Below are 144,179 nucleotides of genomic sequence, written 5' to 3'. Positions count from 1 at the left end.
CATCTCCTGACTCATCTGAATAGAGCCAACAACCAGACATGTGAATGAGGCCATCTGGGACCAACCAGAGAAAGGGCAGCTTAAGCTACATATGGGCCTGAAATATACATGAGATATAAGAACAATAAGAAAAATGCCTGCATCTCACTGCGCTTAATGATCACACATACCAAATACCTTTATTTCATAAAATCGCCACTTCACACTTTCACTCCCTTTTAAGTCTTCACTCCATTTAAAATCTCTGCTATTAGTTCTATAGTTGTGACTTGCCAGATTAATAACTTTATCAGAAAGGATTGTGATTGTGATGAATTTTGATAGTTTGTATAATAGATTTCTAGTATCTTTATTTGCTCTTAGAAAAAACAATTCTAAATTTCATATGGAGTGAAAACAGAGCCAGAATAGTCATAGCAATCCTAAGCAAAAGGAACAAATCTGGAAGCATCACATCGCTTGACTCCAAATTATGCTGTACGGCTACATTAAATAAAACAGCATGGTACTGGTATAAAAGTAGACACACAGATCAGTGTAATAGGATAGAGAACCCTGAAATAAAACCATACACCTACAACCAACTGAACATTGACAGAGCAGGTAAAAACATACACCGGGGAAAGGACTCCTTATTCCGTAAATGGTGCTAGGAAAATTGGAGAGTCACCTACAGAAGAATGAAACTGGATCCCTATCTCTCACCATACACAAAAATTAACTCAAGATGAATTAAAGACTTAAATGCAAGTCCTGATACCATAAAAATTCTAGATGAAAACCTAGGAAAACTCCTATGGACATAGGTCTAGGCAAAGAATTTATGACTATGACCCCAAAAGCAAATACAACAGAAACAAAAATAAATAAATGAGACTTAATTAAAAAGTTTCAGCACAGCAAGGAAAATAACCAACAGAGTAATAGACAACTCACAGAAAAGGAGATAATATTCACAAACCATGCATCCAACAAAGGACTAATATCCCGAATCTACAAGTAATTCAAACAAATCATCAAGAAGAGAATCATATAACCTCATTAAAAAGTGGACAAAAGACACAAACGGACATTTTTCATAAGAAGATATACAAATTGCCAACAAACATGAAAAAATTCTGAACATCACTAGTCATCAGAGAAATGCAAATTAAAACCAGAGTGAGATACAACCTTATCCCTGTCAGAATGGCTATTATTAGAAAGTCACAAAATAATAGATGTTGGCACAGATGTGGTGAAAAGGGAATGCTTATACACTGTTGGTGTGAATGTACATTAGTACAACCTCTATGGAAGACTGTATGGAGATTTCTCAAGGAACTAAAAGTAGAGCTGCCGTTTGATCCAGCACTACTTTGGCTAGATCCCACTACTGGGTATCTGTTCAAAGGAAAAAAAGTCATTTTATAAAAAAGATACCTGCACCCATATGTTTATCTCATCAAGATTCACAATTGCAAATATATGTAACAAACCTAAGTGCCTAACAACTGATGAATGGATAAAGAAAATGTGGTATGTATATATGTGTATATATACACATACATACATATACACCATGGAATACTACTCAGCCATTAAAAAGAATGAAATAATGTCTTTTGCAGCAACTTGGATGGAACTGGAGGCCATTATTCTATGTGAAGTAACCCAGGGACAAAAGAAACAAATACTGCATGTTCTCACTTATAAGCGGGAACAAAGCAATGGGTATGCATGATCATGCAACGTGACTTAATGGACATTGGAGACTGAGAAGGGGGATGGTGGAGAGGGATGCAGGATGAGTACAATGTATACTATTCAGGTGACCGGTACATTAAAAGTCTAGACTTCTCCATTATGCAATTCACCCATGTAACAAAAAACCTCTTGTACCCTGTAAATCTACTTAGATAAAAATGGAAAAAAATGGCATCACTGATTAAATATGTATTTTACTCTAGATCAAAGGTTAGCAAAATTCTTCTGTAAAGGTTCAGATAGTAAATGTTTTAAGCTTTTTAGGCCAAATGATCTCTGTCTCAATTACTAAATTTTCTTGTGGGGCAAAAGTAATCATAGACTATACATTTTAAAAATGGGTGTGCCTGTGTTCCAATAAAACTTTATTTATGGACACAAATTCTGGCTATGGACTTTATGATATTTTGAAATGAAAACCTTGAGTACTAAATGTTTTTTTTAAAAAATTAATAGATAAAACCATTAATAGTTACCAAAATCTTTGATGCTTAGCCAAAACTAAAAAATCAATATGAATCTTATTTCCAAACTTTAAAATGAGCTCAATTTACTATCATAATTGCACAGAATATTTTCAAATTGTTTTGTAATAAAGGCAATATCATGCCTCAAGACTAGCCAAGTAGGCCGGGCGCGGTGGCTCATGCCTGTAATCCTAGCTCTCTGGGAGGCCGAGGTGGGCGGATCATTTGAGCTCAGGAGTTCGAGACCAGCCTGAGCAAGAGCGAGACCCCATCTCTACTAAAAATAGAAAGAAATTATATGGACAGCTAAAAATATATAGAGAAAAAATTAGCCGGGCATGGTGGTGCATGCCTGTAGTCCCAGCTACTCGGGAGGCTGAGACAGGAGGATCACTTGAGCCCAGGAGTTTGAGGTTGCTGTGAGCTAGGCTGACGCCACGGCACTCACTCTAGCCCGGGCAACAAAGTGAGACTCTGTCTCAAAAAAAAAAAAAAAAAAAAAGACTAGCCAAGTAATGTACAAAGGCCAGGCAGTGGGAGTGTGCACCACCATGGGAAGCCTTATTATTTCCACTCTTTTGCTGTGCATAGTGATAACAAAAAGAAGACAGATTTTAGTCAGTTTTGTTATAATGCTTACATTTTCTACAGTGAATGAACCCTAATATTGCTTGTACTCATTGCCTACCCCAAAGGGCAGACAGCTTCCACTGTCCCACCTTTGGAATGCCACTGTGGCCAGCCTACATGATATTTGTCTACATAGTGTAATTTGAGAGGTACAGGGAAACTTCAAACAAGTATATCATAAAATACCTAAAAATCTATTAATAATAGAAATAATAATATTAATGAATAAAAGGTACCATTTGTTGAGTGCCTACCATATGCAAGAAATTGTGTGTTAAATACTTTACTTATATTTTAGAGATAAGGAAATGGAGTTTCAGAAGCTAAATGACTTGTCCAAGGCCATAGTACAAGTATGTAAAATATATAGGACTGGGGGCAGGGAGTGAATAAGGTGAAGAAGGCTGTGTGGAAAACTTCAGGAAAAAGGATACTTACGTATAAAGGTGAGAAGAGAGAGGGTTGCATATGAAAAAGATAATAGAATAGGATTGAAATGAGAGGGTATTTCACATGTTTTCTTAGAGCTGTTTTTGTTCCCCCCATGCGTCCTTTCTTCTTATCTTTAGCAGTTTGTTTATTGCTAAAAATAGGCAGAGTGCTTCTATATTGCTACTATCATAGTAGCCAGGGTTCTATGTGTCAGCTGAGCCTGAGGAACACTCTGTTGTTCAATTTGGAAGCTGTACTACAAGGAAAGAATATGAACTATGAGACAAAAGGGATAAATGATTGCCACATTAAATTACTCAGAAAGAAATCTAATTCCACACAGCTTTATGAAGACTGAAATAATTATTTAAGTCTTCTTCATAGCACTTTGATACATTATGTAAGAAATCACTGACACAGCATCCACAAACATCACCCTGTCATGCAATAATTAATTACCATCACTTGGTTGTTAAATAATCACCCTTTTAATCCCTAAAAGTATTTAACACTATTTGAGTATTAAGGTGAGATCGTTGAACGATGTATAAGGTAGTTTTGGTCTCATAGAAAGATTTCAACATCTAACAGGCTCAGGGTCTTATAAATTTCCTGGCTCAAAAGAAGTATGCCTTATTTTGGCAACCCAGATGTTTTATCGTCTTCTAAAAACACTATAAACATTTTATGTGTAGTCAAATCTGCCATGTAGTAAAAGACCTCAACTAAGAGGAGTACTGAAAACTCCAGTAGAGAGTGAGGCCAGGAAGATGGCAGAATAGGACTTTCCAGCACTCATTCCCTCAAAGAAACATCAATTTCAACAACTATATATGCATGAAAATACCTTAACAAGAGCTAAGGTGAGAACCAGGTGAGAGATTACAGCACGGATTACCTGGGTGTAGCATAGAAATGAGAAAAGATGCATTGAAGAGGGAAGGAAGGACAGTTTTACATGACCTGTATCACCCCTCCTCCTACCCTAGGCTGAACATCACTGGAAGGATAACATCTGTGTAGGGGAAGAAACATGAACTGAGCCCCTGATTTTGCTGTGGATGACAACACTGAGCCTGACCATTGAAATGTGGCACCAGGCCAGCCCTTACTTCCCCAGGCTTCAAGTTGGTACCACAGACCAAACCTCCAGGCCCACCCTAGTGGCAGACTGGCTGCAGTGGCCCTAGACTTAAGGTAGGAAGGACAGTTTCATATTACCCAATTCAACCCTCCCTTAAATGCAGCCAGCACAGCACAGAGAGATGCCCTCCATGTGGGGGAAGGAGAGTGAAATGAATACCCAACTTTGCTCCAGACCCTAGCACCAGGCCTGCCCCAGTGAAACCCGATGCCAGACTGGCCCACACAGCTCTAGCTTCAGTCTGACACCCATGGATGAAGCCTCCAAGCCTGCCTCAATGGAGGCCAGCCTCCAGGCCCCAGGTTTCTGGCTGGCTCCACAGCCCCATGCTTCAAATTTACCCTAGTGCCAGGCTGACTCTACAGCCCCAGACTTCAAGACTGCCCTGGCACCAGGCCAGCCCCCACAATCCTAGGCTGCTGGCTTGCCCCATAACCCAGATTTCATGGCCCTAGGACCCAGGCACCAGAATTGGCACCCAGGGCAGTTGGACCGTGGCCCACTTCCATGACCTCAGACTTCAAGCTTGCCCCAGCACCATACTGGGCTACAGAGCTCAGACTTCCATGTCAACACCCATGGATCTAGCCTCCATACCCACCCCAGCACTATGCCATTTTTGTCAAGAAGCCTCCCAGAAGCACTGCTTTAATGGATGGTGGAAACCATTATGGAACATTTGATGTCATTGTTAATGATACCACTGTAGTGTAAATACAGACTTAAACTTCTAAAGTTTAGACTATCAATCATCTTTGAACCCACATTCCTGCTTGATAATTGAGGTCTGGTGATTTAGATCTACAGGTAGTTCAAGTAAAGAGGTGTGCCTGGGGTCCTCAATACCACATCAACTTTCAGAGTCTCACTAAAAGGATTTATGGAAAAGACTTATGGGACTCAGCATGTAGTTGTACTCAGGGCTAAGATTCATTACAGCAATGTAGTACGGATACACAGCCAGATCATAAGGGGAAAAGACACAGGTGTAGTCTGGAGGAATCCACGTGAAGGCCTACTTAGGCTCCTCCCTCTCATGAGGGGTCATATTCTCTTCCTTCAGCAATAAAATTGCAGCAACGTGTGTGAAGTTTCTGTACCAGGAAGCTCTTTGAGATTCAGTTTATGGTTTTTACTGGAGTTAGTAGCATAGGCAACTTTTGCCTATCATGTACCAATAGCCCAGACTCTCAGAAGGAAAGAAGGTGCTCAGCATAAATCACATTGTTTGCACAATCTAAGGACAGTAAACACCCTTGTCAATTAGAGAATGTTAAGAACCCTCCCTAAATCCAAGCTCCCAGACACCAGCCATGGGCCAAGCTTACAAGCAGGCCTTTCTAAGGATAGCAGTCTCGGCCCTGCCATGTTAACACTTTACTGCACAGGAGAATTGGTTGAGACCTCAGAAAATGGAATCAGAATTATTAAGGAACGTGATGGGATAGAATGATGAGGTGAAACCAACAAGGTGAAGCCTATGAAGGGAAAACAAGAGCCTTGTACTAAAGTCCAAAAGATTGATCACTAGTACTGGATGCAGGAGAACCAGATTGACAGCAATTAATGTAGAAAAATACCCAAGGGGTTTGTTGCTCAATGTCAATTAACGGTGTTAACTGAGCCATTGGAAAACTAATGGAATCTTATTCTAAATTAATGAGAATGTCATGACCAGATCAATGGAGGTAGAACTCCCATGGTATTCTGATATGGTCAAACACCATTTGGACAAATGTATGTATTTCTAAGGTCCTTATTCTAACACAGATATGAATAGATAAGAGAAGTGCAGTGAGTGGGCAGTGTGGGTTGCTAGGCTGATACTGACAGGTGAGCAGTCTTAACATTTTCAAAATGAGGTTTTGAAAGTGTTCAAATGAGTCATGGCTATTCTCTTTTGCACCATCGGGAAGATATGGGACCAACAGCAGCAACTTTAAGGAGACAGATACAGAGTCAATATATAAAGCAAATAGAATGGCCCAACTATGGAAATAGCTGGCTTGGGCAGGAAAGTGTTCTCCAATACTGGAAGTATTCACACTGCTGGATGAACATTTGTCTCTAGACTGGATGAGACATTGAACCTGAAGATCTATTAATATAGCTTCTCTTTATACTCTAGGGTCCTTGACCTCCTTGTTCTATTTATTGGGACACTTTCCATTGTGTTTATGGCTTAGACTCTGCTGAATGAATAGCCAGAGTAAAACAAGAGTGATTTTTGCCCAATGTCTTTGATTTTTTATTCCGAGTGTTGCAGCTAGAAATAGCAAAACACTCAAAAGCACTGTGGGCTCATTCCATAACATTTCTTCATACTGATGGGCCCTAATTTTGGAGACAAAAGCTTTTTCATTGGCAATACTCATGCTTGAAATTTCCAGCTTTAAAACTAGTCTCAATGGATTATGTGCAAATATTAAAACAGTACCTCAGTGAGGGATCTTGTTAAATTTAGATGTGATTTAAGACACCAGGAAGTTCCTTAATGCCAATTGAAAAGAACTCCTCAGATTAAACATCAAAAATTCATTCCTCTGTATCTTGGAAATATATTGACTTTCAGGAAACCCCTACAAAATCAAACATCCACTGGAGAAAGTGATACTTCAAATAATATGATGTAAACCAGGTGTCTTTATACTTTCTGTATCCGGTACACTATCAGTAATGTATACACACACACACACACACACATATGAGTAGGTATGCCCATTATCTATATATTAATATAGATGCTTTTATTTATGTATATTTACAACTCTCTTGACTCACTCTCATTCAAATTTACTTCCTTAGAACAATTACAACTGCAGTCACATCCAGCTCTCTGCCAACTCTATAGTTGTGCCCTGCTACTGAATTTGACTGGAGAAAAACCCATCTTCCCTAGTCTATTCACTCTCCCCAAAAGTGCATTTCAAACTTTAGTGTGCTATAAAGCACTGAGGATATTGATCAATAAAGTTTCTGATGCTGCCGTGGAGCCTGAGTACCTATGTTTCTAACAAGCTTCTAGGTGATGCTAACACCACTGGCCCTTGAGTAGCAAGTTCCTAGATGACTATTTTATACCTTACCATCTCTTTAAACTTCTAACACCTCCCCAATCCCTACTCCCAGCTAGTGTCCTGCTTCCTACTGCACTGAGAAAGCCTTAGCAATCATTAGAGGACTTGTTTTCTCCCAGCCCCCATTCCCAGCAACTATGTCTTTGTACAGAGGAGTTTTGGCATTTGAATCACCAGGGGCTGTTTGGAATCTTACGATGAGCACATATTTAGGTTGGATTTCTGAGATGTATTTATGTGCCTCACAGTCCTACATAGAGGTAAGCCACTTCTGGCTTTCCCAGTGTAAGGAATGGCTTTCAGAAATTCTCCTCTTGCCTGCTGTGCTAACTCACCTAGAATCTGGACATGAGGATGCAAGGCCACCAGTGTTTGATGTTAAGAATATGTGCTATGGCTTCTGTACCTGGAAATATAAGGTAGGGGAAGAGAAGCAATCATTGAAATATATGGTGCCAGAAGCCAGATTATAGGAAAATCTTCTAATCACCAGAAATATAAAATTGTAAACACACTCACTCATATATGGGAGCTAAGAATGGTGATCTCGTGGAGGTAGAGAGTACAATGATAGTTACTAGAGGCTAGGTAGGATGTGGGAGTGGGTGGCAGGCAGGGATAAATACAGGTTGGTTAAGCATACAAACATACAGTTAGATAGAAGGAATAGGTTCTAATGTTTGATACAGAGTAGATGACTATGGTTAACAACAATGTATCATACATTTCAAAATAGCTAGAACTAAGGGCTTGAAATGTTCTCAACACATAGAAATGATAAATGCTCATAGTGATGGATATCCTAAATGTCCTGACTCGATCATTACACATTCTATGCATGTAATAAAATATCACTTGTACCCCATAAATATGTACAGGTATCATATATCAATAAAAAAGAAAGAAAAAAGCAAACTATTTTTTACGGTGAAAAATAAAAAGGCAAATCTAAAAAAGTAAAATAAAATAAAATTATAAACAGAGTGGTTGGCTCACATCAATGCTTATCTAAACAGAATTTCTCTCTGATCAGGGGCATACATGAAAATGCAGCATTTCCAATTAACCACTACACCTTACTTCAGGACTTGATGTTCGTGATACTTGTCAGCTTTATAAAGTAATTTGCTGTGATTTCTTTTGTCATTCTACCTAAATATTCAAATGTGCACCTAATTTTGTATTTGCACATTCTAATTCTTTCTCTTAAAGAGAATCCTGAAATGGTATAAGCCTCAGGCCCTGTGAAACCTGGATCGGCTCTGCTCTGACACCTGTACCAAGGCCCACGCCCTACCCCTCCCACACATGTGCCCTTAGCTCCAGCCACATGGCCTCCCTGCTGTTCCTCAGCCAATTCCAACATACCCTGGCCTCTGCACTGGCGATTCCATCTGTCTGGACCCCTCATCCTCCAGACATCCACATCACTTGCTTCTTCACCTTTGGAAAGACTTTTCTCAAAATGTACCTTCTTCATAAGGCCCTCCCTGTCAATCCCTTTTAAATATGCAGCCTATTTTTATACATGCATATGAAACTTCTTACTGTGTTTTAATTGTATTTACTAAAGAATTTTTCACATTCTTAGGTAGGGAGACATATTGATCAATAGATAAATACATAGATACTATCAATACATAACAATGTGGTTAGAGTTTATTGCCTGCCCTTCCACTAGAATGTATACAATAAATATTTGTTAAATGAATGAAACACTCTTCATATCAATATCTGTGAACTATTATGTAACACACACATATATGTGTATGTACGTGTGTATATGTGTGTGTATATATAAAATGCTCTTCTAAAAGAAAGTGAAAACAATTTCTTCTCAGCCCTCAAGGGAACCCTTCTCTGTGCCTTGAAAAAATTTAAGGTTAACATGATAGTCTGGGAATGTACAAGTGTGAATAGAATGTAAGTCTTCAGTTGAAAAATCTCAGGGAAAAATTGTAGTATTCCATTGTACTCAGTGGTTGCAGATTTTTGCTACAGGAAACTAGCAGGAAGCTTTTTACAGTTGCTGCCTTTCATGTGAAACAAAGCTCTTACTTCAGGAAAGCAGGGTATCCATAGTACCTTTGTCCTTATTTAGAACAATGAGAAAAATGAGTACAACAGAAAACGTGGAATGCTATGAGCATTTGAAAGGGTTGTTTCTTAACTTCTTTCTTGCCTGGATTTTTTAGGTTTATGTTTTTCCTGACTGAGAAGTGGAATCACTTTTCTACATCTTCGTGACACAGTACCATCAAGGGCTACATTTCCATCTCAGTCTGGGAAGGGATGACAACAACATCCTCACAGATGTTCATCTGGTTTATGTCTCAGGTGTTAACACTCCAGGAAAGGTCTTTCTCCTTGTCTTCATCAATGTTACAGTTAATATCTATGTCTCTTTTGTTTTCAGTGGGATGCCTACTGCTTCAAGCAACTTCTGTCACTGTGCAAAAGGCTCTATGAGAGGGCATGTTTGTCTTTTTGTCAAAACAAAAGAAGGATTCATGCACAATGCTTTCAGCTTGGCTTAACATGTACACTAGGGGCACTTACATATTTTGCATAGCTGCTCTGTGGAAACTTTGATTTCAAGAGCAAGCATCCCTGTGCAATAGGAAAAAATAAACTTTTTTTTTCCTACTGTGCTCTCAACACTTTCAATATTTATTTCCAGCATACTTCATTTCTGACACCACACTCAAGAAAGGACATTCCTATTACACAGATGTGTGGGTTTCCCCCCCCCCCCCATACTAGACATTTCTCCAATACCATCTGGATTTCCTACAGTTCGGCTCAATTATGACACTATTATACCTAGAGATAGCATTCAGATCCCACAGGTTAAGGGCTCAGTCCCACAACTTTGCTACTCACTTCAGGCACCAGTCGGAAGTGATAGATTCCCAGGTTACCTACAACTTCTGGCCAACTTGACTACAAATTGAAGGTTCCCACGACCTGCTTCTTAGGTTCAATCATTTGATAGAGCAGCTCACAGAACACAGGAAAATACCTTACTTGTGTTTACTGGTTTATTATAAGGGATATTATAAATGATACACATAAACAACCAAGTGAAGTGGTACATAGGGCAAAGTATGTGGGAAGGGGTGCAGAGTTTTTATAGCCTCTTCAGCACATCACTCTCCCAGCACTTCCATGTATTCAGCAACATGGAAGCTCACCAAACCCCATAGCCCCATAGTTGAGGGATTTTTACAGAGGCTTCCTCACATAGGCATGATTGATTATTAACTCAGTCTTTAGCCCTTCTCTTTTTCCTACAAGATGGGGGATGTGGCTGAACTACCCACTAATCATGGCTTGGTATTTTGGGTAACCAGCCCCCATCCAGGAGCCAAACAAGACTCATCTTATTAGAACAAAAGAAACTCCTATAATCCAGGAAATTGCAAGGGATTAGGGGCTCTGTGTCAGGAACCAAGGTCAAAGACCAAATATCATAACAAAAGATATACCTAGAACCCCTATTAGTCAGGAAATTGCAAAGGTTTTAGGAGCTCTGTCCGTGGAACTAGGGGCACAGACCAAATATATATATCCTTTTATGTAATTTGTAAGTTTTTAAAATTTCAGACTATTAAGGGGGTACAAGTGTTTTCATTACATGGATACATTGTATGATGCTGAAGTTAGGGATTTATTAATAGTGCACCAGTCACCAGAATATTGTACATTGTACTCAATAGGTAAGTTTTTATCCCTCACCTCCCTCCTACCATCCCCCCTTCTTAGTTTCCAATGTCTTTTACACCACTTTATGATGGTGTGTACACATTGCTTAGCTCCCACTAATTAGTGAGAACATGTGGTGTTTGTTTTTACATTCCTGAGATACTTCACTTGGGATAATATTCTCCAGTTCCATCCAAGTTGCTGCAAAAGACATTATCTCATTTCTTTTTATGACTGAGTAGTACTCCATTGGGTGCGTGTGCGTGCATGTGTGTGTGTGGGTGTGTGTGTATACACCACATTTTCTTTATCCATTAATTAATTGATGGGCACTTGGGTTGATTCCATTTCTTTGCAATTGTGAATTGTGCTGTAATAAACATTTGGGTGCAGGTGTCTGATATAATGACTTCTTTTCCTTTTCCTTTTCCTTTTTCTTTGGGTAGATACCCAGTAGCTGGATTGCTAGATTGAATGGTAGGTCTACCGTTAGTTCTTTGAGGAATCTCCATACTGTTTTTCATAGAAGTTGCGCTAATTTACAGTGATATCGATAGTGTATAAGTATTTCTTTTTCACCACACCCATGCCAGTACCTATTGTTTTTTGATTTTTTTTATAATGGCCACTCTGATAGGGGTAAGGCGGTATCTCATTATGGTTTTAATTTGCATTTCCTTTATGATTAGTGATGTTTAGCATTTTTCATGTGTTTATATGCCATTTGTCTATCTTCTTTTGAAAAAACTCTGTTCGTATCTTTTGCCCACTTTTTAATGGTGTTATTTTTTTTCTTGCTGACTTGTTTGAGTTCTTCACAGATTCTGGATATTAGACCTTTGTCATATGTATAGTCCGTGAATATTTTCTCCTATTCTGTAAGTTGTCTATTTATTCTGTTGATTATTTCCCTTGCTGTGCTGAAACTTTTACATTTAATTAAGTCCCATTTATTTATGTTTATTGTTGATGTATTTGCCTTTGGAGTCTTAGTCATAAATTCTTTGCCTAGGCCAATGTCCAGAAGAGTTTTTCCTACATTCTATTCTAGAATTTTCATGGTTTTAGGTCTTACATTTAAGTATTTAATCCATCTTGAGTTAATTTTTGTATATAGTGAGAGATAAGGGTCCTCTTTCATTCTTCTGCATGTGGCTATCCAATTTCACCACTAATTATTGAATAGGGGGTCCTTTCCCCAGTGTGTGTTTTTGTCTGCTTTGTCAAAAATCAGTGATAGTTATATGGTTTTATTTCTGGGTTCTCTATTCTGTCCCATTGGTCTGTATCTCTACTTTTATACTAGTTCCATGCTGTTTTGGTTACTATAGCCTGTAGTATACTTTGAAGTTAGGTAATGTGATGCCTCCAGATTTGTTCTTTTTACTTAAGGCTTTGGCTATTCAGGCTTTTTTTAGTTGCATATGAAGTTTAAGATTATTTTTTCTAAATCTGTGAAAAATCATGTTGGTAGTTTGATGGGAATTGCAATGAATCTGTAAAGCACCTTCATTTTGACTTTGCCCACACTGAAGACTATGTGTTGTGCTGATGTCCTATTTACTATGAATCTTCTAGGTGTTTGATTACCATCTTATATCTGGAAATCTAAATCTCTAGTGATATCAAGGAAGTTTTTCTGAATTATTCCCTCAAATATGTTTTCCATGCTTTTTGTTTTTTTCTTCTTCTCCCTCAGGGATACCTATGATTCTTGTGTTGGCTCATTTTACATACAGAATCCCATATTTCTTTGAATAATTGTTCATTCTTTTTTTGGCATTTTTGACTGACTTGATTAATTTGAAGGCCTTATCTTCAAGCTCTGAAATTCCTTCTCCTGCTTGTTAAAGCTTTCTGCTGTATTTTGAAATTCCTTAAGTGACTCTTTCATTTCCTTAAGTTCTTTCATATCTTTTCTTATGTTATCTATTTCTTTAGAGAATTTTTCATTCATGTCCTAAATTATTTATTTTTATTTTTTTGTGTTGGTTTTCCACTTTCTCATCAATTCCTTTCATCTTATTTGCCATCCATATTCTGAATTTCATATCTGACATTTCATCAATTTTCTTTATGTTGGGGTCCATTACTGGGGACCTATTGTAATCCTTTTGGGGTATTGAAACAGCTTGTTTTTTCATGTTACTAGAGTTCTTATGGTGGTTCCTTCTCATCTGAACCCTCTTTTCTCAGCTCCCAACAGATATGTTTGCAGTACACCTATTCTCCTCTGCTGGGAACTCTTCTACTTAGTGCAAAGGAGGAGAGGTCCCTGGATGGCACACTTGCGTCCTACTCTGGAAGACTGACCTAGCAGGAGAAGGGCAGATTGACTGAAAGCCTGTAATGCAGCTGTTCTACTTACTGTGTTATCCTATTCTCCTGTAGTTGTCATAGTCCAAGCTGGTGCTGGGGGTCTTCATGTAGAGTGGTGGGTTGGTCCCCAATCTGCTCTTGGAAGCTCAAGTGGGGGACTGGGCATGTCCCTCTTCACAGAGGTGAGTGGCATGGGAGTTTGCTCCACCTTGGGCTTCCCATGGCAATAGCAGTGGTGGTTGGGTAAGGCTGTTTAGATGATGGCCATGGGAGCCAGGGTTGGCGTGTTCACTCTGGCCAAGTCCAGGTGCAGTGGCAGCATGCATCAGGGGGCAGCTGAGGCAAGCAGGGGCACAGTGGTGTCTGGGACTGTGGAAGCAAGTGGCACTTGGGGTGTGGAGCCACTGAAGCACATAGCACATGAGCTGTATTTCTTATTATATCATAATATCACAATCTCCTTCAAGGATCAATAGTAGTACAAAATGTGAGTGTCAGCATGGTAAGTTATTTTTCTCTTCATTTATAATATTAATACAAAAATATATCTGTAGCTTTCATCTTGACATTTGGTAATTGTAAGCAAGCTATAGCTGCCTATTCACAGCATAGTAGACTGGCAAAAGAGGGCCTCTGATGGGCACAAGGCCCACCTGATTGTTTGTGGGGCAGAGGGAGGGGAAACATGTGCCAGGGCTTGTGGGGCTGGTCCTGTGAGATTTGTTCGTTTGTTCATACAAATGAACAAGACACAAGTCTCACTGCTTCCATGCTGGCCCTCATAGTCTACTCTCAACACAGTGGCCAGAAGAATCCTGTTGAAATCGGAATCAGATTATTATCACTCCACTGATTTACACCCTCCCTTGGGTTGTCATTTCACTCAGAGTAAAGCAAAAGTCTAACAATGGCCTGCAAAGCCCTTCTTGATCTGACTGATATTTTTGTCTTACTAGAACACACCAAGCACCACTCCCTCCTCAGGTCCTTTCCTTTTGTTCTCCTTTCTGCCTAGAACTCTTTTTCCCCAAATTTCTTTATGGTGCTTTCCCTTATCCTCTACAAGTCTCTTCTCAGATGTCACCTTCTCACTGAGGCTTACCCAGACCAATATATTTTAATTTGTACCCACCCACACACATGTCACATAGTTAGATTCTTCCTTCTCTGCTTTATTTTTCCCATAGTGCTTTAACATTTTATAGTGCTTTTCTTATTTTGTTTATTGTACGTCTTGCCTAGTAAAATGTAAGCTCCAAGCAGGCACTAATTTTTGCCTTCTATGTGTTTTTCACTGCTCTCATCTAAGCCCTTGTATTATCACTTGGGATATAGCCAAGGTGAGCATTCATACTGGTTTGCCAGAACAGTTCCAGTTATGCCTGTTGTCCTGGCATGTTTATTTATGGCATCCCCTTCACTGCCCAAAATGTTGGTGATTAATTTGTGATCACCATACACAGAAGAAATGCTCAGTAAATATTTTTCAATCGAGAGGCTGCTCCCTCCAGGGTAGAGCTTTCTCCAGTTTGGTTCACACAGAGTCAGTACTGAGAGAGAATCAGAATACCCACTGATATGAAGCAGCCAAGGCTCAGAAATGGTAGTAGAGCAGAGCAGTTGGCATCTAGAAGGTCAGTCTTTGGACTGTGGTTCGTCAGTCTCTGACATTTAAAAGCGGAGTTCCAATCCTCAACAAAGAATATAGTGATGTCACTCCTCTTGCAGGAAGACTTGGGGACTCGGAGATTGACCAAAGAAGAAATGTAGAATAGCATCTAAAGCAGAAATCCAGCTTTATAAATGTGCTAAAGAGGGCAGCAGCCAGGTAATCAGTCACAAGTTCAGTTAAAAACACAGATACCAAGAAGAATTCTTAACTCTTTACTCTGTTGAACGAACACTTTGAACCCATCACATACATTCAAAATCATTCTTTTCTTAATGAATACTGTGGCTCCTGATGTGGTCCAGAACATGCTATCCCCAAAATGTGGCACCTTGGCACTTGAGGAAACAGGCCATAGGACCTAGAAAGAGCTCTCCTTTCCTCTTGTCCCCTGAATTGAGCCATAAAACCTAGCTGACCTTTCCCTGAAAATAGGTCATAAAACTCTCATTTCAGAGGGGTCCTGCCCTATGCCTGGAGGAAACGAATGTGACTCGGGGATGCCAAGAAGAATCAGAACAAACAGGCCTTGCTAAGTTCCCACACTCCCCCTGCAATTTATTACCATTATATTGTGTCCCCATTTTATCCAGTCGTGTTTCTCTATAACTACCCGCTTCTTCATCAGACTTAGCATAAAATATATACCGTTTCCCTGGGTCATTGGGCCTTTCTTTCTGAAGGCTCCCATGTCACATAAAACTTATATTAAATAAATGTGTATGCTTTTCTTTTGTTAATCTCAGCCATGAACCTTGCAATGGGTGAGGAAAGAAATCTTTTCTTCCCTAGTTTTCAAAATATATATCTAAATATCTTCTGAAATGTATATTTTACTTTAATTTCTGTTGTTCCCTGTATTAGTTTTTATTGCTGACCTAACAAATTGCCGTAAACTTAGCAGCTTTTATAGACAATACAACTTAAACAGACAACACAAATCTGGGATTTCACAGTTCTGTAGGTCAAAAGTATGCTTTGGATCAGCCAGTTTCTCTCTTCTGGGTCCCAGAAGGCTGAAATCAAAATATTGGTCAGCTTGGACACTTATCTGGAGGCTCTGGGAGATGTTCCTCTTCTGAGCTTATTCAGGTTGTTAGCAAAATTCAGTTCCATGCTGTTGTAGGACTGAAATTCCCAATCCCTTGCTGGTTGTTGTCTGGAACTTGTTCTCAGCTTCTTCAGGATGCCAGATTCCTTGGTTTGTGGTCACCTTCACCTTCAAAGCCAGCAACAATGGGCTGCGTACCTCTCACACTTGGAATCTTTCCAACTTCACATTCTATTACATCTCTCCTCTACTCTCCCCTTTTGCTGCATCTCTCTGACTTTTATACCCTCCTCTTCATCTTTTCTAGATTTATTTGGTTACACTGAGCCCACATAGATAATCCAGGATATTCTACCTATTTTTTAAAGTTAACTGAGTAGTAATTGTAATTACATCTACAAAGTCCCTCCCTTCAGAGCAATACCTAGATTAGTGTTTGATTGAATAATAAGAAAAAGGGAATCTGGCAGGTGGCACTTTTAGAATTCTGCCTACCAAACTCACCTTGATTTTGAAAATGTATATTTTTCAAAATTGCTTTTCAAAATGTTTATTAGCCACTTGAGGTTTTTTTTTTACTTGTGAGTATGAGGGCCTCCCTGCCTTTCAGCTCCCATGTTATACCTGTGAAGGTGGTGAAATGGGTGGACAGAATCTTGGGTTGTACCAATAAAAGGGAACCCATAAAACTCATAGGGTGAGAACTGAGGTGTGAGGGTCTCCAGGTTTTGGCTGGTACTCACTCCCTTCATTTCTTCCTGCTAGCAGAATACTTAGCAAATAACAAAATTATATAGTAATAATGAATGTCCAAGTCTCTTATTTCCAAGGCAGGGTAAATGGGTAGGTAGATATGAACAGTGCTCAGGAAACTCTACTGCAAGATCATAAGTATCAAAATGATGCACTTGAGAAATGAAGGTGGGGTATTCCACAAAACTAAGAACTGCTGGATGTGATTTGTGGCAAGTTGTGTATAAGCGATGAAGCTGAAACTGCTGCAGTAACTCCTGCCTGGAGCTAGGGTAGTTCTCCAAGTGTGATCCCTGACCCATCAGCATCAGCATCACTTGGGAATTTGTTAGAAATGTAAATTCTAGAGCCCCACACCAGACCTGTTGAATCAGAAACTCTGGGAGTAGGGCCCAGCAGTCTGTGTTTTCACATGCTCTCCAGATGATTCTGATTCAGGATAAAGAGATCCCAAAAGTGATTTCAAAGTAGTTTCCCTTTCTAAAGAAGGCTTCTCTCAAGATAAAAAAGAAAAAAAAGAAATACAAGTTTGATCTTTGGTGGAGTACCCTTCTGTTAGGCTATCATATTACATAACAAACTGAAAGAGACACATTATCTGAAGAAGGTAAGTGTACAATGTAAAAAAAGAGAGAGAGATTCTGAATTGCCTTTTATGTATAACACTGTGTGAGTAATTTTCTAAGGCGATCTGAACACAGAATTTAAAGAAGACACAGTTCCATAACACTACAGTTGACCATTTCCTCTAGAACAGAAGCTTTTTATTGCCCTGGATGTCTGGGGACATTTTCAAACTACAACAATCTAGGGTTATTATACTTAGTTCCCTGGAGCAGGAATATTTATATTTTGAAAAATATCTCCTAAGAGAGTCTGATGAATTTCATCATTTCTGTCCTGGTGAATGCCACTGGGGAAAGTGTTAACTTCAGCCTTCCACTCAAATTCCCACCTTGAGTCGAATATATTCCTGAATCATTTGACTGAAGCCCTTCAGATCTGTCAATGTTTCACTCATGCCCAGGGTATGGAAGGTGCTGTTACCAATTTGGCTGTCAAATGGCAAGTGCTGAACAAAATTACGGGTCTAAACAGCAACAGTGAGCTCTCTCTATGCAGTGAGCTTCTCCTTTGGCCAAATTTGGATGTGAGGCTGGCAAGCTGCCTGGCCCATCAAAGAATGAACGAATTTATTGTGAGTGAATGTGGCAGGCAGAGGAGTGAAAGGGGTCAAGGACATGGTTGAGTTCATACATCTGCCTGGCCTCTAAAAAGAGGAATGAACCATGTTTAGAGGAATTAAGGCTTTGTCCTCTTTATCCTTCCTTGTTAAATAATGATCGACTCCTTTTTCATCAAGACCATATGCTTTCGTTTTGGTTTTGGTGATTTTTCTTTTCTTTTTTTGGTTGATCTGGAAGATCAAAGACCAAAAGAAATGGCTTTTCTTGATGTTTTACATGCAAGTTTTGATATACTCAAGTAGCAACTCCTGAAACATGTTCTTTGAGAGCCTCTTGCATTCTACTTCTGCCATTTCCAAGCTCTGTAAGCCTGGGTACGTCACTTAGCATCTCAGTGCCTCATATGTAAAATGTGAATATAATAGTTCTTACCGCATAGGGTTATTTTAAGGATTAAATGAGTTTATAAGTGTCAAGTGCTTAGAACTGTGTCCTGCATAGTATAGGCACACAACAAATGAAAATTGTTTTCGCTGTTGTGGTGGTGGTTTTCTTTGCCTGGATCTTCCATCCCTTACCCAATATGTACCTCATGCTTGGTGAGCATAACTAGGGGAGAAGGTAGAGGCTATTGACTGGAGGTGAAATAAAGATTGAGATTCCCCAAATTCCACACCCCATCTACATGCACCGTACCTCCTGCCTTTTCTCACTGACCATGGGTTCATTAATATAATGGCAGGAAAGTGAAAGAATATCAAAAAGTTACTTTAATCACCTGGGAATTTGCCCTTTTAGCATTTGGAAATGCAAAACAGTGGAAACTAGCAAAAACACATTTTAAGTCATTCTAGCATAATGTACAGACTGTATTAGTCAGAATGGGCAAAGTCTTGTGCAGTAACAAAGAAGCTCAACGTTGTCACAGCATATAATGATAAGGGCTTATTTCTTGCTCACATGACCTATCTGTTGTGGGAAAGCTGGGGCCCTACTCCACTGATCTTCTCCACTGATGAAGCAGCCTAAGTCAGCCAACTCTAGAGAATTACCGTATTATTACCATGGCACATGAAAAAGGAGATAAGGCAAGTCATGCACTGACTCGTAAAGTGATAGCCTGGAAATGAACTACTTCTGCTCACATTTCTTTCACTAAAACAAGTCAGATGTCCAGGCTTCAACAGGGGGTAAAAAAGGCCATTGCTACAAAGTGCTAACCAAGAGAGGAGACACTGGAATATTTATGAACCATCCTAATGATTGCACAGGTGGATTTACATTACTCTTCTTTATATTCAGTTGAAAATGGATTCCACACCAGTGGTCAAATGCCTACTGGCCTGAGCAGAAAAGCTACCCAAAGGGATACCTTGTTTTATAATTTCTTAGTTTGTCTTTCTTCATTTTTCAGGTGGTTGCCACTGTTCTGTATGTGTCATATCCCATTGGGAATGTTCTTGATATTAATGGTAAGTATACAGAGGTCGCTGTAACGTTTGGATAATTTCATGCTTCCTTGCTCTTTAGAGTCATGCTATCTCCACTCTTTCTGTTAATTGTGCTATGGAAAATTGATTCATGCTGATATCCCTTCTTTAACTACTAAGCTTGCATTCATTGTGGCAGGGGATTTATCAACATACATGTGATTAGACTGAAAAATATTTTATTAAAACCTTCCCCGCTGAGAGGAACATCTTCTTGTCACAATATTCTTTTCCTTCAATAGGAATGAGTTTGTTTAAATAAGAGCTAAAGGGAATTTTTAATAATTTAGAGCTACTTTCATATTTTTAATATGAATATTTTTAATGTCCTGCCTGATTTTTGTTATCCAGCCTTCACTCATGGTAATTTTATGAGAAATCATAACAATATTTACTTGAGTAGCAGTGACCCATATACCCAAAATGCATTACTTTAGAAATTGCTGTTTTTATAACAAAACTCTCTGGCATTCTCTTAAGAAATCTAGAATTATGCTCACCAGAACATGTTTCTGACCTCATTTTTAATCAGTCAGTAACTGGTATAATATAACATAGAATCATTACTTATAAAATAAAATTTTTAGACAAAACAATAAGATGTGTTAATATACACACACATATGTATACACAGTGCCCATTTCCTATGTAATTATAGTACATTAATCAGAGTTTGTTTTCATGTCAACACAAGTCCTTTGACCTCCCCTAGATCTACAGGTAGATCAGGTCATCTTCCTGTCTACACTCCTGGGAAAGATGCTACAAGTTTAATATTCATTTGAAATAATATTTTTCTATAAGGAATTCTCTCAGCCACCTCCCTCCCCCTACCCGCTCATCTAACTACTCGTAGGTCTGGAGGTGAGGAAGTGAAAGGAAGCACAGGAGCAGTAGAATTGTGATTTGCTTAGAGGCTTGTATGGTGATTTTCTCTTCTTTTTCTGATAAATGCCACATCACAAATTTATCATTTCATTTCTAGTGGTGCTACACACGATTGTCTTGTTGTAAAGTTGTTGCTGGTCCTGCTAGTCTGTTTTAGATTGAAACAGTGAGGAGGGAAAGGAGGACAAGGAGGTGGGGAGTGCATTCTGGACCCTTTACAGGACATTTATATACCTTAAATACAGAAGGATGATATTTCCTCAAATCTTTAAATTGCCTTTTTTTCTGTGTAAAATATCCCAGTATGTTTGCCTACATATTGATTTATCAACAGTTAGTAAACTTTGTTTTGTTCGATTAATTAAAACTGTTACATGTTAAAATAATCAGCATAAACGAAATAGCAATGCTATCTTCTGTTATCTGCCTGATTTGATTTTATATGTGTTTCAATGGTAGAGAAGATTCATGATGAAAGTTAAGATCTTGGTTCTGTGGTATCCTCTTTTGCCCTCATTATACTAGATAAGGCTGTATCTACAGCTTGGATCCTACTGTATAGACAAAGCGGAGCAGAGCACAATCTTCCCAGAAGGATCACGTTTAACATAAACAAAAAATAAAATACCTTTGTTATGTACAACTGAGATTTCAAGATTGTTATGGCAGTATATACTAGCCTAATCTCACCATGTAACTTATAAACCAATTTTCTATAAATAAAATTATATTTTCATTTAATAAGTTTGCTTTTCTAATAAATCCAATGAAAAATATTCTACTAATGTAATCCATTGTCTACCTAATTTATATTTTGGATCAACCCAATTTTAGATATCAGATATGGTTAAACTGCAGTATACTTATTTAAAAAGAGCCTATAATGGCCAATAATAATATTTGGACCCAGTCTTAAATCTAACTACTGAAATGAATATTCTGAACAATTCTAATTATTTTATTTTTTCCTTTTTAGTTTTGACTTTAATTTGACTTGACATTAATAGATGTAATTTCAAATACTGAATAAACGTTTCCTCATAGACACTTTAAAAGATTTTGCTAAATCTTTGAAGCCATATTCCCCAAATCATAAACATGTATAAACTGCTGCTTCAAAAAAATAATTAAAAATATTGGGTATATACACAATGGAATATTATTTAGTGATAAAACAGAATGAAATTGTGTCATTTGCAGCAATATGGATGGAACTGGAGGTCATTGTGTAAAGTGAAATAAGCCAGGCACAGAAGGACAAATATCACATGTTTTCACTCATATTTTGGAGCTAAAAAAGTAGATCTCATGGAAGTAGAGAGTAGAATGGTAGTTTCCAGAGGCTGGGAAGGGAAGGGGGTTGAGGTGATGAAGAGAAGTTGGTTAAGGCATACAAAAATAGTTATATAGAAGGAATATGTTCTAGCATTTGATAGTACAGTAGGGAAATTTTATTTTATTTATTTATTTATTTATTTATTTTTGAGACAGAGTCTCACTCTGTTGCCCAGGCTAGAGTGAGTGCCGTGGCGTCAGCCTAGCTCACAGCACCCTCAAACTCCTGAGCTCAAGCGATCCTCCTGTCTCAGCCTCCCGAGTAGCTGGGACTACAGGCATGCGCCACCATGCCCGGCTAATTTTTTCTATATATATTTTTTTTAGCTGTCCATATAATTTCTTTCTATTTTTAGTAGAGGTGGGGTCTCACTCTTGCTCAGGCTGGTCTCGAACTCCTGAGCTCAAACGATCCGCCCACCTCGGCCTCCCAGAGTGCTAGGATTACAGGCGTTAGCCACCGCGCCCGGCCGGAAATTTTAATTAATAATTTATTGTATATTTCAAAATACCTAGAAGAGAAGATTTGTGATGTTCCTAACATAAAGAAAAGATAAATGTTTGAGGTGATGGATATCCCAATTACCCTGATTTGATCATTATATATTGTATACAGGTATCAAAATATAACATGTAGCCCCAAAATATGTACAACATATGTTGATAAATATGTGTATATTTATATATAAATTTGATATTTAACAAATCAATCTGAAATGAATTATCTCAACCCTAACTGCAAATTATATGAATTCAATTTGTTTCTTCAGTCTTTAATATTTACATGAGTAGTATATTTTTCTAAAACCATAATCACAAGCAGAACGATCTAATTTTCAGATGTTTCAGTTGTCTAAGAGAACTGAATAAAAAGGTCAGTCTCATTCCCACTTTAGGACAATAGACAGATAAGTAGAATATTTTCCTGAGTAGTTTGTATTATGCCATAAATATATAATTCCTAAAGTGCATTTCTCTGTGATTTTTGGTGTTCAATGTATGCATACACGTATTCATATTGCTTTAATCCAAAGTAACTCCTCAAAAATGTACTTTGACTAGCAAGTACATTTTGAGAATGTCTACAAAGTTTACTAGGTTATAAGCACAGAACATAGTTTTTTTTAATTAACATCAATAATATCAGCTATACATTGTTTGCATTTAAAGCCAACTCTGAATCATCCATGGAAAAATAATGATCATTAAAATAATAATAGCTAAAACTTACTGAGCAAGGACTGAACTATGTGTTCTATGTAATTTTTTAATTTACTCCTTTTAGCTCTCAGAAGGAGATTGAGGATTGGTTAAGGGACTTATCCAGGTCACACTGTTAGAAAGTGGCATAGAGAGCACTTAAATTCCAGTCTCTCTGGCACCAGAGTCTGTGCTCCTAAGGACCACCCTATGCTCAGTCTCTGAGCAAGCCCCTTAAAGTGAAATAGGAAATTTTGATTATCTAACTGAACTTATCCAGACAGAGTCCTTGAATAAATAAAACCAAAAAGGATTACTTACAGCCATAAACAAATACATCCAAATGAAGTATGAGTGGGTATAACTTGCCCCAAAGGGTCATTTATCATCCACTCACTAGTAGAATGAGCCTGATATAATGATATCTGCAATTAAAGTGTATAAGTAGTGAGTAGCAGGCTTTCATGGGTTAAAAGAAAAAAAACAATTGTGTTTAAAGCAGGTGAGTTCTTCATGTTAAATGAGAAATAATCATAAAAAGAATTAAGTTACACTGCTATGTGTATTAAAGGCTTCTTTACTAAAAATAGAGATGAGAAGCAAAGAATGTATAGTAGCTTTAACTCACCTAACTTCAGGCATGCCAGGAGACTTACAGTAGCCAAAGTATCACAATAGGCTTTTAATTTTTAGTAGGATCAGAGAGAAATTACATTTTAACTCTGATTTAATTCTAACATCCTGTTAATTGAATACTTTGACAAGCCAGTTAATGAGACCATTGACAGGGTGATGTAAGATCAATTGTTTTTATTGAGGTTTTTCATTGTACATTCTCTTCCCTAATGAAAAGCTGATAAATTACATGGGAAAAATCTATATTTGTAACCAGAAAACAAATAACTAAACCAATAATGCTGCTGAAGTAGGTGGCCTACAGTATGAAGAACATTTATTTTTAGGTAAATTGTAGGTGTTCAAGAATTTTCTATTTGCAAAGGCTAGCTTGGTTAGCCACTGTGCAGAAAAGAGTTGAGATACCATACCTGAGAGTGCTACCCTAAGAAAGGTCTCCTTGTAGGGATGACCTTTGGCTGGCATCTGAAAGCTTGGATTTCAAGAGGGTTCCCACTATACCCAGAACCGATAAAAGTGGCTCACCATGCAAACAATGTGGTTTATGCTGAACCGTTGCCTTCCTTCTGGGAGTCTGGAATTTCGGTACACAATAGGCAGAGGATACTTACGTGACCAGCCCCTGGTCAAAACCCTGGGTGCTGAGTTTCTAGTGGGCTTCCCTGGGCAGAAAAATCACACACATGTTGCTGCATTTTTGTTGCTGGGGAAAGAGTGTGTGCTCTCAGTGATCTCATGGAAGGAAGAGAGCATAAGGAGACTCGGGCATGGATTTCTCCAGATTCTGCCTATGTCTTTTCCCCTTATGATTAGGCTGTGTAATTATACTATGTCTCTGTAATAAATCTTTGCCATGTATATAACTATATGTTGAGTCCTGTGAGTTTTTCTAGTGAATCTCCAAATGTAGTCCTGGAATCCCTTGATACAGCCACTTTCTATAAGCATCTTACTTCCATAGATTTTAATTTAAAGAGCAGTACTGGGTTAATGTGTTTTGTCAGAAAGTGGTGGAAAGACTTGGCATTTGGCGACTGTGCTGATAAGATAAATAAAACTACAGACATATTTGCAATCTGTGATTTCAGTTCATCAGTTTGCAACAAACATTTTACACGAAGAAACGGAAGGAAATCAGGAAGGCAGTGGATGCGCATGGCAGAAACAATAGTGCACTTTTAAAGAAAAATAAGCACAAGTGTCATTGTTCCATTAGCCTTGGGGCACAATTATTCTTTGTTCTGAGAATTGTGAGAAAAAAAATCTAAGAAGCCAGGCAAAGATCTCCTGCGCATTTCCAAAAATGTCACTTGAGGGAGAAAGTAAGCACAGATAGAGAGGGATTGTATTATTAATGCCATCTTTCAAAATTACAAAACATTACTTTTATTATAATATCAGTGTGTTCTATCTGATCTTCCTTTTAGCTGTTGGAGAGTTGAATATTGAGAACAAAAGATGGAAAAATATTCACACTGTATGTTTTGAAATTGAATTGAAAACAAAAGAAAAGAAGAAAGGAGAATATTCATAGAGATCATCACATTAAAAAATATTCCTGCCATCAGATTGAATTAAAATGCCAATTCCGTAATAAATTTGTCACAAAGAGCTACTGTAATACAGTGTGAAATGTTGGAAAACAATAACCCCACGTACATCTTCTAAGCATCACTGTAATTTTTTTCTCACCCTTTAAAGCAATGTGACTTCTTAGAATGCATAAAATGCAATGTTATGACAGTGTTGAACACGTTTCATGTAGTTTCACAGAGTGTTTTAAGAAAATGAGTAGTAATTTAAGAAAGAGATTTAATATATTGAGGGTATGTCTCTAAACTCTTTTCTTTTCTCTAAGATTCCTGTGACATTTATGCATCTATGGCATTTGCCCCCCTTGTTGTTTCTCTTGCCATCCACTTACTACTTTAAAATTCAACTTAGTTTTTTCCTACAAGCTGAATGACTTCCTAATAGAAAAGAAGTTTGAAGGCTGGCCTTAAGGGAAAATGGGTTTTGAAAGAAAATTGCAAGAGGATAAGATGCAAAGAAGAAAAGTAATGAGAGTGATGAATAATTTGAGGACTATAGATCTTTATCACTAGCCTAAAGGTACCCTAATTTTAATGGTAAGCTTATTAAAATGATAATCTGTCATTAAAGAAGTGATGTGGCAAATAATTATGTCAAATAATGTTAATGTTGTCATAAAAATGATTCTTCTTAAATGCTCTCAGTCCAATTCGAGCATATAAATCATGTGTAACAAAGACATTTTTGTTTCTGTTATACTCCTTGTAATAAAGGTGTGTGGAATTGGCTTCAAAAATTTTTAAAACCTTAAACTCCTTTAAGGAAGGGAAGTGAATCCAACTCTCCTTACTTATATTTTTATCTTTACAACCTCAGACTCCTCTCTATGCTTACTTCATAAATGGAAATTGAAAGAGAAAAAGGTAAGAGGTGATGGGTGTACATTATTTCTTTTGTTGCTATGTTATAAAAGGTTATTTTTACTTTTTAATTTATAATTGAGAGGCAGATTGCAACTCTGTATGATTTCAGTTCTAGAATTTCCTTTGAGTTCTTTCTTATAGTTCTGTTTCTTTGCTGAGATTCTCTGTCCTTATATTCATTGTAAAGGTTTTTTTATTTACTTCCCTGAGCAGAGTTTAAATAGCTCCTTTAATGCCTTTGCCTAATAATTTAGACAACTATGTCATGTTAAGATTGGTTTCTGTTGAATGTCTTCTCCTTAAAAAAATGGGCCACATTTTCCTGTTTTATTGAGTAATTTTGGATTTTACCCTGGATATTGTAATTGTTACGTTGTGGAGATGCTAGATTCTGATATATTCTTTCAAAGAGTTGATTTTGATATGGTTTTATTTGTTTGCTTGTTTGTTTTTTAATTGGGCACATCATGTGTTTGGTCTCAAACTGCATGGTATGAATCTTCTGAGGTGACATTTGAAATTTCAGTTCCTTTAGATATAGCTGTGTTAATTTGACCCTACATACACATATGCATGTATATGTAGTTCAGCTACAGAATTGGCAAAGATTTATAGAGAGAATTTGGTGCACCCCCATCTCCTTTTCAGTGTCAACCCTTCACTTTCCAGTTCCTGTGGTTCCCCTGAATTCTATCCTCCGAGTCTTCAGGCCATAAATACTATAGGTTTTCTATCAGAGTTTTAGCCACTCTGTGTAGAGCCATCTTTGTTCAATCCTCAGACAAAAAGATGGAAAACTGGCCCTGTGCCCTGTTCCTTTGTCCAAATTTCAAGTCCCCTCTAGAATCTACCTGTTTTTGTTTATTCTCCTATACCTCCTACTCACTGCTTTGGATTTTTTTTTATTTTTCCAGAGTTTTTAATTGTTTTCTGTGGCAGGGTTGGATCTGGTAGAGCTACTCAGATATACTAACCACCACACTCTACAACTCTGTGTAATTACAAACATTACAATGGTAAAATAAACTTTGTGACTACAAAAGTTTCTATGGTATTTTTACTACTGGGATGTTACAATAAAATAATTTATATAGTCAATCTAGTTAATAAAAGTGAGCTTACCAAAAATAGCCTTTCTATTGGCTATTTAAAATCAAAAAATATAATTTTTCAGAAGACCATAAAATAAAAATAGGAAGTAAATAGAGAAATAATTGCTTGGTAATTCATATTATAAATTAAGGATATTTGAAGGAAGAATAAGTGGCATTACAGAACCCATAGGTGAGAAGTAAATAAAAAGGCTATGACCTTGATTCTATCTAAGTCACTAGAGATAAAGACATTGGACCTCAGTACGCAGTTCCTCCCTTCAAAATCTGATGTGGGTTGGCAAAGGCTTTCCTCCATTTGGTGACTCAGGGACCCAGCTTCCTACCATCTTGTGATATTGTCATGTAAACATGTGGTTTGCATAACCTTTGCTATAGCAAAAAAGAGCCAGAGAGTTGTACAAGGGCTCTTTATAGCCAGACCTGGAAAAAAATATCATGCCACTTCTGGCCGCTTATCATTGGCCACAACTCAGTGAAATGGTCCTAATCCATCTGCAAGGGAGGTTCTATGTGCCCAGGAAAAGAAGACGATATGATGAACACCTAGCATTTGTGTGCCAGATTCTCCTTTTAATCAAGAATAGCAGCAGAAAAAAAAGACATGATTTTTAGTCCACATTTCTCTTCTCAGTAGGGGAGAGATAATACTTTCTTTCCACAGTTGTTACTTTTTGCATAATATTACCAAGAATATTGATAGGATAAAGATTATCTCAGAAAAGGATTTATGGAGTTGATTTTTAAAAAAAGCAAAGAAATGAAGAGTAATACCTTTATTTATAGACAAAATAATATTTTAGGAGTTTCTAATGTTTTAGAAGATGTCATTTCTTCTCCCTCTTCTTAGCAACCTGTTCTGTATTACAACAGCAATACAGCATATATGCTTCTTATATAATGAGATATTGTGTTTGTGGTTTCTATATTTTAACAAAGGTCATCTACAGTCTATATGGAGGGTAGGAACACTGGAGACCAGCCAGTGAAGTTTGGTGCAGTTGGAGCTGCCTTCATGCTGATTGGACTTTATCCCCAGGGAGACTTGTGGCTAAGCTCTGATCTCTTTTGGGGCTCTCTGTCCTAGTATGTGGGAGGGATCTACATGTAATCCATTTAGAAACCTCAATGCCTGCAAGATTCTTTACTGATTACTAATTCTCCCTTTAAAATTGTTCCCTGCATTAGATTTTGGACTTACTATGCATGCATTGTTTTATTGTCACAGTTGGGTTTAATTTTATTTTAACTTAGAATACTCTTAGTTGATTTTTCGTAGAGGTTTGTCTGGTGGGTTTCTTAGCTTTGTTGTAACTATCTAATTTCAACTCTTTCTTCAATTTTATTTAGTAAATGCTTAACATGTTTAGTTTTATTTTTTAACTCCTCTCATACACATGTAACAAAGAGGGACAGAAGTAGAGAGAGAAACTAAAAGACATACACGATATGGTATTTTTGTAGAGAAATTATCAAAAACCATTTTCTGAAGGAGTGAACATCTCTTCTATAATAGGTAACTTTAGCAAAAATTATTATTTTAAGTATAGCATATAATATTAGTATTTTCTACTATAGAATTTATATAATATAAAGTATATGAAAAATACCCCACAAAGCCAAAAGAAAAACAAAAATAACCCATAGTCCCATTAATCACTGTTTTGTTTTTCTCTTTTTTTTTTATTTCAGCATATTATGGGGGTACAAAGTTTAGGTTACGTATATTGCCCTTTCCTCCTCCTCTCCCTGCAAATCAGAGCTTCAAGCGTGTCCATCCCCTAGACGGTGCGCATTGCACTCAATCGCTTGTTTAAAATTTAGAAAACTTTTGCACTGAAAATTTAATGATGTTTGTAAATATACAGCAAAGCGAATCCAGTACAAAATCATGAACAGCTGGTTAGTGACAAGGTGGTTCATAGAAATAGAGAGTGTTAGATTTGAGACGTTGACATTAGAAGAGGATACAGCAACTAAATGATTGAAACAGAGTAAAAATATTATAAAGATATAGTTTAAAAAAATTTTAAGGGAAACAAAAGGAAATAATAAACCACAAGCAAAATCCTTTAGATCAAGAAAAACCTCTCCTGCTAGTTCCTCAATAGAAAAGGCTAGAGATAGCTCATTACCTTCCATATAGAAAAAATGATGTCATCCTAAAACCAAATAACATTAGCCTTAAGATCCTTGTGGGACTTCAGAGTAGCCAAAGTGAATCAGAGTTTTATTCCTAACTGAAGTAACAGCATGAGGTAAAACTAATTAATCTAATTTTACAGTCCAAGTTGGAGAAAGAGCAATCTGGCAATTTCCTCACTGGATGCAAGAAAAATAAATTATTCTGTTTATAATTATTTTGGTCATATATTTTATATGTATGTCTAGTATCATTTTTCAAATAAGTACTCCCCTTCCATTTAGCATTGATAACAGAGAACAATGCACAATCAGGCTAGATTTTATTTATTACTGAGATCAAAACTGAAAAAGAAATGACTGTAAAAGCTCAAGAACTTACACAGAATCATTAACTAATATATAGGGGAGCATAACTGAGAGAAGGAAAGGAAAATGATAGGGAAGAAGATAAGAGCAAAGGAAGGAAAGAGGGAAAACAAATGGGAGGGAGGACTTTCGTTCAATTTTAAATAGATGTTGTTTTTAAAAGAAATGGCTGTGTGTGCTACAAGTTCACAAATTCAATCTGAAAATGTCCATTACCAAAGTTCTTAAATTGCTTTCAAAAGAGACTACTGTTTAATTTCTCACAGTTTAGGCATTCTAGTCATCCCAACCTGATTAGCTTTTCAGTTTACTTTTGGAAATTAGATCTCTAATTTACATTTGGAAATTAGTCTCTAATTAAACCAAGTGTGGTGGGGTGAATATTGGCCACTAAAGGTATATATGTCTAATCCTTGGAACTTGTGAATGTATTATCTAACATGTAAAAAGAGACTTTTAAAAAGTGATTAAGGATTTTGGTATAGGAAGATTATCCAGGATTATTCAAGTGGACCTCAAATGTACTAACAATGATTCCTATAAGAGGGAAGAAGAGAGAGATTTGGCAACAGAAGAGGAAAGGTGACAATGGAAGCAAGAAGTTGGAGTGATGTGAAGAAGGGGCCAAAGGGGACCATTAGCCAAGAAATATAAGTGACCTCCAAAAGTTGGAAAAGGCGTAGAAACAGATTCTCTGCTTAAGCCTCCAGAAGGAACACACTCTGCCAACACCTTGATTTTAGGCTTTTTTTTTTTATTTTTAGACAGGATCTCCAGAACAGTAATAGAATAAATATATGTTGTTTTAAGTCACTAAGTTTGTGGTAATTTGTTATAGCAACAATAGGAAACTAATAATATAGCAAGCCAGTTTAAATAGATCCGAAAGCTAAAAAAAAGAGCTACATATAAATACTTATTACATATATAAAATCTAACATCTGACATGTGAAACTTTTAATAAAAATGAAAAATACAACACATTCCCCTGGAATTTTATGAAGGTACTGTTATAATATGCAATATTACTATATCACTTGTGATAGTGGTAAAACACAGATGAAATTTAAATATGGCAGAACCTTGTAACTGGTCCCTTCTTAAAAGATTTGTGATTTAATTGATAATCTCCATTTCAACTGTAAAACATAGTAACTGATGTCCAAAGCTCATTGAATATTCCTGGGCAATAATACTCATGCCTACTTTTGATCCCACCAGTTAAGTGTTCTGCTCTAAGAATGGTTGTATTTGCTCCCAAACCTATTTAATTGTATATCTGTAATTTGATCACAAATATTGTGATTATTTCTGAATGGTTTTAATTATATAATTTGACTAAATGTTTCATAAAATGATAAAACATAAATTGGAAAGAAACCTGTTGTTTCCATGAAAGTGCTTTGGAAAGATTTAATGCTAGTGAATAGCTATAAAAATTATTGTTAAAGTATGTATGGGAGAGACAACTTAAAAGTTTTGAAAAAAATCATAAAAATCTGGAGGGATTCCATACTTAGATTGTTTTTTAAATATCTTTAGTTTCTTAAAAGCCCTTATCTAAAGATATCCAAAATGTAAATCAGAGGTGATGTTGTGCTGATTAAGAGTATAAACTTTGGAGCCAGACAACCTGTGCTTTAATTTTATCTCTACCATTTACTAATTGTGTAATCTTAGGCAAGTTTCTCAACCTCATATGTAAAATGAAGATAATAATAGTTGCTACCTCCAAGAGATATTGGAAGGATTAACTATAGCTGGTGCATTATTAAGTGCTCAACTATTATTATTAATACTATTACTGCTACTATTTATGTAGTGTATTTAAGAATGACTACCTGGAACATTTATTGGTGGACCCATACTCATAGAAAAGTCCTGGGCTTTATGTCAAATAAACTGATAAATAAATGCACATGTAGCTTTATGTTAAAATTAATTTTTCAATTCTTCTCTTTAGCCAACTTTCCCAATTAACCAGTTCCAATCCTAATTGCTTCTGATAAAGGATTTTCCTATAGGTTAGTTTCAATTTCTATAAATTATTAGGTTAAAAACACACATATAAGACCGAAATCCTATTAAAATGTAAAGCTTCTGTGACATATAAGCATCACTCCACCCATTCTTTTCTTTTGATGCATTTTTTTTAAAGATTAAGAGTCTAAAACTATAAAGCAATCTGTCTGCGGCCCATAACACCCCATCTCACTCTGACTCTGCTCTTCTGTCTCAATGCAACACTCATACAAGGGCCAAGGTCCTTTAAAGCTGAGATTGCCTTCTATAGCTGGTCCAGGAGGAGTCTCTTTATTTCTGCTTTCAAACATTTCAATGTTGTTGCATCTCTGTTGTTATCTTACCTTACAGAATCATATTTAAGTAGATGGTGTTAGAACTATCCTGAGACCTATCTAACCTATTGTATTGCCCTGGGTCACCCTGAAGGGCCTACCAACTAGAAATGAGGGAAATGAATCACTACCTCCTGACAAAATAAACAATTTCCTTTTTCTTCTTTGGGATCATAATAACTTCTGGTTAGACAACAAAGGGCTGAAGTGAAAGGGTAGTGGGATCCCAGGTTGCTTCTGATAGAATCATCTCAAAGATTTAGTAGTTAGAAATTGGGCTTTTCTCAAATATTTATACTGTAAATTTTCAATTATTTGGGGACAAAATGCTTCCCCACTTTTTGAATTGGATTCGGGGAAAATACCCCAAAGTATGCAGCTGTTTATCAAAAGGGAAGACTAATAGGAAGGAAAAAAAGTATCATTTAAAAATATTTATTTTTCCCCCTATACCTAGAGGATAATACAAAAATATTTATTAAGGTCAGGCTCTATTTGGCTTCTTCCCAGAGATTATAAAAGACTTGGCTCCTCTTCTCCCGGCACTGATAAATTTAGAAAATCAACTCAGATTGTGATGAAAATAAATAAACATTAGAGCTGAAGATGGAATAGCCAACAAACATTCAAACTAAGTAGAGAACAAATAGAAAACTATTAAATGTTGCCACTATTTTTTTCTGTTCTGAAAACTGAATATTTATTTGACTAAAGGAATTCAGGAATCAAATGTCCTAGATTAAGAATCACAGCTTTTAGTATTAAAAGGGATACTCATGGTTTAGAGGCAGTGGCACAAAGTGAGGTGCCAGAAGACCTGAATTCTAGTCTCAGCTCCACCATGTGTTAAGGTGAAACTGGTGAAGACTCCTAACCTCTTAAAGATGAGTGAACTGGGACCAAATACTTACTAGGTTCTAATGTAGAACCTTGGGCACAGTGCTTAACTTTTCCTGGCCTTGGATTCACTATTTGCAAAATGGGGATAATAATAGAACCAAACTATTATTAATAGAAGTGATGATTATATGGAATAACATATGTAGAGGGCATAGCACTGGGTCTGGCATATAAGTGTTCAACAAATATTAGATGTAATTTATTTATTTATTTGTCAGGGAGGAGGGTAGAGAGATTGGCAGGAAGGAATTTATGTCAAAGTTGGTGGCATTAGCTTATTATAAGGGAGCTGTTTTGTAAAGTTATTATTTACAACTTTTTCAGCCTCTAAAGAAATGTTAGTACCATAGGACAAGATAGAATTAAGGTTGCTAATAAGCTGACCTTCATATAGGGAGATTATTTTGGATTATCTGGATGGGCCCAATATAATCACAAGTATCCTTAAATGTGGAAAAGGTAGGCAGAAGTGTCACCATGTCAGAGTAATGCAATTGCTGGCTTTGAAGATGGAAGGGGGCCATGGACCAAGGAATGTGGGCAGTCTCTAGAATGTGGAAAAGACAAGAAAAAAATTCTCCAAAGGAGCCTCGAGGAAGAAGCTCAGCTCTGCTGATACCTTGATTTTAGCTCAGTGTGACTCTTTAAATTTCTTGAGAACCATCAGATAATAAATTTGTGTTGTTTTAAGCCACTGAGTTTGTGGTAATTTTTTTACAGCAATCGCAAAAAAAGTAACACAGAGACATTGTTAAGATTTGTTAATAATTGAATATGAGAGAGAGAGAGAGAGAGAGAGAGATATCAAAGATAATTCCAAGGCTGTGTTCTTTAAATACAGATGTTCCATGGTGGACATCTTTTTTATCTTTTTTTTTCTGTCTGTCCAGTACCTTTCTCGTCTGAAAACAGCATTTCCCACTACCCTTTGTTTTCATCTAGTAATTTTTCTCTTTGTTTTTCCTCCAACCATGTGGTTCTGCCAGGGGCTCCATTCTTATGTCACACATGCATTTTCTCTGCAGGAGTGGTTATGGTACTCAATTCCACCCAAACGTTTCATTTGGTATTTTAAAAACCAGAAGTGAGAGAAGAGAGACACCTTCCATCAGGTAGCAACTTGATAGGTGTGAACCCACAATTTATCAGATGTCATGGTTCCAAGACAGCAGAACATGACTTTCGGAAGTTCTGAAAGAATGACACCATCTGAGAGAGCAGAATTGAGAGCCTGAGCTGAAATTTAAAGCATTCCAGTTGCTGCTTCCATTTATTCCTAAGGCCAATAGTAGACCTACCCTTTCACCCCTCGGGTTACACAATAACTTTCTCTTTTTGCCTAAGCTACTCAGTTTGTTTTTTGTCACTCCAACCAAAGTATCCTGAAAAATTTAGGCAAAAATGAAGAAAATAAACCCAGTAATCAAATGAAAAGTTAAAAAAACCCCACATGTACACATCTATTAACTATGCAAAAATTACCTTTATTGCACCTTCTGAATGTGAAACATTTCACTAGTGAAATGAATAGGATGAAGTCCTGCTTCCAGGCACTTACAGATTTATTCATTCTACAATATATGTTTACATTACCAACATATTACACACCTTTTGGCAATAGGTGCTCTCTATGATCTCCCTATACTTATTTGACAAATGCAAAATAGAAATGAGTTCAAGAAAGTCTGGTTTGTAAAATACACAAATGGGAGAACCACAAAGGTTAATTGGAAAAATTTTAGGATATTCCAATCTCTAAGGGCAATTACCAGACTCTCCCATAAAATGCTCCCATCACAGTCAAAATACTTGCTGGGAAAGACTATTGGTGTGGCCATGTGGCCATTCTTTTATTCATGATAAGCCAAATGTTTCTTAATTTCATCATAAGTAAAAGAATGGGAAATTAGTTTGGAATAAATCACTTCAGGCTCATAGCCCAATTCACTTGGATTCACTCAGGTGTGTGTTTATTTTAATAGCTGATCTGAAGGCATGTGAGATGCCACAGCTGACCAAATTCTAAACAGAAAAGCACAGAACTTAAAACTAAGCACGTATGCAGCATGGAATAATAATCAAGTTAGCTTTCTTAAAATGCTAAGTGCCAGAAAACCTCCAACCATTAGGTCAAAGTTTACAGCAGCACAGGCCTTATATTCTGTTTCTAAGAGGGGGTTTAAGGATTTTAGGGTTCAAATTCTAGATAGCTACCTAAAAAGCAGGGCCAAAGATGGGTCTTATTTGACAATCCATATTCTTCTTCCCAAGATATTCAGGTTTGTTAAAGACTCTTTTTAAGGAAAAGCAGATAGTTGTCACCAAAGGTTGTTCAGAAACAGAGGCAAGAGAATGTTTCCTCAGGGAAAAGGGCAATTCCCTGAGCTGCAATAGAGTGGGCAATGGTTGGATAGTCACCAACCACGATCTGGCCTCGCACAGAGGCGGTCTGTGGATGAAAAATCAACTTGTCCCTTTCTTCCCAAGAGCTGAGGACTGCACGTGATGAGGAGAAATGACGAGGAAAAAGAATAACGTGTAGTGGGATAGATATACGAAAAGGGAAAGGCTGGCGGTGACCCAGGGTAGCTAGAGGGAGAGAAGTAGCGGCCAAAGGGCTGGCTGCTTGCTCCGCGCCAAGCTGAGCTTTCTCCAGGGTGAGTGGAGGAGCCTCGATGGCTTTTCTGTCAGTGTTATAAACAGACATCAAGAGTGGAGAGTTCCACCCGGGTGCCTGCCGCTAGCGCCTAGACCTCTTGGCGGAGAAGGCAGAGGCTCCGCCCCTCGCTTCTCACTCCCTCTTGGTCCCGCCCCTTCTCTCCTAACCCCGCCCCAGCCTGGCCCCCGCTGCTTTCCCCCTCCCTTCCTGTCAGCGCTCCTGGTTCCTGGCTCCTGCTAGGCTCGGCAGTATTGGGAGCGCGCAGGCGCGGTGTGCGGCTCGTAAGGCGCGGAGTAGCGGAGCGGGACTAGCTGTGAGTGTGGCGGCCGCGCGGGGATCCAAGCGGGAAACGTGGTTTGGGCCGAGTGTCCCAGTGGGGGTCGAGGGGTGTGGGGGTGACTTCGGTCCTATGAGGAGAAACTAGCCAGACGTGCAGGAGCGTTGGTGGCAGTGCTGCCTGAGGGTGTCGGACCCGGGCCGCGTGGGGAACAGAGTGCATGGTGGCGGGAGTGAGCGAGGGTGTGTTAAGAGGAGAAAAATTGAAGGAAGGGGGTTCAGAGGCTGAAAGTCCGCACACTGGCTGGCAAGACCCGGAAGCTTGCCAAGGGTGCTGGAGGGTGTCCCAGCTTCAAGTTTAGTCCCCCACTTGGTGCCATGAGCGGCGTCCCAGGCTCCTTTCCTCCCGCGCTGCCTTCTCCGGGTGCAGAGTTGCCAGGAACATTCCCCGTAACAGGGGAGGAGATTTGGGGGATGTGGGCTGTCTGCCCAGGCTAGTGCCAAGGAGGGCGTGGCGTTCGTGTGACTTTCCTTTACCCCACCCCCGGGAATGTGTCCCTCTTCTGGTCCATTGTGCTCGTGGACATTTTAACAAAGGCTATGACTGTTTTGTAGGCAGTGGCGGGTGACGGGGTGGGAGGTGCGTGCGAGGTCGCGCGGTGCAGCCCTGGGGGACGGGGGAGATGGGGGACTCGGCATTGGGGGGCAGTGGAAGAAAGGGAACAACCTTCCTGCTTCAGCTTTTTCCTTCTTCCTGGTCCGATTGCTGATTTTGATCACTAGTAGGAACAGACCCAAGAGGAATATGACTGGAAATTAGTATATGTGTTTGGACTCTGGCCGCAGCCATTGGTTTTGTGATTGTGCTGTTCATGTGTTTTCTGAGTTCCTTTAGGAGAAAAGCGAAACTAAGGGAATTTGAAAGGAACTGATTAAGAGGGTGGAAAGGTGGAGTGACAAAACTTAGAGCTAAATTATTGCCTTTTGATAGTCATAGTATAAAGCCAGACTTTGAAGGATGTGAAGGTGTGCAAGTCAGGGTAAGTGAAAAGTTGGTTAGGGTACTGTGGATTTTCAATCAAGATTGGATTATTGGGCATGTGTGTGGGTGTACTATCAAGTTATTGAGAAGATTCACTTTAGAACCTTTAAAAATGATATTAAGGAGACAAAACACTAGGGCAAATATTGTAATATTGGATAAGGTCCCATAGGCTTTCATTTTGAAATTTAGAATCTTTTATGAAAAATAGTATATGTGTTCCTAAGCATAAATGTTGATATTTTTACTCATTTGTTTTAACTTATTACAACAAAATAAACTGAACTTCCTCCTCCTCCACCCCTTTCCCTTGATTGTGAATCCTGTTTTATAAACATTTACTTTCAGATATGAAGTATGTTTAAAGACACAATCTGTTCCCCACCCCGCCCCCCGCATGAAATGAATAGAATTTCTTCTTGTTTTATTGTTATCTGATTCTTTCTTTTCTTTTTATTCTAAGTTTTATGCTGCTGACATTACCAAATTTGAGGAGTGGTGGTGGTGTTAGGGATGCCCTTTCTCTTTTCCAGTGCCTGATGCACTCCTATTCATCCTTCCAGACTCAGCCCAATTCACTTGGAAAAATTTGCCAGCTCCTCCAGAATGAATTAATCACTGCCTTTTCTGTTAAATTGATATCACTGGCCTTACTTGCTACTAGAATCTCAGTCTTCTGTGTTACCCAATACCTAGGGCTGCCTGGAATGTGGTAAGCACCTAATAAACTAACTTACAGTTAGATGTTAATAAATACTGTTAGAAAGATAGTAATTCATAGTGCATAAAGTTCATGGGATAGTAGAAGAAATTCAGAATACTGAAATTGTATTTAATATTTCAGCAGCAGCATTTGGGATAGGGATAAGGAATAAGTATGGAAATATGTTCTCATGTGTTAGTCATACTTTATCCTTCTAAAAGGTGCAAGAACTCTGCAGATAAAGGGAAAATGGGGATCAGAAAAAGCCCAAGTTTTTCAAAAGGCCAACTTCTGATACTGAAACTAATGAAAAGCCAACTTGTAACATGAAATTAGCCATTTTTAGAAAGACACAAATAGGGTATTGCTAGAAATTAGGAAGTACTATAAATGAATCAAGTTTGCCAGATGGTATCCTTTGAAGGCTAATGTAACTAAAGAAAGCTGTTACCTAACCAGTTGTGTTGTACTCCTAAATCTTAAGGTAGTCTGAGCCTTTAGCTACTGGGTTTCTTCATGTTATAGTGTTCCCTGATAGGCTTGATCTGACCTTTTCTGCCAACCTGTGTTTGACATCTCTCTTAACTCCACCAGCATCACTGGCCTTCCAGTCACGTCTGGCTCATAACAGAAATTATCTCCCTCCTGCTGTTTGCCAGATTCACTCAATCTCATTACCCCCACCTCCAGCTTTCATCTCCTGAGTGGATTTACCTATTGGAGAAAATATTATGAGCAAATGATTACTCAGTTTATAAAAGAATGGAATTGATTCTTTAGTTTAAAAATGAGCCAGGATTGGCTACTTAGTCAATATTTCTGTGCCTGCAAAGCAAAGAAACTATTTTGGCCATTAGTAATAGGCGTCTAGTAGGCTATACCATCTAGGTTTGTGGAAGTGCACTGTATGATGTTTGCATAATGACAAAATCACCTAACTACAATTTTTTCAGAACATATCCCCATCCCTGTCGTTAAGCGATATGACTGTATTAAGAGCTTATAATGTCTAGCACATACTAATGCCTTAAAAATGGTAGCTATTATTTGTATTGGCTGTCTTCTTGTGAGCTCCCACATTTAAGTAGCAATTAACTTCAGAATATGGATGCATTAACATCTTCCACCATGTTCAAGCTCAAGTTCTGCATTTGTAGATTCCTCCCATGTATCTTCAACAGGTTGCTTAGCATAGTGGTTCTCAAATTTTGGTATACACAATAATCACAAGAATGCATACATTTCTAGGCCTCACTCCCAGAGTTTCTGATGTTTGGGATAGAACATGAGAATTTCCATTTCTAATAAGTTTCTAAATGATGGTGATGCTGCTGACCCTGGGAAAACAATGAACAGCACTTATTAATATCTAGATGGCATTCAGACAAGTTGGTGGGGAGGAAGGGAAAGGAGACCAAAAGACCAAAAATTCATAGAAGAACAGAGTGCACTTAAACCTGGTAGTGTCAGATATCCTGTAAAGTGTGGAGAGGATAGGACAGAGAGAAGGCACTTGGATTTGATGACCAGGTTTTCTTTTTGTTTGATTTTGGTTTGTGTCAGGTGCAGAGGGTTGATTTAATTATACTCCTCAGTTGGTGGGATATTATATTGTCATTATTATGACCAGAAAAACATATCACAGGTATTTAAGATAATGCTCCTTAATGTGGTGTGTGCATCAGACTCTCATAGGGAGTTGTTTTCACCAACATACTATGTTTAGTGCCCTGCCCTCCAGTATAAACCCATCAAATTGGGATTTCCAGGTATAGAATCTAGGCATGAAAAAAATTCCCTGGTTAAGAACCACTTCTTTGAGCAATGGTGGTAAGGATGTGGAGGCAGTGAATATAAACTACTTTGTTGGTAAATTGTTGGTGAAAGGAGAATGGAAGAAAACAATTGGAGTTTGAAGGTTTTACAAGTTCAAGAAAATGGGAATGTGTAAAGAGAGGTAAAGCCTGCTGGAGCCAGGGAGTGATTGAAGGTATAATGAATGGTAAGAGGATAAAATTGATGGAATAGAGTACTGGAGCAGGGTAGGAGAGAATGGAATTAGGGGCACCCAGAGAAAAAAGGAGAAAAGAATGACTGAAAACAAAAATGAATTACCATAAAATTGGTACTAATTGATCAACATTTATGTGCACATATGGAAGTATCATTCATCTGGTGTCAGGGAGGGGGGAGGAGGGCATGGGCATATTCACATCTAATGGGTGTGGTGCGCACTATCTGGGGGATGGGCATACTTCTACCTCTGACTGGGGCAGTGCAAAGACAATATAATGTAACCTAAATGTTCGTAAGCCACCTAATATTCTGAAATAAAAAAAGTAAATAAAATAAATACATCTGAAAGTGGATGTGGGAAAAGCTAAAGAACTCTCTTTAAAGGAGGTTTGTTAGCAAACTAATATTCTTCATAGAAGCTTAAGTAATCTGTGAACTCTAAGTAGAATGGATATTTTTCAAGTTTAATAATGCTAGCAAATAAATTAGTAATTTCGGCTATTCCAGCAACCTGTAATGGTTACACAATTGTATTTTTCCTCAACTTTTCTTATTTAGAAAATTTTTTGAAATTAAGTCTAGACATGCTGTTTTGTAATGCTATTGCTCTAGCACTTGCCATATGACTGCCATATCATAAGTTTTATATGATTTTTCACTTAATTATTCAACAATGATTTGTGTGCCAATCGATTGCCAGACATTGTTCTAACCACTGAGTGTACAACAGTGAATAAAACAGTTGTATTTTATTGTAAATTTCTGTCCTCAAGGAGCTTACGTCTTATTTGAAGGAGGCAGATAGTAAAAAAAGTAAATAAGTAAAATATAGGAAATATAAGATATATATAATTATTAGTATAAATACACATGTACCTATATTAAGTCATATAGTATTGCATTCTTTGGAGAGATACAAAGCAGAGAAGGTGACTAGGGGAGCACCAATAGGTATTTACCTATAGGCAGATAGGGTGTGTTGGAGAGTAGTGATCAGGGAAGACTTTGTTGTTAGGGAAGGCCTGTAGGAGATGAAAGAATCATTTATTTGGAGGAAGAGCTTTCTAAGCATAGAGAAAAGCAAGTGCAAAAATCTTGAGGTAGAACCTTTTTGAGACTTTTTTGCTAAAAATAGCAAAATAGTCCTTATGGCTAGAGTAGCATGAGTGAGGAGGGGTGAATAATAAAGCACAGGATCAGAAAAGCAAGAAGGGGTGTGGAAGGGTGGGAATATCCTGTAAGGCTCTTCAGATCATCATGGGAGGACACTATTTGGTGAGAAGGAAAGCCATTAGAGGCTTTAAAGAGTGGTCTTATATGATTTCTGTTTTATAAGGATGATCTGGGTACTGTGTGGAGAATAGATTATGGGGGGGGCAAGAAAAGAAGAGAGACTAATTAGAAGAGAGGCTATGGGGGCTTGGACTGAGGTGGTGTAATGATGGAGGTGACGATAAGCGATCAGATTTCCTCGTGTTTTGGAAGTGGAATGTAACAGTAGATGAAAGTCAAAGATGATGCCAAGGATTTTTGACTGAGCAACTGGAAGGATGGAGTAGCCATTTAATGAGACATGGAAGATTGCAAGAGGAGAAAGTTTCTGAGAGGGAAGATCAAGAATTGAGTACTGGCTATGTTGAGTTTGAGATGACTATTTGATATCTGGGTAGAATTCAGGTGGTATGTGTGGGTAAACAGGAAACTCTAGGAATGGATCACATCATTGTAAGAGAAGAAAAGAGCCATTCCTTTGATTTTTAAAAAAACGAATAAACTTTATTTTTTTGAGCAGTTTTAGGTTCAGGGCAAAATTATAAGGAAAGTACAGGGAGTTCCCGTATACCCCCTGTCCTCACACACACACAACCTCCTGCACTATCAGGACATCTTGTGCCACAGTGGTACATTTGTTCTAGTTGACAAACCTACATTGACACATCTTTATTACCTAATGTTCATTGTTTACATTAGCATTCACTTGTGGTGTTGTACATTCTATGGATTTGGACAAGTGTATAAGGACTTGGATCCACTATTATGTTATGATACAATATAATTTCACTGCCCTAAAAATCCTTCGTATTCTGCCTATTCATTTCTCCCTCCCTCCAGCGCCTGGAAACCACTGGTTCTTCTACTGTCTCCATAGTTTTGTCTTTTTCAAAATGCCATATAGTTGTAATCATATAGTATATAGCCTTTTCAGGTTAGTTTCTTTCACTTAGTAATTTGCATTTAAGTTTCTTCCATGTCTTCTTATGGCCTGACAGCTTATTTTCTTTTAGTGCTGAATAATATTTCATTGTCTGGATGTACCCCAGGTTATCCATTTACCTACTAAAACATTTTTTGGTTGCTTCTAAGTTTTGGCAATTATGAATAAAGCTATTATAAACATCCGTGTACAGTTTTTTGTGTAGAAGTAGATTTTCAATTCCCTTGAATACCAAGGAGTATAATTGCTGGATTGTATGATAAGAGTACTGTAGTCTCCAATTATCCAAGGTTTTGCTTTTTGCAGCTTCAAGTACTCAAGGTCAACCATGGTCTGAAAATATTAAATGGAAAATTCCAGAAATAAACAAGTCATAAGTTTTAAATTGTGTACCGTTCTCACGTGATGAAATCTTGCACCATCCCACTCCATCCTACTCGGGACATGAATCATCCCTTTGTCCAGCATATCCATGCTGTGTACACGATCCACTGCCAATTAGTCACTTAGTAGCCATGTAGGTTGTCAGATCAAAAAAACATACTATATATAGGGTTAGGTACTGTGTGAGATTTCAGCATCCACTGGGGGTCTTGGAATGTATCCCTTTCAGACAAAGGAGGACTACTGTATGTTTAGTTTTGTAAGAAACTGACAAACTGTCTTCCAAAGTGGCTGTACCACTTTTATTCCCACCAGCAATGAATGAGAGTTTCTGTGGCTCCACATCCTTGCCAGAATTTGGTGTTGTCAGTGTTCTGGATTTTGGCTATTTTGATAGATATGTAGTGCTATCTTGTAGTTTTAACTTGCAATTTGCTAATGACATATGATGTTGATTATATTTTCATATGTTTATTTTCCATCTGTGCATTGTATTCGGTGAGGTGTCTGTTCAGATCTTTTGTCCATTTTCAAATCAGGTTGGTTGTTTTCTCATTGCTGAGTTTTGAGAGTTGTTTGTATATTTGGGATAATAGTCCTTTATCTGATATGTCTTTTGCAAATATTTTCTCACTCTCTGTGGCTTGACTTCTCATTCTCTTGACAGTGTCTTTTGCAGGGTAGAAGTTTTTAACACATTAAGTGCCATGTGAGTTGTATTCAACTCATGCTAATTTTGAGTCTGGGGCCTTGTGAAGCATATGTAACTCACATGTCTCTTTACCTTGGGAGCCACGAGAACTATTTTTCAAGTTTTATATAACTCACACATAGAAAACAATAAAAAAATTTTTTTTCATTAAATTAGTGAGGACCGTTTTGTTTTTGAAGTTTTTATTCTATTTTCGTAATAAAACACTGTGGCCCCAAGGGAAAATTTTTTTTCTAGTGTGGCAGTCAATGTGTTAATTCTAAAGAAGTCCAGTTTATCAATCTTTTCTTTTAAGAATCATGCCTTTGGTGTTATAACTAAACACTCATCACCATGTCCAAGGTCATGTAGATTTTCTCCTATGTTATCTTCTAGGAGTTTTATAGTTTTGTATTTTACATTTAGGTCTATGATCCATTTTTATTTAATTTTTGTAAAAGGTGTAAGAAGGTCTGTATCTAGATTCATACTTTTGCATGTGGACGTCCAGTTGTTCCAGCACGATTTGTTGAGAAGACTGTCTTTACTGTATTGCCTTTGCTCCTTTGTTAAAGATCAGTTGACTATATTTACATGGATCTATTTCTGGGCTCTCTATTCTATTATATTGATCTATTTGTCTATTTTTTGCCAATACCACACTGTCTTTATTACTGTAGTTTTATAGTAAGTCTTAAAGTTGGGTAGTGTCAGTTTATCAACTTTGTTCTTCTACAATATTGTGTTGGCTATTCTATATCTTTTGACCCTCCATATGAATTATAGAATCAGTTTTTTGATATTCACAAAATAACTTGCTGGAATTTTAATTGAGGTTGCATTGGATTTGTAGATCAAGTTGGAAAGAACTGACATCTTGAGACTATTGAGTCTTCCGAACTATGAAAATGTGATATATTTCCATTTATTTAGTCCTTTGATTTCTTTCATCAGAGTTTTTTAGTTTTCCCCTTGGAGATCTTTCTTGTTCATTGCTGATATATAGGAAAGTGATTGACTTTTGTTTATTAACCTTGTATCCTGCAACTTTGCTATCATCACATTTTAGTTCCAGATTTTTTTTTTTTCTTTTTGAGACAGAGTCTTGCTCTGTTGCCTGGGCTGCAGTGAGTGCCGTGGCATCAGCCTAGCTCACAGCAACCTCAAACTCCTTGGCTTAAGGGATCCTACTGCCTCAGCCTCCCAAGTAGCTGGGACTACAGGCATGCACCACCATGCCCGGCTAATTTTTTTTTTCTATATATATTTTTAGTTGGCCAGATCATTTCTTTCTATTTTTAGTAGAGATGGAGTCTCGTTCTTGCTCAGGCTGGTCTCGAACTCCTGACCTCGAGCGATCCACCCGCCTCGGCCTCCCAGAGTGCTAGGATTACAGGCGTGAGCTACCGCACCCGGCCCAGATTTTTTTTTTTTAAATCAATTCTTTGGGATTTTCTACATAGACAATCATGTCATCTGTTGACAAAGAGTTTTATTTCTTCCTTCTCAATCTGTATACCCTTTTTTTCCCTTTTCTTGTTTTATCACATTAGGTAATATTTCCAGTATGATGTTAAAAAAGGGTGAGGAGAGGGGACATCCTTGCCTTGTTTCTGAGCTTAGATGGAATGCTTCAAGTTTCTTAGCATTAAGTGTGATGTTAGCTGTAGGTTTTTTAAATAGATGTTCTTTATCAAGCTGAGGAAGTAAGTTCCCCTTTATTCCTAGTTTGCTGAGAGTTTTTATCATGAATCAGTGTGGGATTTTGTCAAATTCTTTTTTCTGCATCTACTGATACCATCGTATAAAATTTCCATTTTAGTCTGTTGATGAGATGGATTCATTAATTAGTTTTCTAATGTTCAACTAGTGTTGCATACTTGGCATAAATCTCACTTGGTGATGGTGTGTAATTCTTTGTATGTATTGGTGGATGCAATTGCTAATATTTTGTTGAGAACTTTTGAATCTATATTCATGAGAGATACTGGTCTGTAGTTTTCTTTTCTAGTAATTGTCTGGTTTTGGTTTTAGGGTAATGCTAGCCTCATAGTATTTATTCTCTTGGCTTCTTACTTTTGGAGAGATTGTAGAGGATTGGTATAATTTCTTCCTTAAATGTTTGGTTAAATTCAGCAGTGAAATTCTTTGGGCTTTGTGCTTTTTGTTTTGGAAAGTTATTAATTATTGTTCTAATTTCTTTAATAAATATAGTCCTATTCAGATCATCTGTTTAATCTTATGTGAGTTTTAGCAGATTGTATCTTTCAAGGAATTGGTCTATTTCATCTAAGTTATTAAATTTGGGAGCATAAAATTATTTATAGCATTCCTGTACTATCCTTTCAATGTCAATAGGATCTGTAATGATGTCCCTTCTTTCATTTCTGATAATAGTAATTTGTGTCATCTCTCTTTTTCTCTTAATCATCTTGTCTAGAGACTTATTGAATTTACTGATCTTTTCAAAGAATCAGCTTTTGGTTTCATTGATTTTTTTTCTATTGATTTCCTGTTTTCAATTTCATTGATTTCTGCTCTGATTTTTATTATTTATCTTCTTCTACTTAGGATTTAATTTGCTCTTTTATTTCTAGTTTCCTATATGGAAGCTTAGGTAATTGATTTTAGACCTTTCTTCTTTTCTAATGTATGCATTCAAGCTATAAATTTCTAAGCACTACTTTTACTGCATCCCACAAGTTGCAATAAGTTTTATTTTAATTTTTATTTAGTTCAAAATATTTTTAAATTTCTCTTGAGATTTCTTCTTTGGCCCATGTGTTATTTAGAGGCATGTTGTTTAATCTCTATGTATATGGGGGGAATTCCAGCTATCTTTCTGTTATTGGTTACTAGTTTAATTCCATTGTGGTCTGAGAGCAGACCTTGCATGATTTCTATTCTTTTGAATTTGTTAAGGGGTGTGTTATGTCCTGGAATGTTATCTATCTTGGTGAATGTTCTATGTGAGCTTGAGAAAAATGTGTAATCTGCTATTGTTGGATGAATTCACTTATATATATCAATAATATCCAGTTGATTGATAGTGCTATTGAGTTCAGTGGTCTCCTTACTGATTTTCTTCCTGCTAGGTCTGCCCATGTCTGTTAGAGGGGTGTTGAAGTCTTGAACTAGAGTAGGAGATTCATCTATTTCTCCTTATAGTCCTATTAGTTTTACCTCATGTATTTTGACACTGTTGTTAGGTGCATACACATTAAGGATTGTTTTGTCTTCTTGAAATACTGACCCCCTTTATTATTATTATACCCCTTTTTATCTGTGATAATTTTCTTTGCCCTGAGGTCTGTTCCATCTGAAATTAATATAGCTAATCTTGCTTTCATTTTATTAGTATTAGCATGGTATATCTTTCTTTACCCTTTTAATATATGTGTCTTTACAGTTAAAATGGGCTTCTTCTAGAAAACATATAGTTGGGTTTTATTTTTTAATCCATTCTGACAATCTCTCTTTTAATTGGTGCATTTAAACCATTGACAAAGTGATTATTGATTTAATTTGCATCCATATCTACCATATTTGTTACTGCTTTTTATTTGTTACCCTTATTCTTTGTTCCTATTTTTGTCTTCAATACATTTTCTGCCTTTTGTGGCTTTATTTTTTTTATTTCAGCTTTAATTGAGCATTTTATATGATTTCATTTTTTCCTCTTTTTTAACATCTCAATTATGCTTCTTTTTTTAACTTTTTTAATGGTTTCTCTAGAGTTTACAATATATGTTTACAGCTAATACAAGTCCACTCTCAAATAACACTGTACCCCTTCATGGATGGTGCAAATACCTTGTAATAAAATATTCCTAATTCCTACCTCCTGTCTCTTTTATCATTGCTATCATTAATTTCATTCATATATATACACATACACACACATATATATGTATGTACGTATGTATGCACCAGACTGGAAACTAGAGGTCCTCTTTTGCTTTTATTAAGACTTTTACCACATAATTATTTCTAAATATTATGCAATTTTGCCTATTTTGAACTTTATATAAATGGTAACCTGCATAAATATATACTTCTTTTGCTCAACATTTCATTTGTGGGATACATCCATTAGTTTGATGCTTCTCAAACACTAATGTGCACATGAATCCCCTGGGGATCTTGTTAAAATGCAGGTTCTGATTCTGGGGTGAACCCTGAGATTCTGTCTAACAGGCTTCCATGTGATGCTATTCTTCCACAGACATTTCTTGAAGTAATAATAAGACTGTAGTTTATCCATTTTCAACTGCTTAATATGCTCTAAATGCCTCAGATAATTTACTATATACATTTTCACCTTGCAGAGGAAAGAAGTGGGACACTGTCCTTTAGTTGTCTGCCAAGTATTCTTTACCAGAATTGGGAGCTAGGAGGAAACAAATTATTTCATATTAAAATGGGCATTGTCATTGCTATACCAAACTGGAGATTTGGATAAAATATTAGCAATATAGCCCTGGAACATTTCTCACATTGTCTTTTTAGTTGTACACAAGGTTTTGCCAACATTATTCTGTACAGGTCATTTTGAGGTAAGGCAAAGTTAAAAAGGATGAATCAATATATTTGTGTGTGTGTGTGTGTGTGTGTCTACTCACTTGCATATGTATGGGAGTAACAGACAAGATATAAAGCTCTCTCTTAGGGCTTTTGACAGGAAATATTAGCTCCTGGTTTTTTGTTTTGATTTTTTTTTTACCTATTCAGGCCTTGGAAGACAACCTCTCTGTGTTGCAACACCTTTCCTATCATGGCAAAGTGATTTGGTTATCCTGAAAACCTGGGGGACCGTGGGAATAATATTGTCATTGCAAGTTGACTTTTATTCTCTTAAGGAAATAACTATGTATACATCAAACCTTAATTCAGCCTTTATTGAATATCTTTGGTGTGTAAGGAATATATGTGCTAGCTTTTAAAAATTTATATAAATTTATGGGGTTCAAGTACAATTTTGTTACATTCATAGTGGTCAAGTCAGGGCTTTTAGAGTATCCATCACCTGAATAATGTACATTGTACCCACTGTGTGTGCTAGCTTTACTCTTTGTGAATTAGAGCCATAAAGACTTTTCAACAATGTTATTGGGCATAATGAAATGAGAATCAAAGTGCCATAGGGCTAGGATAATCACAGCTCTTAAAAATGCTCAATAGTTGCTTTGCTTTCTCCATTACTGTGTGGCAATAATTGGTGTAATTATTTTCAAGCTTATTCAAATACTGATGATGAATTTTTGATAGCACTTATTATCTTCTTAAAAGGCTTGTCAATTAAATGGACTAGAATTAAAATAACAATTTGGATTCCTAGGCACATTTTTCACTGCCTCAGAATTTAGAACCTAGGATTTCTTTAGGAAAATGTGTTATATTTTTAATCTCCGACTTGGAGTAAGTTCTCTGTGTTCTATTTCTTCCCTTCTTTCAAAACTGTGTCTTGGAAGATGTGTGTTGTTTTCTGCAGTCCTAGTTAACCAAATGCCCCTTTTTTCAGTGACAAAGCCTTGTTATGCAAAGTACTTTATGTTCTATGAATCTCCTCCAATCTGTCTCCAGCGTGCCTATTCTTTGTGGTTTGGTTTCTAATGTTATGCATTCCAATTTTGTAAAAAAAAAATCTATATGAGTAACTTGCCACAGTAATCCTTTCTGACATGTTTGCTTGAGGGAGAAAGCAGAAAAAGTCAGAAATATAAGCCTAGTTTTAAAATTGCTCTCACTGCAAAAAACCAAAAAAAGTTAAAGGAATATACTCCAAGTTTCTTTCCCTGTATTAGTATTACTTATGGGACAAGAATGATTACTTTGGCAAAGATATATTTACTTTCCTATGTAATTTTATCTTGCTTCAGTATCTCGCTCATTTTCCCCTTAGGTTTATCAAGAAAATATTATTATTGATGTAAAAAAAAAGCCTAAATTTCTTTCTTTAGGTTCATAAACAGTGGATCTGAAAATACAAATGTTTTTTGTTGCATTAAATAAGAACTATACATAAAAACAAATGTGTTCTTTTAATTTGTAACTTTCTTTAATTAAAATGCAAATGTTAGATATTAATAATTACTATTAGTATTTTCTTTACATTTTATTCTCTAAACTATGAATGTTTACCCAGTTTATAGAATTGACCTTTGCAAGGTTTTGAATAGTCCCTTCCTACTGCTATTTTCATAGTTCAAGGAGCATTACTTCTTTCCTAACACTGTCATCATATCTGTCATATCCTTTTAAACTATTCTCCTTAGTCATGTATTGCCTGTCCTTAACCCAAATATGCCCATCCACAGGTACTGAAAGCTTCCAACCTGCAGGTACTAGCCTTCACAATGCTAGAAAGCCCCATCCACACCTACAGACCAAACTGTTCACTCTCTCAAAGGTTGTATGTACCTAACCTTTCTTCCAGTTTTCTTTTTGAGTTCCTCATTTGAATTTCAGTTCCTTATCTTTTAACTGGGGCTAGTTCTCTGCCAGAATCTCAGCCTCATTAGCCAGGTGTCAGAGCATCCATATTGTCTTTATGTACTTGGTTTCTGCCTTATTCCCACCACCAGGAATCAGGATGCTGAATATCCCTAGAATCCTTGCCATTAGAATGGTCGGACCCTAGTGTACTTCAGCTGAGCTGACAAAAGGAAAAGAATGTTAGAGCCCTTAGCAGACCTGCAAGGGGCTTGGGACAAATCCTGTGTAGAATAGGATTTTGTTTTTTTCCCTCTGGGACCCAAACCAACTCTTGATGCTCTGTCCTTCATAGGAGTATAGTGATGGTTCATTAATCAGAAGATTGCCCAAATTTTTTTTTCTTCTCATCTCTCGAGCAACTCCTGGCCATATGGATTATTCTTCCTTAATGATAATAACAACAATAATAACAACTCTCTGTGTTGTAGCATATATTTTGTTTTTTATTACTCTGTAGGGTATATGACATTTATCACCACTTTATAGTGAGGATGCTGCAGTTCAAAGAGTTTAAGTGCCCAGGGTCATTTTGGGGGGTATATGGTAGAACTGGAATTCAAATCAGGTTTCTGTGACACTAAAGCTTGGAGGTTTTTTCAGAAGGCTCCATTGCATGAAGCATGCTTTTGGGCTGTCTCTTTCTAATCTCAGTTTCACACAGTAAACACACAGTAAGACTCAGTGTTTAGGAAGAGAAAATGTATATTGAACACTTGTTATGCATGCATTTCAAGCATCTAGCATTATGATCTAGCATGGATTAGTGCTTAATGAACATTAAATGAAGGAATGAGAGAACACTTTGTAAATTAGAAAGGGTAATCTCCCTGTGCTTAACACTGTGGCATGCATATGGTAGGTGCCGAAAAATATTTGTTGAATTGATGAGATTATCTACTCAAATATTGTTAAGTTAATGATATTATCCACTATACCTATCCATTAAAACAGATGGTGATGAATATAAATATTTGAGTCATAGATCCAGTCTTCTGGTGAGGAAAAAGATTGGTTTTAATGGATGCTTTTCCCTTTGGATTCTTCAAAATGTACTTGATATCATATCAGATGATAAATTATACGTCCAAAAGAAGTCTGTCGCTTATCTGCTTCATCTTACTTGACCTCTCACTCATTCACTCCCTAAAACTACTTCCTTGACTTTTGCCCTTTTCATGGATAATGCCATTCATTCCAGCCTCATTCTGCACACTGAAAATTCTCACATCAATACCAGTCAGAAATTTTCTTTGAAGATCCAGGGACATATACATGATTGCCTACCTAAAATATCTAAAACAGAAATTCTTCCTCTGCCTACTACCCCACCTATATATCTGCTTTTTCTCCTTTGTTTCCCATATTGTTAAATGGGAAGGAGGTTCTTTATTCAGGATGAAGACCTCTGGGTAAGAAGCAGTCTGAGTATAAGTAGGAATGTGACCACATGGGGCTCCCTTTGCCATTCCTTTGGAGAAATCACAGTCCTGGTCCTAGAGTTAAGGAAGGACCCTAAATTAAGAGACTAACGGTAGTCTGCATCACTCCCTCCAAAGAAATTTTTGCTGTTTGGTGCTTTTCTGTGCCAGTTAACCATCAGCTCTAACTTGCTAATATAAGTAGGGATGATAAGAGAGTGATCCTTCTTTCTCATTACCTCCTTTTCTTGAGCATGTGTGAGAGAATGCACTCTGATTATCATTTATACAGTTCTCATCCCAAACTTTTATTTAAAATGCAAGTTTTGGGATTAAAATCACCTTACTTTTGATCTAATATTTAATTGACTCCAATAATCATGTGACTTAGTATAATAGATTACTTTGAGAGTTTATACTGCATTGTAGGTTTAGCATTACATATTCTAGTGTCTATCTGTAGCGCATAATTAGTAAAGACAATTATATTCTCTTGAATTTTCATTGCAGGTTCACATCCACAGAGCTCTCTCAAGGTTTGTGTGGATTTTTCCCATTATCCATTTCTTTCTTAGCTGAATAATAGGCCATAACATTGTTTTGTGAGTTCTTTTTCCTGTTACTTCCAGTCTTCACAGAGGGCATGCCCAGTAGCACTGTACAGATAACTCTCACTTCCTTCTCTGGGTCTATCCATGGTTTATCTTTCTTGTGCTATAGTTACTGGACTTCAACTGATGGTATTGTTTTTTCCTGTTACATTACTACAACAGCATATGGTTTTGCTTCTCTTTTTTCCTTCATCACACACTGGGTGGGAGTGATTTGTCCAAAACAGTATATGAATTGTTTCCGAACAACCCTAATGTCAGATCTTAAAGGTCAGATGTTGTCTTTCTCTATAATGTAGACAAAGAAATCTGAAGTGTTCCTTTAATACATTTAGTCATATTAAATAGAACTTTATATGAGGCATTGCATTCTTTTTATTCCAAAGATGTTTAACATAGCTCCATATGTAGTATTAATGAAAACTATAAATTCTATTAAGATGGCCAAAAGTTGATGAGATTCTAGCCTCCTTTTTGGTATAGGTAAATCTTAGTTGCTATATGATCATCCATTGTGTGTCTGTCCATATCTGTATTTTTAAAAATGTGATTCAAACTCATTTTGTTGGAGGTTTCCCAGTCAGCCAGGGCTAAGGCAGAGGGTCTCAGAGAGCTCTGACTTGGGCTTGCTTTATGGCCTCAGGTTCTAGCACTGTCTTAAGCAGATGTTTTGGATGATAGTATGCTATAGACTTTGATTTGACCTTACTCTATTTGACCAGAAGCAACAGCATTAATTACAGGGAGTATTACTAGACTTTAAGAATATCCTGGGAGACCACATGCATGTGGTTAGGGAAGTCAGATAGGTGATACCAGTACTTCCTTCACTGTGCATAGCACATAACTCCCACAGATAGGCCTGCTGCTTCAAGGGTGTCTGTATTTGAAGTGGTTAATTGTATTAGCCTTTACAGGTGGGTGACAGAGAATATTCTATTGAAAACTTGATGTTTACTCTATTCCACTCTCACTTTCTTTTAACTCAGGTCCTAGCTGAAACACTTGGTTTCCCCTCTTAGTAAGTACCTCAAAAATCTTGGGATTGAATATCATTCTAGTACTTCTGGTTCACATAGAAGCAGATAAATTCTACATATTGTAGAACATCTTTGCTGTACATTATCCTGACAACCTTGCATGTCTTCATACAGGCCACAGGGGCAATGCTTGACTGTAGTCTGACCCATGTGCAAAACATTCATATTGTGGAATTGTATCTGGAAAAAATAGAAGGTAACATGGAGGATAATTTCTAAATTATACATTTTTGAAACACTTTCTATAATACTTGTTGATTTTGTTTTATATTCTTGTCTAATGTAGGCATGTAAGACTTTAAGTTGCCTTATAACCACTATTTTAACTGCATTTCACAGCTTTTGATGTTGTATTTTCATTACTGTTTAGTTCAAAATTTTGTGTAATTTCTCATGTAATTTATTCTTTAATCCAGTGATTGGGATTATGTTGTTTACGTTCCAAATATGCAGAATTTTACTGGTTTTTATATTGGTATTTGTGAGAAAGATGTTAGCACAGCAAGTCTGGTTGCTAACTCCTTTGTGTCTCCAAGAGAAACTGGAACCATGATTGACTCTAGGAACCCCTGGAAATGTGGCCCTCTGGATGTTTTTTATGTTAATAGCTGAATGGTTTTTTTTTTTTTTTGTACTTCTGGAGCAACAGACCATGTTGTATATACTTGTATAGAATTTCATTGCACAAACATCAAGGTTGATGATTTGTATCTGATTTCTGAGTTTTGGTTACAATGGCTGGTTACATAGCAGGTATGCCTACATGACCAGCCCTCCATAAAAGCCAGGAATGCTGAGACTCAGTGCTCTTCTACTCTTCCCCAAGTAGAGATATTTTGCACATGTCCTTGTATTTCACTACTAGAGAGAAAGCATGTATAAAAAGCCTGTGTCTGACCTTGCTGGATTCCACCCAATGCATATCTTTTTCCTGCTGCTTTTACTCTGTACTTGTTGCTGTAATAAATTTTAGTCTTGAGTATAACCTACTATTGAGTCCTGATGAACCCTGAACTTGAGGGATCCTATATCCCCCAAAACTATATTTTAATTTAATTCTATTATGGTCAGAGAACATACTGCATATATGATTTCAGTTTTTTTTTAAAAATATTGAGACTTAGGCCGGGCGTGGTGGCTCACGCCTGTAATCCTAGCACTCTGGGAGGCCGAGGCGGGTGGATCGCTCAAGGTCAGGAGTTCGAGACCAGCCTGAGCAAGAGCGAGACCCCGTCTCTACTAAAAATAGAAAGAAATTATATGGACAACTAAAAATATATATATAGAAAAATTAGCCGGGCATAGTGGCGCATGCCTGTAGTCCCAGCTACTCGGGAGGCTGAGGCAGGAGGATTGCTTAAGCCCAGGAGTTTGAGGTTGCTGTGAGCTAGGCTGACGCCACGGCACTCACTCTAGCCTGGGCAACAAAGTGAGACTCTGTCTCAAAAAAAAAAAAAAAAAAATATTGAGACTTGTTTTATGGCCCACAATATGGTCTTTTTTGGTAAGTGTATACCATGTGCCCTGAAAAAAGTGTGTATTTTGTTATTATTGGATATATTATTCTATAAATACCAGTTAGGTCAAAGTGGCTAATAGTGTTCAGATCTTCTATGTCTTGTTGATTTTTTTTTTCTAGTTCAGTCCATTGCTCAGACAGGAGTGTTAAAATCTCTAGTTATGATTATGGAATTGTCTATTTATCCATTAATTCTGACAGTTCTTTCTTAATGTATTTTAAAACTCTGTACATTTGGTATGATGCTTTTCTATTGAATGACTCATTTATCATTATGAAGTGTCCTTCTTTATGTCTCGTAATACATTTGGTTTTGATATTTGTTTTCTGATATTAATAGTCATTCCAGCCTTTTGCTAACTCTCTGCAAGGTATATCTTTTCCATCCATTTATTTATTTTTTTATTCTTATTTCAGCATATTGTGGGGGTACAAAAGTTTAGGTTATGTATATTGTTCTTGCCCCACCAACCCCCCGAGTCAGAACTTCAAATGTGTCCATCCCCTAGACAGTGAGCATCACACTCATTATGTATGTATACACCCATCCCCTCCCCCACCCACATCTGCCCGATACCTGATCAATGTTATTCCTAAATGTGCTCTTAGTGATGATCAGTGAAACCAATCTGATGGTGAGTACATTGTGGTGCTTATTTTTCCATTCTTGGGATACTTCACTTAGTAGAATGGGTTGCAACTCTTTCCAGGAAAATACAAGAGGTGCTATATCACCATTGTTTTTTATAGCTGAGTAGTACTCCATGAAACTCCAGTGAGAATGGCCTTTATCAAAAAGTCCCATAACAACAAATGTTGGCGTGGATGCGGAGAGACAGGAACACTCATATGCTGCTGATGGGACTGCAAACTAGTGCAACCTCTGTGGAAAGCAATATGGAGATACCTTAAACAGATACAAGTAGACCTATCATCCATTTATTTTTAACCTGTCTGTATATTTATATTTAAAAGAGTGTCTTGTAAATACCACATAGTTGCTTTTTAAAATTTTTACTGTATGACAATCTCTGCTTTTTAATTGGAGTCTAGTCCACTAATCTTTAATATAACTGCCACTATGGTTGGCCTTAGGCCTAACATTTTATTTTTTTCTACATCTCCTCTGTTTTTTTTCTTCTTCTCTTCCTCTTTCTTGCCTTTTTTTTTAGTATTTGAACATGTTTTTAGAATTCTGTTTTCTTTTTACTATTGATACTTTAGCTCTTCCTTTTTTTGTACTATTTTTATAGTGGCTGTCCTAGTGATTACAATATGCAGCATAACTATTCACAGGCCACTTAATTAGTTAATAATGTACTACTGTAAGTAAAATATGGAAATCTTACAAATTTATAGGCCCACACCTGTCCTTTTTATTATAGTTATTATACATAAAACGCATTCCCCCTCCATATCCCACAAGACACTATTATCATTTTAAACAGTGATTTGCTTTATAAAGCAATTAAGACAAAAAAGCAAAAAGTAATCTTTTGCATTTACTCAGCCATTTACCATTTCTGGTGTTCATTTATTTTTAAGTATCTCAATTCTATCTGTTATTGTTTCCTTTCTATCTAAATAATTCCTAGCATTTCCTTTTTTTAATTTATTTTTTTATTTCAGAATATTATGGGGGTACAAACATTTTGGTTACATATAATGCCTTTGCCTCGCCCAAGCCAGGGCTACAAGCTTGCTCTTCCCCCAAACAGTGTGTACCACATCCATTAGTTGTGAGTTTATCTACCCTCACCACCCCCCTCTCACCTGACCGGCACCCAATGAATATTACTTCCATGAGAAAACTGGATAACCACATGAAGAAGATTGAAACTGGATCCCTACCTCTCACCTCGCACAAAAATCAACTCACGATGGATAACAGACTTAAACCTAAGGCATGAAACCTAAAGAATTCTAGAAGAAAATGTTGGGAAAACTCTTATAGACATTGACCTAGGCAAAGAATTTATGAAGAAGACCCCCAAAGCAATCACAGGACCAACAAAAATAAATAAATGGGACCTTATCAAATTAAAAAGCTTCTGCACAGTCAAAGAAACTATCATTAGAGTGAATAGACAACCTGCAGAATGGAACAAATGTTTGCATGCTACATATCTGATAAAGGGCTGATAACAAGAATCTATATAGAACTTAAGAAAATTAACAAGAAAAAATCAAACAACCCCATCAAAAAGTGGACAAAGAACATGAACTGAAACTTTTCAAAGGAAGACAGAACAATGGCCAGCAAAAATATAAAACAGTGCTTAACATCTCTAATCATTAGAGAAATACAAATCAAAACCACAATGAGATATCACCTAACTCCAGTGTGAATAGCCTTTATCAAAAAGTCCCAAAACAACAAATGCTGGCATGGATGTGGAGAGATAAGAACACTCTTACACTGCTGGTGGGACTGCAAATTAGTATAACCCCTGTGAAAAGTAATTTGGAAATATCTCAAAGAACTAAAAATAGAAATAGCATTTGATCCAGCAATCCCACTACTAGGCATCTACCCAAAGGAAAAAAAAAGACATTCTATAATAAAGACATCTGCACTCTAGCATTTCTTATAGTGCAGGTCAGCCAATGACAAATGCTTTTAGTTTTCTTTTATGTGAAAATATCTTCATTTTGCTTTCACTCTTCAGTTATAGTTTGGCTGGATTTAGAATTCTGGGTTAATATTTCTTTTTTTTTTCCAAGGCTTTAAAGATATTATTACAATTTTTCCAGCCTTCATGTTTTTTTAATTAACAAAAATTATATGTATTTGTGGTATATAACATGTTTTGAAATATGTATATACATTGCAGGATGACTAAATTGGGCTAATTAACATATGCATTACCTCACATACTTATTTTTGTTGTGGTGAGAACACTTAAAATCTACATTTTAGGAATTTTCAAGTATATAATACATTGTTATTAACTGTAGTCACTATGTTGTACAATACATCTCTTGAATTTATTTCTCTTGTCTAACTGAAATTTTGTATTCTTTGACCAATTTTGAGTCTTCAATCCTCCATCCAGTTCCTGGTAACCACCATTTACGCTTTGCTTCTATGAGTTTAACTTTTTTTGATTCTAAATATAAGTGAGATTATGTGATATTTGTCTTTCTGTGCCTGGCTTATTTCACTTATCATAATGTCTTCCAGATTTATCCATGTTGTTGCAAATGACAGGAAATTCTATCATTTTAAAGGGTGAAAAGTATTCCATTGTGCGTGTGTATCTGTGTGTGTGTGTGTGTGTGTGCCATATTTTCTTTATACACTCAGCCATTGATGGACACTTAGGTTGATTCCATATCTTAGCTATTGTGAATAATGCTGCAATGAACATGGGAGTGAAGATATCTCTTCAACATACTGATTTCATTTCCTTTGGATATATACCCAGAGGCAGGATTGCTGGATCATATGGTAGTCCTGTTTTTAATTTTTTGAGGAACCTCCATTCTGTTTTCCAAAATGGCTATACTAATTTACATTCCCACCAACAGTATGCAAGAGTTCCCTTTCCTCCACATCCTCACCAACACTTGTTGTCTTTTGTCTTTTTGATATACCTATTCTAATAAGTGTGAGGTGATATCTAATTGTGATTTTAATGTGCATTTCTCTGGGGATTAGTAATGTTGAACATTTTTCATATACCTGTTGGCCATTTGTATGTCTTTTGAGAAATGTCTGTTAGGTCCTTCACTCATTTTTAAAATCAGGTTATTTGTTTTCTTGCAATTGAGTTATCTGAGTTCCTTATATATTTTGGCTATTAACTCCTTATCAGATGTATGATTTGCAAATATTTTCTCCCATTCCATAAGTTGTCTCTTTACTCTGTTGATTGTTTCCTAGGATATACAGATTTTTAATTTGATGCAATCCCATTGGTCAATTTTTGCTTCTGTTTCTTGCGCTTTTGATGTCATATCCAAAAAAATATTGCCTAAAGCAATGTCATAGAGCTTTCCCCCTATTTTCTATTAGTAGTATTATAGTTTCAGGTTTTATCTTTAGGTCTTTCTTCCATTTTGAATTGATTTTTATATATGGTGTGAGATAAAGGCCCTATTTCATTCTTTTGCATGTGGCTGTCCATTATCCCAGCACTATTTATTGAAGGAGCTGTCCTTTCCCCATTTCATGTTATTGGCACCTTTGTGGAAAATAAATTGATTTTAAATATGTGGGCTTATATCTGGACTCTATTCTGTTCCATTGATCTTTGTGTCTTTTTTTTATGCTGGTACCATGCTGTTTTGATTACTTTGATTTGTCTTGTAGTATATTTTGAGGTCAGGTACTGTGATGCATCCAGCTTTGTGGTTGTCTTTTTTCTTTTTGCATTGGCTATCGGGAGTCTTTTGTAGTTCCATGTGAATTTAGGATTGGTTTTTCTATTTATGTAAAAAATGTGATTGGAATCTTGATAGAGATTCTAGTGAATCTGTAGATTGCTTTGGGTAGCATGGACATTTTAACCATATTCTTCCAATCCATGAACATAGTATATGTTTCCATTTATTTGCATCTTTAAAATCTTTTTTCATCAGTGTTGTATAGTTTTCAGTGTATAGATCTTTCACCTTTGGAATTAAATGTATGGCTAAGTGCTTTATGTTTTGTAGCTATTGTAAATGGGATTGTTTCTTGATTTATTTTTACATAGTTCATTGTTAGTGTATAGCAATGCTACTGATTTTTTGTACATTGATTTTGTTTCTTATAACTTAACTAAAGTTGTTTATTCTAACAGTTTTTTGATGGAGTCTTTAGGGTTTTCTACATATAAGGTTATGTCATCTGCAAACAGACAATTTAACTTTTTTTCTGTTTTGGATGTCTCTTTTTATGTTTTTTTTTTTAATTTCAGCATACTACAGGGATACAAATGTTTAGGTTATGTATATTGCCTTTGCCCCACATGAGTCAGAGCTTCAATCATGCCCATGCCCCAGACGGTGCATACCACACCCATTAGGTGTGTATATACCCATTCCTTCCTCCCCCCCCCGCCATGTGCCCAACACCCAATGAATGTTATTACTGTATGTACACTTAAGTGATGATCACTTAATAACAATTTGATGATGAGTGCATGTGGTACTTATTTTTCCATTCTTGGGTTACTTCACTTAGTAGAATGGGTTCCAGCTCTATCCAGGAAAATACAAGAGGTGCTATATCACCATTGCTTTTTGTGCCTGAGTAGAACTCAATGGTATACATATACCACATTTTAATAATCCACTCATGTATTGATGGGCACTTGGGTTGTTTCCACATCTTTGCAATTGTGAATTGTGCTGCTATAAACATTCTAGTGCAGATGTTTTTTTTTGTAGAATGTATTTGTTCTTTTGGGTAGATGCCCAATAATGGGATTGCTGGATTAAATGGTAGTTCTACTTGTATCTCTTTGAGGTATCTCTATATTGCTTTCCACAGAGGTTGTACTAGTTTACAGTCCCACAGGCAGTGTATGAGTGTTCCTATCTCTCTGCATCCATGCCAACATTTATTGTTTCAGGACTTTTTGATAAAGGCCATTCTCACTGGGGATAAGTGATATCTCATTATGGTTTTGATTTGCATTTCCCTGATGATTAGAGATGTTAAGCACTTTTTCATATGTTTGTTGGCCATTATTCTGTCTTCTTTTGAAAAATTTCTGTTCATGTCCTTTGCCCACTTTTTGATAGGGTTGTTTGATTTTTTTTCTTGCTGATTTTCCTGAGTTCTAAATAGATTCTAGTTATCAGCCCTTTATCAGATATGTAACATGCGATTATTTTCTTCCATTCTGTAGGTTGTCTGTTTGCTTTCATGATAGTTTCTTTGTCTGTGCAGAAGCTTTTCAATTTGATCAGGTCCCATTTATTTATTTTTTTGTTGCTGTGATTGCCTTTGGGGTCTTCTTCATAAATTCTTCGCCTAGGCCAATGTCCATAAGAGTTTTTCCAACATTTTCTTCTAGAATTCTTATAGTTTCACACCTTAGGTTTAAGTCTGTTATCCACTGTGAGTTGATTTTTGTGAGGGGTGAAAGGTACAGATCCTGTTTCAGTCTTCTACATGTGGCTATCTAATTTTCCCAGCACCATTTATTGAATAACGATGGATGTCTTTTATTTGTTTCTCTTGTCTAATTACTCTAGCTAGGCCTCACAGTCCAGTGTTGAATAGAAGTGGCAAGAATGGGCATCCTTGTCTTATTCCTGATCTTAGAAGAAAGCCTTTCAACTTTTCGTCATTGAGTGTGATATTAGCTGTTGAGCTTGTCATATATGGCCATTCTTGTGTTGAGGTACCAGTTTTTATCATGAATGGATGTTGAATTTTGTCAAATGCTTTTTCTGTATCTATTGAGATGATTATGTGGTTTTTGTCCTTCATTCTGTTAATTTGGTGTATCACATTTATAGATTTGCATATGTTGAATTATCCTTGCATCTCAGGGATAAATTCTACTTGATCACGGTGAATGATTCTTTTAATATGCTGTTGAATTCATTTTGCTGGTATTCTTTTGAGGATTTTTGCATCTATATTCATCAGGGATATTAGCCTATCATTTTCTTTTTTTATTTTTAGTGTCCAGGCCTCCATGGTTTATCAAACTGTATCTTTTCTGCTTTTTAATATGCTTTTAATGTTTTGTTAAAAACTGGATATGATATACCGGGTAAAAGGAACTGAGGTAAAGAGGCCTTTAGTGTAAGGTTTTATGTTTATTTGGCTAGAGATTAGGCTGTGTTTTGTATTTGCTGTAGCTATAGGTGTCAGAAAATAAAATGTGTTTTGGTGTCTTTGTTTTTGACTTCCCTGTTATCTTTGAGTTCCTCTAGAGACTTATTCTTAAATAAGGTCTGAAACATGTAGTTATTTCAGATGTATCCCCTGTTATTATATAGGAGCCCTATTGATATGGGGTAAGATGCGGGGAGAGAGGAAGTATCTTATACTCCTATGATTGGGTCTCAGTCTTTCAGTGAGCCTGTGCCCCAGGTATTTGACTTTCAAAAATACTTCTCAGTTTGGTTTTGTTTTTCCCATCTTACATGAAAGAGGAAGGCTAGATGGGAACTGGAATTGGGTATTTCCTTTATTTTAGGTCATTTAGGCTCTGCTAAATCCCCAGTTGGTAGGCTCTGGCAATACAGTTGGCTCTCTGTATGCACAGGTTCCACATCCATGGATTCAAGGAATCAGAGATTGAAATTATTTAAAAAAATAAAAATAACAATGCAACAATAAAATAACACAAAATACAGTGTAACAACTGTTTACATAGCATTTACATTGTACGAGGTACTATAATCTAGAGATGATTTAAAGTGTACAGGAGGATGTGCATAGGTTATATGCAAATACTACACCATTTTATATAAGGAACTTGAGCATCCATGGATTTGGTTATCCACGGATACTGAGGGGAGGGACAACTATAGTTTCTCTTAAGGGAAGGCCTTGTTAAGAAGAGAATGTTCCTGGGCATGTTAAAAAATGGCTGCATTTTCCCTCTTTCTGCCTGAAGCCCAGGGGATTTTTCTTTTATCTTTACTGTGAGAACCTGGTAGGACTCCTGGAGATAAAACTCACAAAAGTGGTTGTTGGAATAGGGCTAAAATTGGGCATCCCTGGAGTTTTTAAATCTGAAGCTACAGTTTAGGTTTTCTTACCCTGGAATTGGTTCTGGAGTTTTCTCTTGGGCTGCTGCTTCAGAAAGTTGAGTTTTCTATATCTGCCTGTCTGTCTCTACAACTTGGGGGGCAGTGGTTTGCCCTGTGACTTCAACCTCTGATGGAAATAGGAAGAGTTGTTGATTTTTAGTTTGTTCAGCATTTTTCTTATGACTTCCTTACCTACTAGACCAGGAAAGGAAAGTCAGGCTTCCATGAATTGTAAACATCTCTTTGTATTTCATTGAGGATAACCACTTTAAAATCCTTATCTGTTAGTGCCAACATTTGGTTCATTATGAAGTTGGACTAGATTGATTTTCTTTTCTTTTTATAATGTGTTCTATTTTCTTGATTCTTTGGATATTAGGTACACTTGGGCTATATCTTGGATATTATGACTGTTAAATCGGGGAGATTCTGGATTACACTATTTTCATCCAAAAATATTGATTCCTTTGTTTTAGCAGCTGGTTTTCTTGGTTGGGCTTGAACAGCTAAATCTTTCTTGTGTAGCAGCTCTTATCTTCATTCAGATCTTTTGTTTTTGGATGGGCTGCTGAAAGCCTGGTCTGTGAAAGCATGGTTCAGGGTTTTAGTCAGAGATGTGAGTAGACAGGCTTAAGTATCTACTCTTTAGCTCTTTCTCATCAATGCTCATGGTTTCCTGGATTCTTTTTATTTGGTTTTCTAGGCCTGAATGACTGAGTTTTTCACATGCGCCCGCTTCTGCTATGCATACTATGACTGCACCTAGTCCCAGATTAAAAGGCACACCATCTTCCCTCCTTCAAGTGAATGTACATACTCTACCAGTGTCTGTCTGTTTGTCCTCACTCACCAGTACCTTCAGGGTGGCAGCTCTGGTTTCAGTTCAGAATTGTTTTTTTGTTTTGCATCTATTCCACAGGAACATGGTTCAGGGTTCAGTTAGAGATATGGGTAGACAGAGTTTAGTAATTCTGTCTCTGCCTTTCTTCCCTTATGGAATTCCCCCACTCTCATCAGCATTTTCCAACTTGACTTTTCTGGTTCCCTAGGCCAGAAAAATGAGAGTTTTTTTTCCATATGTGTCATCTCTTCCTCTAGCTGCTGTTCACCACAAACGCTGTACTTTGCCCAGGCTAAGAAGTCAAGGTGAGGAAAACTTATTTGTATAACTCCATGCCTCCATTCCTCCTAGCAATTATGGATTCCTCATCAGAATCTGTATGCTTCTGTTCACTGTCCAGTACCTTAAGTTCATTTCTCTTTTTACTATATCTAAGTTTTATATTTTTAGGTGTGTATATGTGCTAGGGAGGGAAGGATCCTATAGGTTCTGAGTTCATCATAGCCAGAAATGGGAAGTTTTCAGGAATATTTCCTTGAGTGCAAAAAAAATTCTCTGCTTTACTGAATAATCTCTTACCAATAGAGGAGGGAAAGATTTTAGAGATAAGCAGAACCCTTTGGGGGCTATAAGCAACCTATATAATTTGAGTTTGAATAACTTTTCACAGAATCTGGAGTTTTTTTAACCTAGTTATGGCTGTTTTGAAGCAAATGCTCATTTCTACTGTGCTTAATACAGTGCCTGTCATAATTTTAGGTATTCAGTAAATGTTAGTTGAATCCATTAATTATGGATTCACCATAATAAATTAGCTAAGTGTGAACATTTTGATTATCTCAGAAATAAGATGATTAGTTAATGAAAAATATTTGTATATTTTTCTTCTTGTATTCATGTAGCTACACAGCCAATATATTGCAAACCATTTTAAAAGATTGTTCTGTCCATAATATACTTTGTTATAAAGTGCTATATAAATGAATTGTTTTGGGGGAGATCTCTGTAATTGTGTTTCTTATATCTAACTCATTTGTTGAAGGACTATAGGGAATAGTGAGCTAGGTAATTAGATAATGTTCATTTTGTAGTTTCTGCCTCATAGCAACAGCCAAAGTAAATGAGATTATTAACATGAACATCTTTAAGTTGTGTATAGAAATTACATTTATAGAAATTATCAAGGAATTAAGAGTATAGAATAGCAAAAAATGAAAGTTTCTCTAATATTGGGGTTAAAGTGTTCTGGAGAGTATGTCTGCACACATATAAAGTATAGAATTCATCAAAATACAACTTGCAACTCTTTTGAATTTTGGCTCATTATCCTCTTGTTAATGTACATGTAAGAGATTACGTGGGGTCTTGATATCATTATGGTAAATTACAGGCTGTACTGTAGGTGCTATTCAGTGTTGAATGAGAATGAGATCAAAGAAACCATGTTGATCTTTCACTAAAATTTGAGATTTGGCGTTGACTTGTCAGTGGGATTATTATAAAAGAGATGTAGTATGGAACTGTTTCATGAGATTAATCCAAGTATTCAGCATCATAACTTAGAAACTCCCTTTAGTTCTCTTCCCTAGGCTTCCATCTACTCAGTGATGTAGGCAGACTGAGGAACCCTGAGAAGGCTTTGGACTTCTGGGTTCACTAAAGAACTGTGGTAGCCATCTTTCTGTTGTTGTCTCTAGTGACCCGTAGCTACAGCTCAACCCGTATACAGCCTCATTTTCCCTCAGGTAACTTGGTTGAAATCCAGTGCTCCAAGCTGCTTTGAGGCTTTAATCGCATGAGTGAGCACTGAAAATGTGAAAAACAATTTTAGACCAGAATAACAAGGTGAGTAAGGCCAAAGAATGTTTTTATGGGTATTCCTGCATGTTGCCAGCAGGATTCAGTATTCTTTCCAGATGATTCTGAAATATTCATTTATAATTTAATGGGTTGTTATTTGATTCTTCTGAGGACCTGATTGCATTCCTGTTGATTCTGTACCTGACCACATTAATTACTACTTTGTCTTACTCTCATATCTCTGAGGTAGATGAATATTTCAATTGAATGGGAGATGAAGTGCTATTTTCAAGGGACTTGCCTCATGTTTCATAGTGTCTTTGTGATAAGAAAGACAGGGAGAAAGTCTTTTTTAGAATTGGCAGCACAAAGTATTAGAATCCTATAATGCTTATATGAAGTTTAGTGAAATGCTTGGCCAAAGAGAATTTTATCCTTAAACTAGTAACTAAATTGGTATGTGGAAGGAGCATTTCCTAAAATTGACTTTCCTTGGTAGCTAAAGCTGCAGCTAGACATTTCAGAAGCAGTTTCCAAGGAGGTGAATAGATGGTGAGGTAATTTTCTTAAGTACTTGGATCTTGATTGTCTCCAGAGGCTTTGAAACTGTGAATTACACAATAGGCTGATTTTATTTCCTGGGATCTTTGCCAGGTTCGTAATTGCACTGAAATTTTTAATGATCACAGATGACAGCATCATGTCCTTCTCTTTATTCTAGGAGTGAGGTAATTTCTACATGATAAGGAACAAGAGTATATTTTAGTTTGGAAGACTTGGAGGATCAGACTTCTTTTAGGCCAGACACAGTGGTATATCTGAGACATAGTTATATAGCCACTGAGTTGTGACTACATGGTTTGTTGAGATAGCCTTGAAAATGTCCCTTAGACTATAAGCAGCGTGAGGGCAGATTTTATATCTATTTGGTAATCACTGAGTCCTGGCAAAATAGTTGGTGGTAGTAAGTCCTTATTAATTTTTGTTGGAAGAATGGGGAGTATATTGTACTGTTCTAGGTTTTCTTATTTTTTATTATTATTTTTTGGTATAGGAATAGAGGTAGTAGTGTTGGACAAGAGTCAGGGTAAGGCGTTCCTTCCCTTCTGTTCCTGGCAAGCAAGTCTTCATTTTTCAAGACTCTCAAATGTCACCTTGTCTGTGAAGCCTTCATATCTTTTCTGGGTGCAATTGACCTGACCACTATTCCCTTAATATATTCTCTACTTCTTTTATAACATGTATGACATGTTCATTGCATCTTTAATGTCCATTTCTATAACAATGGAATGCTCAATATATTATTCATCTGCCTTCCTGGTATGTTAGTAGGAAAGTTTTCAGCTGCAAGTAACAGGAAAAGCAATTAATGGAGACTTAGATAAGGGTGAAATCATGTCACAGAATAAGTTTGGAGATAGACGGTCCAGGGGAGGTGTGTTTAAGGATGCATATCTTTCTGTTTTTCCAACCTACTAAGCTTAACATGTGATTCTCATCCTCATGACTGTACAATGGCTATACTCCATGCCTCACATCTGTATTCCATGCAAAAACAAAGAGGGAAAATGGCAGAAGGATTTTCCAAAAGTATGCCTTCTTGAAAAGAAGACTTTTTTCTTATACCACATTCATCAGAACTGGGTCACATGGCCACCCTTAGTTGCAAAGGAATCTGAGAACTTTTCCAGCCCTTATACTAGAGAAAGGCAGAGAGCAAAGGCATTGTGGATGACATTTGGGTAGGTAGTCTACAGTATCATGTTCATGATTAGGGCCTCCCTCAAAAATATCCTGGCATGTCCTATTAACTATGTCATACATTTAACATATTTTGGCAGTAGGCTCACTATCTTAAATCTCAAGAACAAAATCTGTTTCTTTGCTATTTCTTCAAATTCTTTGTATCTCCTTTAAAAGTGTGATCTGGCTCAGGGTTTCAAATTAAACTTTGGCCATTTCCAAGATGAAGGATATGGTCAGAGGTAGAAATAAGCAGTAGTACAAGAGAATATTATTTCAAGAACTTGGCCCCAGCAGTATGGAAAACATTGAATTCTGTAAATGATAGATTCCATAAATAATCTATCTACTTCCTAAGATTCCATGATTTCTAGATGCCCTTTAGCTTTCAATTCTTTCTTCCTTTTGTGAATTGAATTTGATAGAGGGAGGGGTTTAGCATTTGATGGGTTCCCTTATTTGTAGTGTGAGTTTGTTTAATTTCTGTATCAACATAGAGTGCCTGGTTATCAGTGAGATACTCTCTTTAAGCTGGTTGGAATGAAGCTGAGGGCAGCTGGAAACCCTTAGGATCCTCTAATTCTTGATGCTGCCCCCTGCTCTTAGTTTCCATTGCCTTCTTAGTGACCTCCTTCCCATGATTCATGAGTTTACATGTGTTCCTTACTGCGTTCTCTAAAAAGTTGTAAGTTTTAACATCCCTTTCTTTATCTGAATACAGAACATTTGTTTTCAGTCCTTATTACAGCAAGAGGAAAACCCTGCAGTGATATGACAAATTCCCTTCCTCGGGGACCAAGCTTTTCTCCACAGGCCTTGCATGCAATTGTTCTTGGAAAGGAAGGAGCTTTTCTGAAGGCCTGTTTTTGAATTGTTTCTAGAAAATTTATGTCCGATTTGGTAGAGGAGATATTTTTCCCTTGAGGGCCACATATGTGAAGAGGAAGAGCCACACATGTAAAAATCCTACTAAGAGGGTAGTTGTTTTGGGTAGAAGTTTTATTTTTTGAGAGAGAGAAAATGTTCTTGCATGCTTTTGAACTTAGAACAGAAAGCACACAATTTTAACCAAAAGTTATAAAAGAAGAGATACAGCTTGCTCATACCTACATCATATATTATGTATTCAACCTTACTGGTGATCAAGAAATTGTAAACTGAAGCAACAGGATACCACTTTTCACTTATTGGATGCACTAAGTTGAAACAGAAAATGCTAATATTCATTGCTGACAAATGTGGGGAATACTGCAGGTAGTTTTCTTTAATTACAAAAGTTCAGCACACAAAAAGAGAAGTCAGTATAATAAAAACTTCTATGGCCACCGTTTTATTTCAAATATTTTTTAAACCCAATTCTCCCTAATCTTGGTCGCTTACTATCCCCCTCCTTCCTGCACTGCCAGTCCCTCTTACTGCCAACCTGAGGCAACTGCTCTTTGTAAACAAGCACTCTTGTACACTGGTGATGAAAATGAAATTGGTATAAACTTTCTGGATGGCAAGTTAGCAATAATTATGATCCTAGAAATTTAATCTCAGAAAATAATAAGAGATGTGTATAAAATTTTAGGTGAATACATTTATCAGTGTTATTTATAATGAAAAAATGGAACCATCCTAAACAAACACTGTTAAAAGAAAACCTTTAGACAAATTAAATTTAACAGAGTTTGAGCAAAGAATGATTACGAATCAGGCAGCCCCTAAACCAGAGTAGGTTTAGAGAGACTCCAGCACTGCTGTGTGGTCAGAGAGAATTTATGGGCAGAAAAAGGAAAGTGACATACAGAAAATGGAAGTGAGACACAGAAACAGCTGGAATGGTTATAGCTTATTTGAACACACTTTGAACAGTTGGCTGCGTTTGGCCAAAACTCAGTGATTGGTATAAGAGTAGGTTACAGTCTGTTTACACACCCAATTAGGTTACAGTTTACTATGTACAGAGAAACCTTTTGATCCGAACTTAAAATATGTAAGGAGGCAGGTTTAGGTTAAACTTAATTTAACAACACTAATAGAAGACTGGTTAAATAAATGATAAATATTCACAAAATGGATTATGAAGCAGCAATTAAAATTTATGCATTTTCCAAGTTGTCTGCCTTAAATATGCATCAGTTTGGTGACTAGAAAATATGCCTTATCTATGTCATACAAGAATCTGTATTCAACCCAGTGTTAAAACATATAATTTGGTTTTGTGTTATGGATAAAGTAGAAAAAGAACAGTAAAGAGGAAAATGGGAAATTAAAAGATTATTCGAATTTACAGTGAAAGAAAGATAATCAAGTAGGCAACTGGTTTCTTTAGCCTGTCCAGGGAATTTGGTGTCTTAGCCGTCAATTAATGTGTGCTTTCTCTGTGCCAACTGGGTTTGGGATGCTATGCTATGATCAATGCAGATGGGCCAATTCATGGCCTAATCCCCCAAGCAGTTTGCAATCTGGGGAAAATAATACACATACAGTTAGAAATTTGTGGGCAAACAAGAATGAGTACTAGAGATTTTAATGCTACAGAAATTCAGGGAGCAGGGCGATTGCATCCTGCTGGGCTGATGGAGATGCATTTCTAAGGAGGAGGGGAATTATACTGTCAATAATGGCTTTAGGATTCAAATAAACCAAAAAGAAAGAACATCATATTTTATTTAAATAGTGTGAACAAAGGCTTGGAAGTGGGGAAATATACAGCATTTGTAGAGAGCTAGTGTGACTCAATTTATAGGGTATTTTTGTAGTGGAAGAGCAAATAACAGGGACCAGAACTCTGAGAGCCTTGTCTTAGGACTTCTGATTTGGGTTTGCATGTCTTTGTATTTGTTGCTTTTAATTGCAAGTCACAAAATAGCCATTTTAATATTAGAAAATCTACTGTAGGACATATGAAATTAAGCTGAGAGTTGAGAATTTTCCATTCTTGTTTCAATACTATAGTGGGGACAGCACTAGAGTAATGTTAACAGAAAAAAAGCCAAACTCTGTAAAATAATTTTAAAGAGATTTATTCTGAGCCAAATTTGAGAATCATGAGCTGGAGCCACACCCCGGAAGCCTTGAGCAGGTGGACTCTCTGTGGCTGGGTTACAGTTTGGTTTTATACATTTCAGGGAGACAGGGGTTACAGGTAAAGTCATAAATCAATACGTGGGAGGCATACATTGGTTTGGCCCAAAAAGGGGCTTCCAGATTATAGGTGGGTTTAAAGATTCTTTGACTTGTAATCGGGCTAAAGACATGAAGCTTTGTCTAAAGGCTTGGAATATTTTAACATAAGGAGCTGTTTATCAGAGATAAGCCATGGTGACGTATATTTGTTATGTAAATTGAGGACCTGCAGGTTTGTCTTACATACCCTTAGGCCTCTTAGTGGGTTACAAAGGATGTCCCCAAGAAGGGAGGGGGGGTCATGATGAGGCTTGTCTGACCTCCCTTCTCCTGGCAGGCAATTTAATTTTAGAATATTCCTTTGGCCAAGAGGGGGTCCATTCAGTCAGCTGGTAGGGGGTGTGCCTTAAGATTTTATTTTAATTCATAGTAACAACCAGACCTGGAATGTGGAACTACAGGTTCTATCAAGTAGTGGCTCCATAACCAAACCAAACCTTGGTTTCCTTATCTGTAAAACAGGTATGATATCATTCACCTTTCTAGACTCACAGGGTTCTTAATGAGCAGATCAAGTAAAATGGCAAAAATACTCTTCTTGATGCAGAGCTGAGGGAGCAAAAAAAAAAAAAAATAAAATCTTTAGACAGAACTCCCTCTGTACCCCTCTGTTCACTTACCTCAACTCTGATGAAAAGATATGTAACTAGGGGAAAGAAAGAATTTACACAGGGATTTGAACTCACCTGAAAATGAAAAGTGGTAATAGTCCGCAAAAATTTCCCACCACCCAGTACTATAACCATTAAGTACATTGTCTCCAGACAACTGGGTTCCAATATAAGGTTTGGGGGTTACTTTTTAGCCCTAACTATATAATAACAAACATTCTGTTTTGTTTGGCTGATTGATCCCAGGGCTATACTTATTCGGTAAACCAACTTGGCAAGCTTTCCAGTCTGCTTTTGGAGAGTAGTAATTCTTAGGGACTCAAGGATAATCCCAAATGAACTATAATCCCTTGTCCTTAATTATTTAGAATGGAATGATATTCTGAATTCTCTTGGCCCGTGGGGTTGCTGATCAGCATTTCTTTCAGGACTGCTGCTCTTTTTGGAGAAAAGCCAGCAGAGTGAGTCAGATCTTTTAAGTTTGGCTTATAGAGTAGCCATCAGACATTGGTGTGAATCAGCCAGGTGCAATGAGTTTCCTTTGGCATGGTCATTCCACTGGGTGTGTTTTTGATTGTGTCTAGGCTGTTTTAGGAAGCCATTTGAGTGGGCCAATTTCTAAACATATAAATGTAGAGTATGTTGCTTCCGTGCTATCTTGCCCTTGGCCTACTTATAAGAAAGAAGCTAGAAGAAATTGTGCTATAAAATGTGTTATTGCATTTACTATATGGATGTTGAAGACAGTTTTCATTACATTTCTTCTTTTGAGGACACTAGGGATAACTTTTCTCTCTAATCTCAAAATCATAACTAATGAAACTTCTAGGCAACTGGTTTGTTTTTATCTTAGGAATATCATGGATCATGTAACTAATTGTGTTTTTTGGCATTGGCTACTAGGATGTCTATCTCTTCCTTTATCAAAGTTACAGAACCTTTCAACAGATTTTTTTTGTGTACAAACCTACATCCTATCTTTGTCCTATCTCTTTTATTCTGATCTTTCCTTTTACATGTTTTCCTCAAATGCTTATTTTTAAACTTTTATTTTATATTTCTTAATTATGTGAATTTATATAAATCATCTTTAATTCTTTCCAGAACTAGGTAGGGTATGAATAAATAAAGTGAATTTGATACAGAAATATTAAGTTTAATGTGTTTAATTGGTGGACATTTTCTTCTTTATCATGATTTGGTGGTAATCTGGGGCACCAATTAGTTGATAACCAGAAATAATAACAATTGAACTTTTAGATAAGATGGTTTGAGAAGTAAAGCAATAATTGACCATAGGCATATAATAACCCCTGCAATTAATACCTCAAGGTGTGCACAAATTATCTCTTGGCCCTTCCTTCTCAAGCTTCCCTGAGTCTCAGTAAGTTTCACTTGGAAGCCTTTTATAGGAGAGGAAACATAGTCCCAGAAATATATCACAACTGATTGAGGAACAGAACAGACTGGCTTGGTGTGTATTGCATGATCAGGATCAATTATCCCACACCTACCCTTCGTGATCCTTTCACTGCCATACCATTTCCACTTCACCATAGGAAAACTCCAATTTTTGTAATTTCTTTCAGCTATGTATTAAGAAGCAAGCTGATTAAACTAATTTATGCATGTGTGAAAAGAGTTGATAACCCCCTCTTTAATTTTCCCAGCGATATATGCTTGGTTGTCCCAAAGGATAAGATGGCTTTATCTTCAAATTCAGATGTCTAAATCCAGGTTCTCACATTCATCTGTCTTAAGAACATAAACAGAAATAAGAATAACAATTTATATTTTAAAATATACACTGCTACATTATTTATAACAGGAAAAAGAATCAATTCTTAATGGCTGCATAATTTTTTAATGCATGTGTATAACAAGATTTATTTCCAAATGGTACATTTAGGGAATGGTTAAATTATGGTACATGAATATAATGCAACTATTAAGAATCATGTTTATTAAGTGTTTAATTTCATAGGAAGATTCTTACAATGGATAAAAAAGTAGGACACAAAGTGGAATCTCACACAAGCTCAACTTGTTAAGATATCTTCTTTATTCAATAAAATGTGCATGTCTAGTATGTGTCAAGTATAGTGATGAGTTTGGAGATATAGCATCAAATAAGATATACATGATTTATGCCAGTGTTAAACAAAATAGGACATCATTATGAGATTAAATCTCCCTTTGGGGATTGGTGATTTCTAGTCAAATGTAATTAATCTCATTTTCTAGTTTGTGGACTCTCCAGGACCTTTGGTTCAGTTCTCTTCTGCTTTTTGTCTGAGAATTCATAGCTCCCCAGTTCAATTAGAGTGAGCTGAGGAGTTTAAAAAAAAAAGCACCACACAATTCAATCCTAGCATTCCTCATCATCTTTAGATTTTCTTTACCTATGTGGTTAGTTTGCCCCAAAACAACAGCTTCTCCTAGGAATCCATCCATGCGATTTTGTCTGGCCTGCTTCTGTAGGAGAAGGTACTCGTTTACAAAGGAAAAAAGTGTTTCTTCATGGGCCTTTTAATTTTACCTTACAAATAAACCCACACTCATGCTTTTATAGGGTGTAATTCTTATAGTTGTGTAACATTATCAATTTATTTTTTTGAGACAAATTTCTTTAAAAAAATTTTAATGATACAGGAAATGGACCTTTACTTAGAAACAGTCTTTATTGAAGAAGCTGTAAATCCTGTTTAAGAACTCAATCCTGCAAATATACTTCTTTAGAATTGAAATTGATGTTTTAATTGTTTGTATCAGGCCATTAAATTTTAGTTCTCCCTGTAGTTTTAATCCAATATCCTTAAACATACTCACTACAGTGACATTATTTGTTAGATAGTGCTGCAACAATATTACATGTCACAGAAAAAACTTTTTTATTCTAAGACCTCAGAGGCATATCAAATTTGTCCCATATGCTTTTTGCAATGATTTTTCAATGTCATTTTTGTGACATGCATATATAGTAGGACAAAGGGAGAATTAAAAATGTGAGAACCTATTTCTTTCTGGTGGAATTGTCTGTGTTGAGCTCTTGAAGTTATTTAGTATATCTGACCTTATTTATTTAAAAAAAATTTAAAATACCTGAACTTCTTACATGGTCACATTTAAAACACCAGTTTTTTACATTTGCTCAAATTCTGTGCTGTGGTATCCCTAAAATAATACAAACAAAGCCACATTGTTTATTCCTCTATTTTCACTCACACATGGTGTCCATTATGCATTGATCTTGTCCAGCAATATTAACTTTCTTTAACTGATTGTTCTGCTATCTGAAGAGTCTTATTAAAATTTAATCAGTAAACTAAAAATAAGCAGCTAATGCCATAGTACATTCTGGTAACTCATAAAAGAAAGAAAGGAAATAAAGCCTAATGTAGGCTTGTGAGGTTAAAGGAAGGTTAGTAGATGCTTATTGGCTATTTAAGGGCATATATAAATGATCATTTTTCCTCTTTTGAGAAGTATGATGTAATGGGACCATACTTACAGGTGAGATACTTTCCCATTTGCAGAATATTTATTGTTTTGCCTAGTAGCACTGAACTGCTCTGTATATAGCACTGTATAGTAGGGTTAAAGCCCATCTGTGCCCCTTCTTTTCCACAGAAAAACCTTTCTGGACTGTGACTAAGGCTAACATATGATTTGTGAGCTATCTCCTGTGTGTGATTTACTTCCTACTTACCAAAAAGAAGCAAATCCTGTTCACATGCATCATCTTCATAATAGGCTCTCCCTATTTTGTCTCATTTCTGCTTTAAAGATTCCTTCTGCCTTACTGCTTTTCTTGCTCTCTTCTCAAAACATTTCTAGATGTAGAAGAGGCACCTCATTATTCCTACTTTTAGTTCTAGCTTTTTTTTTCTTTTTGATAGCACTGTTCTGCTGCTCAAAGACACTTGTTTTCACACTACCATAGAAAATTCATTAGTTTAGAAAATTATGGCCTTTTGCTGATCTTAAAAGTAATGTATGCTTAAATGGACTGAAGACTTGAAACAGGCACATCACAAAAGACGTTCAAATGTCTGATTAACTTACAAAGTGGTGTTCATCTTCGTCACTTATCAGGAAAATGCACAATGTGATACTACCCCCAACCAGAGTAGCAAAGATGGGACAGACAATACCAAGAGTCTGCAAGAATGTTGAGATATGGAGCAACTGGAACTGTGCTGTGCTACTTCTGGGAGTTTAAATTAGTATAGCCACATTGGCAAACTGCTTAGCAGTAATGACTAGAGCTGAATATAGGCAGCCTATGTAGTAATTCCACTTCTAGGCATACACCCAACAGAAATAGATATGAGTTCATCAAAAGACATATATAAGAATGTTTACAGCACTATTTGTAATAAACCTAAACTTGAAACAACTCAAATGTAGACAATAGTAGAATGAATAAACAAACAGGGATATATACCTAACATGGAATCAGTAGTGAGAATTAATGAACTACGACTACATGCAACAATATGGATGAATCTCACGAACATGATGTTGAGCAAAACAAGCTTGAACCAAAGGAGTATACACTATGATTCTGTTTATATGAAGTTCAAAAACAGGCAAAACTCATTTACAGTATAAGAAATCAAACTAGTGGTTACCTTTATTGGGAGGTAGTAACTGGACAGGGAGCATAAGGAGAACTTCTTGGGTGCTAATAATGTTCTGTTCAGTGTCTTGATTTGGGTGCTTGTTACATAGATGTGCTCATTTTGTGAAAATTCAACAAGGTGTATATTTACAATTTATATACTTTTCTGTATGTCTGCTTTATATTTTTTAAATTAAATAAAATAACAATATATGCTGTATTTTTTATCTACTGCTGCATAACAAATTACCCCCAAACTTAGCAGCTTCAAATAACAAACATTTGTTATCTCACACAGTTTCTGAGAGTCAGGAGTCCAGGAACAGCTCACCTGAGTGGTTTTGGCACAGAAGGAGGTAATCTCTCATGAGATTGCTATAAAGATGTCAGCTAGGGCTGTAGTCAACTGAAGGCATGACTGGGACTGGAGGATCTGCTTCCAAGATGGCCCCCTCATTTACCTGCTGAGGGAGGCCTCAGTGGAAGCTCTTTGTATTACCACAGGTTACAAAAACTTCCCACAGATAACATTTTGTATTTATGATCTTATATATCTGTTTTTATGTATATAATAAATGATATGAATACTGCATTATAATTTTTTTCTGTACTCAATACATTGTGGGCATCCTTTTTTTGTGATTCGTTCATCTATAGATCTATTTCATCCTTTTTGTGTATAGCTTTATTGAGGTATAATTGACACACAAGGGGCATACATGCACATCTTTAAAGCGTACAATTGGATACATTTTTATGCATATATATATTCATGAATTTGTCATGACAATCAAGATAATGAGCAACCTATCACCCGCAAAAGTTTCTTCCTGTCCCTTTGTAATCCCTCCTCTCATTCTTTTTAATGGCCAAAAAGCTTTATTTGCATATATAAAGTATCTTTAAAATCCATACTTACATTTGCCCACAGATAGCTCAATCTAATACATGTTTAAATTGTAGAACTCTCACCCCATTTGGAGAAAGAAATACCCACCCCTGGTCAAGAATATACTATTGTATATCATCATTGAGCCATATTGCCTGGGTAAGAATCTTAGCTCTGCTACTTTATAAACTCTATGACCTTGGACAAATTTCTTAACCACGTTGCATCAAATTCTTTATCTGTAAAGTGGGAATAATGATAGTACTATATTTAACTCATAAGATTGCAAAGATTAAAGAAATTAATATATGTAATGATCTGATAAAAAAGCATTATGTTATTATCTGATGCTGTTATTATTCTCATGGGTTGTCATGCTAAAAGCCTATTTTAAGTTTCTCCTGATGACATTAAAGCTATGGGTTGCATTCAAATAGCCTACCAGAACTTACCTCCTCTTTTTCACTCCTACTTCTATATTACCTCCTTCTGAGCATCTTACTAAAGGTCAGGAGAAGTGTGTATCTAATACTAGGCTATTTTAGTATTGGCAAGTGGGCCTCAGGGATATTTCAGATACTGAGAGAGACCTAAAATAGGATGCTTTTAAAAAATTCCAAGATCTTATAAACCAAGATATCAAAATATCAATTACATTTCTACATTAAAAGTTATTAGTGATCACTTTGATAGTAGTAATTACACATGTGCAATAACTGTTCCTTAAGCACCTTAATTAATTCCAGAGAATTAAGGTATTTCCTGTCCTTGTGAAGTATACTATCAACTTGAAGAAATATGATGAGAATTTGTACTGGTGAGAATGGAAAGCCAGAGATCAGGTGTTACAGCAAAGAAGTGAGTAGGTTTTACTGATTGGTTATGTTAGACTGAGCCATGGATATTGCCTTTGTTTTAAACCTGTGTAATAGGAGTTTGTTTTACTGCATTCTCTAAACTGAATACCTTAGTCAGTTTGGGATGCTATAACAAAATACTTGAGGTAATTTATCAAAAACAGAAATTTATTGCTCACAGTTCTGGAGGCTGGGAAGTTAAAGATCAAGATGCCAGCAGATTTAGTGTCTGGTGAGGGCTCACCATCTGCTTCAAAGATGGTTCCTTATTGCTATGTCCTCACATACTGGAAGGGTCTGAGAAGCTCTCTCAGCCTCTTTTATAAGGACAGTAATCCCATTCATGAGGCTGGAGCCCTCATGGATTAATTCCTTCCCAAAGGCCCCACCTCTTAATACTACCACATTGGATATTAGGTTCCAACATAGGAATTTGGGGAGGACACCAACATTTGGACCATAGTACAACCCAAATGTTCATCAATAGTAGAATGAATATGTAAATAGGAATATATACCTTTATGGAGCCAGTAATGAGAATAAATGTACTACAACTACATGCAACAATATGGATGAATCTCACAACAAGTTGTTGAGCAAAAGAAGTCAGATCCGAAAGAGTATACACTATGATTACATTTATATTGTGAAGATCAAAAACACATAAAACTCATTTATGGTGTAAGAAATCAGGCTAGTGGTTCCTAGTGCCTGCTACCCCTTTCCTCATCCTGCTAATTCCAAGTGCAGAGCTTGCCCTCACCACTATAACCACCTCTATTACCATCACTTCCACAGAGTGTCCAAGGCTCTGTTATTCTGGGCTTATGGTCCAGGAAAGTTGCAAGGATGGCTATTTACATGGGACAAATGGATGGGGATTGGCTAAAGCCTCAGGCATGGATAGTCATCCTTTCAATAGGGAGGTCATCAACAAAGGGATGGCTACTGTCCAAGAGAAGCCCTCAGCATGCACCCCCAGGAAAGATTCTGTCCATATGCTTGTTCTTATGGTCTGTAGATGCTGAACCCACTACCAAGGGGCTTCTGAGCATTCAAGTAATGCCCCTAACTGAAAATAGTCCTTCATTTTGTCTCTTGTTTCCTTTAGGTCTTTAGGTCTGACCCTTACTTTCTAGGCTCTACTGATTTCTTTCTTCCCTTCAATCCAGAGGAGACTTTCCAGCCTGGGAAAGGGGTTTGGGTGGGTGTGATTGAAGGGGAAACTTGTGCTCTCACTATTTTCTTCAATCATTTCATCTCTGCTAGAAGACCTCTCATTTCTCCCAAGTCCTTAGAAGATAGGAAAACTTATTTTTTCTCTTTTTCTGACCCATGCTTGTCTTTCATTTGAAGCAATGAACATAGAATGGCTTAACTACTTGTGAGGGAGGTGGTGGGTAAAGAGTAAAGAAAGAAGGAAAAAGTAAACTCTTGGGAGAAACAAAACTTTAGTTAGTATCTTAAAATGTCATCTCACAATACTTGGGTTGAATTAGAGAATGAAAGTATTGTTAATATAATTATGGAATTTAGAGGAGAAGCTAACTTACATGTGTGGTGGAGAAAATACTTGGTTTTAGATCTGTGGTGTTTCAGATGGTGGCAACATATCAGGTGTAGGTCTCTCTGAGGCATTTGGAATTGTGGAATTCAAGGGAAAGGTCAAGACTGGATATATAGATTTGTGTTTTATTGGGATGGAGGTGAAAATTGAAATATCACTGTGGATGAAATAAACTATTTCTGTTAGGGAATACAGTTGACTTCATCAAGTGGTTTATAGACATCTAGATTGTTTGGTGTAGTTTGCAATAACTTCTTATTCACTGAGGTACTTCTATAGTTTTAGCATGATTTATTTAGATGGCTATACCATTATCTTTAATATTTTATTGTACACTAGAAATGTAAGTCCCACTGTCATATAAAATTAATATCTCTCACTTGAAAGTTATTAGAGAATTTTCTAACTGTTGTTATTGATGGTGCTGGATCATTGTGTTTCAATAATACTTAAGCTGAGCTTCTTTGTATTTCTTCTGACTTGTTGATTTGTGAAAATTCAGTAAGCCATTTTGTTGTATACACCAGGGATTAACAAATAATGGCCTGATGCCTGTTTTTGTGTGGCAATGAACTGAGAATGGTTTTTACGATTTTAAAAGGCTGAAAAAATTTAGAGAAGATTATTCATGATATGTGAAAATTATATAAAATCCAAATTTCAGTGGACATAAATAAAGTTTTGTTAAAACATAGCCCCATACAAATTCATTTCTGTGGCTGCTTTTGTGCCATAATAACAAGTTGAGTAGTTACAACAGAGACCACAAGGCCTTGAAAGCCTAAAATATTTACTCTTTGCCCTTCACAGAAAATGTCCACTGACCCCTGGTATACATCAACTGTTGTGTCATTAGTAAACTAGTAAGAGACAAGTATCAAAAAAACAGAAGTGCTTGTCTTACACAATCATTATTTAAATAATTTCTGACCTCCTTTCTTGCCTAATTTTTTCTCCTTGATATCTACCACTATTTATCACTATTTAACATACTATATTTGCTTATTTAAATATATAGGCACAGGTTAATGATTTCTTCCCCTTTGGATTGTAACTTTCATGAGGGCAGGGAGTTTTGTCTGTTTTGCTTACTGTTGCATCACTCCCACCCCACACCTAGGCATGCAGTACACACACACTGTGTACTTTTGAGTAGACACACAGTATGTATCTGTTGAATTAAAAAGATGACTGTGCTGAATTTGCTACATATTATTATATCCAAATCTGAGGAGGACCAGAGGACAGAATGAAACTAAATGTCCTTTCTTTATCTGTATAACTTGCCTAGCTTTGCTCTAGAGATTTGGATAAGTATCCCTGAAATCCAGCAATACCTGACAGCATTTTGGTACTGTTGCTGAGTGTATATAGTGCTGAGGGACAGCACGTATAACTATTTACAGTAATTTTAAAAAGTATTTGATAATATATTATAATTTTATAATTTATTAATTTATAAATAATTAATATGTAAATCTGCATGTGATATACCTATATCTCAAGGTTTTATATAAATTATTGTTTTTATACATTTGAGGTGATGGGCCTGGTGAAGTGAATGGCACATATGAAGTACCTAAAGGTTAGGGTAATTGAAGGATTAAGCAAGCTCTTAGGGAATAGGTTGTTTTATGAATTCAAGGGCATTGCTTAGTGGTTTCCCACTGCATTTAGAATGAAATCCAAATGCTTGACCAGCCAGTAAAGCCTTGTATGGTTTGACCATTTGTCTCTATCTCCAGCCTTCTCTCTTGCTTGCCATGCTGAAATCATATTTTGAATTTCTTTAAATTCCTCTAATACCATAAGTTCCTTTATTTATAATTAAACAAAATGTTATGGCTCCCCCATAGATGCTAAACTCTTATTAGGGCAGGGATCACAGATGTCTTATTTGCTAACAGCCCAATGTTTAGCAAAATAGTTGAAATGTAATAAAAAGTAAGTAAATATTTGTTGAATGACTACATATGTGAGAGAAAGAGCACTGGACTTGGTGTCAGAAACCTTAGCTTAGAATCCTGAAATGTATTCTGAATCCTGATCTAGATGCCAGTTACACAGGTGTGTTTGTGAAAAGTCATTGAGTTTTAACGTTAGCACTTTTGGTGTGAATATATTGATAAGTTAAAAAAATCCTGAGATGCTCCTACTTACTAGCTATGTGCAGAAGAGTAATTCAATTTCTCTGAAATTTAGTTTTATAACTTATCAAGAAGTATTATTATACCTACCTCATAGGGTTGTTGCAAGCACTAAGATCACATAAGTGAAACTGCCTTATCATAATAGATCTATGTCAAATACCAATTCAATCTTTATTATGCAAAGTATGTAGAAGTGGAAGAAATGCAGAGGTGAAGCTCCCAGAGGCCTAGTAGAATAAATCTTTCACACAGAAGAGCCATTAGGCATCTAAAGAGAGCTGTGGCTTTAAGAGACACCATGAGGAGGGAATGGACTTCAGGGAGCACTTCATCTCCAGAGCATGCCACAGGGACCTTAGGTCCTCTTGCCCTTAAAAATTAGAAGGGCCCTGGGGTCTGGGGAAGAGCAGGACTAGGACTGCTAGGCTAGGACTGTCAAAGCCTTAAGTAGGGTGGCTAGAGATTATAGTAATGGTGCCTCTAAGCACAGTGCATGACAGTGAAGTGATCGAGCTTCCTAATCAACCATGAGAGAGCCATGTGGCTGCAAAGTAAAGACAACATAGAAGTGCTTCTCTGCAAATTAAAATGTAGCCTGCAGTGTTTCGAAACTAATAAAGAGCTAGATATAATTGAATCTCAGAGGATTACTGGAAGAAGAATAACTACCAGGAATAGGAGTCTCCAGGCTATTGTCACAGGAGGCTGGGAAAAGAAGGGTAAGTGCATGTAAGGGACATCAAAAATGGCAAAGGAAGCTCTTAAAGAATTGGGGGTACACATTCCAAACTTAAATAGTTAATGCAGCTGAAGCTAAAACTTAAAAGTCAAATTTTAATTTAAAAAATTCAGCTCATAAAATATACATTATACTACCCCTGTCTTAAGTAGTAATAGTTACATGTAATGTATTGAGACAGATTGACCAACTAGAAAATAAACAAAAGTCAGATAGAACCAAGACATTTTGGGGGGGAAACACCAAATTTTTATTTGTATCCTCATAGATGCTGCTTACTGTTATCACCAACTTTAAAACCGTTCTCATTTAATCTTCCCTGAAAGCCTTCAAAGATTCAGTTGGTATTTGTTATATACTATTATGATAAGGCAGTTCCCTGAAGTCTGGTTTGTGTAGGCCGCTAGAACCCTTGTTGGGAATGAGCTAGAGCTTTGCACAGGCTTGATACAGGTATAGAAGACAAATTGTTTACCCTCTGATAATTAGACAATCTGATAGACACTATAAAGTATGAACATCTGTATGAGGTAGTACACAAGTTCCATATTATATGAGAGTTCAAAGGAAAAAGAGATTACTTCCTGCTCAGGTAATGAGGGAAGGCATCACCACTGATAATGAAGGATGAATGGAATTTTTGTAGAAGTAGATTATACAGAAGAAAAGAGCAGAGGCATAGAACTGGAACAGTTCAAAGTATATTTAAGGGATGAATAGAAGCTGGGTTGGCTGGAATATAATATAACTATTAAGGAAGGTGGAACTTCGTTGTAGAGAGTATTTAATGCCAGGCTGGGTAAATACACGGGACAGTGATTATTTTTATTTAGATTTCCTAATATCTAGCTAAAAGCTGCTTTGTTGTTGTTGTTTTTAAGTGTGTTGCCATTACCTTAGAAGTAGTATTTAGTTTTGGATGTGGACCTGACTGGGAATCAAGATTGACAAATACTCCTGCTTAGAGAAGTATAAAACTAAGACACACACACACACTAGCTGAAAAAAAAGGACTAGAAAGTAGAGCAGCAGGGGATCAGAGTGGAAAGACCATGACAACAGAAGAAGCAGGGAGGTAACCTGGGAACTTGGGGGAGTTTGAGGTATGGGGTGAGATATGCATAGTAGGCCTTGAGCTTCATATCTATGTAAGGAAACTATCTTCTTTAAAATAAGATGCTGATCTTTGGAGGTTTACTACTGGAATGCTAGATGAAATGACTGATAGGTAGTATTGATTTTTGCCTTCTTGGTTTTATCTTACCCTGGAAGATAGCTACCTCCAATGATGCCTGTTGTCTCTACCATGGTGACCTCTGGAGAGGCAATTCCTCTTTGAAAATGTTGGCCCATGCCTGACAGCTCTTTCCTTTGTGGTTCCCCCTAACACAGCTCATATAGGCTTGATTCTTTTCAAAAAGACTATTAAATATTGAAGAATAAACAAGAAATAAAATACAAGAAGTCCTGCCAGATTTACCTAGCATCTCTGATATCACTGTCCCTGATCAAACCACTCTTGCACCTCAAATCTCCTTTCTTAAAATCCCAATTTTGCTATATCACTTCCCTACTTAACTCTTTCGTGGCTTCTCATTTGTACATGGATTACATTGTAATATATTGACTTTCTTTTGGTATTTCCTGGAGTAAGAAAGGTTTTACAGTTATATTTACATAATGATTATTCTATTTATCTGATTTGAGGAGTTACAGTTAAAATTGGGATGATACTTGGGAAGGATGAGGACCTTCCTGTATAAAGGTGTAAGAGTTACAGCTCTTTCTTATTCCCAGAATAGCTTTATCAGGGGTCACTGGATTTGAAACTCTGTTTCCTATAGTGCTGGGTTTCTGCTGAGGTATATTCAGGCTGCCTCAGGGAGAAATCCCAGTCGGTGGGACTATAGCCCTCCACCCCAATTCCACCTGAAGAGTTCTTCCCTAACCATTTTATATATTGGTGATCTGCATAAGATTTTTTGAGGGCTGTCTGCTGCTTTCAAAATCATTAGATGATTTCTAAAATTACTTTCAACTCGAAAATTCTCTGAATATCCAGCCCCCTTGATTTCTTTCTTGATTCACTTTATGTTAACTTTGTTCCATATAATTCATATCTTATTGTAAAATAATAGAATTTCAGAGCTACAAGAGGCTTTAGCAGTTATCTTGTCCAGTTTCCCAAAATGAACTCCAAAGAGTAAGACTCCTGAGAAATGTTGATTGTTTACAAAAAGGACTATGAAGCCAAATACTTTGAGATTGTACTTTTGTCACATTGCTTATTAGCATTTTTAAAGGCTCTGAAAACCCTGTAACCTTAGGTCAGCATTTTCTACATTTATTTAATCATAAAGTCCTATTTTTGTATAATGCATCTTTTACCATCCTGTGGAGGGTAATTTGGGAAAAACATAATTCAGCCCTTCCTTTTGAAAAGAATTTGAGATAGAAAATGATTTTCCAGTGTGACACACCTGGGTATCAGGTTTCAGTATGATATGTATTCCTAAATTGCCTCTGCTTAACTTCAAGTAGGTTATAAATTCCTTATGGACTGACAGACTATGTCTTACAGTATTACCTGTCAGGTGCTTAGTTTTATATTGGGAACAAGTGAATAATAAATGTGTGGTAGCTCTATGATTGAAACCTGTAAGAAAATGAAATGTTACAGTATGAATTAGTTTCTGTGTATGTATATGTTTTCTTCATCTTTTAAAAACAGAATTGCTACTCCCCCATGCACAGCCTTCCTCTGCAATTGCAGTGTGTTTATTTGTTTCTCCAAAGGTTCTGTTGTCAGTAGTTCATGGTCATTGGTTCATACTGTTTATTGGAAATAACTCTGTGGGCTGCTTTGCCTCAGGGATAATTTGATTAGGGATGCTTTTGTTTGACACCATTCAGGAAAATTTTACACTGTAAGGGGTATTAGATTTGTGACAGAATGCTATTGAAGTAAAGCCAGGGACAAGCAAGCTAATAACATGCTAGCCTGGTTATTAACATTGGACCTTGTGGCATTTTTGTTTGCCATTTTTTGTTGATATCACTGTTTTCCTAAGAGATAAGCATGTGACGAATATGATGATTTTAAGTTGCCAAGGGCAGAAACTAGTATCAGATAAAGAAGGTTATGGTAAGTTGATATAGAGCCCATGCTTCCAGAATACTGTGTTTCTGTCCTCCAAGGTTAGATATCTGTTTATGATAGAGAAAACATTTATGTAAGAGAGCAAGATTGGGACACTCTGAAATGAAATGCTCACGTTGACCACATCAGCTGTAATGGAGCATATCTGATGTAGTGACTCAGCCTCTGTGAATATGACCATGTATATGTGCTCTGTTTTGTACAGGGAATCGTAATCCAGGGACCTGCTGGAGATCACCAGAAAACATGGGGAGGGGTAAGTTTCTTTTCCCTTTTGAATAATTTAGACTCTCTCCATAGCCATTGTAGCCAGGAAATCAAATTTGCAACTCATAGTATTTTTGTGGACATTTAAATTATATTTCTTATTAGTGTTAAAAGGTTTTGGTCTGAGGCAGGACTATGCGGAGAAAGACCAACAACCACACATTGCTCACTGGGTCAGATAGCTCAAAGTTGATAGTACATAGACCTGCCCAAAACCTAGCTTCTTTATACCTCTTCCTATGGTTTCTAAGTTTTGTTCATAGTAACATTAAACAAACAAACAGAGGATTATTCTACTATGCAACGAATGACAGTAAAAAATTTATCTGTGAGGGTGATTTGTAAACAGTTTTCATTTCCCTTAAAATGTTAAAGCCCAACATTAAGAACTATTAAATGAATTCCTTGTGTTTATTTTTACTTTCTCATAAGACTATTTATGGGCAGTGGACAGTGGACAATAGACAAATTTAAGGTCATTTCATTGTTAATATTAAACAGCCACCATGGTGACTTCATAAATAATTATAATCAACGTAGATCATGTCAACCTAAAATAATCTAAAGGGTCAGAATCTAGTTTAAAGAGAGTTTGTTGAAGCACAAAGGTTGAGGACAGGCCTGCCTGAGAAGCACAGATTCCAAAGAATGGAAGTCAGTGTTCCAAAGTATAGAAGTTTAGAATCACTTACAAAGACAAATTTAGGGAATTTTAACAGAATTTCAACATCTTTCTGTGTAAGGCTTAATTCATAGTTATAACAATCTGATGGATGAGTCAAGGTGGTCCTTCTCTTTCGGGAAAGGTGTATTTAACATTCCACGCTGAAGATTTAACTGTCATGGGGTCCCAGTTCAAGGTGCTATCTGGTCTGAGTTAGGTACAGGACAATAAAGGAGGCAGTTAATCTATAACAAAGGTCAGTGACTGGAAGGGGGAAGTCTGTTCTCTGGTCTTTTCCTAGTCATTTACAAACAAGAACAATGAGCAAGAGAGTTAAGTTATAATCTAAGAAGCAGAATTACAAAGTATGTTGCATGACTCAGATCACATTCACATTTCTCTCAAGGCTTTAAGTGTTTTGGAGGATCCAATAGCTTTTAAATTTTATTTATTTTCACAATCATAAAATCAGAGTGCTATCTATGAAGGCCCTCAGAGGAAGATTGGATGTGGTATGATATAGATAGCAGAGTACTGGACACAAAGTCAGAAGGCCTGAATTCAAGTTCTACCTCTACTACATTGATCAAATCCTAGAGCCTCCCTAAACTGTTTGTTCATCTTTGAGGTGGGATTAATACATTCTGTACTTCTAGCCTCAGGAAGTTGTGGTTGGCATAATGTGATAATACATTTGAAAGTGTTTTGAGGCTGGGTACGGTGGCTCATGCCTGTAATCCTAGCACTCTGGGAGGCCAAGGCAGGAGGATCACTTGAAGTCAGGAGTTTGAGACCAGCCTGAGTCAGAACAAGACCCCGTTTCTACTAAAAATAGAAAAAATTAGCCAGGCATGGTGGTGTGCACCTGTAGTCCCAGCGACTCAGTAGGCTGAGGCAGGAGGATCACCTGAACCCAGGAGTTTGAGGTTGCTGTGAGCTAGGGTGATGCCATGGCACTCTAGCCCAGGTGACAGAGAGAAACTTACTAGCCCAGGTAACAGAGTGAGACTCTGTCAAAAAAAAGTGTTTTGTGCTCGCTTCGGCAGCACATATACTAAAATTGGAACGATACAGAGAAGATTAGCATGGCCCCTGCGCAAGGATGACACGCAAATTCGTGAAGCGTTCCATATTTTTAAAATATGAAACTATTGTTTTTAACTTGCACTGTTCACTTAATAATTTATCATGAATATTTCCCATATTATTTCATATCATTGTACAAGAAATAATGTATACATTATGAGGACATACTGTATCTAACAAGATATACTGTTAGACTCTTTGATTCTGTAAAATTAAATTAAAAAAAAAGTGTTTTGAGAGCTCTAAAGTATAATGAAATCAAGCAGTGGTATCTGTTCATTGTTGTGCTTATTAAATAAGTATATCTTCATTGGTTCTTTCAATGGTCAAAAGGAAGTTATTTGATCAGATGCTTTTCTGTAGGCAACAGGGCTGGGACTAGGGGTGTGCAAGTAACTGTGAGTTCCTCCTTATGCTACAGCTTGCTTGCCATACCCTTGTATGGGTCCTGGTAGGCAGCCCCAATCATTATGGATCAGTCATGGAAAATATCTTCCTGAACCTTCTTGAGACAGCTTTTGCTCCTGTTTTCTCCAGAGCTTCCCTTGGAAATTTGTTAGCCCTAGGGATTCTGATTCTTTCCAAACATTCACAAAAGATGTCAGTCTCTGATGGCTTAGAAATTTTAAAAAATAAATAAATTTTTAAAAAATAAAACTAGTCAAAGTTCTGGGACTAATTCATGTCATGTCCTGCCCCCAAATCAGCTGTCAATGGAAGCTTACAGAGTAGCTCATCGTGGGTTGGTCCTCACCTAATTCCAAAAGCTTCAGGTAGATTTGGAAAATATTCTGATTGTTGGATACCACCACAGCCATATGGAGAAGAGAACTGTACAGAGACAAGGCAACCCATTCTTGTTTCCTCTTTTCCTTTTCAGACTAACCAAGTCAATAGCAAAGGGATCATTAGGTGCTTACTTTAAAAGATGCCTCAGCAAGTATTTGTTCAAATGGTAAGGCAATTAATAAACAGTTGATCCTTGAACAATGTGGGTTTTAAGGGTACTGATCCCCCACACAGTAAAAAATCCAGGTATACCTTTTGACTCCCCAAAAACGTTACTAATAGCCTACTGTTGACCAGAAGCCTTACCAATAACCTAAACAGTCAATCAAAACCTATTTTGTATGTTATTTGTATTATATACTATATTCTCACAATAAAGTAAGCTAAAGTAAATGTTTTTAAGAAAATCATAAGAGAAAATATATTTACTATTCATCAAGTGAAGTGGATCATCATAAAGGTCTTTATTCTCATTGTCTTCACATTGCATAAGCTGAGGAGGAGGAGGAAGAGAAGGAATTTATCTTGCTGTCCTGGATGGAAGGGGTAGCTGAAAATCTGGGTATAAGTGGACATGTGCAGTTCAAATCTGCGTTGTTGAATAGTCTACTGTAGTTCCTGTTAAAGAACAGGGCATAATAATGTAATCTGCAAAGATGGACATGTTTCCAACCTAGAGATGAGACAAGGGAAGTGCTTCAAAGAATACTGCTTTAACAATACAGAAGCTTGTGATAGCATTTTGACTGTTTTTGTTGACCACTTCAAAAGCATTTGTAGCATCCTGAATCTCAAAGAGACTCTATCCTTTACTCTCTAAGCTTTGCTTAGTTTGCCTGATTACATTTGTTAATTGCTGACACTGTTATGGGAAAAAGAAAGATGCTACTGTGTGCCATTTTTCTCTTTTCTGCCACTATACAATGAAGTTTTTGCTGGATTTGGCAAAGATTCTCACAAACGTAGCTCAATGTATTACACAAAGGGACACAGAGGAAAATACCACAAAGATATGGCACTAGCCTCATTAAATGAATTAAGGATCCATGAAAACAAAGAACACAGCTGGACAACTGTACAGTTTAGATGAAAAAATAAAATTGAATTAAAGTTGAGGTGAATTTCTTTTAGTATTCTTTGATACTGGATGAAGAAATTATTTGTAAATATGTGTCAGAAGAATCATTCTTTTATTTACGTGACATGAAAGATTCTAAACAAATTCTAAGTCTTATAATAAAAAGGGGGTAGGATGAGAACAGACTTGTGTATTTATTTTCTTAGTAGGCCACCACTAGTATCCGTTGTGTGTGGCATCGAAATTCCATTTACTGTACATGAATTCTTAGGTAGGGCTTTGTATTTAAGACTCTTAAGAACCTATAATTACTTTGATATTAACAAGTGTCTGTAGAGTACTTTATAACTCATAGATATTTCCTCTACATTAAGTTATTTGATCTGAATGACAACCCTATGATATAAATAGAAATTATTATCCTCATTTTATATGTTATAAAACAGAGGCTCATAAGACAGAGCCAAATGCAAAACTAGGTCTTCTTATGTCTTTTTCTTTTCTTCTGATAAACCATGTTCTGAATATCCTAGTCATCGGTAGCATGTAAAGTGACTTAAAAACTTAGGAGCTATCTATTGCTGTGGGAGGTATAGAAGAAATTATTTTCTAAGATCTATTAATATGATGATGTTCATATATCATGGGGACTAGACACATAGGCCAAGGGAAATGGCTCAATGTCCATCAAAATTTGTGGTAACAGCTAAAACACATGTGTATCAGATAGTAGAGTGCCACAAATATTAAAATCTGAGCAGTAGTGATACATGGCTGCAGTAATTCAAAAGGCAGTAGCGCTGATTGGCAGTGATATAGTAGATAATAAGACAGTTCAATTTAGAATCTTGCTCTGTACAACTCACAAGGGAGGTACCTAAAGTAAGTGCCCTGACACTGCTTACCTGGCCTATGTGCAACTCACCCTTTTTGACTGATAGATTTTTATCTTTGTGGCTTTTCTTGCCACAAAGAATATAATTTATCATGGAGCACCAAAACAGCATGAGATGACAAGATGGGATACTAGTTCAATAAAGAATAGCATGTATAAATAAAATTATATGCAAAATTCTAGTAGAGAATTAACATTTTCAACAAAGAAGAGAATGTGAAGATTTTGCAAATGTGTATATATAAGCTCACAAAATATTATGTACATAATACAGCCAGCCCTCCATATGTGCGAGTTCCACATCTGTAGATTCAACCAACCACAGATCAAAAATATTCAGAAAAAAATAAAAGTAAAAAACAATACAACAATAAAACTAATACAAATAAAAAAATACAGCATAACCATTGTTTACAAAGCATTTACATTGTATTGGCTATTATAAGTAATGTAGGGATGATTTAAAGTATACAGAAGACTGTGTGAAGGTTATATGCAAATATTATGCCATTTTAGGTAAGAGACTTGAGCATTTTGATATTTGCAGGGGGTCCTGGAACCAATCCCCAGCAGATACCAGATGACTGTACTAGAGTATTTATCTTTAATCTTCAGATGGAAATTAAACCTTTATTCTACCTTTTAATTTCATCCCCGAGCAACTGGTATGTTCATGACAAAATGATAAAAGGCTCAGTACTCCCAGTAAGTATTATCTTTACCTACAAAGCAATTTTTTTGTAGTTTTCTTGCTAAAAAAATTCTGGGATTATTATTTTTATTATAATCTTTCAGTAGAATTCGATTTTTTAAAAATATATCTGCCTTCCGTCTGAATTTTTGCTCTCAGAACACACTTTTATTACTGTATCTTCTAAGTGCTATAACAGCAATTTGTGGTATCTATTTGTCTAACATGCAATTATTAATGACTAATTTCACTGTCTACCTTAAAAACAGAGCTTCTGGAAGAAGTTCATCATGCTGTCTCAATAATAGTAAACCACAAGCTGCTCCTACACATCCTTCACAAAATAGGAATAATACTTAGCCATGAATCTTCAAAAAGATTAATTTTGCTTTGTTGCTAGAAAACAATATATCTGGAATAGCTAATATTTCCAATCAGGCAGGCCTTATTTATAGAGGATAACTAGAATAAAAATATGAAGATAACTTAGCATTTTTTCTGTTTCTTCTCTTTTAGTAGTTAATCTTTGGAAATAGCTCTTACCTACCCTACTTAGAAGAAAATCTTAGGTCTACAAAATCTTTTTTTTTTTTTTTTTTTTTTTGAGACAGAGTCTCACTCGGTTGCCCAGGCTAGAGTGAGTGCCGTGGCGTCAGCCTAGCTCACAGCAACCTCAAACTCCTGAGCTCAAGGGATCCTCCTGTCTCAGCCTCCCGAGTAGCTGGGACTACAGGCATGCACCACCATGCCCGGCTAATTTTTTCTATATATATTTTTAGCTGTCCATATAATTTCTTTCTATTTTTAGTAGAGATGGGGTCTCGCTCTTGCTCAGGCTGGTCTCGAACTCCTGAGCTCAAACGATCCGCCCACCTCGGCCTCCCAGAGTGCTAGGATTACAGGCGTGAGCCACCGCGCCCGGCCGTCTACAAAATCTTAATATGAAAAGTCAGTTTCCCTATTAATTTTCCATACTTAGTAGTAACATGCCCTTAATGTTCTAGTAGGAATGAATATATAGTCATGCTATTAAAAAAAAAATAGCAATGCTGCCATTTAGTCTTTGTTTCTTATTAAAACATAGCAGCATAATTCCTCTGGGTCCTTGGAGGTGCTTGTCTCCTTTAGCCCAAGGAACCCGAACATGTCCCCCCACTTATCAAGACTTAGTGGAAGGAAAGATGGTTTACAGCCACCATAGTAAATATCTAAGTTCTTTGATTCACTGCTGAACTACTGCTCGATTGAAGCCATTTCTAAAGTTTACCTCTGAGTATACAGCTCCATATTTTCAAACAGGGAATGAACCTTCAAACTGACAAGGTTTGTAAAGTGACTGTCTCATAACGTAGCACCTAATTTTATTTGGCAGCTCCCTGGACTAAACTTAAGGCATACATATAAAGTCAATTAATTATTTCATTTTCTGGCCTATATTGGATCGGAGAGTCCCTTTATCATGGTGACATATTCATGCCTCTGTAGTTTAGATGATGTCACCAATTTATTATAAACTCCTATCTTCATGATTTTATAAAAGTAATATAATATAATATAAATCTTCATGAGGCTGACAACTGCCATCATGTTTTCTTGGCAAATCTTTCCCACAAGACAAAAAAAAAATGGGCTAACTATTTAAGGGTCAGGCTATTTTTTTTTTAACTCATTATAGTGCATTATGCTTTTTGTCTTTGCTATTTATTTATTGAAGAACAAAATAACCTTTGGTACATAAGTTTAGAACAGTTTCGAACAGTTTCTCAACCTCAGCACTATTGGCATTTTTTTAAATTGAGGCAAAATTCATATAACATAGACTTGACAATTTTAAAGTGTTCAATTCAGTGGCATTTAGTACATTCACAATGTTGTACAAACATTTAGTTCCAAAACATTTTCATCACTTCAAAGGAGACCCCATACCTATTAAGTAGTCACTTAGTAGTCCTTCCTCCTCCCAAACTCTGACAACTTCTAATCTGCTTTCTATCTCTATGGATTTATTTATTCTAGATATTTCATATAAATGGAATACTATAATATGTGACCACATTGTACACATATGTGTCTGGTTTTTCTCACTTAGCATAATGTTTTTTAGTTTATTCGTGTTGTATTAGTATTAGTACCTTATCCCTTTTTATGACTGAATAATACCCCATTGTATGAATATACCACAGTTTGTTTATCCGTTTATCAGTTGATGGACATTTAGCTGTTTTTTAACTTTTGGCTATTGTGAGTAGTGCTGCTATGAACATAAATATACACATTTTTGATTGAATATCTGTTTTCAATTCTTTTGGGTGTATACCTAGGAGTGACCGTTGGCATTATAGACTAGATAATTCTTTGCTGTGAGGGATGTCCTGTGTATTGTAGGATGTTTATTAGCATCCTTGGGCTCTCCCCACTAGGTACCAGTGGGACTTCCCACCCTTAAAGTTATGACAACCAAAAATATATTCAGATATTACCAAAGATCCCCTTGGGGGACAAAATTGCCCAAGGTTGAAAACCACTGATTTAGAATAAAGGAAAGAAAATCTTTAGAGATAAGCCATATTTCACATATTGTGATATTTTCTTTTTAAATTTTTATTTATTATTTTTGAAATAGGCTTTTTTAAGGGAAGTTTCAGGTTCACAGCAAAATTGAGTGGAAAGTACAGAGATTTCTCAAATACCTCCTACTCGCACACATGCATAGCCCACCAGAGAGGTTCATTTGTTACAGTTGATGAACCTACATTGACACATCATTATCACCCAGAATCCATAGTTTACGTTAGGGTTGTTCATTCTTTGGGTTTGAACATATGTATAATGACATGTATCTACCATTATAGTATCATACAGAGTAGTTGCACTGCCCCAACAATCCTTTGAGCTTCACCTATGCATCTCTCCCTCCTCCCAAGCCCTGGCAACCACTGATCTTTTTACTATCTCCATAGTTTTGCCTTTTCCAGAATGTCATATGGTTGGACTCATTTAGTATGTAGCCTTCTCAGATTGGCTTCTTTCACTTAGAAATATGCCTTTAACATTCCTCCATGTCTTTTCATGACTTGATAGCTCATTTTTTAGCATTGAATAATATTCCATTGTCTGGATATACCACAGTTTATTTATCCATGCACCTACTAAAGGATATCTTGATTGTTCCAAGTTTTGGAAATTATGAATAAAGCTGCTATAAACATCTGTGTGCAGGTTTTTGTGTAGACCTAAGTTTTCAGCTTTCTTGGATAAATATCAAGGAGTTCAATTGCTGGATCATATGGTAATAGTATGTTTAGTTTTGTAAGAAACCACCAAACTGTCCTCTAAAGTGGCTGTACCACTTTGCATTCACACCAGCAATGAATGAGAGTTTCTGTTATTCCATATCCTTGACAGCATAGATGTTGTCAGTTTTCTAGATATTGGCCATTTTAATAGGTGTATAGTGGTATCTCATTGTTTGAACGTGCAATTCCCTGATGACATACAGTCATGAGCTATATAACAACATTTCGGTCAATGATGGACCACATATAAAATGGTGGTCCCATAAGATTATAATATCATATTTTTACTGTACCTTTTCTATGTTTGGATATGTTTAGATATACAAATGCTTACATTGTATTATAGTTGCCTACTGTATTCATTACAGTAACATGCTGCACAGATTTGTAGCCTAGGAGCACTAGGCTATACCCTATAGCCTAGGTGTGTAGTAGGCTATACCATCTAGGTTTATATAAGTACACTCTATGATGTTCATGTGACAAAATTGCCTGATAGCACCTGTCTCAGAATGTATCTCTGTTCTTAAGAGACACATGGCTGTATACTGTGGAACATCTTTTCATATGTTTATTTGCCATCTGTATATCTTCTTTGGTGAGGTGTTTGTTAAGGTCTTTGGCCTATTTTTAAATCTGGTTGTTTGTTTTCTTACTGTTGAGTTTTAGGAGTTCTTTGTACATTTTGGATAATAGTCATTTATCAGCTATGTCTTCTGCAAATATTTTCTCCCATTCTGTGATTTGTCTTTTCCTTCTCTTGATATTATGATGGTTTTTATAGTAGTAAGTTGAGTCTAAAGGAGAGCAGTATATGCTTCTGGAGACGAAGGTGTAGTCCTCGTCCTATAGTCAAGTAGCTGTGTTGTTGGGTAAATCACCTAACCTGTAGATTTCAGTTTTATAGTCAGTAAAATGAAGGGGTTAAATTGGATCAGTGGTTTTCAGTGTGTTCAGTGAAGTCCCAGGCCTTGTAAAGGGGCCCCTAAGGGGCTACCATGAGGAAGGGGAAGAAAGGGAAGTGCCCCAGGAGTATAGCACCTCCTATCCAGATAGAACAACTCTACTATTTTGTATTTTATCTGTTTTTATTTCGTTATAGGTTTGATTTTCAGAGGATTCCATGACTAATAAAATATAGAAGGCCACTAGATTAGATGAATTTTAAAGATCCCTTTTAGCTCTGAGATCCTATGGTACATGAATGTTAATTATCCACCTTTTGAAGCTGTATTAATGTGTAAAGGGAAAGAAAAGAAAGTGATAGAAGGACTAGTGGGATAGTTAATATCATGTGTTTCTCTGATGATAACAAATCAATCGCTTCCCCACTTTATGGTTTTGTAACATATAATTCTTCCAGTGTTTTCAGTGTGGCCTCATATAGTCAGTATATTGGTTTGAAACATATGAAATGGCTGAAAGTCATGATTTTGGCATTCAGAAACTATAGTTTCATATGCTTCAACCAATATAAATGCAGTATGCATAGGGAACCCTTGAGTTCAGAGGTTTCTTATGCATCCAGTTCATATATATCAGTGAATTAGAAGCATGTGGACTTCATGGGTGGTTAAAGGTCTACTTCAGAAACAAATGAGATTATAGAATTCTGTGCATCAGCCCAGCACATCCTTTGGGATTGATTACATGTAGAATAGCAAGAGTGTTTTGAAAAGAATCAAAATAAATTTTGCTTTTATAATTACTAGGTTTATTTTGGTAAATACTAGTAGCCTCCAATAGTTTAAGACATGGCAGTTCTAGACCTCTCCACAATCTGGTTACCAGATTACAACAAAGTCTTAGGCCACATTTTGCTACACACATAAGACATTTATTAACAAGAGGGCACAGTTCTGCCATATAACCTGTTATATAAACTCTATGAAATCCCACTTCTTCCCCCTTTTAGGTCCACCTACAATACCTAAGATAAAAAGTTCATCTGAGGCATATGTGACAGCATTCTAGCCATGGTATTCCTCTAACCCATCTAGTTAGATTAAAGCAACCAAGAATCCTTCAGATCAGCAGTTGAATATGGGGCCTTTTAGAAATCAAGTCGTGGCTACCATTCCTAAGGGTACAAACAGCAGGGGCTTTAGATTTTTATATTGTGTGCAAGCAAAACCTGTGTGCAAGCTGCTATCATTTCTAGGGGAAAGTCACATATAAACAACATTGATTTCACCAGTGAAAAGTCATTTCTGAAATCCATTTGCTAAACTAACAAAGGCACCAACTTTTCAATGAAACTCCATTGTGGCTGGAAAGAAAGATAGCTGAATGCTTTTGTGGTAGCCCCCTTTGGAATGTCTCTTTTTGGTTAAATGTAGTATGCATCCTACTAGGACAATTATCTACTTCTGAAGTCTAGATTACAGCTATCACATAGAATAACTATCAGACTGTCTATGCTGGTGGGTTGTAAAGCAGTCACTATAACATAAAGTTATGTATTTAAAACTGCATTTCATATTTGATGAGTTCTATCTACCTCTCTTTTTTTCCATTAAGTAGTGATTATTAGTCATAGATATTTCCATATTCTTCCATATGAGACAGAAGTGTAATCAGTATAGGTAGGAACCATAAACTAGAAAGGAAATCATGGTTGTAACAACTGTAAACACTAAGACTACTGATATTCTTGGTGATACAATTGGTACACTAGTAACAGGAGTAACAGCCATCTTTAGAATTCTCCTGTTTTGATGATTCTACCTGATTGTATGCTTAATCATTCCAAATTAGACAGTTTATTGATTCCATATTTGTTTATTTATTGTGGGCAAGGCATTGCCCCTAGTTCAGAAATATCATGTGTTAGAATACCATACCTTTAAATCAGTTGGCATAATTGTTAGTAATTTGATTGCTGTCATCTGCCATTTCCTGAAGAATTCTATTTGATAAGAAGTAGCTATAAATTTAAAACCCCTTCAAAGAAAATTTTGCCTTTTACTTTCTTTTGTGGGAGAATCTGTTGGGCCATTTCTATCTCATTTTTTTCTTATGAACCATAAAATCATTAGACAAAAGACATCTGAATGTATGATCTAAAATTTGGCTTTTAAGAAAACCATATTGAAGTAGTTAGTATCACTCTGGGGGAACCATATTTGTTTTGGTTTTAAAGAATATTGACTTTATAGACATGCATTATCTCTTTATCATCTCTCTTATATAAATCCATTTCTGGCATATTATCTACACTTATTCCAGGAAACCTGCCTGTTATCATCTAGCATTTCATCATATGCCTCCGGTAGTACAAAGAGATTTTTTAAAAAGTTTTAAGTAATAATTATCATAACCACCACATTGTCCTTAGGAAGAGGGTTTAGGGTATTAAAGATATTAATAATACTGTTTTTATTATCTCAAACTCTTAGACTTCCCACTTTCACTAGTTCAATCCTGTAACTTCAAATTATTTTTTAAATATATGAGCCCTTGAATATGTTTCAGCTCCCTAATTCCTGTATAAACACATACTATATGTCTTTCTCACTAAGTTATAAGTTTGAGACAACCTGGTTGGGCACATGAGTACCACTGTATAATAAATTCTGAATCATAAACATACCAGCTATGAAGACTTTAACCTTTAATTTCCATAAATAGGTTACAGTGATGAAATCAAATTGGGAAATACTCTATCTTTCTACCTCCCTAAGTGGGGACAGTAGGATGATCCAACTAGCATCTTTTTAGTTTGCATAATTTTGGTTTTTAGTAAGTGAAATGTCACTTCAGAATGCGAGACTTTATTTTCCTAGGGAAAGTTATTTCCATCAGTTTGTGATAAGACGTCCCTATTTAACAAGTATTTCAGCAGGAAAAAATATCTTAAAAGTATTGTATGCAGGCAAAACTGGATAAATAATATCAAAATGACTTATAAGCAAGAAAACAAGGAATTATGAATGTGACACTTTATAAGATTTTTAAAAATAAATCTGAGCACAGGATTGGGTAGGAAGGGTGCTTTGTTGATTTTCTCTATTTGTTTGTTTATTTATTTATTGCTGGTTGGGAGATGGTGATTGGTTGGCCAGAAAATAATGTACTAATATCCCACAAAGATTTTGATAAGATACACTACTCCCACTTTCCAAAACTCCATTTATAGAACCCTTTACTGTTACAACTGAAAGTACCTAAGAAATCCTATCTAATGCCCTTGCTTCACAAATTAGGAACCAGGCCCAGATAAATTAAACAACAAATGTAGAATCATGCAGTCAGTTTAGTGCCAGAGCTGGAATCCATGTATCCTGACTACTACAAATTCGGAGTGTTTTCACCATACCACATTTTTCTTTTATGCTACAGTTTCACTTGTGTCAATACAGGGTTGGTGAAAGTGGTGAATGGATATTGGCTGTCTTAGACTTCAATAATATATCTCAAAAAGCAGCTTTCATATGACAAACAGAAGGCTCGATGCAGTAGATAGCTTTGCCTGTTTTGCAGTCTTATATGAGACTTATATTATTAAACTAATAATAATAAACTAAATATTATTAGAGCTTTATTCAGAAAAGAAAAACAGATTCCTGGTTAGTTTGTGGACTCATTATAGATTCAGTCTGTGATAGACCAACATTTATACAACATTGTCTGGGAACAAATTTTCCATTTGAATAAATATATTTTGCAGATTGCCTATGCTCACCTTTTTAATATGATAAGAAAACTTTTTAAAAACTAAATTTTTGTGGAAATAGTTCTAAATTAGATTACATAATTTACTACCTCCTTAAACATTATCCTGAACATCATATGGCTCTTTAATGGTGACTCAGATTCACCATGATAAACATAATCATTGATAGCTGCAGCTTTGGGAAATGTTAGTGTGAGGGAGGTTAGATCCTACTCTAAATAATCCCCAAAGGGCCTTCTGCCTGTCTTTTCCCTTGCCTTCAGATTAATTAGCTTCACTTCTTATTGCTGTCAGTATGTTGATCTAGTTCAGACCACCCTGCCCCTTCTACTTTTCAGTTTTCATGTGCAGTGAGCCTTTCAAGTCTCGTAGCCAGGCTCATGAACATGGTTAGAATTAATTGCCCCTTGATTAGTCCAAGGGAATTAGGGCTGCCCTATAGGTAAAGCATAAGATGAGTTATAAAGCACGACCTTGGGGATCTCTTGTGTCTAAGTTCACGAGACTGGGTTTATTTGAATAACTTCTGTATAAATGAAATATTACTATCATTAATATCCACAATGATTATGTAAAATATTGAATAGCCACCTGAACTATCAATCTAAAATTCAATAGAACATAATTTAACTAGTGTGTTTTGTTGTAGTTACTCATGATTCTCTAAACATATGTATCTGTCATATATATAATTTTTCTTTCTTAATCTGCCCTTCTTAAGAGCTTCTTTGTGGTCCGTTCTTAAAATTCCAGTGCTGATAAGCTATCAACATACATTTGACCAAAATTGAAGTAATAAACATAGGGATACAAATTATGATAAAGGATGTTTCCTCACAAGTTTGTTACAAGTATCAGGTCCTTATAAATAAAAGACCAGAAATAGTCCTAGGTTTACATCCAGAAGAATTTCTGAAATTTTTAAACCTCGTGATATTCCCAAATATTTATGAATCATCAAAGTATATTGTAATGACTATGCAGCATTGGATAATTGAAAGGACTTATAAGATTCTACAGGGTATATTTTCATAAGGGTTTAATAATGACTAAAGGTATGGTGCAACAGGGGAAAGAAAATGGTCCAAAGACCATTTTTAGTAACACAGAACATGTTTGTCTTCTAAATATGAGTGACCAAGATATGTGCAAGATAACTTTGGTGTCAGGGCAGCCAAGGCACAAGTTTACTGAGAATCTTTGATATTCCACTGATCATGTAGCTGAAACTAGGCTATGGAATCAATTAAATCAGGTGCAAACCATCAGCTTGTATATTTTCAATAAACAGTTTAGACAAGCTAATACAGAATGCCTCCATGGGAGTTTCGGACTTTAAGCAGCACTTTATAAAGCCAGTCCATTTCATCCCAGACTTGACCAAGGGGGCCAAAGTCCCAGGCATCCCTGGAGTTATGCAGACAGAATGCAAGTTAACTCTATCTTTACTCCTTTATTCTGTATTTTCTAAGAGCATTTTTATTAGAAGCTTGATGAATCTTTAGTTTTTCCTTTCACGGAATAACTGCCACAATGAAAATGAGTCATACTGCTATTTATTGTAAATCTATTCTTTGTTACACCCTGAGCAAAGCATTCTATGTACATTACCTCATTTATAACTATGAGATTGCTGCTATTATTACAACTTTATAGATGAAGAAGTGACACTTAGGCTTTTGCTTTCCTCACATAGCTGTTTGCCTTGACACCCCTTTTTCTTACTTTCTAACTGATATGCACTACTTAGCAAACTTAGGATAGCAATGAGATCACATTTGTTACTCAGATTAAACAACCACAACCCCCTTCCCCCAATAATGCAATAATGTCTTTCTTCCTTCCCAACTAACCTTGTTTCTTTGGGAAATCCATGAACTCCAGGATTGCACATTAGGTCTAGAGGAGGAGGCCCTGACTCTTGCATCGAAGAACAGATATGTACTACTAGGCTCATTTGTAAAATGTCCCCATTTTCTGTTGTTCTTGATGTTCCTGCTGCTATTGCTGGTGTCTAGTCTTACATCAAAAATAGGGGACCCAAACCAGGCTTTCTGGTACCCAGAAGAGTTCCAAAGTCACTAGAGGAATAATTACAGTGACTGAGGCATAGGTTGCCCCAGCTTGGCTGGTAGTAATTTCCAGCAGTGCTGGGTTGGGGGATACCTTTCTACCCAGCATTTCTCTCACCTGTGCTTAGTCTATACCACAGTAGGCTTCATTTTTCAATATTTCAGCTATTTAGTGACCTTGCTGTTTCAGCGTTCATATCCTTGGCCTCTTCCCCAGGCAAGCTCACAGAACCAAGGTGGCCAACTGAGGAATGGCTGGCCTAGCATAACCTACAACTGGGTGATGTGTCTGGCTGGTATAAGGGACTGCACTTTATCCTTTTCCTGCTAGCTATAACTCTTATCGGGGCCACAATAACCCACCTGACAGGTTTCAGTAACTTTGAACTTCAAAAGGGATGTTGATCTCCTTCCTCACAGAAGGAACTTCTCAGCCCATTTAAGCTTGGTGTGCCAAATCTATTTGGGAGAGTAGTGGCAAGACTCCATCACTCTCCAGAGCCCCTAGGTCAGAGATTCCCAAACTTTCTTAGTTACCTTAGTTGTCACAGAGATTTTTTTTTTTCATAACAGCCATAGGCCAAAAGAAATTCCTAATAGTTCCATTTATTAATTAGGTCCAAACAAATTAATAAGTACCTGTATCTTGGTAGCATCATAGCCATTGAAAAAAGATATTATTAATAATAATATACACAAATTGAAAGAAAGCAGTATATTTACTTCAATCTTAAATAATCGTATAATTACATACTAGTGAGATGTATGTGCCTGTTGGGCCCTGCACAAATTCTCAAATGTTGGAATCAGATTGGATACTGCCATCCCCATCTCCATGTGATTTTTCACGTGGCATTTTTTTTAATCACAGCTGAAAGTCCAGCTTTGCACAAAAAAAAAAGGAATGTAGAACTGTCGAATGATAAAACTATGAAGTACCTCAAGCTAGTAGTTTGTGTGGTGTCTCAGATGTTGAGTATCACTGCATTTCCTTAAAAACTGTAAGCTATGTTACATGTCCTTCAAAAAACGTAAAATATCCTGCATGTTCCCTGCAAGTTTGCTGAAGTACCCTGGGGAACTGCGCTGCACACTTTGGGAACCAAGGTGCTAGTTCCTCGCCAAGCCAAAAAGCATCTGGCTATGCCCTCTTCCCAGAATAGTAGGTATCAAGCTACTCCGTAACTACTAGGGGAAACCAAATGCTTCTTAAAAAAACAAAAAATACCTGCTCCAAGGGAAGCAAAAATTGAAGTAGTCTACAAATTTCAAAAGCTTTCTCTTGCTAAAAAAAAGTGCTGTCTCCCAAAAATTTTGCTGTAAATATATTTTATACAATATACAAATATGTTTCACAACCATATATTAAGTTTGCAATGCTGCTTCATAATTATAGGCGTGGTCCATGGCCTCCAATCTTCTGGGCTTTCAAGCCTCCAACTCTCTCCCATTTTGCCTTTTCATTTATTCTATATGTATTTAATCTTGTTCTGTACTAAATTCTTTAATAAGTGTTACAAAAGACAGAGGTTGGATCAAAATAGTAAAACATAGGCCCTGCCCTCAAAAAGCTTATAGCCGATTACAACCTGGTGAGCAGTTTGAATCGAGAATTTGGCGAGAATTTGGAGAGCGGCCGCTTCTGTGCAGCGGGCGCGTACTCCAGGCTGAGATCTCCACAGAGAGTGGGACCCACACCTCTTCCTTGGAGGACTGGTAGTAGACAAGGGGTGCCCAAACTGAGAGCACCCTACCTGCCTGCATTGTGTGGAGACGCAAGCTAGCAGGTCAGACATGCCACCTGGGGGGAGGTTTGAGAGCTGTACTTGGGTAGTGAGGGAGCCCATGTGGACCGAACTGACGGGAGAGTGCTGTCGGGGGCCAAAGACCCCGTGATATGGGAGAGCACCGACCTGCAGGGAGATCCCAGCCCAGCACCTTAGCAACGAAGAGTTTAGGCCCCTTCCCTGCAGATAGCCCTCCCGGTTCAGAGAGCCTGGCATGACTTTCCTCCCAGGGGCTCCCCCTAATGGCTGGAAAAACATTACTAGAAAAAATTTAAATATGTTGAAAATGTACGTTTTCAAGGAATAAAGAAGGATGAAAGTTTATTTAAAAAAAAAGAAGCTTATGGCCTTGGAGGGGAACCAGACAGTCATACCAAACATTATAATAAAGTTTGATAAATTGCTATAATTGAAGTATATATAAATACTGAGAATCCATATCAGCTCTGTTTAATGAAGTGGGGAGTCGAGTCTGGGGAAGGTTTTTAGAGGATGTTAACATGTGAGTTTAATAGGAGCTCACTAAGACAGAGGAAATACCAGGTGAAAAATTATGAAGGCATAAAAGAGCCAATTCATAGAATGGTGAGATTTGGTTTGAGGACTAAGGTGCATGGCCAAAGAAATCACCCATTACCATATCTTTCACATCTGTCCCTATCCATTCCTAATGCCACCACTCGAATGCATGATCTCATTATTTCTTAAGCCGGTCTATTGTAAGTAACCTTTTACCTGCCCTTTCTCCTTCCATTTTCCACTCGTCCTACCCCCAAATCTGTTGTATATATACAAAGTTTTCTAAGTTATTCTCCCCTAAGTATTGGTCTAAAACTTTGAATGGCTACCAAACAGTTCAGATATCTTAGCCTAGCATTAAGTACCACCATGACATGCCAGTTGGCCACTTTCCTATTATTCCTGTTTCGAGTCTTACACTCTGGCCCTACTGACCCCACTCACTGTGCTTCATTTATGCCCCTTGCTTTACTTAATTCCACACTCTCACTCACTGTTTTCTTAGGATGTCTTTCCTTGCCATGTTTGCATGTCCTAATCCTGCCAATCCTTAAAAGCCAGCTCAAATACACTTTTCAGGGGTCCTTCCCTTGGTCCCCCCACCACACACCCAATAGAAATATGTCTGTCTTCTGACCTCGAAGAGCATCCATCACGAGCAGTCTTACAATAGAGTTCTTTGTATATATATCTCTTTTATCTTTGTTACCTCTTGCACTGAAAAACCTTGAGGGCAGAGGTTATCTGCTACTCATCTTTGTGACTTGTTGCACCCTTTTATTTCATTTATTTTTACTGTTTTCTTTTGAAGAGAAAGCATGGCCTAGAGCTTATTTATTCTGAAATTATGAAAAAGTAGTTAGGTTTTTTGAATAAATATACGTATTGTGTGTGGAGGGTGTGCATAAGCCTTAGATTTGAAATATTTTCTTTAGTAAGAGTGTTTCCTAACTGAATCTGAAAAAAAAAAAGGCATAGGTTTTTATTTATTTCCTTTAATGGGAAAACTGCATGTTTTATATAACACTTCAATGTTGTGTTCTCAAGCACATTTACATTCTGTATACTTGTCACGTCATGTGATCCCTGATTAAAGCATGCACATGATTCCTGACAGCTGTGAGTTAACTCACACAATTTAAGGAGAAGGAGACAGAGGGAAGTGATCAACTTTAGTTTCAAACATCACTGCTTTAGTTAAAAGTCCTAACGCAAGCCCTTGTAGACTGGAAATTGCTTGGTGTTTTGAGAGGAGATAGTCTGATTTCATCCTGTAGATCAAAGCTGACACCTCCTCCTTTATTTTTACACATTTAAAAAAAATTCTAATTCTAGTATCGTCATGTAAGGTCCATTAGATTTCCAAAGTACTTTGATGAGGACTGGCAAATACTCTGCCACCACCTCCTGTTCCCTATTGTGGCAGACATAACTAATCTATAATAGTATTTTTCCTACTAGTCAGATTCTTACTCCAAGTGGTATCTTCTATTAATAATTGACCAGATTTGGCAAGTGAGATAAAATATACTTACCAGCTTAGTCCATCTAGAGTCCTCAGTATATTACCTTGTCTCCTGGTACAAGTGAATACATAGAAGATGATTATGGAATGCTCTTGGTAATTTCGTTAGGCTGGGATTAGAAGATCTCTTTCCTGCTATGTTACCTTCCAGTTGTTTATCCTTCTGAATTAGCCTGCTTTCTGATTACTGGATAACTGGAGTTACCTGAATTGGCCTGCTTTCCTTGACTCCCCTTTTCCATTTAGATAGCATATAAGAAAATGATTTTCTCTTAGGAGTATTTAGGGTTTTTTTTTCCTCTTAAAAGTTCAAAATATATTGTTGTTGATTGTTTCTTTTATCATCAGGAAAACTGACTCAAAACCCAGGGATATCTTAGACTGCATTAACATATGTATTGTGTTTAAAATAAGGAAGCTGATAATCCTGATCAATTTTGCACTTCTCAGACCACACACAGTACTGTACTCAGCATAGGACATTGTACTTTATGAGAGAAAGATTGTGCAGAGACTCAAATCCATTTTATATGACAAACAAATGAAGAAACAAGACATGTTTAATACTGAAAAAGAGAATCCCTAAGGGAAATAAAATCATCTACTGTCTTTGTCCATGTATTATTTGGCCTGTTATGTAAAGGAGACTTCTGTGCCATTTGAGATGGTATAAATAAGACCAATGGCTAGGAAGTTATTAATTTGGTGAAATGTCTCTTGGAAAAGGGCACCATAGTCAAATAAATATGACAAATACATGTGCCATGCCCCTTTTCAGAAGATTTACAAATACAGTCATGTGCCACATAATGGTGTTTCAGTCAACAATGGACCACATATATGACGGTGGTCTCATAAGATTTTAATGGAGCTGAAAAATTCCTATTGTCTAGTGACATCATAAGATTGTAGCATAACATGTTACTCACGTGTTTGTGGTGATGCTGGTGTAAACAAACCTACTGTGCTGCCAGTTGTATAAAAGTATAGCACAATTGTGTATAGTACATAATACTTGATAATGATAATAAACAACTATATTACTGGTTTATGTATTTACTATACTATACTTTTTATTGTTATTTTAGAGTGTACTCCTTCTGCTTATAAAAAAAGTTAATTGTAAAACAGCCTCAGGAAGGGCCTTCAGAAGATATTCCAGAAGAAAGTATTGTTATCATAGGAGATGACAACTCCATGCGTGTTATTGCTCCTGAAGTCCTTCCAGTGGGACAAGATGTGGAGGTAGAAGATAGTGATATTGATGATCCTGACCCTGTGGAGGCCTAGGCTAATGTGTATGTTTGTGTCTTAGTTTTTTAAAAGTTTGAAAGGTAAAAAAAAATAAAAATTAAAAATTAAAAAATAGAAAAAAAGCCTATGGAATAAGAATATAAAGAAAAAATAGTTTTGCACAGCTTTACAATGTGTTTGTGTTTTAAGCTAAATGTTATTATAAAAGAGCCAAAAATTTTAAAAAATTAAAAAGTTTATAAAGTTACAGTAAACTAAGTTTATTGAAGAAAGAAAAATATTTTTAAGAAAAATATTTTTATACATTTAGTGTAGCCTAAGTGTACAATGTTGTAAAGTCTAGAGTAGTGTACAGTAATGTCCTAGGCCTTCACATTCACTCACCACTCATTTACTAACTCACCCAGAGCAACTTTTGGTCCTGCAAGCTCCATTCATGGTAACTGTCCTATACAAGTATACTATTTTTTTTTCTTTTGTACTATATTTTTACTTTACCCTTTCCAGATTATGTTTAGATACAGAAATGCCTCCAGTATTCAGTAAAATAACAAGCTGTACAGATTTGTAGCCTAGGAGCAGTAGGCTATACTATATATATATATATATATATATATATATATAGCTTAGGTGTGTAGTAGGCTATATCATCCAGGTTTGTGGAAGTATATTCTATATAATGTTCACACAATGACGAAATAGCCTAACAACACATTTCTCAGAATGAATCCATTGTCATTAAGTGATGCATGACTATACATACTAAATATGTATCAAGGGCCCTAAAAAGTCATGCAGTAAAAGATCTCTTTAGATTTGTTAACCCCTGCATTCTATTATATAAACACCTTCCTCAGAGCGTTTCCTAAGGAACTTGCGTTAGGGTAATGGTTCTCAAACTATGGTAATGGTACCGGCAGCATCAGTGTTACCTTGGAATTGATTAGAAATGGATTTTCTTGATCCTACCCCATACCTATGGAATCAGAAATTCTGGAGGTGAGGCGAGCAATTTGTGATAATAAGTCCTCTCAAGGATTCTGATGCTGCTAAAAGGTGAGAAGCACTGCTAGAAAATTTCACTGTTATTCAACTCAGCAGCATCTTTTTGGTTCCTTCACAGCACTTAACCACAATTTGTATTTTTAAAAATTTCTTCTAATGATATTCTATGACTCTATGATTCATTTTATAGATGGTTCCCCTTATGAGGTACAGAAGGAAGGAAATACTTATTGAAGGCCTATCATGGTTTTCACCCTAGTGTAGGTGCCATCTACCTGGTGTCAATTTGAATATTTTAAAAAATCCAAAATAATGAGTCCATATCTTCTATAAAGTGAAATACATATTTCTATAATGAAGTAAAACTTAAATTCATTGCTATCATTGTCATTTTTGAAAGAGTACTTACTGGTTTCATTTACTTAAATTTTTTTTTGAAAAATATAGACTTGTTTTAGCATCTTAAAAGATCTGTAATGTTCCTTCTCTCATGTCAAAATTCTATATGATTAGGTCTAATCTCTTTGCATTAGCAGAGATTAAATTCTGGTGGCATTATATTTATCTCTCCACACAAGCAAGGTGCTTTTAGAAAAATGTAATCGAAGTAGAGCTTAAAATATATTTGTATATAAAAATAAAAAAATTGCCCATAAGTGTACATATAACTGTTGCCTTACTTATAATATTTTACTGGGTTTTGTAAATATATTTTGAATGTTTATATAAATGCCTCTGTATTTTTTTATAAATGCCTCTGTAAATCATACAGAAGAATTTTCTTTTTCTGAAGGACAGTGAAATGTGTCTGAAGGACAGTTAAAGTGTCCCAGTATATTTAACTTAAATGCATTTAGTACAAAATTACTATTTGTGTTTCCTTGGAAGGAATTATGGCCAAATTTAATTTTTCAATGTCGTTTTGCCACCTCTTCTTTTCATACAAGTAATGGTTCTCTGGGTTTATATTATTAGGTCAATTGGAGTTTTATTTATTTTTAGTTACAGGGACAAAGATTGATAGTCTAGAGACTGGATTTTGATTTGGCTGCTGCTGTCCAACAGCAGAATGCCTTGGGGTGTCTACTTACAGTAATGAGTATAAGTAGTGCTATCATAATTACTATATTTAAACACCCATGGTTGGCAGGAGTGTGCTAAAGTCTGAATATAACATAGTTAATTATGTCACTGTCCCTGCCCAGGGCAACTGCTACTGAAAGGACATACTCACATGATGAGGAAGATAGCAGATGCAGTAGTTTACTTCATTGCTCAATCACAGAAAGAAGTTTAAGATGTTGGCTTTGTTTTCTAAAGAGCATCTAGCAGTTTTCATTTTGTATATTAACTACCCACATGGTTTTTTTATTACATTTTTAAACTTATTATTATATCTCTTTTTAGTTTTTCTCACAGGAGAAAAAGCCAATTCTGTATTAAAACGTTACCCAAGAGCTAATGGAATTCTTGAAGAAATGAAACAGGGCAACATTGAGCGTGAGTGCAAAGAAGAAGTCTGCACATTTGAAGAAGCAAGAGAAGCTTTTGAAAATAATGAAAAAACTGTAAGTATCTTGGCGATTTAAAATATATTTTATAGATTTGCCTCCATTTTTGATGTATATTTTAAATCTGCATTCCTGAATTATGTACATTGCTATCAATTAAAAATTACCTTTGTGAAGAACTCTAAAAGTGGCATCTAATAATATTCTGTGTATAGGAAAGCTAGGTTCACTTCCCTGCGCATTGGTCTGTCTTGGAGGGCCTCAGTTCTACAGGACTTTGCTGACCTAGGATTTATTATCTTGGCAAAGGGGAAGGATTTGGTTCATACAGGGCATTGTCTGGGAAAGTTATAGATGAAATTATCACTTTGCCTAATCAGAGAGAAAGTGTGGAGGCAGCTAATGGATGCTAACATTGTTTTGAGACAATTTGTTTCTCATACTAAAGAAAAGGCATATCTGGATTTCCCTTCCTGGTCAGTGAAAATATTCCTCTTCACCTCTCTTTATTCTAGACTACATGTTATTCAAGGAGAGCAGGGATGGGAAAGTACAAGGCAGGGGTGTAAATTTTATAGAACTACTCCACAGCTGGGAATTATATTACCAGAGGTAGCCATAGGATAAAGATCTAGTCCTGGGCACTGCAAAAATAACACTAGATGCTAAAAAAATAATGTCAGATGTGCTAGAGGGACATCAAATATACTTCAGTAGCAGTGAACACAGAAGGGTTTTAAAAAAAGGGGATTTGATCTTTTGTTAGGTAGAAGGGCCTAGTGGTAAGAGGAAGAAGTTCAAGGAAAGACACCCAGAGAGGAATGATTGCTAGATTCTAGTGTGCACAGCAAAAGCAAAATCAGTTTACAAATTAATAAGCTGTGAGCCTCATTATTTCAAATCCTAGCTAAATCACATGGTTAAAAACAGAAAAGAATATATCATAATCCCATCAAGTAATCACAAAGCACTGTTGGCTTTTTAATTTCTTTCCAGCTTTTTTCTTCTGCATCTACTTAGTCCTTGTTGGTTTTATTTTATACATTTTACTTGTTTTATACAGTTAATACATGTGCATTGTTGAGAAATTTAAAAATGTAGTAACACATGAATAAAATCACTTGAATTTTTAGCACCACTAGTTTTATAATTTCGTATATATCATTCTGGCCTATTTTTGTAATATTACATAGATACTTTGTAAATATGAAAAATAGGACTGTGGTAAAAATAGTGTTTTGTAGCATGAAGTTATTAATAAAAACTATCTAAGTACTTAAATCATAAGCAAAACTTGGTTTTTGATACTGTGTTTTATCAAAGACTATAAATTTTAGATGTTCTATGGTTTTCACAAAACTAATAACTTTTCACCATACTTTATCATTCTCCTTTAAAGAGAATGGTAAGTACTTATTTGAAATTTATTGTTTTAAAAGTACTTTATATTGGTGAATAATATTCTTTTTTTAAAAAAATCACTTTATTGAGGTATGGTTGACATATAAAAAGCTGTACATATTTAAATGTATACACCTTGATGAGTTTTGGGGTAGGTATATACTCATGAAAGCATTACCACCATCAAGGCCATAAACATATCCATCACTTCCCAAAGTTTCTTCTTGCCCCTTTTATCATTACTGTTGTTGATATTTGTGTGTGTGTGAATTTAAGTATATAATACAGTATTGTTAGCTCTAGGCACTCTGCTGTATAGTAGATCTCCAAGGCTTATTTACCTTGCATAACCAAAAGTTTATATCCTTTGCCACCTCCCCATTTCCCTCTCTCCCAAACCCCTGGCAACCACCACTCTCCTCTCTGCTTCTATTAGTCCACCTTTTTTAGATTCCACATAAAAATGAGATCATGCATTAATTCTTCTGTGCCTGGCTTATTTCACTTAACGTAATGTCCTCCATTATCCATGTTGTTGCAAATGGTAGGCTTTCCTTCATTCTTAAGGCTGATTGATATTCTATTGTATGTATATGCCTCATTTTCTTTATATATTCATCTGTCAATGGATATTTGGTTACTTTTAGTTAAAAATAATATTTAGAAACCAAGATCTGGGAACCAGGGTGTGCTTATTGCTACCAAGGTGTCATTACTTCTGGGCCTTTCAGCAACAGGGCTAGGAAAAATAAAACTCTCTCATACATATACATGTACATGCATATACATGTCTATATATACATATGCATAAATGTGAAATAACAAATTCATTCTGCTGATCTCCAATTTCAGTCCAACCCCCCAGGGCTTTTCCAACCATCCTATATTTGTAGATGAGATGCAGATGTTCTTCCACAATGAGAACCCTGGCTCCCAATAGCATCACCATATTAACTCATTTGCTCGATCCTATAATACACACACGATAGTTTCAGAATTTTAATATCCATTCCATAATGGGGAGGGGGGAAACTTTTCTATTGATTCATTCATACATTTATAGATCCCATCCATCTATCTATCCATCCATCCAGGAAATCCCTCCACATGTATTCACAGTGATTATCCTTTTTAAAATAGTTATATAGTACTTTCTTGTAAGGATATGCCACAGTTTAGTCATCCAATCTGCATTTGAGCATTAAGTAGTTTTGAGTATTTTTATTTTTGCAATGAAAGATAATACTGCAGTAAATAACTTTGTACATATTTATTTTTGCATTATTGGAAGTATATCTTCAGGGTGAATTTCAAGAAGTGGAATTACTGGTCACAGGGTTAATACATATGTAATTTTGTTAGATATTGCCATAGTACCCTCCATAAGGGTTATATTGTTTTGCATTTCCACCAGATATATGCAAAAGCCTATTTCCTCACATTCTGACCAGCAGAAAGTTTTGACATATTTGTCTTATCTGTTAGGCAAAACATATCTTGTGTCGTTTCAATTTGCATTTCTCTTATAAGTGAAGTTACACATTTTGCCACATTTACAGGCCATTTTTATGTCTATTTTGTGAATTGTCTTTGTATTTTGCCCATTTTTCTATCAGATCAATAGTCTTTTTTCCTCTCAATTTTTAAAAAGTGTATTAGAGATACTAGCCTTTATTGGTGATATATTAATATATTTCAAATATTTGCTTACAGTTGTCATTTTGAGTTTGACTTTGTTTATGGTTTTTTCCATGCATTTTTTTTCATTTTCATTGTAGTCATAAATTCAATAAATCTTTTATTGAATCTGTATCTAGGATCATAGTAGAAAAGCTTCCTCTACACCCAATTATAGAAGAATTCACACAGTTTCTTCTAATCTATTTGAGTTTTTATATTTAGATAGCTGATGCACTTAGAGTTTATTCTTGGGTATGGTGTAAGTTATGGATCTCATTTTTCCACGTGGTTATCCAGACACCATTTAGTAAGAAGCCTCTCTTGGCCTCCATGATTTTAATTATCCTTTATCATGTGCTTGACTTCCATACATACTTAGTCAACTTAGGATTTTCTATTCTAGTCCAGTGGTCCATCATTCTGCTCAAATGCTAGGACTACCCTGTTTTAATTATAGAGGATTTGTAGTATGTTTTAGTGTAAATTAGAGCTAGTTCCCCTTTACAAGCTCTTCTTTTTCAGTGGTTTGTGACCTATTCTTGCATGCTTATTTTTCCATATGAATTTTAATCTTAATTTGTCAAGCTCCAGAAAAGAATAATTTGTATTTTTATTGGGATCTTTCAGTTTGTAAATTAACTTAGGAAGAACTAACATCTTTAAGATGTTAAGTCACTGTCTCCAAGAAGAAGAGATGTGTTTCTATTGGTTGGAAGTCAACATTTCTGTCTTTCAGGAATGTCTTATAGTTTTTGTCATAGGTTTAGCACATTTATTAGGTTGGTTCCTGAATATTGTTTTTGTTATTATTTTAAATGGGATTTTCTTTTGCACAACATATTCTCACTTACTATTATTTGTATATGTGAAAGCTGATTTTTTAAAAGCTTTATTGTGTATAATTGATGTAAGATTAACCATACATATTTATACAATTTGCTAAATTTTGACATGTATACACACCTATAAAACCATCACCACAATCCAGATAGTAAACAAATTCATCATACCCAAAAGTTACTTCTTATTCCATTGTAATTCCTCCTTCTCATCCCTCCCCACAATCACCTCCTGCCACCCCAGGCAACAGTTGATCTCACTATAGATTCGTTTATATTTTCTAGAGCTTTTTATAAATTAAAACATATGGTATGAACTCTTTTTTTGTCTGTCTTCTTTCACTCAGCATAATTGTTGAAATGTGTCCATATTGCATGTATCAATAGTTAATTCATTTTTACTGCTGAGTAGTATGTTATTATATGTACACCTCACAATTTATCCATCTACCTGTTGATGGACATTTGGGTTGTTCCCATTTTGAAGCTATTACAAATAAAACTGTCATTAATATTCATGTATAAGGCTATTTTTTTAAAATTAAGGACCTATATATTTATTTTATATGCATTCTTTTTTATTTCAGCATATTATGAGGGTACAAAAGTTTAGGTTATGTATATTGCCCTTGCTTGCCCCCCCCCAAATCAGAGCTTCAAGCGTGTCCATCTCCTAGACAGTGCACATCACATGCATTATGTATGTATACACCCATCCCATCCCTCCACCTTACATCTGCCTGACACCCGATTAATGTTATTCCTAAATGTGCTCTTAGGTGATGATCAGTGAAACCAATGGACCTATATATTTATTTTGACTTGAGTTCTAAGAAATCCCATGGTCAAAGTTATACTTTCAAGGATGCATTAGATTTTTTTAAACTTTTATTTTTGAGATAATTATAGAGTCACAGAAAATTGCAAAGATAATACAGAGGTCCCACGTAGCCTTTTCCCAGTTTCTCCCAGTGGTTACACCTTACATAACTGTAAGGTGAAAATCAGGACACTGACATCGATGCAGTCTGTGTGTATAGTTCTATGCCAGTTTATCACTTGGGTAGATTTGTGTAACCACCACTACAATCAAGGCACAGACTTATTCCAATACCACAAAGTTCTCCCTCATGCTACCCATTAATAGTCACACCCACCACCCTCTCCTCCAGCCATCACTAACCCCTAGCAATCACGTTCTCTATCTCTATAATTTTGTCATTGTAAGAATGTTATATAAATGAAATCACACAATATGGAACGTTTTGAGATTGGCTTTTTACAGCCAGCAAAATGCTCCTGAGATTCATCTAAGTTGCTATGTATATCAATAGTTCATTCATTTTTATCACTGAGTAATATTCCCTGATATGGATATACCATGGTTTGTTCAACCATCTGTTCATTAAGGGATATCTGTGTTGTTTCCAGTTTTTGGCTGTTACAAATAAAGCTGCTATGAACAACGCATACAGGTTTTTGTGTTGACATAAATTTTCGTGTCTCTGGGAGTACAATTGTTAGGTTGTATAAGTATATGTGTAGTTCTTTAAGACACTGACAAACTAATTTGTTATTGTATAAGTTACCATTTTACATTCCCACCAGCAGTGTTTGAGTGACCCAGTTTCTCTACACACTCGCCAGCACTTGGTGTTATTGATATGGCTTATTTTAGCCACTCTGATAGTTGTGTAGTGATATTCATTGTGGTTGTAATTTGTATTCTTTAATGGATAATGATGTTGAACATCTTTCTATGTGCTTATTTTCCATTTATGTATCTTCTTTGGTGAAATCTTTCTTCATATCATTTGCTTACTTTCTAATTGGATGTTTTGTTTTACTATTAAGTTTTGAGAGTTCTTTATTTTTCTAGGTATGGATCAGATGTGTGGTTTGTAGGGTATTGATTTTTATGTGTTAATTGTATATCCTTCTACCCTACTGACCTGTTTTATTGCTTGAGTTAATTTTATCATTGACACTTAAGGTGAATAATATTTTTAATGCCTACCTCTGGCTGTTATGCTTCTCGGTGCTTCTGTGTATCCTTTCCTGCCCACAGAGAAAAAGATGCTGCATTTCAGCCATCTTTGAAGCAAATAGAAAAAGAAACTTCACCTGTGAAAGAATTGCTAGACAGATTCTCTATGCTCTCCAGCATTACCTTTTCCATCCTATAGAATTATTCTCATTAGCCTATGTGCATCTTACCAAAAAAAAAAAAAAAAACCCTCTCTTAACATAACATCCCTGGTCCAGCAACCACTTAATTTCTTGGAACTCTGCTCTTTCTGTACTTACTTCCCTGGTGAAATTTCCTATCCTGATGGTTTGAAATGCTGCTGATTCCCAAATTTATATCTCCATCTTGGCGGGCTACCCTAAACTGCAGATTTATACAACTAACTACCTACCCAACATCTTATCTTGGAATCAAATACCATTCTCAAACTAAATAAACAAATTTGTACCCCTTCCCCCAAAATCTGCTCTTACCACAACAACCTTTTTGATCTCAGTAATCTGTCCATCTATCCATTTGATGATCTCTAAACTTTATCTCCATCCCTGACTCTTCTTCCTTTTTCATATCCCACACCCCTCTACCAATAGTTGGTTCTAACATGGAAATATATTCAGAATCTAGCCACCTCTCTACTTGTTACCACTTTACATTCAAGCCACCACCACCCTCTCATCTGTATGATTTCTTGGCCCGCTCTCTATTACTGATTGTCAAAGCAGTAGTCTAGAGTGATCCTTTGAAGTCTCTTCCCTATAACAACTTCCCATCTCCCTCAGTGAAAGCCAAAGTGCTCAGAATCACCCACAAGGCACTAAACAACTTATCCCCGTGTGTCTCCACCCCACATCTCCACTCCATCTGCAGTTATTTCTTTACCACGTTTCATATGACACTCCACTCCTATTCACTTTACTGTAGCTTTCTTATGCTTCCTCACACACAGAGACAGCACATCTCCCTCCTTATGGCTTTGGCACTTGCTCTTTCCTCTTCCAGGTGGGTATGTCTGAGCTCCCTCACCACTTTCAGATCTTTGCTCAAGTTCACTTTCTCGGTGAGGAAGGATCCTACCTTAAATTGCAACCTCTTGTCCCTTCTCTGAATTATTTTTCTTCTCAGCACTAGCACTATTTGACATCTATTTGTTATATTTGTTGATTATTGCTCTCCCCTCCCAGGACTGTTAGCTCTATGACAGCAGCATTTCTTATCTGTTTTGTTCATAGCTATGGTCCCTAGTATATAAAGCAGTGCTGGCATACAATAGGGGCTAAATAAATATTTGATGAAGGAATGAGCAAATGGATGGGCATATTATGAAGTACATTTAATGCATGGAAAGCAGTGATTTAAAACTTCTATCTTTCAGTTCCCAAGTTGGCTGATAGATGTGGACTTTAAAATGTTTTTTTATTATGTTGGTGTTATGTTTGTTCCCTTTATGGATTAAAGTCTGTTGTCCGAGTTTGCTTATACCATTAAAACTATACCATTTACAATAATATATGCCGAAAGGCTTTTCGTCTAATAAGCATAAGAGAATTGGCATTCTCATTCTTGATCTATTTCAGAACAACTATTTCAGAATAGTGTTTGTTATATATTAAGAAAGATCTAACATTGCACAACGCAGTTTCATCTTAATCTTGGCAGTGAGGAAAATTATTGGCTTTTGAGATTTGCTTTCTATTCTTAGACTACTTATTAAAACTATCTTTTTGCTTACTAAAATTTATCACTCAGAACACTTTTACTCATACATATTTTCATCATCCCCCAACCATGGACTGTGAATTTAGAAGATTGCTTTCAGTAGAATGTTTATTTGTAATTTTTTACCTAATTTGGAACATAAGTCTAATTATACAATGGGAGAAAATGTATTGTACTTTAGTTTCTCATTTTCACTGTGTAGAAATTGGGTCAGATTTATTCAGACATTATCTGCTGAATGCCTACCACGTAACAGACACGGGACATATAATAGTGAATAAGCTGCCTGTCCCTCGTGGCATTTGAGATCTGGTAGACATAGCAGATAGTCACACAAAAGCTCATATAAGCTCATTATACACCTTAAATATACACAATTTTTACTTGTCAGTTATACTTCAATAAAGCTCAGGTGTGATGCTAAAATTCTCTGCTTTGAGAATCAAATAGACCTGATTTGGTGTCTCAGCTCTGCCACCTGCTGACTGTATTGCTTCATGCAAACATTTTATCTTTATAGGCCTCAATTTCTGTATCTTTTAAAAGGGGAAAATTATACTTACAGCATGAGGTTTGAGGCTGTGCACTTAGAATAGTGCCTGGCACAGAGAAAACCTTCAATAAATATGTTTTATTCTAGGTTTTAAGTGTTGAATTATAGCCACTTTTTTTAGGAATCATATTTGATCACTACCATTTTTTTCTCTCTTCTCTCTATGGGATCAGGAGGGTTCTCTGCATTTTAGAACTTTTAATCTAGAATAACATTAAGAAAATAGTAGTAATTCTTTAAAACAACTGTTTAAGAACTTTTTTTCACAAATAATTTCTAGTTTATTTTGCTTGACTTTCTAAAATGGTTGTCCTCAAACTTTAGAGTTCATAGGAATCATTTGGGTACTTATCAAACCGGTGTAGTCCCACCTAGGACCCAAATCTAGGTTTCTAATTTGATTCTGCAATAAAAGAATCCAGGACTCTTTGGAGAAATGGCTAAATCTTGGGCTGGGACATGGAGAATACAAGATGAGCTGGAGCATATTTTAGTACCAAAAAGTAAGGAAGTGCTAAAAATAGAAAAAAAAAAAAAAAAAAAAAAAACAAAGAATGGGAGCATGTTAAAGGGACGCAGGAGCCAAGCTGAAAGAGCTCTATTTCCATGGCCAAGCTGAATAATTTGAGCAATGAAATAAATAACGTTGTATTGGATTATAACACAAAGCATAAAATAAATGCACATGAGTACATTATGATATGAATGCATCAATAGTTGAAAAAAGACAAATCCATAGTATAGAAGAATTCCAAATTATGTCTGTAAATACTTGCTCCCACAGGAGATGGAGCTTAATTTTCTGCCTCCCTTGAGTGTAGCTTGAACTTAACTGCTTTCAAAGAACTGAGTATGGAAAGGGGTGGAGGGTTGGAGGAGATTGAGTATAATCCCTATCAAAATACCAACATTATTTTTCACAGAACTAGAAAAAAAACAATCCTAAAATTCTCATGGAATCAAAAAAGCCAGAGTAGCCAAAGCAATCCTGAGGAAAAAGAACAAAGCTGGAGGCATCACATTACCTGGCTCTAGTAACCTAAAGAGCATGGTATTGGTATAAAAACAGCACAGTAATGGAACAGAATAGAGAACCCAGAAATAAATCCATGTATTTACAGCCAAATGATTTTCCACAAAGGTGTCAAGAATATATACTAGGGAAAAGACACACTCTTCAATAAATGGTACTGGGAAAATTGGATATGCATATGCAGAAGAATATAACTAGACCAGACCCCATCGCTTACTATATACGAAAATCAACTCAAGGTGGATTAAAGACTTAAACATAAGACCCAAAACTATAAAATTACTAGAAGAAAACATAGGGAAAACACTTAAGGACATTAGTCTAGGCAAAGATTTTATGGCTAAGACCTCAAAAGCACAGACAACTAAAACAACAATAGAGTATGGGACTATATTAAACTAAAAAGCTTCTACACAGCAAAGGAAACAACAGAGTGAAGAGACAACCTGTTGAATGGGAGAAAATATTTGCAAGCTATTCATCTGACAAGGGAATAATATCCAGGATACACATGGAACTCAATAACAAAAATATCCCAAATCTCATTAAAAAGTAGGCAAGGAAAAAAAAAGTAGGCGAGGACATGCATAGACAATTCTCAAAAGAAGACGTACAAATGACCAACAGTTACATGAAAAAATGCTCAACATCACTAATCATCAGGGAAATGCTAAACCAAAACCACAACCTGATATCATCTTATCCCAGTTAGAATGGCTACTAAAAAGACAAAAAAAAAAAAATGCTGGTGAGGATGTGGAGAAAAGGGAACTATTATACACTGTTGGTAGGAATATAAATTAGTACAGCCACTGTGGAAAACACTATGGAGATTTCTCAAAAAACTAAAAACAGAACTACCATATGATCTAGCAATCCCACTACTGGGTATCTATCCAAAGGAAAAGATATCAGTATATCAAAAGGGTACCTGCACATGCATTTTTATTGCAGCACCACAATAGCAAAGATAGGGAATCAACCTAAGTGTCCATCAATGGACAAATGAATAAAGAAAATGTGGTATACATACACAATAGACTACTATTTGGTCATAAAAAATAAAATCATGTCATTGACAGCAACATGGATGGAACTAGAGGTCATTATGTTAAGTGAAAAACTTAGGCACAGAAAGACAAATATCATATCTTCTCACCAATATGTGGGAGCTAAAAGAGTTGATTGTATAAAGATAGAATGATAGATACTAGAGGTTGCAAACGTGGGTAGGTGGAAGGGGTAATGAAGGAGAGGTAGGATAACAGGTACAAACAAAGAGTTAGATCAAAGGTATATATTCTATTGTTTGATAATAGAGTGACTATGGGTAATGACAATGTATTGTATATTTCAAAATAGCTAGAAGAAAGGATTTTAATTTTTCCCAACACATAGAAGTGATAAATACTCAAAGTTGATGGATACCTCAAATACCCTGACTTGATCATTACATATTCTACGCATGTAACAAAATGTCACATGTACCCTGTAAATATGTAAAATAGTATGTATTAATAAAAAATAAGTAAATGAAATGTGGATTGAATTCCAGAACAAAAGGACATTAATGGGAAAACTAGTAAAATCCAAATAAAGCATTGTGTTTAGTTAATAATAATGGACCATTATTGGTTCATTAATTATAACAAACATACTGTCCTAATGTAAGATGTACAGGAGAATGTCCTGTATTATCTTTGCAACTTTTACGTAAATCTAAAATTGTTCCAAAATAAGAAAGTTCATTTTAAAAATGCACAGTCCAGGGTTTATAAGTCTCCATCGGGCAAGGGAACATGCTTTATTAGATAACACTTTGTTAGATTCTAAATCAAGTGGTTTAGATAAAACCACTTAGAATTACTCAAAGGGCTCTGCAGTGGGAGGTATTTCTGGGGTTAAAGATGACTGTCTTGTCTGGGTGCATTATCCCAAGTCTTTATCCCATTCCCTGTGTACTCCATGTACCACTCCACTCCCAAGTTATGGCTACATTTTAGAAACTGAGTTATATATATTTAAGGATTTGAGATCTAAGTTCAGCAATCGCCTTTTTTAGCACTTGAAACTTGTAATTTTATTTTTAATCTAATGCAACCTTAATTATTTTTTGTTTTTTTATTTCAGAATATTACAGGGGTACAAATGTTCCGGTTACATGGATTGCTTTTGTAGTGGTTTAATCAAAGTTCTAAGTGCACCCATCACCCAGATAGTGTACATTGTGCCCATTAGGTATGATTTCACCCATCCCCTCCTCCCCACTCCCACCTGCTTGATTTCCATTGAGTTTTACTTCCATCTGTCCACATGAGTGCTGATCGGTTAGTTCCAATTTAATAGTGAGTACATGTACTCACTATTAAATTGGAGCAATCCTTTTTAAAATTTAACCTGTCATTCCAAAGTGTTGCCATTTAAATGTGTTTTGTGTAGAAGTTATTGGGGAAGAAAGAGATATCCAGTGTTCCTTCATACCAGGATATATTACAAAAGCTACATTGGGAATCTCTGAATTCCAAGCCCATGGCAGGAAGTAGCATGCAACACTTGTGGGTGGTGATTGTGATTATAGGAAGTACTCAGTGTCTGAGGTATTTAAGAATTGAGCACTAGGTCCCAGAGATTCACATTGCACTTGCAGGCAGAAACTCAGATTCTTTGGCACTGTTAAGGAAACTCTTGTTTCACTTAGCCTTGCATGATTTGCTGATAGCACTTGAGTCAGATTCAGAAACTTGCCCCTAGCCCTGGTGATGAAAGACCTGTGAGAGATGATAGAATTCAGGAAGGAAGGGAAGTGGAAGTTAAGTCTGGGCACAGAAATATCGGGGTCAAACATGGGGTATCACTGTGGCCCTTTTCTAGCCATATCCCATGCATTTTCATTCAAACCTCCCTGTATCTGCCATAGACCCATGCCAGACCCTCCTGTAGGAGCCAAATATGAAATTTCCCTTGAGGCACATGGGGGTGGTTTCCTGGGGCTCCCAAAGTCTTCCTTACTACTGCTTTTGGGACCTCTTGAGAAGAAGTTAAAAAGGACCGAAGGAGAGACAAAAGATGGCAGAGTGGAGGTAACCTCCTGGATTCCTGCTACCAGAGAGGGAGGCGTAGATCTCGGTCTACTACACATGAGTGGATCGCTCGCCCACAAGGACAGCATTGTGAATCGAGGGAGAATCAGCGAGAGACACAAAAAGCAGGAAAAAGAAAAAGTGAATGGGACATAAGATCGAGAAAATCTGGAGAGTGCAAGACAAACAATAGAGAGTAGAGTGTGGGATGGCTGCACCCGCCTTGCCAGCAAGTGAGGTGGGATCAGTCCCACAGGAGAACGTCTTGCTTCCCCACTGGCCTCCACACCCATTCAGACAGAGATCTGCCTGAAGTCGGTGCAAAATCTCCACGGGAGACGTGGGGCTCTGTGGAGAGGAGACATTAGCGGGAAGCATATTGAACTCCCCAAGCTCTGTGCCAGGACTGCACTGGGTGGGGGAGGGACTGGTCTGGGCTACTGCTGGAGGCAGTTAGGAGACAGGTAAATTGCCTCTACCACTCAGTGGGTCCGGATAGATGGAGGTGAACACTAAATAGGGGACTCTAACTTTGAAACCGCCCTGGACAAATAGGCCTGTTCAGGGTGGATCAGAAAGAGTGAGAGCTCCAGCTAAACAGGCGTGAGATTGTGGGAGGGCAACGTAAAAGAGACAAGGGGCCATCCTGATGACTCAGGCCCACGACCCAGTACCTGCTAACCCCTGAACAATCATCCCCAATGCTGGTGCTCTACGGGTGGGCAGTCACCATTTTTGGGGTCCACAGCCTAGCCACCGCGGTGTGATATGGTGTCGGGTGGCTCCCTTCCCCCAGCCCGGGGACTGTCGTGAGGAGCTCCGCCCTTACACAACCTACGGTCAACTCTCCGGACCTGTTTTGATGTATGAACTCTGAGTGCTTACCCAGTCGTGAGAGACTAGCGCCTGGATCCTGTAGGCACTGGGGCAGGGGAAGCTATTGCCCACAAGACTTGCAGCAGCTAGGGTGCTGGGTGGACAGTGGCACCACCCGCTCCCCCTAGCCAGCATCTTTTGCACGGAAAGTGGTAGGCACCACCTCTGGAGGTAGGGAGAGACAAGAAAAAGCCACTTCCTCTCTGCGAATAGTGTGAATCTTGGCTGCAGATCAAAAGTCATCAGCCCAGTGACTTGATTGTCAGACTGGTTTTTGGTCATCCAATCAGATCAAAACTCTGGGGCTGGACTTTTGCCTCCGGTTGGCTGCCAACAGTGGGACCAGTGGCCAGGGAACAAAAACCCTGGCAAGAGGCCAAAATAGGCTCCCTAAGTAACCCCTCCCACCAGGAGCAGTCCCCCAACGGTGGTAGAAGAACCCTGAACAACACATAAGTGGCTTCCCCTAGTGACAGAGGAAGCAAGCATAGAAGCACACACATCCAGGCTGTTAGGCAGCAGCGGTGAACTGCCTTACCCCTGCAGCATCCACTGGAACAGAGCCTGCACAAGGCATGTTACGTTCCAAATGAAAACTGAAAGGTGGGAAACAACTATTGATCCAGACGGGAAGGGCTTAGTGAAAGAACTCTGGAAGTATGAAGAATTAAACGGAAAACATACCCCCAAAGAGGAACACCAGCTCTCTAGCAATGGACATTAACCAAATTCAGAACACTAAAATGACAGAAGAATTTCAAACATGGATTATAAGAAAACTCAACGATATGCAAGAAAAAATGGATAACCAACACAAAGAAACCACAAAAAAATCCAGGACTTAGAGGAAAAATTCACTAAAGAAATTGAAATATTAAAGAAAAATCAAACCGAACTCCTAGAAATGAAGAATTTATTCAGGGAACTACAAAACACAGTGGAAAGCCTCAAGAGCAGGGTAGATCAAACAGAAGAAAGAATCTCAGAGATCAAAGATAATACCTTCCAATTAAATAAGTCAGTCACAGAGATAGAGCAAAGAAATAAGAGAAAAGACCAGAGTCTGCAAGAAATGTGGGATTATGTGAAGAAGCCTAACATGAGAGTTATGGGCATTCCTGAGGGTGAAGAAGATAATACACAAGGGTTGGATAAGCTATTTGAAGATATAATTGAGAAATATTTCCCAGGCCTTGCTAAAAATCTAGATATACAGGTACAAGAAGCCCAAAGGATCCCTAGGAGATTCATTGCAAATAGGAAGACACCATGTCATGCAGTCATCAGACTGACCAAAATATCCACTAAAGAGGCCCTTCTTCGAGCTGTAAGGCAAAAGAAACAAGTAACATACAAAGGAAAGCCCATCCGAATAATGCCAGATTTCTCAACTGAAACCTTACAAGCAAGAAGAGACTGGGGCCCCATTCTCACTATTCTAAAACAGAATAATGCCTAGCCTAGAATCTTGTACCCAGCAAAGCTAAGTTTTGTATACAAAGGAGAAATTAAGACATTCTCAGATAAACAAAGACTGACGAAATTCACCAAGACAAGACCAGTCCTCCAAGAAGTACTCAAAACAGAGTTGAACATGGACCAGCAAAAGAAACACTCAGGAATGTAAAACTACTCAAAAGCTAAAGATCAAAGGCCAGATACCACAATGGCTCAAGAGAGAAAACATAGCAATGAAGTTCTACCCTCTACCCAACAGGATGAACAGAAATCTGCCCCACCTATCAGTTCTCTTAATAAATGTGAATGGCTTGAACTCCCCACTCAAGAGACATAGGCCGGCCCAATGGATAAAAAAATACAAGCCAAGTATTTGCTGTCTCCAGGAAACTCATCTAACCTGCAAGGATGCATTTAGACTGAAAATAAAGGGGTGGAGATCAATATTTCAAGCAAACGGAAGCCAAAAGAAGGCTGGTGTGGCGGTTTTAGTCTCAGATAACTTAGTTTTTAAATCAACAAAAGTAATGAAAGACAAAGATGGTCACTATATACTAGTGAAGGGTACAGTTCAACAAGAAGACATAACTATACTTAATATGTATGTACCCAACTTAGGTGCACACAGATTCATAAAGCAAACCCTGCTTGATCTAAACCAAATGATAAACAGCAACACCATAATAGCTGGAGACTTCACTCCGCTGACAGCCCAGGACAGATCCTCCAAACAGAAAATAAAGAAATAATGGACTTAAACAGAATGCTGGAAAAAATGGGCCTGACTGACATTTACAGGACATTCTATCCAAAATCCACTGAATATACGTTCTTCTCATCAGCTCATGGGACATTCTCTAAGATTGACCACATCCTAGGACACAAAGCATGTCTTAAAAAATTTTTAAAAATAGAAATTATACCATGCATCTTCTCAGATCACAGTGGAATAAAAGTAGAAATTAACCTTAACAGAAATTCTCATTCCTACTCAAAGTCATGGAAGCTAAACAACCTTCTCCTGAATGATTATTTTATAAATGAAGAAATCAAGACAAAATCAAAAGATTCTTTGAATTAAACGACAAAGGAGACACAAGTTATAAAAATCTGTGGGACACAGCTAAAGAGGTCCTGAGAGGAAAATTGATTTCCATAAATGCCTATATCAAAAAGACAGAAAACTTACAAATAGACAACCTAATGAATAGACTCAAAGAGCTGGAGAAAGAAGAACAGACTGACCCCAAACCCAGCAGAAGGAGAGAAATTAATAAGATCAAATCAGAACTAAATGAAATGGACAACAATAAAAAAAACCATACGGGAGATTAATAAAACAAAAAGCTGGTTCTTTGAAAAGATAAACAAAATAGACACACTTCTGGCTAGACTAACCAGGAGCAGAAAAGAAAAATCTCTAATAACCTCCATCAGGAACATGAAAGGAGAAATCATAACCGATGCCACAGAGATACAAGATATCATATACGAATTCTACAGAAACCTTTATCACACAAACTGGAAAATGTGGAGGAAATGGACAATTTTTAGAAACACACAGCCTCCCTAGGCTCAACCAGGAAGAAATAGAATTCCTGAATAGAACAATTTCAAGAACTGAAATCAAAACAGCAATAAAAAACCTTCCCAAAAAGAAAAGCCCTGGACCAGATGGGTTCACACCTGAATTTTACCACACCTACAAAGAAGAACTGGTACCCATCCTACAAAAATTATTTTCCAACATTGAAAAGGACGGAATTCTCCCCAACACATTTTATCAAGCCAACATAACTTTGATACCAAAACCAGGAAAGAATCCAACAAACAAAAAAAACTACAGACCAATATCCCTTATGAATATAGATGCAAAAATTCTCAATAAAATCCTAGCAAATCGAATCCAAGCACTTATCAAAAATATAATCCATCACGACCAAGTGGGCTTCATCCCAGAAATGCAGGGATGGTTCAACATACGCAAATATATAAATGTAATTCACCACATAAATAGAAGCAAAAATAAAGACCATATGATCCTCTCAATAGATGCAGAAAAAGCATTTGACAAAATTCAACACCCTTTAATGATAAGAACGCTTAACAAAATAGGCATAGACAGGGCCTATCTAAAAATGATACAAGCCATATATGACAAACCCACAGCCAACATCATACTGAATGGGAAAAAATTGAAAGCATTCCCACTTAGAACTGGAACCAGACAAGGCTGCCCACTGTCCCCATTACTTTTCAACATAGTACTGGAAGTCCTTGTGAGAGCTATCAGGCAAGAGAGCAAAATCAAGGGTGTCCAAATAGGGACAGAAGAGATCAAACTCTCACTCTTTGCTGATGGTATGATATTATATCTAGAAAACCCCAAGGATTCAACCAAGAGACTCCTGGAATTGATCAATGAATTCAGTAAAGTCTCAGGATACAAAATCATTACACACAAATCAGAGGCATTCATATATGCCAATAACAGTCAAACAGAGAACCAAATTAAGGACTCAATATCTTTCAAAATAGCAACAAAGAAAATAAAATACCTAGGAGTATATTTAAGTAAGGAGGTAAAGGACCTCTACAGGGAGAACTATGAAACACTGAGGAAGGAAATCGCAGAGCATGTAAACAGGTGGAAAACCATTCCATGCTCATGGATCGGAAGAATCAACATTGTTAAAATGTCTATGCTACCCAAAGAGATCTACAGATTCAATGCAATCCCTATTAAATTACCAACATCATTTTTCACAGATACATAAAAAATAATTTTATGCTTTGTATGGAACCAGAGAAGACCCTGTTTAGCAAAAGCAATTTTAGGCAAGAAAAACAAAATGGGAGGTATTAATTTACCAGACTTCAAACTATACTACAAGGCTGTGGTTATTTAAACTGCATGGTATTGGCACAAGTGCAGGGACACAGACCAGTGGAACAGAACAGAAAATCCAGATATAAAAACATCCTCATATAGCCATGTAATCTTTGACAAAGCAGACAAAAACATACTCTGGGGAAAAGAATCCTTATTCAATAAATGGTGCTGGGAAAACTGGATAGCCACTTGTAGAAGACTGAAACAGGACCCACAGCTTTCACCTCTCACAAAACTCAAATCACGGTGGATAACAGACTTAAACCTTAGGTGTGAAACTATTAGAATTTTAGAAGAAAATGTGGGAAAGACTCTTATAGACATTGGCCTAGGCAAGGAATTTATGAAGAAGACGCCAAAGGCAATCCCAACAACAACAAAAATGAATAAATGGGACCTGATTAAATTAAAAAGCTTCTGCACAGCCAAAGAAACAGTCATGAGAGCAAACGGACAACCTACAGAATGGGAAAAAATTTTCGCATGCTACACATCCGATACAGGACTGATAACAAGAATCTATTTAGAACTCAGGAAAATCAGCAAGAAAAAATCAAACAACCCTATCAAAAATGGGCAAACGACATGAATAGAAATTTTTCAAAAGAAGATATAAGAATGGCTAACAAACATATGAAAAAATGCTCAACATCCCTAATCATCAGAGAAATGCAAATCAAAACCACAATGAGATATCACTTAACTCCAGTGAGAATGGCCTTTATCAAAAAGTCCCAAAACAACATATGTTGGCATGGATGCGGAGAGACAGGAACACTCATACACTGCTGGTGGGACTGCAAACTAGTGCAACCCCTATGGAAAGAATTATAGAGATACCTTAAACAGATTCAAATAGACCTACCATTCAATCCAGCAGTCTCAGCAAATTTTTTTAAAAAATGAAAATTATACTATGCATCTTCTCAGACCACAGTGGAATAAAATTAGAAATCAACTCCAACAGAAACACTCATCTCTACACAAAGTCATGTAAACTAAACAACCTACTGCTGAATGATAGTCTCATCAAGGAGGAAATTAAGATAGAAATCAAATATTCTTTGAATTAAATGATAAAGGGGACACAAGTTACCAAAGTCTGTGGGATAGAGCTAAAGCAGTCCTTAGAGAAAAATTCAAACCGTAAATGCCTACATCCAAAAGACAGAAAGATCACAAATCAACAATCTAATGCATAATCTCAAAAACTGGAAAAGGATGAGCAAACCAATCCAAACCCATCAGAAGAAAAGAAATAATCAAGATCAGAGCAGAACCAAATGAAATTGATAATAAGAGAACTATACAGAAGATTAATGAAGCAAAAAATTGGTTCTTTGCAAAGATAAATGAAATTGAAATGCCTCTCACTAGATTAACCAGAATCACAAAATAAAAGACTCTAATAAGCTCAATCAGGAATAAAAAAGGAGGAATTACAACTGATAGCATGGAAATGCAAAATATCATCTCTGAATACTATAAAAATCCATATGCACATAAACTTGAAAACATGGAGGAAATGGACAATTTCTTAGAAACACACAGCCTTCCTAGGCTGAATCAGGAAGAAATAGAATTCCTGAACAGACCAATATGAAGTACCAAAATTGAAGCAGCAATAAAAATTTTTCCACAAAAAAGTCCCTGACCAGATGGTTTCACACCTGAATTTACCAGACCTACAAAGAACTGGTACCTATCCTGCAGAAATTTTTCCACAACATTGAGAGGGAAGGAATCCTCTGCAACATGTTTTATGAAGCCAACATCACCTTGATATCAAAGCCAGGAAATGACTCAACAACAAAAATAAATAAATAAATAAAAACTACATAGCAATATCCCTTATAAATATAGATGCAAGAATTCTCAATAAAATCCTAGCAAACCAAATTCAACTGCTCAAGAAAAAACAATCCATCACAAAAAAGTGGGCTTCATCCCAGAGATGCAGGGATGGGTAGGCATAGACAGGACTTACCTCAAAATGATAAAAGCCATATATGACAAACCCACAGCCAACATCATATTGAATGGGGAAAAATTGAAAGCATTCCCACTTAGAAGTGGGACCAGTCAAGGTTACCCTGTATCAACATTTCTATTCAACATAGTGCTCGAAGTCCTAGCCAGAGCAATCGGACAACAGAAAGAAATCAAGGGTATCCAAATGGGGTAAGAAGAGGTCAAACTATTGCTCTTTGCTGACAATAGGACCTTATATCTAGAAAACCCCAAAGATTCTGCCAAGAGACTACTGGAACTGATAAATAAATTCAGCAAAGCCTCAGGTTACAAAATCAATGTACACAAATCAGTAGGATTCACATATGCCAACAACAGTCAAGCTGAGAACCAAATCAAAGACTCCATATCTTTCACAATAGCAACAAAGAAAATAAAATACCTAGGAAACTATCATTAGAGTGAATAGACAACCTATAGAATAGGAGAAAACATTTGTGTGCTATACATCTGATAAAGGCCAGAGAACTAGAATCTATATAGAACTCAGGAAAATAAGCAAGAAAAAAATCAAAAAACCTCATTAAAAAGTGGGCAAAGGATATGAACAGAAAGTTTTCAAAAGAAGATAGACTAATGACCAACAAACATATGAAAAAATGCTCAACATCTCTTATCGTCAGGGAAATGTAAATCAAAACCACAATGAGATATTACTTAACTCCAGTGAGAACAGCTTTTATCAGAAAGTCCCAAAACAACAAATGCTGGCGTGGATGGGGAGAGATAGGAATACTCATACATTACTGGTGGTACTGCAAACTAGTAAAACCTCTATGGAAAGTAGTATGGACATACCTTAAAGAAGTAAAGGTAGAACTACTATTTGATCCAGCAATCCCACTACTGGGTATTTACCCAAAGGAAAAAAAGACATTCTATAAAAAAGACAACTGCACTAGAACGTTTATAGCAGCACAATTCACAATTGCAAAGATGTGGAAACAACTCAAGGCCCATCAATACATGAATGGATTAAGAAACTGTGGTGTTTGTGTGTGTATATATATACACACACGCACATATATATAATGGAATACTACTCAGCCATAAAAAAGGATGAACTACCTCTTATATTATCCTAGATAGAGCTGGAGCCCATTATTCTAAGTGAAGTATCACAGGAATTTGAAAAGAAACATCACATGTACTCACCATTACACTGGTACAAATTGGTCAAATCTTATGTGCACTTATGGAAATAACATTCATCGGATGTCAGGCCCGTGGGAAGGGGAGGAGAGGATGGGTAAAATCACACCTAACAGTTGCGGTGCCCACTGTCTGGGGAATGGGCACACTTGTAGCTCTGAATCGGGGGGTGTAAAGGCAATTTATGTAACCAAAGCGTTTTACCCTGTAATATTCTGAAATAAAATAAAGTGAAGTAATAAACAATTTTATTCAAATAAGAAAAAGAAGTAATATGTCTGCAAAGTTCAGGAATAAAACATATAAGCTGATTTATGATGAAGCATTCCTCCTGTTCCTATCCCCAAGCTCTCAACTGTCATCCCTCCCAGCCCTACACAAAAATTAACCTCCCTCCGGAGTTTACTGTATATGCTTACATACATTTATTTTATGGAGATAGCATATACAGATATATGCCCTCCCCCCCATCCAAGTAGTAACATAGTTCACAGTATCCTGCACCTTTCTTTTTTTTTCCTCGTTAACAATATGAAAGAATGAATTTTTAACAGTCAATTTTATATAGAGGTCACTAGTGATATTTTGGGACTTGAGATTCCTCCTTATGTTTCTTACACCAGGACAGCTACAATTCCCCCACTTCACTAGTTCCATTCAGGCATCCTGAATCCAAACCTTAGCAGTTTCCAAATAATTTCATATAAATTATGAGGGTTTACTTTATGTAAACTATGTGCCACCTTGCAAAAACTAGTCCCCATAATTCCTTTAAACAAGATGCCACCAACCTTTGCTCTTCATCGCCCAGCTATATCATCTTCGACTAGAAGTAAAAGAAATTCAATCGGTGCTTATCATGCCCAGCATAAATATTGTTTCCCAGGACCAGCAACTTTTCTACCCTCTAGTGGCAGTTTTCAAGATAATACCTTACTTTTTGTTTCAATTTACAAAGGATCTCTCTTTCTGTGTTCGCAGAAGCTGGATACACCTTTTACTTCCTTGTAGACAAATAACACCAAGATAAGTGACTGTGTGTAAGTCTAGCCATTTTCCCTAGAGTATCCCTCTTCATAAGGAATCTTAAAAATCTTGGACAACCTCTTTGCTTGAATTTCCCAACTTGGGAGTATTCCTACCTTCTGCTCTCAACAAGGCAGTTTTGGGAGTTAGGATTGGTTTTTAGTCCCTGGTCTCCCACCGTCTTTCCTCCCTGCCCTGTCATTCTCCTTCAAGGAAAGGGAGAAGCCAGGTGAGTGCTGTATATCAAGTGCTGCTGGGCCCTCCTCAGCAAGAAACTAACTGGGAAAATCACCCATTTCCCAACGTTCTGAGGTAGCTTCTGAGCTGATTGATCAAAGATCCTAAAACGTGCCCAGCTCTGTTCTCTCCAATTATGAATAGTGACCTTCAGGCCTTGAGTCACTCAGATTCTATGCATAAATGGAAGTGTGAAAATTTAAACCAGAAAAGCACACATTTTATAAAAGGGAAACAAGTATTCTTTGAAAGTGTCTTGCACCTACTGAATTTTGTTCTCAAAGTCCCCTGACATGATGAAACATCTGCCTCTTGGGGCTCCTTTTTCTGAAGTGCTTGTCAGACCACACTGGCAGCTCCAGAATGTGCTTATCATTTGTATAATATAACTTTAGCCCGATCTAAAACTATGGATTCCCTCTAAGGTTTCTTCTCTTCATTCAACGAATCTTTTACATTGTGCTTAAGATTGCTGTAAAAGCATGATTTAATTATTGTAGAAGTTCTTATTTAGGCACACAGAAATTTGTGCCACTGTAGGCATGGTTGCCAACTGCTGATTTTCATTCCCTCTAAAGCACCTCTCTACCAAGTCTTGAAACCATTTGCTCTTTCCGAACATCTTTTGGCTGTTTTCATAAGAAAAAGAATTACATAAGTAGTTTACAGAAATCTAAGCCCAGTTATTTGTTTGACTGACAATTATTAGGTATGATTTCAAGTGAATTGTCATCTCATACTCTGGCCTCAAGGACAGAATAAGTCTATTTCCCAATAAATAAATGTGTCTTTGCCTTTTCATTCAGATCATTGTTACCTTAATTGAAAATATTTAATCTTTAAAATTAGCCAGCTCACTTTTGACTACACACTTCACATGATGGGAAGATTAACTTTTCTAGGAAAATAGCCAAATTAGTTTGAAATATCTTATACATCAAGGCAGATTACCTTTTGCTTTACTCTGGTCTCTTAGGTTTAAATCCTGGCTTCAAAGTTTACATGTTAACTGACCTTGAGTTTATTATTATCTAACCTCCTTCGGCTGCCTTTTCTTTGTCTGCTGAGTGGGAATGATAATGGTACCAACAGTATTTGATGTGGTAAAGATTAATTATAAAATTAAATTGTAAAAAATTAAAATTATAAAATTAAAATCTGGTTTACTAATTCCATTTTTGCCTAAGCTTTGTTTTTATCCCTTCAAAATCAAAGTCTAATTATTTTCCTGTAATTTTTTTCAAAAAGACAAAAAAGAATATTAGTTATAGAATTTTGATTTCTCAGCATGCCAAAGAAACCAGAGAAATTGAATTACTTAAGCAAGCATGCAAAAAAGTTTCATTTCATGGACATTATTAATGTTTGATTATCCCAAGGTAATGTGGAAAATATAAAAGCTAATATTTATTGTATTTATCTAAGGTTAGCATTATATAATTATTTTAAATCATTTATATTTATTGGCATTCATGGACAAGATGGATGGAGGAGGAAATGGAGGAAAAGGAGGTAGTGATCTGAAAGACCAGGAGCAGAAAGGGTAAAGACTCGCCTACAGATAAAGGAAAATTGACCATGGATCAGATATTCAATAGGTATCCATAAGTAGATGATTAACACTTTTATTCTACTTATTACAGTTTGATTCCAAATTTGTAAAGAATGTGCATTTGTGTAAGGGTGCAATTTTTTTTTTTTTTTTTTTGAGACAGAGTCTCACTTTGTTGCCCGGGCTAGAGTGAGTGCCATGGCGTCAGCCTAGCTCACAGCAACCTCAAACTCCTGGACTCAAGCGATCCTACTGCCTCAGCCTCCCGAGTAGCTGGGACTACAGGCATGTGCCACCATGCCCGGCTAATTTTTTTTCTATATATATTTTAGTTGTCCATATAATTTCTTTCTATTTTTAGTAGAGACGGGGTCTCGCTCTTGTTCAGGCTGGTCTCGAACTCCTGACCTTGAGCGATCCACCTGCCTCGGCCTCCCAGAGTGCTAGGATTACAGGCGTGAGCCACCTCGCCCGGCCTAAGGGTGCAATTTTGATTGGTAAAAGTATGGGAGAAAGATATGTGAAACATTTTTTAAATGGTACAAACCAAAATGTTAATAGTGCTTATGTGTTTTAGAATACCAAATGATTTTTCTTTTTTAGCTGTTTTTGCATTAGTGACATTTTATATAATTAATGTATATTAATTTATAATCAGTAATAAAGTTGTCAATCTTTAAAAGGACAATTATACAAGAAGTTAATAGTGTACAATTTTAGAAGCACGTTTATTGTTTAAAAAGCTTCATATATTTCTATTTTGTGAGTTTTCATCTGTGATTGAATTTTTATTAGTAGTAAAGCAAATGAGTGATTTGACGATTTCAGGTTTTGGTATTGTCCGAAAATAAATACTATATCTGGGATATACTTTTTCTACTTTTGGCTTATTTTAATATTATGTTTTATATATATCTTTTATTTCAGAATATTATGAGAAAATTGCATATTTTCATCTGCTTTCTTTAGGTGAAATTCACTGTGAATATGTACACAACCTTTAGTAAATCATATAATATTTCTGATAACACGTCCAAATTCATCTTAGAATCACAGAATGTTGGAGTAATAATGTATCCTAGAGAAGATTTAGTTCAGGCATAGAACATTGATGATTTTAGGTCATTATTCTTCCCAGGACTTTAAAAGGCTGTATGACAAAGTAAATAAAATATAGGACTACAAAATAAGCAGCTTTAGTGCCCTGAGTTTTACTTTGGACAAGATTTGGTGTTTTATATAAATGCCATGCCCCCATGGGACATCTGAGTTCAAAATCCCAGATGTGGTCCAACTCCCTCTATTTGTCCATTTGAGTAATCACCTAACTTCCCTTCCTAACTCCACTTTTACCAATTTGGATTCCAAGGGATCCTTCCCTTGATACCAGATATTTAATAAATATCAGTGACCTGTAATGCCTACAAATATGACTGTGAGAAAAGCACTTATTGACTAAGTTTAAACATTGAAAAATGGAGTCAGTAGCACTTCAGTTGAGGGTGGTCTTTGCACCAAGGTATGGGATAGATTAAAAAGTTATTTTAAAGCAGAGACTTTTTTATAATATATAAAAATTAACTATAATCACTACTATGCATTGAGTTTTTATATGCCAGGGACTGACTTACTGTTATATATACTATCTGATTTATTGCTCAGACAGCCTATAAGGTAGATTTGTATTATCCCATTTTACAGGTGACGAAAATAAGGCTTAAAGGAGTAACTTGCCCAAGGCTCATAACTATAATAGTAATTGGGTCAAGTTTCCTTTTTATCTTTTATCTCCCCCTACAAATATTAAAGACTTGAACTACTAGACTACTTTTCATTTAGGATTAGTTCCAGGTTACAAGTAACCTAATACAGTTTCTTCGCTAGTCTGAGGTCTCTCCTAGGAACAATATTTAATTTTGACCTTTAGTCAACATCTGTTTACTAAACTTTGGGGGTGGAGAGGGAGTTGAGAAGGAATGTCTGGTGGAAGGGGACCCAAACAGAACCATTAGAAAACAAAATGTTTATCAATGGAGTGTTTGAGTACTAGAGGCTTACAACGGCCTAAACCAGCACATACTGTTAATGATGGGGATCAGTGATGAGAATCCTGTAGTTGGATATGGAGAGTGATATTTGACTTACATTTTTAAGGGGAAATTATTTGGTATAATCGGTAAAGGAGAAAACCCTGATTCCTTATTTTTCCCTATAAAATGTCATAGGTGAAAATGTGAATGACTCCAAGTCTTGAAAAAGACTCTTGGGTTCTGACTGACCATTTTAGTGAGAATCGGAGTGAGCACAAATGGTGTATTTGTAATTTCTTGTCATGGAAAATACAGGCTGTAGTTCCCTTGAACCAACAAATCTGGTTTTGGTTTTCTGTTCATTACGTTCATTGAACCCAGACATTTGTTCATCTGATATTTCCCATCTTATCATAATACTAATTTTCAATTATTTTGTCTTGTATTTTCAGAAGGAGTTTTGGAGTACCTACACAAAAGCGCAACAAGGAGAGAGTAACAGAGGAAGTGACTGGTTTCAATTTTACCTTACCTTTCCATTAATCTTTGGCCTCTTCATTATCCTCCTTGTCATTTTCCTAATCTGGAGATGCTTCCTAAGAAACAAAACTCGTAGACAGACAGTTACTGAAGGCCACATTCCTTTCCCTCAGCACCTGAATATTATCACTCCACCTCCCCCACCAGACGAAGTTTTTGATAGCACTGGATTGTCTCCAGGCTTTCTGGAATATGTAGTTGGGCGCTCAGATTCTGTCTCCACTCGCCTGTCCAACTGTGATCCCCCACCAACCTATGAGGAAGCCACTGGGCAGGTGAACCTGCGGAGGAGTGAAACAGAACCTCATTTAGACCCACCCCCGGAATATGAGGACATAGTCAACTCCAACTCAGCCAGTGCCATTGCCATGGTGCCTGTGGTCACCACCATCAAATGAAGCTGCAAACTTCTTTTTACTCTAATCATTTTTAAAATACTAATGAAAGAACTTTCTAGCACTTTACCACTACATAAATGTGCATTGACTTATTTTATTGGACTCTTACAGCATACCACTTCACACCTTCTAGTTTGATTTTCTTTAGTTTTGTTTCCTATTATAAAATCATTATCCATGCTCATTTTTGCTAGAGGAAATACATGAAGAGGGAAAAAAAAACATACTACTGGGAGTCTTCATGGGATGTGATAAGATATACATGTGTATATGTATGTATATGCATATATACATATGCATGAATCAACATATAGTACATGTGCAACTATCTTAAAAATCCATTAACTTCTATCTAAATCACCTAGAAAGAGCATTACTTACAAAATCGAAAAAACAAGGGCACTGACAATTTGTGTAATAGCTAGCAACATGCTGTATAATTTTGCAAACAGGATGTATTTAGCATGTTTTCTAATTCCTACTGGCTTTTGTCAATCTTCTATTTCTTCATCTACCTTAAAAGGAAAAAAAATGCATATAGTCATTCTTGGTTTTAGAAACATCTCAGAAAGAAAGAGCGAGTACAGGAGCATATAATAAGTAATAACTTGCTTACAGTGTACAATAAGAAAATCATCAGTCATGAGTGGCATTTGGCTTGTTCTGTACTAGGGATTTTTTATTTTTGGTTGACCCTCCCCCCACTTTCAAAATTAAACAGTATTTTATTAGCATCTTTGAATGTCTCATGCTGTGTGTATTAACATCATGATGGGGAGGATTTTATGGCAATGTAATAATTTCTGAAGTGGATATATGTATTAATGACAGGCAGTAGATACCAAGTACTCCTTTGCTCACAGGTGGCAATAATTATTTTCTTCTTGCTGTTTCATTGCCTTTTACGCTACTGTTTTCTCTCTCTCGTACCACTACAGAATCTTCAAGCCCCTAAGAGTTTAGTTAAATAAAATTTTTGAAATTATTTTCTTAATGTTTTTATGTAGGCTGAAGTCTTTGCCTCAAGATTATTAGAAGACAATTTTCCATTAAATTTATAAACTGTGATTTTTATATTGCCCTCCAATTGGTAGAAGAAGATTGCAAAGTCTGTGTTACCCCTCATGCACCCTAAATCTAGTGATAGCCCCACATAGATCTCATTATTGTTGCTGTTTTGTTTTGTATTTTTATCAGATTTTTTTTCAGCGGCAGAGTTTTTACTTTTCCTTTGGAACAGAGGGAACAGGCTATAAATGAACTACTAACATAAACCGGCTCAGAAAGAAAAAAATAAGACAGTTGTTTCATAAAGTTCCCATTATGTATGCACAGGTGGCAAATTCATCACATCAGGTCAGGGAAATGTCTGTGCCACTCCAAAGGCTTCTTAGCCTTTGATAAAATGGTTGAGGCAGAAGGAATGTAGGTTTCAACTGTATCATTCCCTGCTGCCTCCATCCCCACTGACCCCTACCCCAATGCTGCTCTGGAACCAAAAGAAGGAGGAACTCTGGGACAGTACTCAAGTGGGAATCTGATGACCTGAATTCCAATCCCCCTCTACCATGTACTTGCCAAGGTACCTGGGGCAAGACCCATATCTGACCCCCAAACTCCTCACCTCTAAAAATAGGGATAATATCATTTGTCCTGCCCTTATCCTGGACTTTAAAAGTCTCAAATGAGGTGGTGTGTGTGCAGGTAATTTGTAAACCTTACTAAGAGTAAGGTTGTAGTGTTTTTATTATTGTGCTTTAGGGAGAATTTTCTCCCTGTATTTCTATAAAATTTATCAGAGCTTTCACATAGTGCAAAATAGGGCAGGCTGCTCTGTAAATAGCTAACATATTCCTAATCTGAGTGTGTGGGCTATTATTTAACTCCTGCCATACTCTGGTCTATACCAAAGCTGTGCCAACTTAAAGTGATAGCCCACTCAGCACAAACAGCATTAAGCCAATGTTAGCAAGGGAACTAAGGTGTGTGTACTTAGGTAATAGGTTTTACAGCTTTCATGGACTAAACATAATTGATTATATCTTAACCTTGGTCTCAGAAATGACAAATTAAAAAATTTTGACATCATGTTTGTGCACATCAATCTTTGGCTTCTAGTTAAAGCTGAAGTCGGGAGTGTTTGATCCAGTAACTTGTGTGGATTTTTTGGTTTATTTTTAAATGAAAATTAATGCTCCTTTTGAGTGGACTTTTTTTTGTCATTAATGTGAGGCTTTAGATTAGACCAGCAGTTTTCAAAGAGTGGCCCATGGACCCCTGGGGTTTCTTGAGAGCCTTTCAGGGAGTCTGTGAGATCAAAATACCTTCATAATAACATGAAGACATTATTTGTCTTTTCACTCTAATTCTCTCAAAAAAGAGTTGAAAATGTAAACCGATGCCATCTTCCCACAAATCTTTCTTTCTGTTGTAGAAAATATAGCTATTTTTCATAAAAAATGTTATTTATTTATGTTAGCATGTAATGGGTTATTATTTTTAAATGAATTAATACTTTTAAAAATTTTAGTTTATTTTCTAATATGGTTAATATTGATAGATATAAACCTGATAAACAAAAACTCTTTGGCATCCAGATCCCCAGTAAATTTTAAGAGTATAAAGGCTTCTGGAGACCAAAAGTTTGAGAATTATAGGATTAGACAAAGGAGCAAAATATTCTATTGCTAAGTATTCTTGCAGTTTTATTTTACATTTTAGACTCCTGATATTGCATTTAATGCTGCCTAATAGAGATACCCAAATTGCAATATCAGAATGAATGTGGATCCTTGAAGCAAAAGCCAAATGCTGAAACTGATCAATGGCTACCACTTTTCGGACTGCTGGTCCATGAATACACTACTCCATAGTAATAAGTGTATCAGCCACAGATCTCCTGGTGGCTTTCACATAATAATGACAGGATAAACAAAATACTGATTTCTTCAAGAAACATTATCTTAGGTTTGTTTGTTTTGTTTGAATTTGGTTTGGATTTTATATTTTTAAGGTCCCTTTTGCTACCCCATCTGGTTTTATAAACTGAGTTTCTTAGCCTTTGTTATAATTAAGGGGCTTGTCTAGAATAATAGATATTTTTAATGCTTTTGCCTTTCTTACCTGGTTGATATTATATTCACCTTTGATTGTTTTTAATAAAGGTTTATTTGGAGAATATATTTAATACCTTTCTTAAGCAGTAACTAAATTGAATCAACCAGTTTGCATTTAAATAAAAGAACAGGCTCAGTGATCTTTCAACAGAATGGTTTATGAGCCTCCATATGCAGAAGTTGTGTCTGGAATCCTAGAACTGACACTTTCTGCTTCCCTACTCTAACACAATAAATTGTATTTGTTTAAAGTAATTAAAATGATTTCTTCTTTTCCTGTTGACCAGTACAAATAGAGATGTGTTTGTTTCATTGCTAATGATGACTTCAAGATTGATGATCTGATCCAATAACTGCAAAGGTAGCTTTAACTTGGTTCTGTGTAAATAGTATGTATTTTATTATAATATTTCACATTTTAAAATGCTTGGTTTACATTAAATTATGGTATTTAACTATTTTTATGTTTATACTAGGTAGGGTCTTTCTTATGTTTCTGTGTTTTTGGTATGCTAAATAAAGCTATTTTTAAACCCAAGAGATTTCTTCTTCCATGTGTTAATCATATTATGGTTAAGTGATAAACAGGCTGCAGAAGCTCTTACTAATTATGTTCTTTTTAATAAGGTAAAATGATTATGTTTCTTTTTTTCTTAAGAATTTAGGGATATTGCTCAGTAAAGAAATAAGAAATCATTTGATGAAAACCTCAGAGTGTTCTCAGCATAAGAAAGAACTTTATGTACTACTTTTGAATGACCTTGGTATGATACAAAATGGAAACACCTGCTCTAAAGGGTTAGAGTTAGGGTTAGATTGAGTTCCCTGCTGTAGTGTAGTTTGTCAAGTCCCGAGAGTGGTGGCTACAGATACAAAGAAGCTGGTTTTTTCCTGTTTAGCAGAACAGTTTGCGTTTGACTTGAGAAGATGAGAAATGAAAGCACAAGATGAGACCATTGTGGTCACAGAGCATCATCTTCCTATGTGTAGTTACCTTAACGACTAAAAGCTAGTGTGTCATGTCATTATGTAAGTATGAATTGCTCTTTATAGCATTAAAAAATTACGTTTATTTGCTCTATATTCAAGGAAGAATTTTAAATATAAATTATAAGTCTGAGTATCCATTTTATAAGCACAAGTCCCCAGAGAGTTGTCTAAATAGTCATCAAAAGGTGCTTTTAAAAATATGTGGCAATTATATAGTTTATAACTTGATGACTACAGCTATTAAACCCAACACCTAGATCTAGACATTTCTAGCACCCTAGAAGGCTTCCTCATACCCCCTCAAAAATACCACTATTCTAACATCTGTCATAAAAGATCATTTTTTGAAAGTTCATACTTGGCTGTGGCCATAAGGACTTTTTTTTTTAAGCTCTTAAGGTATTTCAGAAAAGTTCAAGCTTGAAGTTCTAGAGCTGCTCTTCCATATCTTGACCCTCCTTGAAATCACCTACTTGTTCTCTCTGAGCCTTTTCTACATCCCTAAGTTTTTTGAGGCCAAGAATTGTGTTTAATCCTTTTAAGTGCCTTCCCCAAATACATCAAATACCTGAAAGTGAGGGCTTTTTTTAGGCTATGAATTGACCGAAGCACCAGTAGCTTTCTGGTTGGTTTCCTTAATGCTTGTATTTCTGCTGTAATTCTTACCACCTGCCATTTCCTTAAACTTGTATCATGACATTTTGTTCTCAGTAATTTTATTTACTTTATCTACTTCTGTGGGTTTTTTTTTTTTTTTTGGTAACTTCCAAAATTCTCTATAATATGGTCCCACTAGCTTATCTAACCTTATTTTCTTCTATACCTCAGATGATAGACTTTTACAAAATGCCTACTTTGTGTGAGACCCTAAGGAGATTAGAAAGTGATAGTGTCTCTTGTCCCTGGGTATTTTGCAATCAGACTAAAACTTGGAAAACCTTCTAATCTTCTAACTAGGTTTCTAACCCTAACTCCACTCCAGCTTATAAAGCTTCTTCTTGCCCAAAGTCCCATAGTATTTACAAGTAGTCATCTTTATCACACAGTCCTGTATCTTGGTCTATGCTGTGGTTTTTATAAGTTTTTAGCAATGGGAACTAACTTTCAAACAATTTTTCATGGAACCATAATATTAATACATTAAGTGGATGGAACTGTTGTCATTAAGTATGGAAGTGTGAAGTTTGAACCCCACTGTGACCTTTCTTGTCAACCCTCCTTACTGCAGGTCAGTCTAAGTCACCTCTGCAATCCCTAAAATTTGATGAACATAATTGAAAAACCACTGTAATATAACATCTCCTGTTGGTATCCAATTTCATAGTTCCTCATCTTTCCACCCCAAACAAGTCTACAGAATCTCCTCCACTAATAGATCGCTTGGGAATCAAAAAGTTCTTTTTAGTACAGTTGTTCCTAACTCACAAGTATACTACACTGGCCACCAACATACACTATGATAACTATGTTTGAAGAGAGAATCATGGATGTTTATGGTTCTGATTATTCCTTTACATCATTTCCATCATCACCAAGTTCACCCCTTATCAGCTTGTCACCTATACACATTTCCTTAAACCATACTTAATCTCTAAATAAAGACAATAACAAGGTTATAATTCCACCTAACATGATACAACTATACTGGGTACAACCAAAAACATGCTAACTCCTTCCTCAGAAGAGGAGGTCAAATCCTTGAGTGATATTTACTCTTCTTGATATCCCATAACTTAAATACTAAGATATCAAATTAACAATACTTAAATCCTATGATATAAAGTCAGTACATCTTCTGTTACGTGATAAGGGAATAATAGAGGAAAGAAACATTTTCATAACACACACACACAAATGTATTTATAACAAACTAAGGAGGAAATGTGACAGTTGCAGTCCTCGTTTCTGTACCTGGTCATGTGGTTATGCCTGATCTATATAACTACCTTCTTCCACTACCCATTCTGTTTTCCATTTGCCTTCAACAAGCACCCCACCTACTTATTGTATGTTACCTGGTGGGGTGAACCAAACCTTCCTTCTTGAAGGGTCTGGGCCATTAGTAGTCCTGCCTGGATTGGGTTGTTGCAGTTTCCATTAACCTTAGTCACAGGGCATGGAAATACTAAGAGATGCCCTAATAAATCACCTGTATTCTAGACATATTCTTTCTTACTGTCATTGTGGATTGGTAGGGCAATTTGTCCTTGTTAGTCTGGATCTCTCACTCCAGCCAGCACAGTAACTCCCTTGGTTGCCTGTAGATTCAGAGCAATGAGGAGCCCAAAGTGGGCAGGTGGCAGTCTTAACTTCCAGTTCAACAGAATCGTTGTGCTTCCTGGGGGATGCATTCATTCCTCTGGAACTAAAACCTCTAGGCCAGCAGAGCATAAGGTCATGAAAACAGGAAGCAAAATGTTTGCTAGTGAATCACTTGTGGTAAAAGTGCGTGGTGCCACTCCCGTTACCATTCCTTGATGAATCCTGGCTGTGGGAGAAACAGCAGCTTATATTGGATGCTGAGTAGATGCAGATATGGCCTTCAGGAGAATGTTGCCCAAGGCCTGCAAGGTATTACTGGCACTGTAACTGAGTCTTCAAAAGACCATTCCACCATTCTGTCAAACCAGCTGTTTCAGTATTGTGGGGAACATGGTAACACCAGTGAATTCCATGAGCAGGGGCCATTGCCACACTTCCTTTGTTGTGAAGCGAGTTCCTAGATTAGAAGCAATGCTATGTGGAAACCATCACAGTGGATAAGATATTCTGTAAGCCTGTGGATTGAAGCAAATCTGTATCCAGAGTAAATGTCTATTCCAGTTACAATAAAAGGTTCCTTCCATGATGGAAGTAGTCCAATGTAATCAACCTGCCACCAGGTAGCTGGCTGATCATGCTGGGGAATGGTGCCATATCGTAGACTCAGTGTTGGTCTCTGCTGCTGGCAGATTGGGCGCTCAGTGGTGGCCATAGCCAGGTCAGCCTTGGCGAGTGGTAGTTCATTTTGCTGAGCCTATGCATAATGTCCATCCTTGCCACAATGGCCATTTTGTTCATGAGCCCATTGGGTGATGACAGGAGTGGCTGGGGAAAAAGGCTGAGTGGTATCCATAGAATGGGTCATCTTATCCACTTGATTATTAATATCCTTCTCTGTGAGGTAGCTCTTTGGTGAGCATTCACATGGGACACAAATTTTGTCACATCTTTTGCCCATTCAGAGTCCTATCCACATACCTCTTTTCCAAATTTCCTTGTCACCAATTTTCCAATCATGTTCCTTCCAATCCCTGACCATTCAACCAAACCGTTGGCCACAGGGAATGAATCACAATATAATCACACATCTGGTCATTTTTCCTAAACTAAGTGAAAAACCAGGTGCACTGCTTAAAGTTCTGCCCACTGAGAGGAATTTTTATCACCACTGTCCTTCAGGGATGTCCCAGGAAAGGGCTGTAGAGCTATAGCTGTCCACGTTGGGGTAGGGCCTGCATATTGTGCAGAACTATCTACAAACCAGGCCCAAGTCTTCTCTTCCTCTGTCAACTAATCATAAAGAACTTCTCATGAGGCCATGAGTGCAAGGCTGGGAGAGAGAAAACAGTGTAGCAAGAGTGGGCAACATGGGCATTTGAGCCACTCTTTTATGTAACTTACTTTTGCCTTCAGGGTGTGTTCAGGACCTATCACATATGTACCCACTTCTATTTGATAATGAAGTGCTGCTGTATACACCCAACTTTGTAACTCGGTGGGTCAGATAACACCCAGTTCATGATGGGGCTTATAGAGCAGCTCAGGTCACATGGTAGCTTGGTAGCCTATGGTCAAGTGTTCAGTTTGACCACAGGCTGCCAATCCAGGACCTCTGGAAATTTCACTGAGGTAAAAGGCCACTGAATTTTTGTGAGATTTATTTCCCACCGACTGGCACACAAATGTCTTACCAATAACTCTAGAGTAGTTGCTACATAAGACTCACTAGGTTCAATCAGCATAATGTCATCAATATAAAAGACAAGTGTGATATCTTGTGGAAGAGAAAGGCAATCAAGAGCCCTAAGAACTAAATTGTGACATAGGGCTGCAGAGTTGATATACCCCCAATGTAGGACAATGAAGCTGTATTGCTGGCATTGCCAGATGAAAGCAAACTGCATCTGGTGGGACTTAGGGACAGGGATGGAGAAAAAGGCATTTGCCAGATCAATAGCTCCATACCAGGGAACAGGGGATGTCTTAATTTGTTGATGCAATGAAACTACATCTGGTACAGCAGTTGCAATTGGAGTTACCACCTGATAAAGCTTGCGATAATCTTGTCATTCTCCAAGATTCTTCTGTCTTCTGCACAAGCCAAATAGGCAAGTTGAATGGGGATGTGGTGGCAATCACCACCCCTGACACTTTCAGGTTCTTGATGGTGGCACTAATCTCTGCAATCCCTTTGGGAATGTGGTATTGTTTTTACTCTTTTCCGAGGTAGAGGCATTTCTAGGGGCTTCTACTTGACCTTTCCCACCAAAATAGCCCTCACTCCACAGGTCATGGAACCAATGTGGGAATTCTGCAAGCTGCTAAGTATGTTTATTGTAATTATGCATTCTGGAAATGGAGGAACAGCCACAGAATGGGTTCAGAGACCCATTATGCCCAATGTGAAATGGACCTGAGCTAAAACTCCATTGATCACCTGATGTCCATAAGCCCCCACTCTGAGTGGTAGGCCACAGTGACATTTTGGGTCTCCTGAAATCAGTGCCAGTTTAGAGCTAGTGTCCAGTAGTACCTAAAAGATCTGATTATTTCCTTTTCCCCAATGCACAGTTACCCTGGTAAGAGGTTATAGATCTCTTTGGGGAAGGATGGGAGAAAGATTAAAAGTATAAATCTTGGACAGTGTACTGGGGTCCTTTCTCAAGGGAACCTGGCCTTTTCATTCAAGGGGTTCTGAGTCTGTAAACTAATTCAACTATGGGACTTGATTGAGGAACCTGGCTCTCTGTTTTTATGATTCTGGTTAAGCTTTTATTCACCTTACTTGGAAATTTTCTGCTTATATAGATCAAGTAAGAATTTCATAGGCTTCCTATTTCACTTCTATGTACACTATGATCAATTAGTCAACATCATAGGTCTGTGATTGTGGCTTTGACTCTGCTTGCCTTTATAGCAACAATGTACATCTTGCCTTTGGTGGTGGAGTGCTGACAATTGGCCCCTGCCACTCTGAGATCCAATTATTTCCACTGCATTTAGGTTTCCCAATTCAGTGACTGTAGTTCCCACTGTAACGTATAGCCTAAAGAGAAGAGCAATCATGGGGTTGTTTCAGTATGCTGAGGCTCTCTTCACAAATTTATTTCTCACAGTATTGGTGTTAAGGAAACCAAAATATTTCACCCCAAAATGTACTTCTTTGACATACTTCAAGATGGCTATTCAGAGGGCCAGAAGACAGCACGAGCCCTGAAAAGCTGCCTTTTGTGGAGGAGATTTGCATCTGTACAGAAAAATCTACATTAGTGAAATAAACAGCCAGGCTTTCTCTGAGGCCCTCTTCCTCATTCAGATCTTAGAAAGATGAACTCAACCACAGGCTACCACCTATTCTTTCTGAGAGCTGCTACCTGTGAAGTTTCATCTACGTAACAAGACCACCTTTGCCCTCTTTCTTTCTTTCTCCCTCTCTCTTTCTTTCTCCCTCTCTCTTATTACCAGTCTTGCCACACTCCAAGTCCCTATTCTTTCTGAAACTACAGTATAGTATAAAAACTTCAACCTTCTGACATCCACCCCCCTTTGAGCCTAATACTTTGTATATGACTCCCATGCCCATCTGCATGTTAATACTAGTATGTATGTCCTTTTTCTTGTTAATCTGTCTATTGTCAATTTATTTTATAGACTCAAATTATCAAACCTACAGGGGAAAAATTTAAACTTCCCTACAGATGAAAGGTATGTCTTCTAGACCTTCTCAGTGTGAGTGAGTAGGTTTTAAATGTCTAGTCCAGTATAACTTTCGAATATCCCTAAGTCTTTGAGTCCCTTCCTCTACATTAAACCGAGGCAGGACAGACGTTTCCAATTTGCTCACTGTGGGCCACCTTTTAGTTTATGTTTCAGCTAACCAACCAAGTAAATAAACAAACTATTAGAGTCCTTTCTAATTCCATGAGCTGCAACTTCAAGTGTAGAATCTCTGCTTAGTGAGTGAGCCCATATCAACAAATTTAGCCTGATCAAACTTTATGTTCCTTCCACCATTATCCTATACTCTTAGTATCTATTCCCACACATGTTCACCATATTTATGTCTATATACATTTGAAAATTCAAGTAATTTTGATCATATCACACCTCCTCATAGGTCACACTTTATATTTCACCTTTAGGGCTTCTAGGACTTGAGTCTAGTTATAGGTCTAGAAGC

At 36.7% G+C, this 144,179-nt stretch overlaps 1 protein-coding gene and 1 non-coding gene across 2 annotated transcripts; both read left to right on the top strand.

The window, feature by feature from the left end:
- The first annotated feature begins 35,989 nt into the window (after positions 1-35,989).
- Positions 35,990-133,816, top strand: PRRG1 (proline rich and Gla domain 1). Its single transcript, XM_069463758.1, has 4 exons — positions 35,990-36,037; positions 84,199-84,249; positions 107,004-107,164; positions 133,146-133,816. The coding sequence occupies exons 2-4, from the start codon at positions 84,240-84,242 to the stop codon at positions 133,629-133,631; spliced, it is 657 nt and encodes a 218-aa protein (XP_069319859.1). The 5' UTR covers positions 35,990-36,037; positions 84,199-84,239; the 3' UTR covers positions 133,632-133,816.
- Positions 85,955-86,061, top strand: LOC138379219 (U6 spliceosomal RNA). The gene has a single exon (XR_011232003.1). It is a non-coding gene; the product is annotated as a U6 spliceosomal RNA (small nuclear RNA).
- Positions 133,817-144,179: the final 10,363 nt, after the last annotated feature.

The sequence above is a fragment of the Eulemur rufifrons genome, chromosome 30 (assembly GCF_041146395.1).
Source record: "Eulemur rufifrons isolate Redbay chromosome 30, OSU_ERuf_1, whole genome shotgun sequence".
Classification (NCBI taxonomy): Eukaryota; Metazoa; Chordata; class Mammalia; order Primates; family Lemuridae; genus Eulemur; species Eulemur rufifrons.
This window is presented reverse-complemented; position numbering and strand designations above follow the sequence as displayed.

Excerpts from the sequence above, each read along its gene's own strand:
- PRRG1 (XM_069463758.1), top strand. Across the intron at positions 107,165-133,145 it reads TTGAAAATAATGAAAAAACT|AAGGAGTTTTGGAGTACCTA; the intron begins GTAAGTATCTTG and ends TTGTATTTTCAG.